Consider the following 144,179-nt stretch of genomic DNA (forward strand, 5'->3'; position numbering starts at 1 on the left):
CTACAAAGGCAGGTTAACTCATAAATATAGTATAAAGTGACACATGATTCATGAGTTGACCGCAATTTTTTTCTCTCTCAGGCAGAATTACTAGGATTTTATCACTACTGATTATCTCCGTAGAACACTCCTTGATATAACAAGCTATTAGCTTCATAATCTAGGTCCCAAATGTCTACGTTAGTAATAACACATTAGCAATATTCAATAGTGCATCACAGAGTAAGCCAGAAGTGTGCAAAAGTCATCATTTACATCCTTCCCTTTCACCTCACACTTGCAACAGTCTAGTTTATCTAACCTGACTTTTGTAAATGCTATTTTTGGAGACACACAGGTTTAATCTACAGGAAGTTAACTGTCATTGTCATTAAAACCGCATGCTTGTATAGTGGAGCTTATTGTAAAAACACACAAAATTTAGTAAGCAATTATTTTCTTGCAGAGATCTAACCATTCTTGATTCCATTGCCAATAGGGTTGCCTGCATGTTTGTGCAGGTAAATATAACAGTCCCACATCATTTCATGCAAAATTTAATTGAAAGGTCGCAGCTGGTCTCTTCAAAACAAAGTGTCATCGCATATATACAGTTTCATGTATTACATATTACAAATTATGCTTTATTCTGTCTGTTTTTTTTTTCACACAACATGTGTAACTCTCCATGATAACATTTTAGAATGTTTCAGCTCTCATTTTTTGTGAGTGTCATCAGTCAATCAGTCCTTTCCTAGATTACTTCCCCTCTCCAATCCTCCTGTTTCTTCTTCAGAGAGGACCTAGTACACCTTTGGGGCTGGTGCTAATATACTGGTGGCTCCACAGAAGAATTAAAAAGTAATGATGGAGAAGCAAAAGAAAGGCATTTTTTTCTCAAATAGTTACCAAAAGGTCTTACCTATTATCATCTTATGCTGGTTGCTAAAGAGCCAAAAGAGAGAAGCTAGGAAACACAGATCATGGCCTTCAGTTGTATTTTGCTTATGTGTGATGCACAGAAACTTGCTGAGTTTCTGTGACCATAAGAGTTGCTGGCTTGTACAAGGACATGCTGTTATTGGACTGCCTCTGTGGAAGCAGTGGCGATAACTCCCATGAGCTGATAGGCATGGCTGCCTTGTTCAGACAAGTTATCTCCACTCAGCTTCTGGCAGCAACTGGGAGCAACTGGACCAAACAGTGAATGGTGTCTTGCCTCCTTGAAGGCAGCGGTGTTAATCCTGGTTTGTGATGAATTGTTCTGCGCAAGTTCTGACGATTGCTCAAACCTCATCAGAATCACAGAATCACAGAATGGTTGAGGTTGGAAGGGACCTCTGGAGATCATCTAGTCCAACTCCCCTGCTCAAGCAGGGTCATCTAGAGCACGTTGCACAGGATTGCATCCAGGCGTGTTTTGAATATCTCCAGAGAAGGAGACTCCACAACCTCTCTGGGCAACCTGTTCCAGTGCTCTGTCACCCTCACAGTGAAAAAGTTTTTCCTCATGTTCAGATGGAAGTGTCTGTGTTTCAGTTTGTGCCCGTTGCCTCTCATCCTATCACTGGGCACCACTGAGAAGAGTCTGGCCCCATCCTCTTGACACCCTCCCTTCAGATACTTGTACACATTGATAAGATTCCTCCTCAGTCTTCTTTTCTCCACACTGAACGGGCCCAGCTCTCTCAGCCTTTCCTCATATGAGAGATGCTGCAGTCCCCTAATCATCTTCGTAGCCCTTTGCTGGGCTCTCTACAGTAGTTACATGTCTCGTACTGGGGAGCCCAGAACTGGATGCAGTACTCCAGATGTGGCCTCACCAGGGCTGAGTAGAGGGGGAGAATCACCTCCCTCGACCTGCTGGCAACACTCTTCCTGATGCACCCCAGGATACCATTGGCCTTCTTGGCCACAAGGGCACATTGCTGGCTCATGGTCAACTTGGTGTCCACCAGCACTCCCAGGTCCTTCTCGGCAGAGCTGCTTTCCAGCAGGTCAACCCCCAACCTGTACTGGTGCACGGGGTTATTCCTCCCCAGGTGCAGGACCCTGCACTTCCCTTTGTTGAACTTCATGAGGTTCCTCTCCGCCCACCTCTCCAGCCTGTCCAGGTCTCTCTGAATGGCAGCACAACCCTCTGGTGTATCAGCCACTCCTCCCAGTTTTGTATCGTCAGCAAACTTGCTGAGGGTGCACTCTGTCCCTTCATCCAGCTCATTGATGAATAAGCTGAACTAGAGTGGACCCAGTACTGACCCCTGGGGGACACCGCTAGCTACAGGCCTCCAGCTAGACTCTGCACCGCTGATCACAGCTCTCTGAGCTCTGCCATTCAGCCAGTTCTCAATCCACCTCACTGTCCACTCATCTAGCCCACACTTCCTGAGCTTGTCTATGAGGATGTTATGGGAGACAGTGTCAAAAGCCTTGCTGAAGTCAAGGTAGACAACATCCACTGCTCTCCCCTCACCTACCCAGGCAGTCATTCCATCATAGAAGGCTATCAGATTGGTTAAGCATGATTTCCCCTTGGTGAAGCCATGCTGACTACTCCTGATCACCTTCATTTCCTCCACATGCTTGGAGATGGCCTCCAGGATGAGCTGCTCCATCACCTTTCCAGGGATGCAGGTGAGGCTGACTGGCCTGTAGTTCCCCGGGTCCTCCTTCTTGCCCTTTTTGAAGACTGGGGTGACATTGGCTTTCTTCCAGTCTTCAGGCACCTCTCCTGTCCTCCATGACCTTTCAAAGATGATGGAGAGTGGCTTAGCAATGACATCCGCCAGCTCCCTCAGCACTCGTGGGTGCGTCCCATCGGGGCCCATGGATTTGTGGGTGTCAAGTTTGCCTAAATGATCTCTAACCCGCTCCTCCTCCACCAAGGGAAAGTCTTCCTTTCTCCAGACTTTCTCTCTTGCCTCCAGGGTCTGGGGTTCCTGGGGGCTGGCCTGAGCAGGAAAGACTGAAGCAAAGAAGGCATTCAGTAACTCTGCCTTCTCTGCATCCTTTGTCACCAGGGCACCCACCCCATTCAGCAAAGGGCCCACATTTTCCCTAGTCTTCCTTTTGCTACTGATGTATTTGAAGAAGCCCTTCTTGCTGTCCTTGACATCTCTTGCCAGATTTAATTCCAAACGGGCCTTAGCCTTCCTCGTTGCAATGGGATCCAATATTTACACAGAGACAAGATACTACCCAGATGCTCAAAAAAGACCAAGGGCTTTGCACTAGTCAGTGCTCAGATGCTCAACAATAAAGATGTCACAGTCAAATTTTAAGGGCAGCTTTTTTAAAAGAGTAAGTAGAATTCACTGTAGAATTGCTTCTGAATACCATTTACTATACATTATTTCTACATCATTTATTATGTCCAAAACAACAGTGAATTACAATTGCTCTATGATGCTAACAAATTAGATGGTTGGGCCAGTGAATGCCATTATGCTGTATGCTTTACAGAGACTGACTCAGTGGATGCCTTACCTGTTACTGCAGCTTCTAGGCATCATGAAAAGTAGAAATGAAAATAATAATATATTGTAGCATTTCACTAGATTTATGACAAACTTTTAAATAAATATTAAAAAATATATAAAGATTGATAAAGTAACCTTTTACTCTTCTCTTGTTCTTTTGTTTGTTAGTTTGTTTGTTTGTTTCCTGCACTAGACAGATCCAATCTTTTCAGCCTTCTTTCCTGTTCTTTCTTCTTTTATATTTGTCACTTTGCACTGAACCCTCTCCATTTCTTGTTTTTCCATTAAAGAAAGGCAGCTACTGATGTTCTTGCTCCAAGCTTTGTTTGTGATTCACAACTTTTGCATTCACAACTTTTTCTACTATGCTACTGCATCATAACTTACTCCTTATTTCAATATTTGTTCACTAGAATGTTTGTAATGAAATTCAACAAATTTATTTTGCATCATTTCTCCAATGAATCAAAAACATTTTAAGTGATAGGTGTGTCTTGCAACCCCTCCCAGAGTGATATCAGAGGTGTACTGTATTCCATCACTGAGGCTGTTAATTACTATATTGAATAGCGCCAAAGTTGGGACAATTCATTTTATCTGTTTTACCATTTTGTCTCTAAAGTGTTTTAATTTCTATTTGAGTGAGCTTTTGCAACAGGCTGTGCATTTGCTCTACAGTCGTTTCATCAGGACAGTATTTTCATACCTTGTGAGATGTTGCTTGAGACAGTGTCAAAATCTTTACTAAAATCTAGATATATCACACACAGAGGCCCAATTACCCTGTCAGTGAGGTATATTGTATTGGTTTGATATGATTTGTTCTTGGCAAATCCATGTCCTCTGTTTCTTGTCACCTTATTAGGTGCTAGCAAACTGGGTGTTTAATAATTTGCTCCATCTTTCTAGGTATAAAATTAGGCTGTTTGATTATTATCTATACTTTTCAAATAAAAGCATTGTTATTTTCCTATTCTAATTTTCTAAGAGATCACTATGATTTTTAAGACACATGTTAAAGGTTCCAAGATTTCCTTCTTACTTCCTTAGATAAGGTAATTTTGATTCTGTATTCTAAAAATCTCTCTTAGACACTGTACTCCCTCTCTTGATCTATTCTTATTCTACTTTAATTGTGTTAATTATTCAATTGCTACAAATTTTCATGCGTGTGTGAAGAATGATACTAGCTAAAGTATAAAGTTGCCTTTTCTGTGCCTCCTCTAACTGTTCACTGAAGTGGTAAGGCTCTAATGTTTTTCCCCTTTCTCTTTTTTTAGCGTACATATAGAAAGTTTCTTTTTGACATTACTGTACATTGCTAGGTAGAACATTACTCATTAGTCTTTTTAATTGGCCTGCTACATGGTTTTACTGTGCATTTTTTTCTGTTCTTTTTTCTTTCTCTTTAAGGTTTTTTTTTTTTTTTTTTTAATGTCCTATGGAATATATGATGATGCCATGCAGGTCATTTACCTTCTATGTACATCTTTTCCCTTATTCAGATGGTTTATGTGTCTATCTAGAATATGGCTTCTTTCAAGACAATAAAAAGTTCCCCTAAATTAATTTCTATCTTTTAAAATTCTTTCTCATAGGACTAGTTTCCCAACTCTGTTGAAACTTGTCATGGTTAATCTGTTTTCTTGGTCTTTTTTTTCATAGAAGCATGAACACTAACATTTTGAGAACTCTTTCACGCTTTCTACTTCATAACCAACTCTTTTAGCCGTAATCTGAATGGCCCATCCATCAGTAATTTTTACTTCCTCTAAAACAATTTCTTTTACCTATTCCAACTTGATTCACTATTTTCTCAAAACATAATCAGAAGCTATATACTTTCACAGCAAGAATCATCACAACGTCATTATTCGACCCTGCAATTTCATCTGTTATCATTACCAGAAAAACAGCTGAAATTTAAATCATTCCTTACATTAAATGACAACTGACCCTCAGACTAAGCAACACCAACTCCATTGGTTTTTCTGTGTGCTCCTTGGTAGTTTCTTAGGTACCTAAGTAACTAACTGTTATTCTGATCCTCTTGCATAGGGAGCTGCCAGAAGGAAGACTTAATTGAAGATACAAGGAGATGGCTAATTTTGGAAATGTTACTTTGGAGAATTTTTCTCAGTGTTATTTGCCTCTGTAATATGTCAACATCTTTACAAAATAATGTAACAAATAACAAATTAAATGTCCATTTGATCCAAGGTACAATGTCTAGCAATAATCCAAAGGATAGAGTCACTTTTATGATACTATGATTACAAGGTATTAAAGTTTCTAGTCTTTATTTTTCAATGTGTTTAGTACTTTTCTTACCTTTAATTATATTAAACTTTAATGCAGAAAGAAAAGCAGAATAAAGTCAGGCCATTAGGATCACATTCATTAAGAGCTTTGCTATTTGGTGTATTTGGTATAAGGGGCTTGGCTATGGTTAGGTAATAATCATATTATCTTGATTCTGTCCCAGGAGAGAATTGTTTGCGCTCTTATTAAGTGAGAAGTAGACTAAAAAGAATAAGAAGATGAAGTAGTTAATGAGGAGTAATAATAGGATTGTTTTGATACGAGATAGTTTGATATGACACTTTCAAGGTTAATTTTTAGTAATAATATAATAACAGACATGATGCTGATGAAATTAAGGTGATTAAGCAACAGAGTAGGACTCCCTGAATTTACTGTGAGAAATGAATTAAATATTCATTTTCTTTAACCATTAATGGGTAGGTGGATGAATGGTGACTTCTGTCATTTAATGTTTTCCTTCCTATGCCTCATACAGAAGACTGCTATATAACTTTTCACCAATATCTTTTTCTTAGATTATTGAAAAGTTCTGCCTAGAAGAAATGATTTTTAAATTCTCTTTTATATTTGTCTTAGAGATCCAGATGTATAACTACTGTACTGTAAGCCTGACCAGATTATTTTAAGTCTAAAAATTTTTCATACTTCAGACTTTACGGGCACATGCACCATTATTCTAAAACTTTCTGGCAGACTGAGACTTGCTACAGCATATATACACACTAATGTTCCTGTGTAATTCAGGATAGAAAAAAGACAACATTTATATATACCTGTATTATGTCACATAAAAGTTCAGGACCACAGAGCTATGTCTTTACCTCCACAGAAATCTCTTCTGTAGACTAAGACATTAATCTCAAGTGCAATAGATAACCTTCACAGCTTCTCTCAGAATAGGGCTATCTCAGAATAGCACCATACTCATTTACCATCTATTCACCAAACAAGACACACACTATGTGACTCATTTTTTTATTGCATCTTTCTTTGTATGGTTTACACCATTAATACACAAAGTTTGTTCCACAGTTTGGTAACCTCTGAAATAAGCTATAAATAGCCATGCCAAAGATTAATGCTTCAGATCAACTTTTCTCCAAGATGGTACCTTCAGAATCTGATTAGCTTGTTCTGCCAAGCAGAGGAGGTTGACAAGATTATGAGTACATAAGCAGAGAACAAAATACTAGCAGGTTTTGCTTTATGAGTACAATTACTCTGACTTTATTAATAAGGCTGATTAATTCATATTTTGCTTTTGAGGAGTGGTCATCCAATGTTCCCTCAATGACTTCAGGGGCAGGGTAGATTTACTGAAGGAACAACTAGTATGGCACTGTTTTAGTTCTTTCCACATTAATACTTGCTGCAAGATATATGCTCCCAGATAAAAATATGACAGAGCTACCTGTGAATGCGCTCTCCAGATTTCCAGTCCAGGCTGTCCCTCTAAAATCAGAGATACTGTTTAGGCAAGGGCTGCATCTACGCAGGGGGATGACTAATAGAGAAATAAGTGGCTATCTGGATCAGCTTTTTCCTGACAAGCGCATGATAGGGAATGTTGACTAAAGAGCATTATGCTGTAGAGAGAAACGTTGGCTTCTTAAGAATTTCCTGAAGAAAGCTTTGATCAACAGGCTGGATAAGTATTGAAAATGATGGACCAAAATCTGGGGAGTCCCTTTAAACTAAGAGAAGTATGCATGTAAGTAACAGCTTGCTGGTATGAACAAGAGAGTCACCTTTGACTCATGATTACATTTTCTACTTTTCTCAGGCAGAAAAGTGATATACCACAGTTAAGGTGTAATTAAATTATTACTTTATTAGAACTTCAACGTGAGACATCTTTGAGAAGTTCTGGCAAAACTCTGCAAGTAAAATGAAAAACAGAGAGCAAAACATCCTCAGGTTAGACTTAATAGGCTCTTCAGCTGTATTTAAATTGTTTTGTATTGAGAAATTAAACCTTGCTAAACACAGACAGGTGGATAAATACAGTAATCAAATTTAAGTTAACATTTAGAATAAAAGCACACACTCATAATATTGGAACCAAGGAACAGCAAAACCATAATAAGCTATATTCCAGATTTCTAGCCCCCCTAAACCACACAGACAGCTTACTGGAAGCAAAACAAAACTCCAGTCTATAGCATATTGACAGATCTTAGAGGCCCCAGAGAAGCAAAATCATATATTAAAATGCTAAGAAGATTATAACGATGATGATGATGAAGATGATAAGCAGAAAAAGGATAATGTCTGCAATTTTGGAGCCTTTCCACCCACTCTTGCTGTATGTGTAAAAAGAAAAATAGGCAGCTGGCATACCAGATGGTTTATATTTGTGACACCCAAAGCAAAAATGTTTGAAGACTAAAAACAAATTGTGTTAGCACTACCAGCAGCTCAGAATCCAAATGATGATTCTTGCACTTTGTCTCTGGAGTAGATTAATATTACAATTCTTCAGAAAGAAACTGAAAAAATTTGCTTTTTTTTTTTGCATTCTAATTACCTCATTTTAATTCTATTGTTTCCAGAAACACATTTTTCTGCAGGGGAGAACAAAAATGAACACACTGAGTTTACGCTAGTAAGAACTGACCCTTCAAAATGAAAAAAAAAAACCTTCTGTCCTGCTTAAATCCATGTTTGCAGTTGCTAGAAACCCAAGGAACTGTTCAAAAAGTCACTTCAAAAGGAGCATATTGCTTTTCTTGGTTAGTGAAAGCTAGCCTCTCACTTTTAGAAATTTAGTAGTTGGTGTTTGCTAGAAACCAGAGAATATTAAGCAGCTGCTTCTCTCATTTTTTCTAAAACCACTTTTCAAGTAACCACCTAGAAAAACAGATAATTAATAAAAGATTAAAATGAAAGGTTTCTGTAAGAATAATATCCTGAGTCCTCTGGCAGCCAGCTCCAGGTAACAAGATTAAAACCTTCTGCGCAGTGTTCCTGTGTGCTGACTTCTGATGGTATCACAATGGCTATACGATTTTTCAGGGTTCAAGAGTGGGATTCCACCGAACCTTTCTTTAGAAGTCATGGAGAGAAACAGGCTCTTTGAAAAACAAGCTATTCAGTTTCGGGTGTCTATTTTAGGATGAGAAGACTTGCAGCCTAGAAAAGTCCATTTCTTTCACTTAGAGGGATCCTTTAGGGTGACTAGCCCTAGGTTATAAACATCTACATTTTGTCAGATGAATCCTATCTAAGGAGAGTACAAGCAACAGACAGACTCCACAGTTCTTTTTGCTCATCAATATATTTTACTCTATAACATCAGTTCACAGGAGGATAAGAGAACCTGCCATGGTTATTCAAAAGCTCAGTGCTGGTTATTCTGAACACTTTTTTCATGTGACTATGAACCTGAAGAAAAGCCAGTGTATTTATATCATATAAGAGGAAAAAGTATTGAAGTTATATTAAAATTAACATCTTTTGAACCCTATATTTGAGGGGTTAACATAGGCTACAACTAGATCAGTAAAAGACAAAGTTCAGGTGTTTTATTATGTTAACTATTTGAATAACTTAGAGTAGCAAAAATAAGCTGAAAGAATAAGAGAGATTAAGATGGAGGGACAAAGAATTACATGACTGAAAGTTATTAAATGTGTATCCGGTATTTAGTTGGGAATAAAGTTTCAGGGTCCTAATGCCTGTCTTTGAAAAATTCTTAGCTTGTGAAAATTAAAAAGAATATTAGATTTTATGGCAAAGAAAAGAGGTGAAAAGGAAAGGGAAATTTTACTGAGATGCTCTAAGGCATATGGAGAATACAATACTGTATGTTACATATAGTAATAGGAATGTGAAAAGGGGGTGTTAGATTATGTCCTAATTTTGTGAAATCTCTGTAAAAATGGGAAGCTTATTATAATTTTAGTGCCATTTTTAATCCTCAGAAGATATAGAAAATGGTTCTTGATATGTTTGAAAAGGATTCAGGCAAATCATTCCACATCATCCTAAATATGGTAAGGATCTTTCTCCCTGTTTCAAACTCCTGAGTGTGTGTTGTATTTGGTTGGGGCTTGATTTTTTCTATATCTGCATAGTTTTTTTGAAAACTGCCTTCTGTAATGCCTTGCCTGTTATTTTAAAAATATTCTCACAAGTCTTTTGGCTGATTATTAGGTCATGCTAGTGCTCTGATTTTTTTTTTTTTTTCAGTCTTCCTTTCTCTGTGACATTTGTTGTGACTGTGTGATGTCAATGGACAGATGGGAAGTAAAATTAAGTATCTGCGCATGTAATTTGCCATGTAACAGTTCAAATATTTATCTGCATAGGTTTTTGCATAATAGCTACTGCCATATAGTTTGCCATTGCTCCTCTTCTTCTGTTAAGAAATAATTTCTTTTGGCTATCATATATTTTGAAGTAATATTTCTGAAGGGAAATTTGTGGGAATTTTTAATTGAAGAATTTTTAATATTAATTCTGAAAATTGAAAGAATATTAATTTTTCATCTGGTAGACAGTAGGCTCAGTATGCAACTGTTGAAGCTTCTGTCTTAGTGTTTAGGCTAATTGGACTGACTGCTTTCTAGCTTTCCTAAGGCATGTATTGAGATGTTAACTCCTTTTGGATTTTGATTTTGTGTTGGTGTATGCCTTTCATTAGCTGAAAAAAAGTAAAACAATTTAAGAGTGTGAGGAATGCCTAAATGTATTTTGATCCCTGGATGTCTGCTGAAGTAAGAAAACAGTATGGTAACATAAAATAAAATGTCTGGGCAGTGTTTGGGTTTTTAGTACATTGTACGCTGGAAAATTATTTTTTCTTGAAATGTTCCCAAATCTAGAATGCTTACTATGTATCCTAGTATGTACAATTTGGGAATCACCTTGAAAAATACATCTTGACTTTGGAGACATCTTTTGAACAGAATGGGATTTGTCATATAAGCAAAACAGGGTCAGTGTCATGTAGGTGGGAGAAAATGCATAAATATATAAAACCTATTGAACTGTACAATTTATCCTTCATAGCCATCTATTCTGTAAACTTTATATGCAGCAACCAGCAAAGCATAGTTGTGCACATTAGCAGGAATATTTTGCCAAAGACAGAACAGCTTTGTGTGTAAAAAGGGTAAGAAATGTTTCTAATTGATCTATGACTTTGATCTATTTTTGTGCTTGTTTTCTCTGCAAAATTTCTAGGTTTATTCATCTTTGAGTTTCATCCACTCTGGCTTATTACACACTCTGGTATTTGCCTTTGCCGTCTTCTTGTTAACTTCCACATTCAATCAGATCAACAGTTACCTGTCTAGGATGCTGTCAAGCTGATCAATGATGATGAAGTGAATTTCCTTCACTTATTCTGTGGCAAAAGATTTACACAGGGACAACTAAACAAATTGTGAATGACATGACCTTTTTTCATGATGTCCCAGATTCTCTGTTGTTAAATAATTAGCTGACTAGGCAACACTGGTTAATATGTTCCAGTAAAGCTGGGATCCTAAATTAAATCCAATGAGCAATTTTTGTGAGTAGTTGTAGAGAATGTATCAGATTATGATGAAGTAAAAAGAGAAAATTTGCAGTTGTTTTAATAAGAATTGCTATAGTTTTATTTTTATTTTATTTCTGGAATAGCATTAGATGTTTATCTGCTTAACCCACCAGAATCATAGAAGCTATTCTTTAAAGCAGTGAGATTCAGGAAAGAGCTAAAAAATCTCTGCTATTTGTGAAATTATGCTTAAAATTTAAGATTTATGTTGGTTCCAGAAAAGAAATTCAATTATCTGTATTACCTATGAGGATATTTTGTTTCTTCAGAAGTAAGAGAAAATACACAAATTGAACATATAAAGCTGTGCAGGGAATAATCCAATAAATCTATTAAACTAGGAATGACATAATTCCCAGTAATGCACATCATAACACATCACATTAAGTGTCTCATATTCATAAAAGTATAAACATGCAAATTATTTATATAAGGAAACCTGGCTTTCAGTTGTAATAATCAAATTTTAGCCGTGTTATGTTTACTTGCTAGCTTTGGGTGAAATAACTTGGTGATGCCTCTGATTTTTAGGCAATTCATGGGATTCTTCCCTGCCAAACATTATGTTTCCCCTACTAGGAGTCCTTTCCATCTAGACATCACCCAGTGCCATTACTGAAACAATACTGAAATATTGTCGTCTAGTTGTCTTCCCTAATGTTTTGTTCTTATGAATGCATCTCTTTTCCTACACTACAGCCATATTTCGAGACATGTTCTGACTCCTACTCTACCCATGTGCCATCACATGATTCATTGAGGACACAGATAACTCTTTATTCTTGTCTAATACCTCCTTTCTCCACACGTCTTGGTTCTTTCTGTTCACACACTTAACAAAGTGATTAAACTCCACTTGCTACAGCAATAGAATTCACTTGTTTTGAAATAAGAGCGAATCCACAACTCTTTTAGGTGTGACAGTTTGGGGAATCTGTATTTCTACAGCTAATGACAGAGTCTACTAAATTGTTCTGCCCTGGGCAGAACAGGCACACAGATTCAGCTGCATGTTGTAAAGGTTCTTTCTGGTGTGCCCCATATGAGGGACAAGTGGAGGACTTTTTGATCTTGATGACTGCCATTTTCATAGAATGAATGGGATGGCGAGGTAAAGCTAACATTCTCCATGTTTGTAATAGGGGACCTAAGAGCAGGGGAAAAAGAAAAAGAAATAACATTAAGATCAAGTACTGTCTTTAAAGTTTATGTGGAAAACTCAGGAAGCCTTGTAAAGACAGGAATCTTGAGATGTGTAGAGGAAGAAGGAGTTGATTTCTCTGGAATTTCTAGATTGTAAGAGTAGCTGAAAAAGACATAAATGAATTTTATGCTGGTTAGAGAGAAACAGAAAATAAACCACTTAGCCACTTTAGACCAAAAAGGACTTAAAAGCACACCCAAGCTGTGCAGAGGGTTAAGCACAGAAAATCTTGACAAGTGCTCTCCTGCAGGAGATCTACCAGACCTATGTAGCATTTCTTTACTTTGTAGAGGGTGAAAACATGTGGCAAAGAAAGAGGACTGTCCCAGGTCACAAAAGATATTAGTGAAAACATAGCATTCAATTTTCCCAGCTGCAGATCATGTACTTTTTAGACAAAGCTATTCTTTCAGGTCTATTATGTTCTGTAAGGTAAGGCTAAAATACATATAGAATTTCAATTCTAATCTAAGTTTCCTTCTTCTGCATGTCTGTCAGACCCTTAAAAAATTACTTAGTGTCATTTTTTTGTCACTAAATAGCTCAAAAGCCCAAACAGTTTTTAAATGATGTCTTAGATATTATACCAGCTAGACAGTTTTCACATACAGAAAATTGCCCCAAAATTCTAGTCAGCATACTGTGGAGTGGTGAGACTCAGAGCACGAAGAAAAAAAAGGTGGAGAAATGTGATTTAGCCAACATACTGAGCTGATTTGTTATCTGAAGTTTAGAATAAATCAGCAAAGTCTTGAACCATAGGCTCAACATCAGTCATATTTTTAAAATTGACCTTTTTACATTGCTCGAGCCAAGCATAGGAAACTCCCCAGCTGTGACAATGACCTTAACTTTTTTTACCTTCATTTGGATCAATTAAAATTTGAATCTGGAAAGTTTGGATGATTTTGTCAAGTTAGAATATTTGTTTTGTTTCAATACCAGATTTTTTGAAGGTTGCTTAAAAGTTAACAGGAAAATTTATTTATTTAAGCACACCTTTCTACCCCCAGCCTCGCACAAACATAATTAGAATTCAGAGGTACTTTTTCTATTGACTTTATTCTACAATAAATCTCTCTACATTAAATAAATGCAAGGATATAATGTTACAAGGACAGTAAGGAAAAGAACCGTTGTGTTTCAGTCTGATTTCTCACCTCAGTGTTCTTGAGAAGTCACCTGAAGACTGGTTTTTAGAAGTGCTTAGGCACCAAAAGATTCTGGTAGTGTCAAAAGTGATTTTCAAAGGAGCTGTGGCAATTTAGCAGCTTTAATTTCTTTTAAACCACCTTGAGATATTTATCTTAGGTGCTTTTGTAAATGCCACTAAGAAAGTGGTAGAGGACAGAGTATTCATTCCAAGTATGTTGTGCTATTTTAGGAATCTAAAATAAGTTCAATTTTAGAGACTAATTTAGGAGCTTTAGTCCTGCTAGGGTAGATAAGATACCATCAATCCAAATAACCATTGTGAAGTTCAGCTAGGTAGCAGTAAACATGGCAGAAGTTCTGTCTGGCAGACAGCTATAGAAATTCCTTTAAATTGCTGGGCTGCTATGTTGGACTGGGAAGTGGACCGACAGAGGCATATAGCCTGTAATGTCTCAGCTCATCTTTATTTGCCTAAATATATTTGAAAATATAGCCGTCATCCCAACCTTTCAAATGCAATAGTCTACAAATAGACATAGTAAACTGTAAATCTTGGAACTACTTTGAAGTACATATATTTGAAAATTCTGGCATTCCCAATCTGTCTAATTTCCTTTCTGTGTGAGGCACAAGTGTGTCCATTATGCAGCAGCGACATCCCAGAGTGCTGTTAATGAAAGTTCTCTGAAGTTGCTGACATTTACACACTTCACAAAGATTTTTGTGATAAAAGCATATTTCCTGAACATTTTAAGGGACTACATGTGCGTGTGTATATGTGTTTGCATAAGTATCTCTGTACTGAAGGAAGACTACTATACTATTCTATATAGTTAACATAAAGAGAGAGAGACATATGTAAATATATATATTTGTATGCTTGAACATACCCACACAAGCCCCCGCTCCCCTCCCCAACTCTAAACAGCAATTCAGAACTGTAAATACTAACACGAATTATCTGATTTAGTAGAAAGACATTATTTTGCCCAAAGATTGAGGGGAAAAATATCAATGAACTTTTTATAGAGTTATTTCTGATTATATTAGTAATGTCAATTTGTATTCAGTTCAGTGCATGCGACTAACAGCAAAAATAGCCCACAACACTCACTAGCACTAGATGCTTTCAAACAATTAATATATAGCTTGAAAAGGTCAGGATGTTATAATTGCAAAGGAGCAAGTTCGTTTTGATTAGCACTAGCAGGAACACTGCTTCCTTTAGATTAAAAAAAACAAACACAACAACACAAGTTATTACACAAGCTATGTTAAGTTTGGGCCTGAACTTCTGTCATACAGGCTTTGTAATAAAGTGCAGCTGGGGTAAAATATGTAATTGTTCTGATAGATGATGGTCTGTGAGTTATTTCACAGAAAGCACTTCACAATCTTTATTTATGCCTCATTTGTTAACCTTAGTTATAGATAAATCTTTAGATGAATTTTGTGCAGAATGTATTATTATTATGCATGTAATAATTTCATGCTTATGCTACTACAGAGCATGATAGTACATAATAAAAACACATTTTACTGGCTGGGCAGAAAACAGTAAGTATCAAAGGAACACTGAAGCCTTTCATTCTAAGATATACTAAGAAGTCAACCTGCATGTATTTCCAGTTGCAAAGAGAGTGAGTCTCCACATCTACTGCATTATTTCTCACTGGGTCCCTCGCGGTGTACTACTGAATGCAGATAAGTTTACCTACAGGCTTCAGGGGACACAGGATCAAGTTTTAAGGCACACAGTAGACATTAAATCACAGCTTTGTGTCACATCACAACCAAACTGGGGTCCTGGCTGGAGAAAGTCCCAGCTTATGTCCCAGCCTATGCGTCTTGTGCAAAGGAGACGGATGGAGAGCGGAGTGGAGAAAAGGACCCCAAGAGGTACCTGATTTCACTTGATACAGAAATAGGACAGGGCCAGAGTAGCACAGCTGGATCCAGGGGCTGAGAAGCACTTCCAAAATCATCAGCTTAGAGGCATCCGAAGATGGTCTAGGTTTTGTAGTGAATATGAAACTCTTAGGCTCCCTGCTGCTTAATGGGCTCTTCAGCCTTAAGTTAAGCACTCAGATTCCCTATATAGGCCATGAGAGAAGATGGGAGCCTCAAGAAATTATTACAGGAAATGGCTTAGTGGGTGGGGAGCTAGCTAAAATTACTTTTCAGGGTATGTTTCCTCTCTGCTATTTTATCTGATTGCAGTTGCATTTCCAGATTTACTTTTAAACTTGCAATCTTGGATACCTTTAACAGTGCAGGTGCACTGACAAAGGAGTATTCCCTACAGTAGAAATTTAAGGGACTACAGATTTTAATGACTTTCTTTACTTTGGTAGTAGTATGACCAAGAAATTTGAATATATTACTTTATACCTCTAACAGTTCTGAAAAATAACAAAGATCTTTTGTGGATCTTTTCTCTGAAAAGATGAAAAGTCAGATTTTTTCTATTAGCTCACTGGAAAAAATTCATTTGCTCTGGTGCTCTGCTTGATTAATAATATTAAACATTCTGAAGCGTTCAAAGACCACTGGGTGGGCTTTATGGATTAGGAAGGGATAGGTGATAGTCATAGTTAGTTTCCACCTAACTGTGGACCTAAAGCAGAGAAGTCCCAGAATGAAGCTTTGGTCTGTGTCCTGAAGTGTCCATGAGGTTATCTGTGAACATTAAAGGGAAGAGTTAGCTTGAAAACTTAACAAGACACAGTTCAGAATTAAAATGCCTTCCTCACTGCCCCCCCCCCCCCCCAAAATAAAGAGCTTAAATTTAGATGTTTTTATTCGAAAAATGTGTCTGAAAGCAACTTTTGGAAATATTTAAATGAAATACAATTAGAATAAATTGTTTAATTTCCTTGAGATGTGTTAATAGCTGTTACAATTAAGAATTAAGAACTTATAACAGAATTAATTTCTGATTTAATTTAATTAACTGTACAATTACAGTTTTAGTACAACCTGTAGTCATAATCATACCATTTTTTTTGGTTACTATTTCTATGCTATTTCTCATTTCAAAAATTCATAAAATACTTTTTTCCAGTTTTTGTAATCTGCTGTGTGTAATTTTTACATTATTTTCTCCTGTATCAGAATATTAGCAACACTCAAGGATATCATTTTCTGATAGAACATATTTTGAAGTCCTATCATGTGGTTTCCTAAGGAGATAATGCCTAAATAGATATATTTTGCGTATGAATTCTCCCAGTTATTGTGACACTGATTCAGGTTCTGTGAATTTTGTGAATATATATTTTGTCAGGGAGTCTATCTGAATTCCTGACTAATATGGTTCCACTGTTTTAAGAGCCTAGATCAGTACTCTCCAGACAACACTGCTGTGAGTGGCCTAGACTGTGAAACCAAATTGCTTCTGGAATTCTTCAGTTAAAAACCTGGTGGTAAAGGACTATTGCCCACAGGAAAAAATGGTCATTGTGAAAAGTTTGGTCACCACAGATCTGGATAATTTAGGCAAAGCAGCTCTGTCTGGCAACACCTTGGCAATTATTCTGAAGTATGGAATATTTTCTAAACCATTAAAATTGCTTAAACATACAAATCTAAAACAGAAACAATTTTCCATTTAAGTAGTCTGAATATGCATAAAATCATTTTCTGTTTCCAAACAAATTCAACCTCATTCTTTCCTATCTCAGAAAATACTAACACTAAATCTTATCATTTTTAAATGAACATGGTAAAAATGAAATAAATATGCAGCATTTTTCACCCCTAAGAAACAAAGAACTTTATAAGCATCACATTCATTTTTCACATTTTACACTGGAGGACAGTGAGACTCAAAGGAGACGAGTAACTCTTTGTAAGGACCTGCCTCCAACTTCAAGGAAGAAACAATTCACTGCTATTTTAATGAGATACTCTACAATGGCAGGCTTAAAAATAGATCTTAGTTCTCATGACTCACTGTCAAATTGACAGAACACAGCTGCTACACCGCAATACCGACAGCAAGTGACAGAATTCAATAGTCCTTAAAAATGTGAATGCTGTGGTCTGGCAACAGTGTAGAAACTATAGGTAGGTTTTCTGCAGTGACTCAGGATGTGATCTGTTGTGTGCATAATGCAGTCAGTGGGGTGTCTTTAAATGGACTTTTGCACATATTTGTTACTAAATCCAAGGTATCAAAGTCAAAGTCCATACAATGCTCTGAAAGTATACTTGTACAGTTTTCACACACTTAAATATCTTAACTGTCAAATGATGATCAACTGTGAGTATTTTAAATCTTTAAAAATTTATAATTCTTAGTGTCTTGGTGTTTCAAGCTTCTTTTTTGTACCTAAAGGCTTCATTCTGGTGTAGAATGGTAGCAACAGATGAATTAGAAGGTCTCTCTGGTATCCTGTACTTCTGCTAGCTTTCTTCTTGAGAACTTCTAGTCTAGGAGACTAGAAACTACTCTAGGGGACTGGAGAGAGAAACTACACAGTGCTAGTTGCAATAAGATCCAAGTTCCTTCCCTGCCACTTTTCACAGATTATGTCAAACTACAGTTAGGTGAGTATGTCAAAATGCAAGCATGAGTTATTGCTTTGTCATGCGATACCATTAGCTGTACCAAAGCAGCTCCGGATACCTAAACATCAGAGGAATGTGTTCCTGTGTGGTTTACTCAAACTAGAAAGTAGGGAAAAGATAAATGATAACAAACGGATTTATGAGCTCTCCCTATGCTTGTCTGTATTTTTATCTGTGGCACAATTTAAAAGCAGACATAAGAAGCAGGCTACAATCATTGCCTGTGCTGAGGGACAGGAAACTTTATGATAAATCCACAAAGAGCATTAAAAGATGGTACTGCAAAACTTAACTTTTAGGCAGTGCTTGTCTTCCAAAAGTAAAATTTAGAAACTGAGTGGATGAGTAGGACTCTGTGGGTGAGTCCATGGGTGGGGGTGGGATGTTAGATACATATGAACAGTTAGCTACACAAAGAGCTGCAGGTTAGGAACGTCTTGTCATTTCAGTCTCAAAAGATGCCTGCACCTGCCCGGGAACAACAGACCAAAATTCTTCCTTGTCGATTGTTCTTTTCTTTGGTGGGGCACTGTGACATTATCCCCTTCTATACAATATTTCATGTGGCACAGAGAGCACAATTCAATTCACTCTGCAGCTTACTGGCAAAGCAAGTAATTCTTAGTGAGGAGATATGGGTTCCAGTCCCCTTCCAAGATTGTTTGTGCATTTTATCAAATATTATTTAATATAAGACACTCTTTAGGGACAGAGATGAAAGATGCCAGAGAGCAATAGAGAATGTGCATGGCTATTTCCTTTTCAACAAAGTTGGAGTCCCTTCCCAACCCAGGAGGAAGAAAAACAGAAACAATTTGATAACTATCTTAAAAAGACTTCTGCCCAGCCTCTACCATACACAGAAATAAAATGCATTGGCAAGATCTCCAGCTTATTGCTGTTCCATGCCTCATTCTCATAATTAACATGATCACTGATTGGAACCTGTTAGCCAAATGAAAGGTCCTGCTATCTGTAATGAAGCCAGGTTCTTTGCACTTGTGAGCTTTTTGCCATTAGTCTCTCAGTATGACTCTCCAGTTGCATAATGTCTGTCTGGACTTGGTCCACAAACAAAATAGAGCTGGATTCAAATGTCACTGCAAGTACTGACTGGGGATCCTCCTTCTATCAGACTTCAGAACTGGCAGTGAAGCTTTCTGGCCATGTTCTTTAAAAGAAAAGAGGAATGACTTCCAAAGGTCTCAGATACGGAAGCCACACATATTCGGTGCTATAGACAAGAAAAATATGCTGATAGGTGAATTCTGGATGGTTCAGGAGAACATTAAAGGTCTAGACTTTGAGGTTTGTCTCAGTTGAAGAAGCTAAAAACTGGAATCTGTCCCAGTGAAGGGTAAGAGATGGCTTTGTCAGCTCCAAGCTATTTTTCCTGATAGCCCCGATCAGGTATACATTAAATAATTAATGAGCATGAGAGTAATAAAGTGCTTTCCATGAAAGAGCAATAAAACTATTTTATATGTTCCAAAAATGACATTTTAATTTAGTTTCAATCAAATATACTTAACAGGTCCCTTACCTTCAAAAGATGAAATTATATTTACATGTTCCTGATTAAGAAAATCAGTAGATTCTGCTGCTAACAAATTTTAAATATTGGTCTTGTTAACTTTGTTTTTCCTCTAACTTGCAGTCAATTCTCTTTTTATCTTGTAATGACAGTAAGTACAAAACATAAGCACTTTGTTCCTATGTGACAACAAAAGTCTTCAGTCTTCAGTCTTGATGCTTGATTTATTTTGTGATCAAGTAACCATGGTGGGAGCCAACAGTCAACAGCTGCAGAGCTGCCTACAGAGTGTGCTTTCAAATGATTTGCTTTTTGATCTGAAACTTTTAGAAGACTTCCATCTTATGACCCCCTCATGTTCTTCTGTGAAATTAGCAAGTTTCATCAGAGTTAGTTGACATTACAAGTTCAAAAGGACAGAGCTATTTCTATCTGCTGTATTAAAATAACTTCCTCATACACAGTTTTTACATGAGTGGAGACACATTCTTCTTTAGAAAGTGTTCAGTTACAATGATTCCACTCCAAATGTACTTTTCCTTCTCGAGTGAGGTTCAAAAATAGAGTTAAGTTATATGCAGTTAAATATCAACATGTTCTTTACAATGTAGTTTCAAGTGATGTACTGTTGACTAATGTCACTAATAATTTCACATCCATAACACAGCAATACTTCAGGCAATATGCTATTGTGCGTTTATTCAGACTGAACTTGCCTTTTTCAGATTCTATCTGAGAATAAAAAGAATAGCAACATATTATAAAAAAGCTGCATCATGCTTTTTTTTCTTATTGTTATTTGAAATACAAATGCAAATATTCCTCTGTTATTCTTTTTTTTATGTGTGACAAACAACATTTTCCATTACTTTTTATTTTTGGCAGATTAAAAAAAGAAACCTTTGTGGAGGTCAAAAAGACTGATAAGTATCTCTTACACATCTCAAATATGTCAGTGTAGGTTTCATGCAATATTATACAGGGCATTCCAACATAAAGAGGAGATGTGATCTATATAATTTGGAATAGTTTTCAGCAGCTCTTTGTCTCTATACATTTATTAATTAGCTTCACCAAATGAAAATCTGCAATAAAATATCAGAGAGTCAGATTTAAATCTGGCAAAAGCCATGAATAATAAACACACTTAAAGATGGTAAATAATGTCTGTGTTTTCTAATACAGTTGCTGCTGCTTTATAGAGATCATTTCTGAACTTACAATGGAAGGAAATATAGAATATTAAAAGAAGGTGGATTATGGAGGCTTCTAAATATTATTACCTGAGATCTAGGTTTCTCCTGACATGAAAAAAAAAAAAAAAAAAGGGATCAGGGAGTTAGGTCTGTTTTGCTCAAGTATTACAGCACGACTACTAGAATCACTCTTCATTACCCATGATGTGTGAAATTTCAGTTATCCTGGGCTCTTAAAATGTTTTTAGTAATGTGTGCTATTCACATGATCAGTGGAAATGTTAGATGTGGGGATTTGAGCTGAGAGGAAAAAAAAAGAGGCTGGTTATTTTTTCTAAATAACTAATGCTTACTGTATGAAGATGGAATGGATTCCAACCAGGAATCACAACAAATTGATTTTATTTATTTTATTTCACTTTAGTTTACTTAGTTTCACATATAATCTTTTAAAGAAGGCAATTGAATGAATTCCAACACTGTTCTTTAGCATCTAATATTCTAGAAACACTCAGATGAGCACTTAATCTGAAAAGTCTTCAAAATTCAGTATTTTGTGCATGCTGAGAATTCTTTGAGAAACAAACAAATTTGCTCAATAAACTTGAAAAGAGAAAGCTGGTTGATCTTGCTTAACTTCACGTAACATGCTGAAGTAGTTGTTGATCTCTAGTCCTTCCTACATGTTATTTGACATTGGTCTTAAATAATGTGAATGTGAGCCTATTTGAAAAATAAATGCAATGCAATTCATATTAGGATCAATAGAATACACTACTCACATTTCTGCCTTCAGTATGAAAGTTCAAATATATGCCTCTTTAGTTTTTATATGCACTGAATTCATAGTTGTTTTTTTTTATCAAGCTATTCTAACAGTTGCAAAAACAAATGTGTTTGATTAACTCACCCTTTTTGATGCTTTATTTTCTCCCTCAAGAAAAGAAAAATTCCTAAGGAAATAAAAGTTGGGTAGTGTTGATTGGCTTTGTTCTTTGCCTTTGTTGCTTGATAAGAATTGTTAGACCACTAAAATTTATAGTCAAAGCCAATAGCTGTAATAAAGCCATATGTTTTTTGAGTTAAATTTGCCCAAAGCTGATCATGTACTGCATATGAAAGCATTGAAACTGATTTTCTGGTATGGTCTTAATTCTCAGTCTTACTCTCTTGTTCAGATTTTATACATTGAAAATGCGTTTACTTGTTTGGCTACATAGCTAGATGTTTTCAATGAGCATAATGCCCATAATGATAGCCCATCACTTCTACAAGATATTGCAGCTAATTTAGAAGCTAACCATGTATCCGAATAAGGATAGAAAAGAAGAATTTTAGTCTGAAGGATGAAAAATAAACTTGAAATTTTATTCTCCAGTGGACTAAAGAACAATGAGCACTTAAAATTAGCACTAAAACACTGAGGTGTTTCAGCACCTAAGGATACATCAGACTTAAGGACTCATTTTGTCATACATTAGCATGCAACTAGCAATTAATTAGTGACTTTTTTTTTTAATCCAGAAACTTCACAATGGTCCTGAGAAAATGAACAATATGTTCTACAGAACTGGTGAAATAAAAAAAAAGAAAAAAATACTGAAATATTCCTAGCTGGCATGATGTACTGTTTAAATGACCCTTCCCAGTGCTCCTTTTTTTCAGGACTTGATTTTTTCTGGCATTGTACACATCACTTAGTTTTGTATGTTTTTACTAACACTCTTGATTACCCTCAAATAGAGCAATTAACAATTTTTAACACTTTATTGTGTTCATCTGTTCTTGTTTCTCTCAGAAAAGTAAACATTTTTGTATAATGCTTATTTTAGTAAACATTTTAAATGTGGTTCTTCTGACACCGTTTCTTATTTTTTTTACTCATTCTTCATATTGTAACATCCTATTTTTTTCTGATAACAATGGAATATACAAAGACTGTATCCTTTGTCCACAGCTGGAACAAGAAAGTTAAAAAACATTCTGGAAACTTTTATTTGCCAGGAATGTTCTGAACATCTGAAGGCTGGAATTATATAAACAAACACATAAGCTTCAGCAGACTGGAAGAGAAGGCTTGTCCTTACTTGCTTGTCATTACATGCTACATATATTTGCAGAGGTAGGAAAACAACATAAATTTAAATATAGTATTTAAATATAAAAATAATTTTCTTTAGAGAACAAAGCCTTTCCTTGCTAGGTACAGTTATTGCTCTAGTAATTGTTCTTTTAGCCTAGTAATTACAGGCCAATTCAAAGTTAACATGAAATAAGAACAAAATACAAGAGCAGCAAATGTTGGCTAAAGTACTCAAAACACATAGGGAAAAGTTCTCAAACCTACAAACGAAAACATAAAATGATAAACACATAAATAACAGAAGAATGATAGAAGTGTGGGATATGAACATACCAAAATAGAGTAGAAACATATACTAACAGTAAACATGCTAAACATACTGTAGAAACACATACTAATTATAATGATGACATAGAACTAAGTATAGTTCTGGCTTCTTACTGGTGAGCACATGTTATTTTTAAAATACCTTAAAAAAACTGGCAAAACACTGAAGCAGCTAGCACAAATCCCTGAACCTGTGGAGGTAAACGGTAGAAGTCCAGAAGACTTCAGAGGAACCTGTTTTCCCACTTTGTACAAAACTGTATAATCCTAATCTTGCACTGTAATTTATCTCCAGCCCACGGTGGCTATTTCTGATCTCCCAGCCCCTCTTCATGCTTTTGCATACTATATGTCTTGTCTGAGTCCTTTACAACTGTCTCTATATAAAGCGTATAATTTGGTGGGCTTAAGTTTTCTGAACCAACAGCATCTCTGTTATCAGTCTTTGCCTGTGGCTTACCCCAGGTGCATTCACGCTGCTGTTTGACAGACTAAAATTCAAGACTGCTGAATACCCCAGATGCCTTTGGGCCCATATCAGGTAGATATTTTTAGCCAATAGTTCCTCATTTTAGGATTCTAGAACAGGACACATTTGGTTAGGTGTAGAAAAGTGGCCTGAGGTTATGAGCCCTGAAGAGTACAACAGCTATTTTGGAGAATTCGAAGAAAACCAGGTTAGTGCTGGTATGTTTCCACTCCTTCTCACAAAGTGTTTCAGATTGATCAGGTCTCCACACAAGCACAGGTCTGTCTGTATTAGACTTTGGTCCTAGTGGCTACTTTTAAAATTGTGGAGTTTACACCTACATGGTATCCGGGATGCATTTTGCTACGTTAGCTCATGTCAGAAGAAGACTATGGTGTGCACCATGTCTCTGCTCTCATTTTCACTGGCAGGATGCTGCACCATGTTCTGTCAGATCCCCCTTTCTAAATTGTCAGGGCATAAGGTTTGTGAAACACTACTGAATGCACTTACTGGCAAAAATAAATCAGTTAGGGTGACCAGATGCAGTGTATCTGAGCAGACTTTATTAGTCTTAGACTGCTCTTCTGTTTTCCAGAAACTTTTCTAATTCTTCAAAACTAGTTCCAAAATCATGATTTTTTGGCCACAATGTAAGCTCAGATTCAGTCAAAATTGCACTGTGGACATAGCATTATCAATAATATTGCTAGCTTAGTACTTGCTTCTTTTTCATCTTCTTATCCCCATAGTCCCATGCTGCCAGTAGTTCCATCAATTGTTCAACATACCAGCGTGTATGTGCAATTACTGCCAATATTTCAATAAAATGTTTCAAAAAATGTTTTGTTTGTGAATAACATAAAATGATGAAATGGAGAATAGTTGTTATTACATACATACAAACACTAAGCATAGTAATTGACCTGAATCAACAGCAATCTGGATAGAAATTCTGTTTTGTTTACAGTATGATATCACATCAATTACTGTAGCATCTGTATGCCATCCTGTAATAAATTGAGAAAATAACAAATATTTGTCACATTCACTTATATTTTTTTCTTTCTAGAAGAATAAATAAAGATCATTTTAATAATAATTTTAATAAATTTACAATGAATATTATGCTAGGACATAACAAATCTAAGAACAAGGGGAGTAAGAAGTGCTGAACACTAAAAGCTTAAGAGCAAAAAGGTCAGAGAGGCTAAAATAAATAAAAATATCACTGTACATATTTTTTCTCTGAAACGATAAGAAATTCTCACACTATGCATTGAGTGCCAAACATTCTAAATTGTTCTGTGATGCAGAAGCTGGTTTATATAAAGTAACTTGTGTGAGAATCTATTCAATTAGATTAAAAATAAAATTTTAACCCTTCTGAAAGAGAACTATCTAGATATGAAATCAATTTGTCAGCTCAAAATGTCAGAAATCCACTGCTAAACTGGAGGGATTATGTGATATATTTGACTTTTGCACCCTGAGAAGGAGAAATTGTTCCTAGATTTTCTTCAGTAGAAAGATTAGACTTCTCTTTACGATTTTATACACCACTATTAACCTGTTAATATTCCAGCATTATACTCACCTGACAAATTCTGATTCAGTCTTGGCCATGGACATTCTCTCTTTTGATATCAACCCTCTTCTACCATGCTTTTTTCATTACATTCTGCTTGTCCTCCACAGCCTAGATTTTTTAGCGAACTCTATTGTTTGTGCAGTTTATATTGATGGTAAGGCTTAATATTCAGATAATTTCTTCAATAATTCACTGTGTACCTATTATAATTGAAATAATCAAATATGCAGACAGGACATTAGTCTAATCAATACAATTACATTCCCGTCATTTGCTTTTTAAAATTTGATTTCTATAGAAGACGAGTTTGGTAGTTTTACCATAAGTTTCCCCTTTCCTATTTCTGTAAACTTCATCTTGACTGGCCTCAATAAAGTCTTGACCTAATGCTAGAATCCATAGCTTACTGGCCTGAAATGACTGACTATTTGTAAATGGCTGCATTGACCTGTCTGACTTGACAATATTATGGATGACCTGTTCAAAAATAAACAGAAAATAAAATATGTAATAAATTGGTTAGCTGAAATCAGGACTCCAATGATAAAGAATTTTATGCTATGTTAATTATATTCATAGGGCTATGCTCATATTGCCTGCTGTGGGAGTGGATTTTTCTTGCCTAGTTCAATCCATCTAAAATTAGACACCTAGGCACACAGGCTTCTACAACTGTCAGAGGAGAGAGATAGGCACTCCAGCTGAAAACTCATCCTTGCTTTCATGGGGATATATTGTTGGATAGGGTGAATCACCCTCTTCAAGAGCCTAGAAGGATACCAGATGATGATATGGATTAGTCATCTGATTTTAAACAGCTAGAGCTAGATAAATGAAATCCCAGCCATGACGTCTAACAGAGTCACTGCAAGCACTCTTCTCTATGGGTAAAAAGGCTAAAAGATTTGGCCACCTCTAGATAGTGTATGGTCTGAAATGTTTATCAGCTTCTTGACCCAGGATGCAATAACAGGCACAATTTCTGAATTAAGCAGGTGGATGGCATAGCTCCCATAGATTCCTTGGATTCTGGTACCTCACTGTGATAAAAGCCATAAAAATGTTGTTGTTTGGGGCTCATCTCATAAAAGACAGCAAAGGAAGCAAACAGAGTGAATAACTTTTGTCCTCGGATGCACGAAACCAGAAGTTTAGTACTTAGAGCCTAAGAGGTCCTGGCATCAATATGCCTTTCTGTATATGTTTACCACATGCACTCAAAGAATCATCACCTGTTAAAAAAAGAGCCTTCTTGCATAGGTGCATTTTCTACTCATTCCACTACTGGAATTCATTTGCAAATTTATTATGAATACAGTATAAAGCCTGAATTACTGGAGTGAGGGGTAAACAGTTTTCCTTTTGGAAAAAAAGGACAAACTCACAAAAACTATCTCATGGAGCTAATCCTCTACTTTTAGGTAAATTTTCAAAAAGCATATGCATATTTGAGATGAAAGAAAATATATTTGCTCAAACAAGATATTTTTCAAGTTCCGTGCAAATGTTCAACTCTGAAAGACTAAGCCTGAGAATGCATTTTTTTTTCCTCTCTAATTTATAGTGAGTGTTTTCCTAAATGCAGTTTTCATTCTAATCTTAAAAAACTTGGGGAGAAAAATCAAAGGGTTTCTGAGATCATTAAAATTTATTCTGTTCTTTTTTCACAGTAGGAAAAACACAGTTTTCTAAAGCTAAAGAGCTTGAAGGATTTCCCCAGAAGCAGATCAAACTTTGTGTAACCTTTTCATATAATATTATTACTTTCCATTCTCATTTACTGATTCCCTAATTAGGTGTATACTGGAACTAACCTAGATTTTAATTACAAGCTACTTTTTCATATTGTCACATTAGGCTGCAGTATAACTTTATAAAGGAGTGAGAGACCTCATGTGTAGTTTTTGTTTCTTGTACTATGGATTTTTGGTATTTACAGAATGTACTCTTGAGAATTATTGCATCATGCTGAAAAAGATGAAATAGAAGTGAATTTTCCAATTGAAGATCTTGATCAGTGTGTGTTTATTACCATTTTAGGAAATATCTTCAGGTCCTTTCCTTTCCCTTTTGTTACTTCTATGCTTATACGTAGCTTTCTCTGCTGGACCAAATATTAATAGGGTCACCTAGACAAAGTGTTTACATATTTTAAGTTTTTTATTTAAAAGTAAACAATTTCAAACTATTCAGAAAAAAAAAAAAGGAAAAAAAAGGACCCTGTCCAGAAATTGTTTCTTTGAGTGAATCCATCTGGTTTGGGATTAAATATGAAAATCTTCCACATGTACTTTTTGAAATCTCCTTGTAAACAGACCTTTCTTAAGTATTTCTTGGTTTCTATTACCATGTCCTTGGCAGACAGTCCACAGTATTCAGCCTGTCAAGCATTATTCATCCCAAATATGAACACTGATTGCCAAAGCTATTTTTCTCAGGTGGAAATGTGTAATGAAAATGTTAGGAAAGCCTTGTTTATCATCTGTTTGTTATTTCATTTTAAAAGATAAGAGCATAGTAAATCTGCCAGTTCAAATAGATTTAATGCATAGGTTAGATCATAGAATCAGAATAAGAACGTGTTCTCTGAAGTCACTGCACACAACTTCAATTACTTCTTTATTTCTGTTTTCACAGTATGTATATATTCTATTTAGAGTCAGATAGGCAAGCCCGTCTTCTGATATACCTCTAACTTTCCAGAAATGTTATTGATGGCGTCTTGGGTAATATATTGGCAATATACAGAAAATGGAATGAGTTTAGAATTAGTTATTGTTGTTATTTTGTTAAAATATCTATTCATTTTTTCCATCAAATATTATGCATTGATGAAATCTTGCTACTTCTCTTAAGAAAAATAATAAAAAAACAGATTCCAAGAAATTAGAAATTAACGAAAAACACTATAAGAAAAGAAAAAAATTGGAAAAAGAGAAAAGTTTAAGGAAAAATAGTTATTGAATATAAAAAAGTGAACTGAAGGAAAAAAAACAAGATGAAGAAACGAGGGAAGAAGCAAAAAAAGATTTTCTTTAAAGTAACATTTCATATTGCAACAAAGCAAAAGTAAAACATTTAGTGGGGAAAAAATAATATTTTGTAAAAAAAGAAACAATTTAGTAGCCTTCAGTATGCTTAATTGGTTCCTTGTGGAAGTATCCTGTATCATAAATGATTTTGTTTATTGGATTGAACTGAATCTAGTTACACAACTGAGTTTTTCTCTAAGAAAGAACTTCATAAAGTCTTGTGGCTATCTTTTAATTTGGACAGAGCTGGAGCATTGTTGTGCATGTGGAGAAAACATTAAAGCCTTTTTACCTGTGGCTCTCCATCGGCTCCTTGCCAGGTGAGTTTTAAGAGATTTCTCATGTCAGTAGCAACTACCAGAATTATGCTGAAATGTTCCTTAAACATTTACTAGATTTTGAAGACTTCAGACCCAAGAAGCTCTCCCACAAGTATGATGGAAGAAGGGGTAGGGTGAGGCTTGCACACACGTACACACACATGCGCATACATGCACACACGCACATGGTGCTTCTGCAAAGTGACTGGGCTCAGGGCAGCACCTAACCACTGAGGTCAAAACAGCAAGGGAGACAGGCACCTTTAAAGGGTCATTCATCCCTTTTGAGGATAGGTTGCTCCAGGCATCTCCACTTCCACAGCAGGAGACCAGCTAACTTACAGCTAGCTTGTGCTCAACTTTTAAAGTAGTTAAATTACTTGTGATGAATCCCATACTGTGGAAAAGACAAATACAGGAGGCCTTTTCTCTGCAAAGAGGTAAGGTGTATATTTAGAACTGGAAGCTGATGTTGTTGAGGTTTGCAGACAAATGACCTACTCTGGCCATATAATTATACTAATAAGATAGCAACATGAGAAACTGCTGAATGTTCCTTAAATCAAAAAGAATGTAATGTCTAAGCAGATGGCTAACTCTGATTTATGGGTACCCTAACAAAATAACAGAGTGAAAAAGATTTTGTATATAATTAAGAAAGAACAGTGTCTTAGTGGATTGCTGACTAAAGAGGGATTAGCAAGGTAATCATATCATAAATAACTAAAGAGGGGTGTCATGACAGCAAAACTGGGTCCAATGGTTAAGAGGAACCAGGTTATTTATTTGGAAGGAGACAACAGTCATAACAGGGGAAGAACCCAGGAGAGGAAAACAGGGAAAAATGAGGTGTAAGATGAAGTAAAGATTGTAATCAGTGATGTTCTGGGGAAATTGTTGAATAGTTCTGTGCTTGACCACTGTAGTTTAGAGTAGGACACTCAACCTGTCATTTCTCCTGTAGTTTTGTCTGAGTCATTTCTGTGGTCAGGACCTGGCATGACTTCTTTGGCATTGGGGAGGGAACCCTTGCAGGTCTCTTCCTAGACTGGATGGGGGAACACCTGAAGGGCACCACCTAACAGCATCATCCCTTCCTAACCTCCTTAACAGCTGTCATATTTGGGACTCTATTATTTACTGATTTATTTTGGTAACTAACAGAGCTGAAATTAAAAAAAGAGATACTTACTGGCTTTTGTTTGTTGATTTGTTTATTCTTCTGGCTTGTGCTCAGATTTGTGTTTTCTTAGTACGCTGGTTGACTGAAGATTGACTGAAACTCCAGTCAGTCACTGGAGGTTTTTATCAGCTTTAGAAAAGGATAAATGTCGGCAGTAAATGAAAATATCATTACAAGATAGTAAAACATTTCACTTTGTTTCCTTATCTTCTTCTTTCCCTGTGAAACTATTAATCTAATTTAACCTATTTAAAATATAGTTCATCAGTATCAATATGTATTACCCTTTACACATCACTTAATCTAGATTAAGTAGTACTGTTACCACCCTCCCCCTCCAATAAAAATGTTATACATAATAGAGTTGGATGAAGAGCAAGTCAAGAGCTTATGGGTAAGGATTAAAGGGCAGGCTAGCATGGGTGACACTGTTGTGGGTGTTTACTACAGGCCACCTGATCAGGAAGAGGAAGTCGATGAGGCCTTCTACAGACAGCTGGAAGTAGCCTCACGATCCCAGGCCCTGGTTCTCATGGGGGACTTCAACCACCCTGATATCTGCTGGAAAGACAACACAGCTAGGCACAAACAGTCCCGGAGGTTCCTGCAGAGCATTGGTGACAACTTCTTGACACAGGTGGTGGAGGAGCCAACAAGGAGAGGTGTGCTGCTGCACCTCGTACTAACAAACAAAGAAGGACTGGTTGGAGATGTGAAGGTCGGGGGCAGCCTTGGCTGCAGTGGCCGTGAGATGGTGGAGTTCAGAATCCTGTGAGGAGGAAGCAGGGCACTAAGTGGGATCACAACCCTGGAGTTTAGGAGAGCAAACTTCGGCCTCTTCAGGGACCTACTTGGAGGAATCCCATGGGTTAGGGCCCTAGAAGGAAGGGGTGTTCAAGAGAGCTGGTTAATATTCAAACATCACTTCCTCCAGGCTCAAGAGCGGTGCACCCCTATGAGTAGGAAGTCAAGCAAAGGAGACAGGAGACCTGCATGGATGAGCAAGGAGCTCCTGGCAAAACTCAGCCAGAAGAAGGAAGTATACAGAAAGTGGAAAGGGGGACAGGCCACTTGGGAGGAATATAGGAACGTTGTCAGAGTATGCAGGGATGTGATGAGGAAGGCTAAGGCCCGTTTGGAATTAAATCTGGCAAGAGATGTCAAGGACAGCAAGAAGGGCTTCTTCAAATACATCAGTAGCAAAAGGAAGACTAGGGAAAATGTGGGCCCTTTGCTGAATGGGGTGGGTGCCCTGGTGACAAAGGATGCAGAGAAGGCAGAGTTACTGAATGCCTTCTTTGCTTCAGTCTTTCCTGCTCAGGCCAGCCCCCAGGAACCCCAGACCCTGGAGGCAAGAGGGAAAGTCTGGAGAAAGGAAGACTTTCCCTTGGTGGAGGAGGAGTGGGTTAGAGATCATTTAAGCAAACTTGACACCCACAAATCCGTGGGCCCCGATGGGACGCACCCACGAGTGCTGAGGGAGCTGGCGGATGTTATTGCTAAGCCACTCTCCATCATCTTTGAAAGGTCATGGAGAACAGGAGAGGTGCCTGAGGACTGGAAGAAAGCCAGTGTCACCCCAGTCTTCAAAAAGGGCAAGAAGGAGGACCCAGGGAACTACAGGCCAGTCAGCCTCACCTGCATCCCTGGAAAGGTGATGGAGCAGCTCATCCTGGAGGCCATCTCCAAGCATGTGGAGGACAAGAAAGTGATCAGGAGTAGTCAGCATGGCTTCACCAAGGGGAAATCATGCTTAACCAATCTGATAGCCTTCTATGATGGAATGACTGCCTGGGTAGGTGAGGGGAGAGCAGTGGATGTTGTCTACCTTGACTTCAGCAAGGCTTTTGACACTGTCTCCCATAACATCCTCATAGACAAGCTCAGGAAGTGTGGGCTAGATGAGTGGACAGCGAGGTGGATTGAGAACTGGCTGAATGGCAGAGCTCAGAGAGTTGTGATCAGCGGTGCAGAGTCTAGCTGGAGGCCTGTAGCTAGCGGTGTCCCCCAGGGGTCAGTACTGGGTCCATTCTAGTTCAGCTTATTCATCAATGAGCTGGATGAAGGGACAGAGTGCACCCTCAGCAAGTTTGCCGATGATACAAAACTGGGAGGAGTGGCGGATACCCCAGAGGGCTGTGCTGCCATTCAGAGAGACCTGGACAGGCTGGAGAGGTGGGCGGAGAGGAACCTCATGAAGTTCAACAAAGGGAAGTGCAGGGTCCTGCACCTGGGGAGGAATAACCCCGTGCACCAGTACAGGTTGGGTGTTGACCTGCTGGGAAGCAGCTCTGTGGAGAAGGACCTGGGAGTGCTGGTGGACACCAAGTTGACCATGAGCCAGCAATGTGCCCTTGTGGCCAAGAAGGCCAATGGTATCCTGGGCTGCATCAGGAAGAGTGTTGCCAGCAGGTGGAGGGAGGTGATTCTCCCCCTCTACTCAGCCCTGGTGAGGCCACATCTGGAGTACTGCGTCCAGTTCTGGGCTCCCCAGTACAAGAGGCATGTGGCACTACTGGAGCAAGTCCAGCGAAGGGCTACAAAGATGATTAGGGGACTGGAGCATCTCTCTTATGAGGAAAGGCTGAGAGAGCTGGGCCTGTTTAGCTTGGAGAAGAGAAGGCTGAGAGGAGATCTTATCAATGTGTACAAGTATCTGAAGGGAGGGTGTTGAGAGGATGGGACCAGACTCTTTTCAGTGGTGCCCAGTGACAGGACACGAGGCAACGTGCACAAACTGAAACACAGACACTTCCATCTGAACATGAGGAAAAACTTTTTCACTGTGAGGGTGACAGAGCACTGGAACAGGTTGCCCAGAGAGGTTGTGGAGTCTCCTTCTCTGGAGATATTCAAAACATGCCTGGACGCAATCCTGTTCAATATGCTCTAGGTGACCCTGCTTGAGCAGGGGGGTTGGACTAGATGATCTCCAGAGGTCCCTTCCAACCTCAACCATTCTGTGATTCTGTGACACATGGTTTTCTGATACAGCAAAGAGGGAAAGCAATCTCTTTTAAGAATTCTTTATTTGTTTACACCAGGGAAACCTATCACAGCTTCTTCAGCTACAATAAATGAATACTAATTTCACTGTCAGCGAGAATTCAGCCTTTCATTATTTAGATAAATGCACTTTTGTGTTATATGTATAACTCGATGATGTCATGAACCTAAAATGATGAAAAGCTGGAACCTCTTCAGAAATGTAAAAGTAATATCATATAGCATACACAAAGCACTTCTACCTGTGGAGTCTACTAATAGCTTCTAGATGAAAAGTGAGCAAATTTGCTATGAAGAATTTGGGTTAAAAGTCTAGAAGTTCATAAACTTGCAAATCAGGACAGCATTGGTATGTGAGTTAATGGAAAAATGAACAGCCTATTCTAATTATCACCTCTCTATTCTAATCCTCTTTGGTTTCCTCATTTTAATCATTCCCTATTTAAAAATACATGTTTTGATCATCTAAGCCATGTTTTCACCCTCTAATTATGCTTTTCCTCTCTCTCCTGTATATAACTTGACCGTTAGCAGAGCTAATTCTGTATAGTTTTTATTCCTGTATCATAGCTTTTTGTCTCCCGTTCTATACACATACACACATCTCCTTTTTATCTTTTTTCTCTGCATTCACTGTTATATTTCTCTTCTTTGACAGTCTTTTTTGCTATTACTTCCCTGTCCCCCCCAAAAAAATTCACAGAAAAAAAAAAAGTCACTTCCAATCCACCTAGCAGGATCTCTAGGTATTATTTGATTATCAAATTGGTTTTTATTCTGTGGTCTGAACCCTTCTTTTTTGGTATATCCTGTTTTTAGTTTAATTCCCAGCACCCACAAGTCAAACACTGACGAAATACAGCTAGCGCAATGAAGACTTGGCATATGCAATGAAAGCTTATCTTGCCTTCCTTCATAAGGCAGGATTTTCATGAACATCCTTCCTTACATACTGTGGGTATTGAATATTACAGTGTGTCTCTACTGGTCGGCTTAAGATTTAGCAATGGTTCATGGAAGTCACTTGACTAAACTTTGATTCTAAAGGTTGAACATATGCTTGTTTTTTTTTAAGTAAAGGTAAATAATGACCTTAGGCATAAAATCTCAAGTGATTATAGAAGGCTTACAGACACAAAAATCATGATATTCTGCCATCAGCAGCAAGACTAAATCAGGATAAGGAATGAAGAGGAACAGAAAGTATCTGGGTATAATCTCTTTCATTTGGCAATAAAATCTCTGATAGAGAGAACTTACTGCTCTAGAGACTCCCTGTAATGTCACACTCAAGGCACTCTTTTAAAAAATTTCCTTTGTAATACGTTAGTCTGAACAGTGAATATATATTCAATGGGTTTAAATAGTTGCTTTGCTGTCCTTTCACACAGAAAAAAAAACAAAACCAAAACCCAAAAAAACAAGAAAAAGATCTTTAAAGATCAGAAATGGGTTTGACAAAAAGGATGAGACCCATGGCAGGTATTAGCAACTGCTTTATCCAAGGCATGGCCATGTACTCCATCTGCTGAAACTACAAGCATCAATACTGATGGATAGCAATCTCTTGGGCATAACATGAATGACAGCATAGAGAGTTTTTCCCTGAGTATAGGATGGAAAAAACAAAACAAAGTATCTATTTCCACTTTTCCTAATTATTATTATTGTCATTTTGTATAACAGGTTTATCTGGAGGCTACAGCCAGTGTCAGAATCCTGTTGTGCAGGCACTGAAGAAAAATACAATCAAAAGGATTTATTTCCCCAAATCCTTCATAAAAATGTTATACGTGCTGCAGTCCTTATCCCATCATTTCTAAGCACGTAAAAATGATCAGATAATTCAGCATTTCAAAGGCCAAAGAGCCTTACCATGGCTGTGATGCCAACAGGATAGGAATAAGGCATGTTAAGGCAAAAGGTATGATCTCTTCTTTATCAAATATTACTCTGCCTTTCAGACACTAAGTACCATTTTCCTTGGTGTTCAAACCAATAATGTAGTTGGGTAGATAACATGAGTACATCTCTGAGTCAGTCTGTCTTCTTGCACTTCATTTAGACTAGTAGCTGTTCAGAAGGACAGTATGTAGCTATTCGTTCAGTAATGAATGAATGCTATTTTGAATGTTGTATGAGCTAAGTTTTGCAACTTTCTGGAACAAAAATCAATTTTTGACCATTCGTGATACATGATAATTTATAATGCAATGTGTATGCAGGCATGCATATTTAATGTAATTAAGTCTTAAACATTTTATTAAGAACCCATTAAATATCTGTATTATTCCAAAATAAAATGTCTTGCTGCTGAATCTGAAAAGAATGCCTTTTCTCTGTTTACCTCAACAAAGTATAACGATGCATATGGATAGAACAGGACAGACAGTAGCAACAAAGACGTCTGCACTTCTTATCTGTGAATCTCAACTTTATTTTCTAGGAAGATAGATTAATATGTTTTTTGTTGTTGCTGGGGGTTTTTTTGTTTTGACTATACTTCTGTATCCAGAGCCACCACCTTTTGGCAAAGATGTGGATGATATCATATGCTGGATGAGGTTACTGGAACAGTTTGTGAGGACTGCTATGGTTATTGATAGGGATGCAGAAAAGGGAGATTTATTTCCTTTGTCTAGAGAATGAAAACTACTGGTTCTGGGGTTCTCCTTGAATAAAGTAGGCAGGTTTTTAAGATACTTGACCTGTTTTTTTTTTGTTGTTTTTGTTTTTTTTTCTCCTGCTGTACTACTGACTAATTTCGGTTTGATTTTCTGCTATAGGGAGATTCTTTCACTAGTTGTGCATTATCAAACAGGAAGTTACTCTTAACATTAATTATATATACAATGAAAGAAAAGAGACTACAGGAAATAACCATGTAGAAAATAGCTGAAATTGAAAAGCTGAAAATATGCTGTTTTAAGGAACTGCCTTATAATTTTGTTAATTATAGAGTTTCTTTATGAATGAGGAAAAAACCAAGAACTATTATTTCTAAGTTCTAAAAGAGAATTTTATTGCAGTTTTTGTGAAAAAATGTATGAAAGTTAGTTTTAGGCATTTCCTCCAAGTTCTCACATCTTTTCCAGCCAGTTTCTTTTGGGATGCAACAAGGCAAGCATTAATGAACACATACTACACAGACATGGACAGAGAGGAAAAAAAAAAAAAAAAAGAAAAGAAGAAAAGGAAAAGAAAGCACTCACTTTCTCTCTTTCCTGCAGCTTAATTGCTCAAAAAAGCACAGAACACAGCACTGATTTTAGTTTTGCCAAATTGGCCCCAGTTATGTTGTACTGGCTGCCTAGCTAACACAAGCTTTTAATAGATGGAAAGGAAAATGAAAAAGATTGAAGATAGGTGAGAGAAAAAAGACAGCAATAGAAATTGACACAGCAGGGAAGAAAGAGCCGAAAACTTAAGTTCACATTTCAGGAAGATCTTCAGACACAGCTACAGAGATGATGATGGCTAGTCCCTTCCCTTATTTAGTCTGCCAAAGACAACTTTGAAGATCAAGAAAAAGACCTATCCATAAAACAGAAAATCTCTGTATTTCCACTCTTCAAGGCATCTGTTATAACTGGTGATTAAGCAAGGCTGTAATATATATGCCCTCACCAGAAACTGTTCTGGTTAATGAAGTTTAGTGGCATTCCAACTGATACAGGCGTTTTGAATCATCTGTCAAAAGCCTATGTGTGAAACAGTAAATGGTCTTTTAGCTATCAAATTGCAGTAGCAACTTAAGAGATATTTGCTGTAAAAGGAAAAATAATAAATTTGAGGATTCTTTGGGACTTTTTATCAAAGCACCTTCACCTGGAAATTCTAACTTGTCAGACATGAAACTTCTCATCCCACTAGATTCACTTGGAGAGCAAACATATATGGAAGTACTAGCAAACAAACTTTTTTTTCTTTTTTTTTCATGAGCTTTAATGGCCTACTAAACATGATTTATGAAATTATAATCATTCAGATTAAATGTTCTTCATGATACCTCCATGCTTCTTTCTGCTTCTGCTGCTAAAGAAAGAATAATGTTTTAACTCCAGAGAAATAATCCGTATATAATTCATTCTTGCACTGAATATCTGTGGTTTTGCCATTATTCTCACTCAAGCATGGAGATAATTAGAGTTGGACCAAATTGTTAAAAATAATTCGAATGCACATTGACAAAGAAGATGCTGACAAGTCCAAATCATTTTAATTATTATTTTAATTTGATGCATCATGTCACACCATGAAGTGATAAAATACACTTCACCTTCTTCTCTTCTTCAGACTGAGCAGTTAAAATTAATTCAAGAGAAAGTGAGGGAATCTGAATTTTGTTTGTTTGTTTGTTTGTTTTCAGAAAACAGCCTCACACCTAAAGATTTCTTTTCATTCCTTTTTTTCTTTTTTGCTGCATGTGAAGTGGAGGGATGCAAATAGATTTGGATGGAATAGTATTTTTCTGTGGAATTAAGAATCCAAATCATTTTATTTAAAGCTTATTTGAGACTTCATAATAATTCCGGTCAGCATTGGATAAGTTCATTCCTCATATAAGCAAAAATAATTTTTTTGAGCTCAATGAACCCATTTTATCCCAGGGAGGAATTTTTCTCCTTGACTTTATGATTTTTTAATACTATTATTTCAGAAAATCCTAGAGCAATTTGCAGACCAAACACATAGAAATTGCATCCCTTCCACTGAAGTGTAACCACTTGGAATGTGCTGATTTATGGTAATGTAGCAGAAGATATGAAGACTAGAACTGTCTAACTGGAATTGGACAGTAAATTGATTTGCCCAAAGTGCAATTTAACCAAGACACTGAAATTAACAACTCTACGTGTGTTAGAAGTGCCACAAGGGTCTTGATTACTATAGCTGGTGAGAACATTAATTTTGCACTTTATGTAAAAGATGGAAGCTCCAGCTACACTGTGAGAAGATTAGTTTCCTGAGGTATAACTGCATCATGAAAATAATTAATTAAAGTTATCATTAATTCCACTCTTTTATAGATGTTGCAGAAGAATAAAGTGAAGAGCTCTAATATATTCTTAAAATCATTTTCATCCAATCTAGGCCTACAAACATGCACTAAGTATATTGTTATGTTATAACACGGAAGCATTAAAAGAAAATCTAAAGTTGTTCTAGAGGTTTTGATTGTACATTTATCTATGTTAATGTGTTGGGTTTTCTATTGTACTTAAACTGAATTCTGAATTGTCTGGTTGTGTAACACTTGTTTTCTGGAATACTTACAATACACTTGTACCCTTTTTTAAAATTAGTTACTGATATAAATGCAATAAGATGAAGTCCAAGCAGAAAGAATGCACAGCCAGGTAAATGCTAGTGTCATGAGACATAAGTGCATCTGCTGCACAGGGCAGATTTAACAAAGGCATAGCACATCCACATCCCTCCGTTAAATTCACATCTAACTGGTCCATTTGTTTTAGTCTGTGAACAATTAGATAAAATGTTTTTCTTGCAATATCTTTGATTAATATGTTTGTTTAGAACAGAAGGATGAGTGACTCTGACACTGAAAACTAGAGCTGGGCCTACTTTGTAGATATTGCCTTGCCTTTCATGCAGACAGTCTCAATATTGCTGCTTATATTACTGTCAATGTCAGCATGTCAGATGCCTAGAGCAGTGTCAGGTTGGGTCATCATTTGTGTAGCTGCTATCAGAACAAACTCAAGGGCTTGAAATATTGTTTCCACTATTCTGAATTGTAAATATATGGCATAAAACAGTTAGAATTGTTTTACAGTATTGTGTATGATTTCTTTTTTTTTTCCCCCTTGGGCTTCTTGAGATTCTCCTTTGAATTTTGAATAACATAAATAACATTATATTATCCCAGATCTGAATATCTGACTTTAAGTAAATGCAGAAACTTACATTTATATAGAGTTTTTACATTGCTGTCCTTCTTCCGAATGTTCTTCAACTTTACCCTTTTAAACCTTAATTTTACTTGATTAAATGATGTGTATAATTGATCAGTAGCAAGTGTGAATTGTTACACTTCATTTCCTTCATGAATTTGGCTTTATAATCATGAATTTGGCTTTTTTAAGGATGTCTTAAAATGCATGAATTAGCATGAAACTTTTTAATAGAAAATATGTTTAAAAACACACCCACAGTCACACAGCAACAGACTGTTTATACAACAGAAACACAACATTTCTCAAATCAGATGAGCTCTCTGGACTCTGGAATTGCCCTGTGGAATTGATATTCTTGGGAATTTCACAGATTATACTAATAAGCAGAAGGTTCTTAAGATCTGAACTTGCCATTGTCTCACAGCCTCAGAGCTTCCAGTCTCTCAATGCTGACAACGTGTTTCATGGTTAGACTGCCTTTTAAGCTCCAACTTTATGTTCAGCTTTTTTGATGCCAGGTTATATTTAGGCATAAGCTTTGGGGAAAAAAGCCTACACACATTCCTATCTGCAGAGGTGAGCAAAAATTGGATCCAGAGCTTTTGGCCCGAGTCTGTTACCATCATTACCTTCTGAAATTGGCCCCAACATTGCATACATGCAGAGATACAACTTTCTTGATGTTACAGTCTTTTCTAGAAGAGAATATGACGTGCTGAAGCCGCTGTTCCCTACAGGCGGCAGTACAAGTCCGCAGTGCTTGGAAGACAGAGCATCCCTCGGCAGCCTGCCCTCCGCCTTGCCTGGCATGCCAAGGCGTCCTTCAGAATTCATTTCTTAGGGCTGAAGGATTTCCTGCCAGATGTCTGGGATGTCAGCCCCACAGACCCAAACCTGGAGTTTCTCATGCTTTCAGGCTTTCAGCGTCAAGGGCAAGAAATTCTCATGAAGCTGTTTCCTCTGGGCAAGCAAACTCTTTAAAATTATAAAAAGTTGGTGTTATTGGTCTTATGGAAGTCCACTCTTCGGCTCATCCGAGGCCACAGTAAGGTTCATAGCTGTGAAGCAAACTGGTTTTGGAAGCTCTTAGTCCCTGCTTCTACAATAAACCTGCAAGACTGATCCAAAACACAGAACTGGTGTTTCAGCATTTCTTACCTAGGGAAGTCAGCTCATTCTTGTTATTCAGAACTATGGATCCTTGTTACTACTACAGAGATCTCTATACGGTTAGAGACCCAGGAACTACATTTCTTGAAAACCTTGCCAGGAACAGGCTCGAAGTCATGGGTTCCGTAACTCCACAGCTAAACAGCCCTTAAACTTGGATCTAGTAACGGTTCATATAACTCAGGGTAATATTTTAGTATACAGTGAATATGAGCGAAAATTCTCTTTCATCCACAATCATGGAAGTCAAATTCAATTTAAACCTAACACATCTGTTATTGAGGTGGTATATATTGACATAAGAAATAATTTTATATTGTGTGGGGACTTAATCATTGTCCTTAATATTTTTTTTCCTAAATTCGCTGCTATGAGTCCTTATGAGGACTGTATATAAAAAGAATATAACTTTTGCATTCTTTTTATATATATTTTTTTTCTGTAAAAAACTTAATCAATGCATTTCCTCCTTCTATTTCTTCTAGAAAGGAATGAAAATTCTGTTATTCTGTGTTACCATGCTTAGTATTCTGTACAAGCTTCCTTTCTGACTTCTGGGGTATATAGCATTCTTGTTCTGCTGTGCCATTCTTGTTTGGTCTGTATCTTTAAGTGTTTTCTCTACATTTATTTCAGCTCAAAGATCACAATTGTTGTTTTTCCCCATATCGATTTTGGCAGCTTCAATTAAACATGCTTTCTTCATGCAAGAATCCCCTCAAGGAAATTCCATCAAGTAGTAAATTGTTTCTTTCCAGCTGTCACTAATGAGAATATTAGCGCCTCTTTCATACTCCATGTTTTAAGTATTTTGAAAGTATTTTCATTTTGAATATGACTAACTGTAGTATGATTTACTATTTTGATTTCTGAGATAACCCTACTGTCAAATGTATTACATTTGTATTTTATTCCTTTTAAAATTACATCGAATTCCCAACTATCTTAATTACTGTTTAGCAAGAATGGGTAGACAAAGGCACATCTTCTATGCATTCATAATAATTATCCCAATGATGCAACAGAGAACAATCAGTTTGTGTGCAGAGAAGATGTGCTGTGAATACAGTTTGAGTTTGTAGCACATGAAGTTATAAGAACACCTACTGCATAAACAACTTGCTGAAATCAGCAGAGAAATGCTGAAATTTGTGATCTGACTGAAACCAATTCTGAGTCCAGAAAATAACGAGAATTTCAATGCTCTTCAAGTTCCCAATAGGTATTTTCTGCATGACAGAAACAGTCTTATGCAGCATGTTTTGAAAACTGAGTGTGATTCTTCTGATCTTCTTTTGAACTATTCTTAATTCCAAATACCCACCTTTGTGTTACTTTGATTCCCAAGAACCAGTTAAGTAGCCTGATGTGTCCTTGCAATACTTGCAGTGTCAAGAGCTTCTCAGAGTTTTAAACAGCTGTATGTTAATGCAGGTAGAGTTTCTGGCTTAAATAGGATAACAGTTATAGAAAATCAGAAACACACAGACACTCTTTTGGTTTCAGATACATTTGTCACATAACTTTTTCTTCCTTTGACTCTTTTCTCATCACTTGGTTGTATATACTTGGTGTTTAAATATGTTTTGAGACATGTTTTTTTTGTGTTTTAATAACTCTGTGAAGTGCCTATGAATACTTTTTAATATAGTTACTGACAGCACAGCTAAACCGATGTGGTGTTTCTTTGCTGCAAATAAAAGAATTCTTATACAAGTAAAAATGGAGTGAGATGAAAACCTATGTTTTTTTAAGCCTACAAAAGCCACAAATTTTATCTGATTAGATATATGCCAGATGCCCTGAAATATTTAGGAGAGGAGAATATATTATTACTTGAATGAGAAGTTAAACTCCACAGGATTATTTATTGATGTGAAAAAAGCAATTAGAGTTTGGACTTAAATGTTTAATGTTTCAGGTTTGCTCAGAACTGCACTTGTTTATGATTTGAAGTTTATACTTTCAAATCAAGTTTAATTTTCCCAGCCTTTATAAGTTCTAGAAAAGGTGTGTGGGGGGGATTATGGACCTACTCAATCTTCATATGAGGCAGACCTCAGAATAAAAGGAGGTAGATGCGTACTTTTTAGCACTCATCTGTCTGTCTGTCTGTCTGTCAGTGTGTCACACATAGTAATGCTTTAATCAGTCATACCATCACCCTCACTAAACCTGCAAGTCAATGATGAGCTGGCTACCCACTGTTTTCCTGCAGCGCTGACCTTAGGCGTGCAATGAACCAGCAATTAAACTGACTGCTTTGGCTCAGGATCCCTGGGAAGAAAGGCTGAAAACAAAGGACCAAGTTCCCCAGGAATAGAAGCAGGTCATTGATAAGTGTGAATAGCTGGATTTAATCAGAATTTATAAAAGCTTCTCAGCAGGACTGTGGTGTGTGGGACTTAAAAAAGAAGGATCTGTTTGAGTTTCCACGTTTGCTTTGAACTTTCAGAAATACTGATAGCTAGTATATTCCAGCCAAGGAAGATCCAATTGGAGAAGGACACTGGAGATAATTCTAAGATGTTCTTGAACTGCTCAGATAGTAACCTGGAAAAGGGAGGAAGAGAAATCTAGGTAAAATATTTTGAAAGTAGACCAAAGTACTTAACATTTTTAATATATGGGCTTTTTTTATTATTTTGTTTTCTTCATCAGATGGAATGGAACCACGAAATGACAAAATGGTCTGTAAGGACTTCAGAGAAAGAGTGAAGCTGTAGGTAACAGCAGCAGTGTTTTTCATTCAGAGTTCAGAGATCTCTGCTGATGAACTATGCCCTTAAGAATGGGCTTAAGACCAGCACTGGGTTTTCTGTGGGCTGAGTTTATGTCTAGTATGTTTGAAAATATGACATAACCTGAAAGTAAGGGTGGGTCCTAAGAGATCCACAGGGAAGAACAGACATATGTTGAAACTGTAGTCGTGTGTGTGTGTGTGTGTGTGTGTGTGTGTGTGTGTGTGTATACATTCACAAAACATAGTTATAAAGCAGGAGCTTATATATCTCTATATTGATATTTTTATAGCATGTATTTTATTTCTGTAGCATTCCTAAGTAAAAGAGCTTTATTTTATCTTTGAAAAAAGAACTAAGGAATGTTTACAAGGAGCTCCTTCTCTGTGTAGATGGCAGCACTAGACAAAACATAAAATATTTGAAAATTTAACTAGTAGCTATCAAAAGCTGATCAGGTGTTGATTTCTTTTGATCTATATTATTTGAATTAATTAAATGGGGGAGAGAATGGTCTGAAGCAATGATTCACAAGAACTGGCATATTGTATAATTATCAGTACGCTTCCTAGTGGGGTTTGTGCCTGTGCCTACATGTCTAGGAACTGTGGCACATGCCAGGAACTGTGCCCAAAACACAGTCTGAATGAGTGAAATAGAGTTCAGGTGTGTGGATACATGCAGTGACATGTTATTTGTTGATCTCTAAGTATGGTCTTCGGATTCCTTTAATAGAATTTAATATTTTCTTTAAAAATATAACTGAGAGTACTCCTCTTCAAAAAAAGAAATATATATATATGCTTACTGATAGTGAGGCTTCTCACTTGAAAAATTTTCCAATAATTTGAAGAAACAGCATCTACCACATCTACAAAATTCAGCATGGCAGATACAATGTAAGTTTAACTAATTCCTTAGCTAACAAAGTCCTTCTGCTATGCAAGTGTGCAAATTATCAATAAAATATCTATCAAATGCCACAATAATATCAGATGAGGCTTGTTTGCTTCTAGAGAGGATGGGTCACACATGAAATGCCCTCCAAATGGTAGTCTTTGGAACAACTTCAAAATTTTCTTTTCTGAAATATATGAATAATAAAAAGCAGAAAGGATACCAAATATCAGTACCAGTATTGACACAAAACTTACTCAATAAAAATGATGCTGCCAGAAATTTTCTCACAATGACATCTAATATACTTTGAAAAAAAATAAAAAAAAAAATTCTGTTTTCAGGAGCCAAAGCTAAATCTACATACCTCTTCTTCCATGCATCTGCTAATTTCAAGTACCTTCACATTAGTTTCATACACTTGCAAACTCTTGAACTTTCAAACATAGAAAATGCATTCATCATTTTAGCTTTAGAAATCACTTCGGTAGATGTGTATGTTGCCCCCAAAAAGGATAAGAGATGAATCACCCATTGCTAAAAACAACTTGACCTCATTCAGTCTGTTGAATATCTCTTCTCCTTTTGGAATTTCAAATGAAAATTTGAAGAGGAATTTCAATTTAGGCAAGTAAAAGGATAAATGTATGAGATTTCCTGTATATATGAATTTATTTATAGTCCTAATTAGATGACATAAACCTACCTGCATTTATGCATATAAGCTTATGCACACACATGTCAAAAAGTAGAAATACTTCCTGCATTAGAAAGCAACCTAATCTGGGTACATAAACGTGGACAGAAAGACTGAGGAAGTCCATAGAGGATTTCAGATATTTTAAGCCTTTTTTTTATACTTTTCCCTTGTTAGTTTTTCTTCTTACACCCACATTAAAATGCACAATGTCATTTCTAATACATTAAACTGTCCTGTTTAATATCCTCAGGTATAACATTTGCTTAGATGTTAGGTTTAGCCAATTAGAGAAGAAGATGCTTATCACGCGATTTAGGAAGCCAGCTGCACAGTTGCACAGCCTGTGTTCTCTATGGGGCAGTAAACATTAATAATTCACCAAGGCTTCCAGGTTAGCTTCCCTGCACTCAGCTGCAATTATCCATCAGGAATGTATGAATAACTCAAATATGCACATAAAAGCCAAGATTAATTGGCAGACAGAAGTTAGGTCACACCTAGTCAAGAAGTTCTCCCCTCACTGATTCTGAGTAGCCACAGAATCACAGAATCACAGAATCGCTGAGGTTGGAAGGGACCTCTGGAGGTCCAACCTCCCTGCTCAAGCAGGGTCACCTAGAGCATATTGAACAGGATTGCGTCCAGGCGTGTTTTGAATATCTCCAGAGAAGGAGACTCCACAACCTCTCTGGGCAACCTGTTCCAGTGCTCTTTCACCCTCACAGTGAAAAAGTTTTTCCTCATGTTCAGATGGAATTGTCTGTGTTTCAGTTTGTGCCCATTGCCTCGTGTCCTGTCACTGGGCACCACTGAAAAGAGTCTGGCTCCATCCTCTTGACACCCTCCCTTCAGATATTTGCACACATTGATAAGATCTCCTCTCAGCCTTCTCTTCTCCAGGCTAAACAGGCCCAGCTCTCTCAGCCTTTCCTCATAAGAGAGATGCTCCAGTCCCCTAATCATCTTTGTAGCCCTTCGCTGGACTTGCTCCAGTAGTGCCACATGCCTCTTGTACTGGGGAGCCCAGAACTGGACGCAGTACTCCAGATGTGGCCTCACCAGGGCTGAGTAGAGGGGGAGAATCACCTCCCTCCACCTGCTGGCAACACTCTTCCTGATGCAGCCCAGGATACCATTGGCCTTCTTGGCCACAAGGGCACATTGCTGGCTCATGGTCAACTTGGTGTCCACCAGCACTCCCAGGTCCTTCTCCACAGAGCTGCTTCCCAGCAGGTCAACACCCAACCTGTACTGGTGCACGGGGTTATTCCTCCCCAGGTGCAGGACCCTGCACTTCCCTTTGTTGAACTTCATGAGGTTCCTCTCCGCCCACCTCTCCAGCCTGTCCAGGTCTCTCTGAATGGCAGCACAGCCCTCTGGGGTATCCGCCACTCCTCCCAGTTTTGTATCATCGGCAAACTTGCTGAGGGTGCACTCTGTCCCTTCATCCAGCTCATTGATGAATAAGCTGAACTAGAGTGGACCCAGTACTGACCCCTGGGGGACACCGCTAGCTACAGGCCTCCAGCTAGACTCTGCACCGCTGATCACAACTCTCTGAGCTCTGCCATTCAGCCAGTTCTCAATCCACCTCGCTGTCCACTCATCTAGCCCACACTTCCTGAGCTTGTCTATGAGGATGTTATGGGAGACAGTGTCAAAAGCCTTGCTGAAGTCAAGGTAGACAACATCCACTGCTCTCCCCTCACCTACCCAGGCAGTCATTCCATCATAGAAGGCTATCAGATTGGTTAAGCATGATTTCCCCTTGGTGAAGCCATGCTGACTACTCCTGATCACTTTCTTGTCCTCCACATGCTTGGAGATGGCCTCCAGGATGAGCTGCTCCATCACCTTTCCAGGGATGCAGGTGAGGCTGACTGGCCTGTAGTTCCCTGGGTCCTCCTCCTTGCCCTTTTTGAAGACTGGGGTGACATTGGCTTTCTTCCAGTCTTCAGGCACCTCTCCTGCTCTCCATGACCTTTCAAAGATGATGGAGAGTGGCTTAGCAATGACATCCGCCAGCTCCCTCAGCACTCGTGGGTGCGTCCCATCGGGGCCCACGGATTTGTGGGTGTCAAGTTTGCTTAAATGATCTCTAACCCACTCCTCCTCCACCAAGGGAAAGTCTTCCTTTCTCCAGACTTTCTCTCTTGCCTCCAGGGTCTGGGGTTCCTGGGGGCTGGCCTGAGCAGGAAAGACTGAAGCAAAGAAGGCATTCAGTAACTCTGCCTTCTCTGCATCCTTTGTCACCAGGGCACCCACCCCATTCAGCAAAGGGCCCACATTTTCCCTAGTCTTCCTTTTGCTACTGATGTATTTGAAGAAGCCCTTCTTGTTGTCCTTGACATCTCTTGCCAGATTTAATTCCAAACGGGCCTTAGCCTTCCTCATCACATCCCTGCATACTCTGACAACGTTCCTATATTCCTCCCAAGTGGCCTGTCCCCCTTTCCACTTTCTGTACACTTCCTTCTTCTGGCTGAGTTTTGCCAGGAGCTCCTTGCTCATCCATGCAGGTCTCCTGCCTCCTTTGCTTGACTTCCTACTCATAGGGATGCACCGCTCTTGAGCCTGGAGGAAGCGATGTTTGAATATTAACCAGCTCTCTTGAACACCCCTTCCTTCTAGGGCCCTAACCCATGGGATTCCTCCAAGTAGGTCCCTGAAGAGGCCAAAGTTTGCTCTCCTAAACTCCAGGGTTGTGATCCCACTTAGTGCCCTGCTTCCTCCTCACAGGATTCTGAACTCCACCATCTCATGGTCACTGCAGCCAAGGCTGCCCCCGACCTTCACATCTCCAACCAGTCCTTCTTTGTTTGTTAGTACGAGGTGCAGCAGCACACCTCTCCTTGTTGGCTCCTCCACCACCTGTGTCAAGAAGTTGTCACCAATGCTCTGCAGGAACCTCCGGGACTGTTTGTGCCTAGCTGTGTTGTCTTTCCAGCAGATATCAGGGTGGTTGAAGGCCTTCATTTCAGTTTCTGAGCAACTCAGGTGCAGAAGCAAAGCTCTACTTCTGTGCTACGCATCTTGAATTCTGGTCACATACTTTACATAGCAGCAAAAAGTGACTACTTATTTTTGTTTTAAATTTAAATTTAATAAGCAGTGGTCCCTGTCAGCTTTGTCACTCATCTCTGAAAGATCAAGAGCTATAACAAGAAGCAATACTAAGGGAAGATTAAAAGAGACCCAAGCAATGGAGAGAATTTAAAAGATTAAAAGCCAAACAAAATCAGATAGCCAGATAAAAAGAAAACCAGTAGAGAGGCATCAGAACTATGACAACAAAGATATAGGTGGCAGCTTAGGCAGGGATTAAATGAAAATGAAGGTGAATGAGCCTTACCAGAGCAAAGCATAGGGATGGGGGAAGCAAAAGAACAAAGAATATATCAGCAAAGAGGAGGAAAGAAGGATCAAAGGAAATAAAATTAGGTATACAAGATATAAAGGAGAGAAGCTACAGCTGAAGCCTAATATTGCAATATACAGCCAAATCATCAAACAAACACCTCGAACTTTGAAATTTGACTGGAGAAAAAAAATCTATCTTCCTGGAAACTTTAGCAAAAATCAGTATTACCACAATAGACATTGTTTAAGGTGGAACCACTGTATGTTTTTCATAGTCAGGTCTCCGTGATTTTATAATATAAAATATATGTATCAGTTTAATGTATATTTAACTGAAGAATAGAGAGTGAACTCCACTCAGTTCCGTATCAATAAGATCTACTACTACTAAAAAAAGAACAGCGGCATAGAATGTGATGGGAGAATGGGAGAGAAGAAAGGACGTAACGATGGAGGTTTTTTATATTTGTGTACAGCAGATGTGGTGAGTTCTGCACAGTGTAAATGCTCTCCAAATGGCTGTCACTTTAAAGGCAAAATGATGACAATGTCAGTAGATGTAAAGCAAATTCTCGTGAATATGTAACAATAGGGAAGTTCCATTCCCTTCCTGCTTCATTGAAAACAAATTGAGAAAATCCAAAGGGAAAATAACTTCTTAACTAGCCTGTATTAGATTTCCCATGGGAGGGGAAAAAATGTTTTGCCAAAGAGAAATGAGAAGAATTTCTCATCTGAACCAAGCACAGCAAAAAAAACAAAAAAAAACAAAAACAAAAACAAAAAAACCTCTCTATACATACTTAGAAAAACAGTTTCTTTTTTTTTCAAAAGTTGGCAACATTACATATGGAAGTGGTTAGATAATGAAAATAGTTTTCTTCTGAGCATTTGGATATATTTTCTAATTAGTATCTATAGTATATGATTAACAAAAATGCAACAGGAGACATTTCATAGGGGTTTCACTCTGTATTTTTCTGCTTTATCAGGTATTTACTATTAGTGTTAGGCATTAGAAGATATCTGTCCTATACTGACCCTACTGTGAGAATTATAAGATCCTACTGCCCATGCTGTTTTGTGGAGGAACACCCTGCTGCTCTTGAGGTGCCCGTGAAAATTGCTTTGGGTTACTGGCTACTCCAAAATTTGCCAAGAGCTGGTCAGAATATACATTGTCAGAAAAAAAGTACAGCTTGTTTTTCAGCTATTACCCTGAACTTACTCTGAATGTCAGAGAAAGACTAGAGTTAAAATAATCTATTAGTTAGAGTTAAAATATATCTATGAGAATCTAGAAATAGGCAATAAAATTAAAGTAGTTATAGAGACAGCCATACAGGAACAGATAAATTAATAACAATAAATTAAGATACATTCAGACAAGATACAGGAGAGTATCTTTCACAGAACCCTAGGGTTGGAAGGAACCTTAGAAAATCTTCATGCCCATCTACCCCACGAGGTCATATCCTATACCCTATACTCCAATACCCTTTCAGGCTCCTGTTTGTCTAGCTTGTGAGTGAGGATCTTCAAAGAGGATGTGACAAACCCTGACTATGCTTGTAGTTCTGGTGTGCTCCTCACTACCTCACATTCAGCCAGACATTATGGCTGAATTACTGTTCACTGGAAGTTTTCTTTCCTCCCCTGCCTTTACTGGGTATTAAGCTAGTCTATGTGATAATAACTGTGGGAGTGCATTTTGTTGGATGGCCTAGGGAATGTGCTGGAGAGCTGGAGAACCTTCAAAAGGGTCCCAGTTCTCCAGTCCATAGATTTGTTATAACCTTGGGGGAAGAAAAGACATTCATCTTGAAAATAACCTTAACTTAAATCAAGTTAAAATAAAATGCAAATCCACTTTTTTTTTTTTTTTTACATAAGCTACAATAGAAAACACAGAAAGTTTTATAAAGAAACAGAGGAGGAAGGAGCACAAAAAAGCACTCTTCATCTGCTTAATCCAAGATGATATCTGGCAAGTCTTTTTTTGTCTCTGTCTCTCTCCCTTTCCTCCTTGTTCTCAGTTGATTTGTCCTACAAACTTTTCTGATACATGTCTCATGCAGGATTTCCGTCTTTCTCCCTACACTACATATCAGGTTGCTTCTAAAAGAAAGGATCCTGTGTTTATGAAACTTGATAACTTTTATAACTACTGTTATTTTTTCAAACCTCCAGGGATTGGAACAGATCTAATCCTTTTCCTGAAAATTACAGTTTCAAGTTTGCTCAGCCTTTAGCTAGCAATGCCTATTTCTCTATTTGTTTTTTATAAGTCATGTTTTTATGCTTCTGATCATTCTCGTGTTCTTTTCTGGACTCTCTTCATTTAGTCCACACCTTTTATGAAGTTCAGGGTCCAAAAGCGATTCAGATGCAGCCTTGCTGATACTGACTAGAGAAATTCCTATACGAGTATTTCAAGGGTTCTTCCCCTAGATCCTTTGCCAACTAATCTTCTGCCAGCTCAGTTAATAATTTCCGTTCAACATACATGCAGAATATCAGTCCATTTTGATTATAGAACCTGTACTCATCCCTGTTCAATTTGATCCTATTTTTAGTTCATTTCTCCAATTTCAGTTGTTTTGCACATTTTATAAACATATCTTCTATTCCTTTTTCCATTTTATTAATGAATACATGGAACAATACCCAACCTGCCATAGATTCTTGAGGAACTCTGCTCAATGAATTTTGAACAGTAATCCCCGGATAATCATTACGAGAGTATAGTTTTCCAGCAAGATTTCCAGCAAAATCTACTTTACTGTAGATTTGTCTTTCTGTAGGCCGGCTGTCTTTGTCTTGTTTATACAAATGCCATGGGAGACTGTGAAAGCCCCTAGTGTCAAGATATATGATGTCTGTTTCTTCTCTTCTTAGAAGGGTTTCATTTCTTCCATACCAGGAAATTAAATGGGTTGAAGTCAAATCCATGTTACTCATTTCTCAAAGATTTCTTTCTAAGTGCTAGCAAACAATTTATGTGATTAATAAATCCAGTATTTTCCCCTGGAATTAAAGGTGAACTGACTGATCTATACTTACCTCTGTGTTTTGTTTTTTTCCCCCTCTTCATTGAAGAATAAATATCGGATTTATTCTTCTCAAATTCTCTGATATCCTTATGTACCTGTCATCTATTAGTTCTCAAACAGCCAGTAGTAACTTTAAGATTTCTTTGACCACGTCTTTAAGTATCTTTGCATGAAACTCATCAGATAATAGCAATGTTAGTACTTTATCTACCCACTCTCCTTTCTGTTCTTTCTCTGTTGTAGTCTAAGACTTGCCTCTTCTACATAATAGGCCTTATTCAAGTAACTTTTGCTTTTGTTTTCATCTCAGTCTTTGTTACCCTGCATTCTTGATCCTTGATTAAAACTCTCACTCAAGTTTATTATGTCAATACAGGATGCCATTCTTTCCCTTTTTAATAGGTAGGCTACCTTTATCCAATAATACTTTCTGGTTGAGAAAGTAATATTTTGCTAGTATCAACACCTGCAGAGCCATCCATATATCTGGAGGATATATCTATTCCTACCTGAGCTTTTAAAATATTAACAAAAACATTATCTACTTCTTGCTCCTTTTCACTGTGCTGCAGAGTTTTATGGTCATGTTTGATCTTCTTAGTGAGACTCCTGGCACTAGTACAGTTATTGACGCTGGATATGTTCCAGTATCAGTACTTTTAAAAAAGCTTGTTAATCCACTGTGAGGAAAATAGTACTTTTCTTCTAGTGGAAAGCAGATTCAAACTTCAATAATTAGTGTCCATACATACTGGAACTTGTATTTTGCATAAGCATGTTTATACAGACAACCATAAAGCAAACCTATAAAAAAGAATAGAGTGTGTGTTTCATTAAAAGCCACTGCTTGAAATTGGATACGAAGGTACATTCTGAGATTGTAGTAAATTGGTGTGACTGACTTTTAACATCTGCTTAAAAGGAATTTTGAGAGATATTTTGACACATGATGACCTTTTTATGATTAGATATAACAGCTTTGCATTCTAATAAGAGTTAACATTTAAATAATATACTTAATTTCCAAAGAATCTTATAGAACTTATCTAAATAAAAAAAGACACAATTAAAATAATAAAGAACATACTAAGTTATATTTTACTTTCTGCAGTACCTACATATTTTCTAGTTAATTACTGGAAAATGTTGTACCAAGTGAAATCAGTTTTAACTTTTATTTCAACAGTGTACTCCTCAGCTGTCCTCTGAAGAATTTGCAGAAAACACACAATTATACTAGAGCTGGCTGAGTCCTCTGATACAAATTGTCCAGTGATAAACAAACACTGTGCTTAAACTTGCTCATATTGTAGGCAATGAAGATTTAACAGAAGCTGGAAGATGTCTAGTTGAATAACCAGTCCCACTGACAGTATAGCACAGAAATAATAGTATCTAGTTACTATGAGGCAGGAGAGTCTGTTGAAAAAAGCTGAAAGGTGTTTCTGCAGGCTTTCTTGTTGACCATTTTTGTTTTTCTTAAAATGTGATCTGCGTGCCAGTTTTAATAAAACCAACTAAACAAGGGAAGAAGGTATCTGCTCAAGTTGTGCGGGAAAGATTTAGAAATTGACTAGATTGATAGATACAGGTGGTAGAGACAAGTGTCCTGAGTATTTCTTAGAAAGCAGAAGGAGCTGCTTTCATCAGTCATGGCTTAAATTTTGTGGAAACACGGGAAAGAAGTCTGTCATGGTTTGGTTCAGCTTTGTTTGGTTAGTTTGGATTGGTCGTTTGTTTTAAACCTCTTTGAAAGACTCACATTTGATATATTCCAACTAAAAATCAGAAGGAACTATAAAGTTATAATGAAAACAGTCTCAGTTCGGCCTTGAAGCCCCAGATAAAATCAATATAATCCAAAAACATAAGAGAATATCCAATTCCAAACCTTAAGTCAATACCTATAATGAATAATAAAAGGATGACAGATGTGGAACATTAGTAAAAATATTATTACCCTTATTACTCAGGCTGTCTGTCTGAAACTTGACATTTACATATGTTCAGATTTTGCTCATTAAAAATAATTCGCCTGTTGACTACTTATTTATTCAGAGCGGTATGTTAGTCTTCGAAAGATATCATAATGGAGAGGATACCTGAGAGACTGTGAAAAGAGATTTTGCCTAGAATTGTTTAAAGAAAGTGTTCTGTATAGGGTATATAGGATATATATGGGATAGTATGCAAGATTTCTAGTAGAGGAAGCAGCCAAATGAACACAGAAGGGGTTGGGATGCAGATTGTGCTGTTTCACTTGAAGAGAGTAACAACAACTGAAGATAATCTGGTAAGACTACCAGTAGATAAACTACAGGGAAAGATCTGTGAAAGATGTTTAAACTAAGAGGAAGAATCTGTGAGAATATGCAGAGATTAAGAGTTTCTGGGGAACTGTTACAAAAAAAGGAATGGGAATATTGTCATCATCTGTGTTTTTCAACAGATGATTAGATGTGATGGGTGAAGTAATATTACAGTAAACAAAACAGGACCTTGCACTTTTGATAGGAAACATGGAGTTTTAACTAGGTGTAGGTAAGACTATGAATGAGCAACATCAAGACTTGGATATGTGGGCTAAGGGACTGAGACGAATAATATGGAAAATTTGTCCATGCATTACGACAAATGTGCCTGGATCAAGAACAGGTTTTAGGTTGGACTAATTTGCTGTGATATCAGACAGGTCAGGATTGCAAGATAGCTACATGCTGTAAACTATGAGCAGTATATGACCTATATTTCCTATAACTGCAGGTGCTTGTTATTATTGTTTCTGATTGAAGACACACAAAGGAAACGATGAATTCTAAACCTACAAGTAACAAGATAGGTGTTGACTTTGTGGACCAGAACAAAAAAGGAGGGTGCAGAGAATAAAAAAAAAAAAAGAATCCAGTTATGTTAGCTGAGTTCAGCTATGCAAAACTTTAGTAGAAAATAAAGAAAACAAAATGGAAGTCAGAAAGTAGACAAAGACAGGTGAAGAGGTAGAGATCAGGAAGGAATAGATATCTACAATTACGTATAGTTTCAGTTTGTGCCTGTTGTCTCTTGTTCTGTCGCTGGGCACCACTGAAAAGAGTCTGGCCCCATCCTCTTTACACTCTCCCTTTAGATACTTATACACATTGATAAGATCCCCCTTCAGTCTTCTCTTCTCCAGGCTGAACAGTCCCAGCTCTCTCAGCCTTTCCTCATATGAGAGGTGCTCCAGTGCCTTCATCATCTTAGCAGCCCTTCGCTGGAAGCACCAGTAGCTCTCTTATAGTGGGGAGCCCACAAGTGGACACAGTACTCCAAGTGTGGCCTCACCAGAGCTGAGCAGAGGGGAAGGATCACCTCCCTCGACCTGCTGTCAATGCTCTTCCTCATGCAGCCTAGAATACCATTGGCCTTCTTGACCACAAGGGCACATTGCTGGCTCATGGTCAGGTTGCTGTCCTCCAGAACTCTCAGGTCCTTTCCTGCAGAGCTGCTTTCAAGTCAGCCTGCAGTATTTGATTTGAGCAGAGAATAAAACAGAGTAGCTCAGAAAGAGTAAAAGACTGAAAAATCTGGAGAAGGGAGGTGTCTAGGCAATATCTAGGCAACAAATGGCAGCATGATAAAGATTTTGTTGTTAGTCATTTGCATTTATTCAATGGAAAACATCATTTGTCCTCAATTATGTGCTTTATGAAAGGAATTTGTATTAACACTTCCAACAAGATTTTCATACACTGCTCTCTAAATTATTAAGATAATTTCTTGCTTGCTACTAAAGTGCAGAATAATATTTCCAAGCATCATCAAATGTTCTGTTCATAATGAATGGACTGAGTAATTTCTTTTCCATACCATTTGTTTTGTTATGTAATATCAGGTAGAGATATTAGATGTATGATATTTTATTGTAAAGGGGGGAAACTGGAAATTAATCTCTTCCTTACAATACATTTGTTCACAATGTCAGCTCTTTTAAGTGCCCGATTCATATGACAAAAGCTACATCACAATAAGATGTCACCATTTAAGACATAAAAGTAGCTGTAAATTACTCTTAATCATGATAAATAATTTTCAGCAAGATTATCCATCTTTTCAGCAAGATTATCCAAAAATCAAATGGATTTTTTGTTGTTCTTTGTTAAACCTCCTGTTGAGTAAAATTTCTAACTTTGAACAATATGCTACATTCTGAGCTGGCATTAATAAAAAATTAATTGAAAAAATAGATTTTTAATGCCTGAACAGTCTATCATGATCACTTAAAGAGAGCAAATTGAAGAAAGTGTTCCATAACTTAAATAAAATCCTGGTGCTAGCTATCCCTTTCAAGCTTTTTTGACAGTAGAAGTTACTGGTTTTGTTCAGTTTAATTCTTTCAAGAGCATAAACCTTTCCAGTGTTATAATTTGACCAATATAATCGTCTCTGGGCTCAGAAAACATGAAAATGAGCTAATAAAATGGTCCTACAATCATATTCTCATTTTGTGAGTACAAAAAAATTCTCAGTCAATACTGAAGATCCTCTAAAAAGATGCCTTCCTTTGGATTAGAAGGAGTTCTGCATCTTGCTCGTGGAAGCTGCATGATAATGTTAAGAATGGATGAAAGTTAGAATAGTCCATATGAATACTTCCAAAACCCGAATGAATCTTAAGGTCTTTGTTAAGCCTTATTAAGGCCGTTATGATAAGAAATTAAAATATACAGATACAAGTATATAGAAGGCTCTAAGATTATTTTTATCAGTTTTTGACTGCCTTTGTCGACATCAGTAGCTTTGCCTTTTCTATTAGATAATCTCAACATTAAACAATCTGTCCTAGGTTTCTGCAGAAGATATGGTCCCATCAATGGATGAAATATACTTTGCAACAATGTCTTTAATTCCTAGTGATTGAGCTTTTTGTATATCTTGATTCAGGGTATGCCATAGACTACTTTCTTTGATTTGTCTGCATTGCAGGGACTTGTGTTTTCTGGGAACATATATAAGATTATCATAGGATGATACTCTAAACATTTTATATGATTAGTACTAGGTGTAAATGAGATGCATACTTGTGTAAGTGGCATCAATGACTTGTGGGGAAAAAGTATCTCACTGCTCAGAAACTGTTAGAAATAAGCAGTTTCTGGGCTGTGCGCATTGCATTGCCTTTGCATTTTTTTCCTGTTTCTACTTCTTCCACAACAGAGAAGTCATCAGCCCAGAATTCTCTCAGATCTTATGAGGCAGTTAATCCAAAGTGGAGTTTCTTTGTGTGCCAAAAGACCGTTTGTTACCTCCTTGGTATCTGAGCTGATATAGTGCTAAATTCAGAAACTACATTAAGATTACTTAAAACATAAGCACTTGCATTTTTAAGAACCCATTCCATGAATGAAGTACATGCTGTGTAATGTTACTTTTCATCTGGGTTACAGAGAGAAACTTAACAATGCGTCTCCTCCAGTATAACAGGAAATCAATGTATATATTAACACCAGTTACTCAGAGCTCAGTGGGATATCTGACTGTTGTAAAAGTTGAAAATGTGCAATCAAGTGAGGAGACAAAGAATAAGAAACAACACAATGAGCTGAACAAATGAGCTAATGAATAAGAAACATAGAAAGAAAAGTTCTTAAAATTTGTGTATATTAGCTTGCCTCCAGAAGAATAAAGGACATGAAGAGGAATGATTGAGCCCCACAGGTGTCGTCTATTTTCCATTGTTCAATAATCTGAGTACACAGCATCTGAAGATCACAGTGCTGAATGAAATAGAAAATAGAACAGAACAAAGCCCGTGCTCTCTGCATCGTCATCCTGATCCGAGAAGCTTACGATCTAGAGAAAGAGAAAGAAAATAAAAATACTGTAACTATTATTTAAATAAAACAGCATGTTTTTGGTGATATTCTTTTTTCTAAAATTCCTGGCACCTCCACTGAAATCCGATTAAAAATTTGCCTATAAATTTCCTGATAACTTTCCAGAGCATATTCTTCTCTCCATCAGTTTAACTCCACTTTCAGCGAACTTTCACTGAAGTACCTAAGAACAGACTATCTCATTGTCTTTGAAATAATACACTAGCAACAATGGAGTATTATTCAAAAAGAACGCACAAAAGTTACAAACAGTCTGCTGAGACTCAAGTTTTTCATGTTAAAAAGCTCTTTTCACTTGAATTTTTAGTGGTGTGCAAGTTTTCGTAGGACATTCAGGATAGATATTAGCACCAAATGGAGGAAAAATAATTCAGTTTCCTCCAGTTTCCTCGTGTGCTAGCCCAGTGATTGGAAATAAATGAATAATTTGCATAGAAAAAGGATGCAGAAACCATTCACCCATACAGAAATGTTATTGAAAATATATGAAACTATAACCATTCAATTTCAGTCTACATGGTATGCTGCGCAGCCATTTCTTATTCCCCTGTTTTTCTAAAGAAACTCTATCTTTTCTTCATATTGCAGATGCAGTATATAAACATGTATTTTGTAGTTTAATAGGCACACATAGGCACTTAGATTTCTCAGAAATATTTCAGAACTATCTTCAGCTGAAACACATTTTCTTTCTTGTGTAATTTCAGTTGTGTTTTACTTGAGCATTTTGAAATAAATGACAGAAAAAATAGAGACAGGGTCCTGTTGAGTAGCATATTAATTTGGATTCTAGCAAATGCGAGGCCCTTGTAGGCAGTACAGGAAAAATCATTAAAAATAAATCATTAGCATAGATCTTGTATGTTATGTAAAGTTATGTAAAATTAAAGTAGGGTTATTTTGAACATTTTGAAAGAAAAATATTTTAATAGAAAAGAATGAGTCTGGAACGAATTTGGAGCAAGGGGAAGTAAGATAGTAACAACTGGAAAGGCTGACATCCTAGAGAAGACCGCAGAATGTGTGTGCATGGCATGTTAGGACCTGTAGGAAGACTGAAATTGCCAAAATCAGGAGGCTATGACCAGAAAATTTTGAGATTGGGAGCTAGAGATATTTGAAAGTGCATTAAGTTTGGATGAAGAGAAATGACCCAGCAGGGGAGAAGAGAGATTAAACCAGCAAATAGGATGTGGCTAGGCAGAGGGCCAAAGTGGTAACTAGATATTAAGATTGTCAAAAGGTATAGAAATAATAAGGGCTAACTAGAAAAAATGTTCTGAGATTAAAAAGTAAAACTATACAAGGTAAGTATGAGATATGGGACTAGAAAAATGAGCCAGATATGAAGAACAAGCATGGCTAAAGTACCTTTAAAAGAATGAGCTGACATCAGTCATGACATCGCTGAATACGCAAAAAAAAAATTAGCTTGTTGGAGAATATTGTTTTACAGAGACCATAATGTTATCCAAACTTTTCAGTGTAAGTAGATTTCGTGTTGGTATTCTTTCAGTAACTATTTCTTGATGAACCCTTTAGTACACTTCTGGCTTATCATCTCATATGATAAAATGGTGTCATGGGTCTAGACAGCCTAGGTTTGCTTATAAATCACTATATAGTGACAAACAGAATGTTATGTAAAATGTGTTCATTTACACAAATATGCATACAAAACCTGTTTAAGTTGATTTTATTTTATTTATGAAAGGTATTAATTGTATATTCAAGTTGTAGCAATTTATTAAAATTCTTGCAAAAAACTAAAATTTTTAAAGGCCTAGAGAGTTAGAAGTTTGACTGTTTGATATAGAAGAGGATGATATATAAATAATTTCATCTTTGACATAGAAGGTATTTGTCTTTTTTTTATTTTCTCGGTCAATTTCTTGATATTGAAATCTGTTTAGACTTGTCATAATCCTTTAAAATGGTTAATATACCTAAACAGTTAGGCAACCCTAACATTACAGCTTTTAGTAGTATTGAGATGAATATGCTGACAATGTAATGTTGCACCAATATAAATGGAGCTAACTGGGAGGTCGTACGCACAATATATTAATAAGTGTTTAGATCAGGTAATAGGGGATAAAAAGATGTTTTAAAGAATGCTATTTTGGAAAGTTTTTTTCCTAGATGAATGCCCACCACTCATCTTGTTTCCCTGTGCTTAGGTTATGGCTTTGAGAAAAATCTCTACATGTTTTACCACTAACAGTGACATTGATTTTTTCAGTTAAGACAGTTTCATCTGGTTTAGATTTGAGCTGGCCAAACACACAGCTCCATCTAGTAACATTTATGTGTGAATATTTAGATGCACTTAAATGTCACACACCACTGCCACCCTCTAACTGGGCCCATTAATTGGGGAACACTTCCAGTTTGCTCATCAGCTGATTCTCAGAGGAGGCAGGCAAGGTAATCCCTGCAGTGAGGGGTGAGTAGTGATTTTGATTCCCCATTACTTTTCAAAGCCCAAATACAGTGACACACTTCATCACCTGAGCTATAACTTTATTACCAGCAACTACAGGACAGACCAAATTAACTCTTTGTCTACAACATAAAAGCAAAGCTATAATCAAGAAAGATTTGATGAGTTTTTTTTTCTAATTTGCTCTAGTTAATGTGATAGATGACAGCTCACATACATTAAATGCACTTTTAACATTTGTTCCATTCCTTCAGTCAGACTTCCTCAGTTTGTGATAGCTGTGAAACATACAATGGATGTGCAGTGCTATTGACACTTAGAAAATAAAGATGTTCTTCCTTTTATTTCCCTCTCTCCCACATGCATATAAAGTATGGTATATTAAACAACCTGAAAGGAATAGAAAAGGAACTCTTTTATTTTTAAATTAATCCTGAATAAATTTTTATTCTAGCTTCTGATGACAAGAAGAAAGGAAAAACCTGGAATAATGATGGCATTTTCAAAATAACTTTAATACAGATGGATACTACTGAATTAAGTACACTGCAAAGGCAACCCAATGCTAAAAATAACAAACCACCCTACAAGACTTTCTGGTGAAACAATAACACAGAATTTTGTGCAGCTTTTTAAGAAATCTAGCTGACCGATATTCTCTCACTTCGTACCATAAAAAATTTTAAGAAGCTTGCATCATTTCAAACAAAAAATATCAGAAACAGTAATAGATATGATTTCTTCAAAGCTGAGGCAAATGATCTAGGGACAATTAAAAAAAACCCAACATGTAGTATCACAAGATGTTCAGTACATTCACTATGCTAAATAAATAGTATTATCAGGAAGGAAAGTTTAAAAAAAGGCTAAACTATCAAGTTAAAAACACAATAAGACAGGCCAAAAACATTCTAATGTGAGCAATTTACTGAAAGCTTAAAAGCTTTTAATAAAAAAGGTTTTCAAGAACATCAGAAGTAGGAAGCTTGTCAGAAAGAATCAGTGGGGCCCATAAAGGTGTAAAAGGAGAACACAAAGATAACATGAAGAAAAATCGAACTACATTTGTTACATTGATATTCACAGCAGAGGTCACTCCTAATTGGAAAGAGCTGTCTCAAATTCATATTTCAAATAGAAAATGTTTTAGAACCAATCAATACAGTATAGCTAAGTATAGCAATCAATACTGACAGCTAAGACCAGACAGTAGTCACTGCAGAGTTTTAAAGGAACTCAAACATGAGAAAGATGAACTAGTAATGGTAGACTTCTACACAACATTAACATTTGTGGCAAAGGAACTGAAAGTAGCAAAAATGACATCAGTCCTTACAAATGATTTCAAGAATAATTCAGGGAACTTCATATGAATATGCCTGCCTTCATTTAAGGCAAACTGATACAACCTATAGTAAAGAATAAATTCATGCAGATACATGAATAAACATGATATACTCAGGAAGATTCAAAATGGCATTGTATAAAAAAGCCATGCTTCATAAAAACTACTAGCGCTCTCTGAAGGATTCAATAACATGGCCAAAATTTATCCGGTTAATCAGGAAGGTTCTTCTTCAAAGGCTCTTGAAAAAATTAAACTGTCATAGGGTAATAGGGAAGGTCCTTTTTTGGATTAATAGTCCATTTAAATATATAAGGAAAAATAAATATTGTAACACACTACAGTAGAAGTGAATGGACAATATTCACAGAGGAGGAAGGTCGACATCAAAATGTCCCAACAGTCTTTGTCGGTGTGTTATTCAATATATTCTTAAATGATCTGGAAGAAATGGTATCAAATAAAGTGGTAAGAGTATTTGCCAGTAAAATTAAATTATTCAGAATAGTCAAATCTAATAAGTTGAGAAGAGATGCAGCAGATATTGTGACATTAAGGGAATGGAAGTAAAGAGGATGAAAAGAATGAAGTAAAAAGATATGCAATTTAGTGCATAAAAGTGTGAGGTAATGTACAGAGGGAAATCCAGTTCATGCCCAGTGGACTTTTAATTAGCTAGTACTACTCCTGAAGGAGTGTTTAGATACCATTCTCTAAAAGTGCCAGCGGTAAAAAACAAGCAAATGCATAAACAAACAAAAATAAGCATTCTTAGGAAAGAAACAGCACAATATTGAAAAAAAACCCTAAAATACATTAAGATAATATATTGTGATAATAAATCTATCTTGGATGGAGTTCAGTTCAGTCCATCTGAAAAAGAAAAAACTTGGAAAGATGCAAGGAAGGGCAACAAAGATGATCAGATATATGGAATGGTTTCCACACAAGAGACCAAATATTCTATTATATATGTGAAATAGACAATAGACTAATGTCTTTAAAATAGTGGAATGAAGAAGTGGAATTGGAAAAATTTGTTCATTATTTCTCATAATATGAGGTTTAAAGAACTAAAGTAAACATAATGAAATCATCAGGAAGCAGCCTTAAAATGAAAAAAAAGAAGAAAAAAATTACACTGTGAAACTTCACATCCTGAAACACATTATCTCAAGGTGCGAGAGAAGCCAAACATAAGTATATTCAAAAAGGATTCGACAAATACAGAGAAGATGGGTTCATCAGTGACTACTGCAAACAGTGGCCCACATTAATCTCCATTCAGGAATTCCAGGTTTCCTGGAAGTCAAAAAGTAGCTGGAAAGGTTTTGCCTGAACTTCTGCTATTTTTACTGCGAAATAGCATCAAGAGACTGGTTTAAGTAGACCCTTGCCATACTGCTGTATGGAAGTTCTGATGGTTTTCTGTCCTACCCTGGAGTAGGGCTGCAGCCTCATTGCACATTCTTTTACTTCTGATTTCTTTCTCATTATGATTTTATCTCTGCCATATCTAGAGAGTTATGACCTCAGATTTTGGGTCCAGTTTACAAGAACATTTTAATTATAACATTAAGTGATTTGATTTGATGTCGTTGTCCTCATTTATGATTACACTTACAGAAACTTTCAGGTATCAAATTATTAGTGTCTTGTGTCAATGATAGTGCTGCAGTTTGTACCTGCTGAGAATTTTAAAAGGATGGGGATGCACACAGGTTGCACCTGCCAAAACTTCCACTGGCTGGGATGGGGAAACAGCCTGGAAAAAGTGACTGAAACAATAGTATCTATTTTGTAAAAAACAGTATAGATAATCAGACACTTTTCTCAGTTCTTACAACATGTTTTCATTTTATGATTATCTTCCCCTTCCTCTACTTGGCACCAGTGTTGGTTCTGGGAAGCCATTAATGATCAAGATAAAATTCTTATTAGTACCTGTTCAGCCTCAGCGGAGACAAGATGTGCTGTCATGGAGTCAGGCACAATCCCTGATGCAGGGATTGCTCCTAATAAAGCCAGGATAACAAAGAATCCTTGTTTTATAAAGCTGATTTCAGTTCATTTTCATCTTTTTCCTCTTTTTTTTTTTGTTTTTTTGTTGACGACACATGGAATTTGACCCACAGAGCAAGTATCTGTCAAAATATTTTCTGGTTCCTGTAACTGTTGACTGAGATATAGGTAAGTGAACAGTTAACCATAAGACCTTTCTGGTACATTGATATGAGGCAAAAATAACATGGCTGGAGTTTTCTTTTATCAGTGGCCGTGGGATTTCAAAATAACAATGCTTATAGTTCTAAAGAAGAGAGCTATTGTGTAACCTCTGGTACAATTATGGATTACACCTTCTTTTGGATGAACACAAGTATAGTCTTGACCCTGAGGAAGCACAGTTTTTTCATGACTGTTGTAGTGGGACAAGAAGAGTGTATGTAAAGTGCTCTCTGTACACACTCAGAACAGCCACAAAACAGTTTATCACTAAGTCCGATTAAGTTTCTGTAGGCTAATCAATTAGAGGACTTAACTGGCATTTAAGCTTCTCTGCTCAAAATTGCAATCCGAAGAGCTCTAAGTGATTGCCACTTTCCACTGCCCCCTTCCTGGGGAAGTGCCCTATTCACCAGCCTGCACGCCCCTCCAGAAAGAGGATTCTGACTCTGCAGCATGATGGTGAGAGCATTCATCTGGGAGACCAAAACTTTTTTGCTGTGATGCATTTGACTTATTTTATCTATCTACTTTATGTTTAGATGAATCATAATTTGATTATAAATTGCTTATAAATGTAGTTTGTATGATTGTCTGACACTCAGACCTCTACATGGTAGGAGTGTAAAGAATTCCACTCCTGTTATCTTATTTGGTCTGACCTGGAGTGTAATCCATTCATTTCCATAATGCATCCATCAGATTGATCATATTGGAGAAATTTACATGTGAATCGGTGTTAATTTATAGTTTCAATAGTTATGGAATTTCTACTTTCTATGACATTAGTAGACTTCCTAGGCACTAGTATCTGTATAAGCCAGTAAACCTCATGTGGTATTCTTTTTTTCACTCTTTTCGATATTCTGTAACTCAAGGTCAGAATGTTTGTGTTTGGCTATTGTCAAAAGAAATATTTATTGCACTTAAATTAAACCTCCTTGAAAATGTCAATATAGCACCTCTAAAAAAAGTGTCTGCTATTGGCACTAGAAAACTGACATCATGACATCATGAGAAAATTCTTGAGCAGGAACAGCTGTGTGGGAGCAAAAAATAATTACACACCTTTCCTCAAGAAACACAATACTATAGAGACAAGAACCACAGCGATGACATGCTAGATATGACTCCAGATTCCTAAAACATTTTTTTTCACTAAAAATTGGATTATTTAATGGTAAAGTACAACATTTGAAACATTTGATTTTAAGTTTGGTCTTTTTGTAAGCCCACTAGAGAAAATGTTTTATGACTGATAATAAAGACTGAGCTTAAGCATAGGAGCCTGATAAAAGATTTTTTTGCAGTTCTTCTTATGCACCCAACTGTGAATGACCAACTTTTGTGGTCTGCAGTGGGCAAGCAAAAAAATGAAGAAATAGTGAGTAAACATATCATTTCACTTACAAGCATCCTTTCTCCTACACATTGCTTCCACTGCGGTAATGATTGCTAAAATAGAAAAAAAAGCCCTAAAAAGTGGAAATCAGTGTAAGTTATCATCTAAGAAAAAACATAAAAGATAATAAAATAGAGATTTAATCACTTCAGTATCTTTAAGACACAAATAATTTATTTGAGTCCTAAAACAAATTTATTTTGAGAAGAAAGAGCTGCTAATCTTGATTAAGAACAACTTGCCTCCTCAAGGCATTGTCACTTAGCTGCACTTTTACTAAAGGCATTTAATTATACAGTTTTAATCTAATAAACAGAAATGTTACATTTATTTGAAATGCGATTACTGATGACAAAGCTGTTGAAGATTAGAAATCTAAGTTCAAATGCAATGTTACACACACCTTCTAGGGGTCAGGAGGACTATGCCATTGAGAGAAAGGCATAAAGACTTCTTCATCCTTTTCCCTTGGTCCCTTCATTGTTCTACATGCTTCTGCATGCCCCTTGTAATTGCTTTAACTGATCTACAAAATCTTCTCAAGTTGCCACCTTGGTGAAAATCTGAAAGTCATAGCCATGTGATGGCTATGCCTGGGACATGAGGAGTCTTCAGGACACCTGAATGCATTTCACAAAGATAGATGCTATTTGAAATAATCTTTCTAAGGGCAAATTATATTCTTCTTGCTGTTATGCAAATGAGCAACATTCATACCATAATTTAGCTTTGAACCTTAAAAATTCCCTCTTGAGAAAATATGTACCTACTTCCTACACTTTTTTCATTCTTTAATTACTCTCCATCACTTGGTATCATCAGTAGAGGACACCATTAAGCTTTCTCTCATAATTATGCATATCCACTGGGGTCATATATAGTTGAAGTAGTGGGATTTTTGTTATGCTACGATAGCTCCCAAGGCACACATAATCCAAGAAATACAGATTTGTCATCAATGACTTGAAAATTGGAAAAGAATTATAATATGCAACAACAACAACAACAACAACAACAACAACAACAACAGTTTCTTTGCTTCCCTTTGCTTCCTAGTAGATTAACAGAATGAGGCGAAGTAGATAACTAAGATATCAGTAGTATTATAAACAGAAAACTTTTTCTTTTGTTTCAAGTATTAATGCAAGAGACTTGGAAAGGAAGAAATGAACAGATCTTTAGAAAGGCTGGCAAGTAGCTGAGATTTGTGCGTGTAAAGAATTATCAGAAATTTCTGAAAATATGCTAGAAGTTCTGTATAATGTGGGTACTTTTAATACCTGATATTGTGATACATAAAAAATGAAATGTCACATCAGAAGTACTTGCTGGGTAAGACCTCTTTATGGCAAAAAAATTATTAATGATTTTTCAGAAGTGATATTGCCCCACAGTGCTCTTGGGGAAGAATGTTCAGCTCAGGTTTATCTTTTGATCCTGACAAGAAGGTTACATAAACACAGCAGGTCATGCTAGAACTGATGTTTTATAAACACATTGCACACTGAGTGGAGATAATTTCCATTTCTAGGGGAGATTCAGGGAGCTCATGGCAGAAGCTGAATTTGACTGTTAACCTTCTTACAGTTCTCCACTGCATCTCTTTGTGATAATTGCTCTATCGTTCTTCTGATGTCAAGGAACTGTTATAACTTATGCCTCACTCTGGAAGTGTATCTTAACAGGAGGCCTGCAAAGTTTGAAAGTAGTGTTGTTGTAGCTTATATTGGCTGTTAATTCTTATTCATGTACAAGTCATTTTTTCACTCATTAGAGGAATACAGATCCAGATTCTACCTGAGTTCAGGATCCTGATAGGAGAGAATAAAGCAAATAGCAGGATCACAACCCTGGATTTCAGGAGAGCAGACTTTGGCATGTTCAGGGACCTGCTTGGAAGAATCCCATGGAATATAGCCCTGAAGGGAAGGAGGGTCCAGAAAAGCTGTGTGATTTTCAAGGATCACCTCCTCCAAGCTCAAGAATGGCCTATCCCAATGAGCAGGCAGTCAAGCAAAGGTGGCAGGAGGTCTGTGTGAATGAACAAGGAGCTTCTGACTAAATTCAAACTTAAAAGAAAAGTGTGCAAGAGGTGGAAGCAGAGACAGGTGACCCCAAAAGAACATATAGACACTGTCTGAGCATGGGGTTAGGAAAAGCCAAAGTCTATCTGGGTTCAGATCTGGTAAGGGACATGAGGGCAACTAGAAGGCTTCAAAAAGTACATTGGCAGCAAAAGGAAGACTAAGGAAAATGTGGGCCTGTTGCTGAATGGGGCAGGAGAGATGGTGACAAAGGACATGGAAAAGGACAAAGTACTCAAAGCCTTCTTTACCTCCACCTTCACTAGTATGACTGGCTTTCAGGATCCCAGGTCCCTGAGATCAGTGAGAAGGTCTGGAGCAAGAAAGTCTTACCCTTGGTAGAGGAAGATAAGGTTATGAAACATGTAAACAGACTGGACATGGAACCTGATGGGATGCACCTGTGATTGCTGAGGGAGCTGGCCAATGTCATTGCAAGGCCACTCTTGATTATCTTTGAAAGGTCATGGCAATTGGAGGAGTTTCCTGAGGACTGGAAGAAAGCAAATGTCACTCCTTCAAGAAGGGCAAGAAGGACAATCTGGGAACTACAGGTCAGCCAGTCTCACCTCAATCCCAGGGAAGGTGATGGACCAAATCCTCCTTGAAACCATTTCCAGGCATATTAAGGACAAAAAAGTGATTGGGAGTAGCTAGCATAGATTTTTTATTTACACCTAGTAAATCAGCATACTTGACCAACCTCATAGTTTTCTGTGATGAAGTGGCTAACTCAGTGGACAAGGCGAGAGCAGTGGATGTTGTTTATCTTGACTTTAGCAAGGCTTTCAACACTGTCTCTCATAACATCCTCATTAACAAACTGATGAAATAAAGACTAGGTAAGTGGATGATGAAGTGGACTGAAAGCTGGCTGAACTGTCAGGTTCAGAGGGTTGTGATTAGCGGCACAAAATCCAGCGGAAGGCCAGTCACTAGTGGTGTCCTCCAAATGTTTAGCATCTTCATTAATGACCTGGATGACGTGACAGAGGGCACCCTTAGCAAGTTTGCAGGTGATACAAAACTGGGAGGAATGGCTGACAGACCAGAGGGTTGTACTGCCATTCAGGTAGTCTTTGACAGGCTGGAAAAATAGACTGACAGAAATCTCAGAAAGTTCATCAAAGTGCAAAGTCCTGCACCTGGGGAGGAACAACCCCATGTACCAGTACAGGCTGGGAGCCGACTGTCTGAAAAGCAGTTTTGCAGAAAAGGACCTGGGAATCCTGGCAGACACGTAGTTGAACATGAGCCAGCAATTCGCCCTTGTGGCAAAGAGAGCCAACAGCTTCCTGGGCTGCATTTAGCAGATCGATGCCAGCAGGTCAAGGGAGGTGATCCTTCCTCTCTCCTCAGAGCTGGTGAGGCCATATCTGGAGTGCTGTGTCTAGGTCTGGACTCCCCAGTATAAAAACAGATAGGGACATACTGCAGTGAGTCCAGGGAATGGCCATGAATATGATGAGGGGACTGGAGAATCTGTCATATGAGGAGAGGATGAGCAAAAAGGCATTGTTTAGCCTCAAGCAGAGAAGGCTCATGGGGGATCTGATTAATGTGCATAAATACCTGTTGGGGGACTAAAGGAGACAGACCCAGAGTCTTCTCAGTGATGCCCAGTAAAAGAGTAATGGGCAATGGGCACAAATTAAAATAGAGGAAATTCCTTTCAAAAATGAGAAGAACCTTATTTATTGTCAGGGTGGTTGACCACTGGAACTGGTTGCCCAGAGAGGTTGTGGAGTGTCCATCCTTGGAGATTTTTTAAATTCTGATTGTACATGGCCCTGAGCACCCTGGTCTAGTTGAATTTGCTTAGAGCAAGGGCGTTGGACCAGATGATCTCCAGAGGTCCCTTCCGACCTCAGCCATTCTGTGATTCTGTAATTCTGTGACTCTTTCTCCACTGATTACACTGAGGACCCACACTTAATATGTCCATAAATACCTACATGACTGCATTTAAAGGCAGTTAAATCTACATGTCTTAATCTCTAGCTGAATCCTGCTCAGAGTCTCTGATGTGCAACTCCTTTCAAATTACTCTCATAAAGGTTCCTGCTGCTTGCACACACAGTTACAACCTTTTTTTTTGTTTGAAACCATGTTGATTAATCACATTTAGTACTTACATTACTCTTGATTACTTTTATGCCTTTCAATTTTATCAGTTTTAACTAACTAGTTTATTTTTACCTTATCCTTTTTTTATTATTTATTTTAAGTTGTTGAAAAATAATGTTTCAACATGCATGTGAAATGTCTTAAATTTCAACTTCAATATGCTGTGTGCTCGATCTCTGTAAAATCCAGCAACAAATTTTTGGGAAGGATGCAACTCATATGGACAAAACAATAATCATGAGTTGCATGCTAAACTCACCACCCACTTAAGAACAGGTGGAAGGACAGTCTTCAGACAACTGATACTCATCTTTTGACAGTGTTTTCACCAGTGGTTTAGTAGAGTAAAATTTATTTACCACTGTTTTTACTCTGAATTTGCCTATATACACATTACAGTCTTTATTCACATCTCATATACATCAGAACTACATAGTCATTTTTAAACATCTTGTTTTTATCCTGCTGCTTTCAGATGTACTGAACACTTTATTCCTGTGTGGACCACTGAGCATTTCAACAGTTTGAGACTTTCTGATCAGAGTTGCACCACAGAAAATGATTTGTAAATAGAAAAAAATCTGACACAAATTGTTAAATTGCTATTATAATACATTTCCTCTGGTGTTATCAGGACCCCGAATGCACAAGCAGGCTCAGCAACCTCTTGCCTTCCCCTTCCTTAGGGGTTTGGCTGCGTTGGCCCTTGCCTGAGCCTACAAGTACAGTCCTTGTTCAGGCACTGCCAGACTAGCTGTCACCCTGGGCTCCTGGCTCACATTCCCTTGCAAAGCAGCCTCACTTCACCGCACCTGACAGGTCATGGGCAGTTAAACTCCCAGCAAGGGAGAAGAGGTTGCAAACCCTGTGGATGTACTCAGGGGCCTGACAGTTGTCTTTAATGCACTTTTTGTCATATTCACCTTTCTAACTGAAGTTCACCAAATCAGTAAATCTAGTTTCAAATAGATTTCTGTAACACTGAACAGCTTGTGTTCATGATACACAGTGCAGGCAGCTGCTGTTTATCATTGCAAGTAGATAATAATCAGTTAAACCAAAGTGATTCTAATAGTGAAATTCACATTTAACTTTTACAATCTAAAAGGTAGGAGTTTAATTTGAATTTGTCCTATAGATATTAAAGAGAAAGCGAGTCCAGAGGAATTCAAACTATTTTATATCAGATACAGTGATTCAGCCTCAGAAGGCCTGTGCTCTCTCCCTTGACTATAAGGGAGGTTAAACTAGCCCTTTTCATTGACTGGAGCACAGAGTTCATGGTAGACTCAATAAACCTCTGAAATTCTTTTTGTATGTTATTAATATTTCTTAGATAAAAGATAAGAAAAACAGTTTTGAATTCCTTAACATTTCAATATCTAAAACAAGATTTCAGTGCCTTTTAAAATACACGTAGACAGTCTCAAATATGAATAGAACATCCAATCTAAAATCTACTGTGCTGCTACAAGAAAATAATGAAAGATGTACAGGAACAGTCTGTACTTTGTACCATCAGATGCTCCTATCACGAAACCATGCTTTTAGTTTCAGACTGCCTGAAGTGCCCTTCAGCATAACACAAAAGACAAGAAGGATAGAAAATATAAGTGGGTCCAGTATTGGGCTTAATAGGAAGTCTTAATCCTTTGTGCTTAGGGGAAAAATTAAACTGAAAGTACCAGACAGACACATAAAAATAAGTGTCTGAGTAGTGGTGGGGAAAGGTCCTGCATTTCAGTTAAAAAAAAAACAAAGAAAGAAAAACTCAATTCCAGTTCCCATTGACTAGATCTCTTTAGAGGATATTGTCCTGAGAAAGCAGACATGAAGGAAAGATTACCTCAAAGCGTAAAGACATGGACCCTTTTATTCCCAGAGGAGCTGTTTACTTGCTCATAAGAATTTCCTACTTATGTCACTGGACCTTTATCAGACAAAAAGTTCCACTTTTTCAAGAACTGTATGCATATCTTTGCTTGAAAAGGTCTTACATATGTCATCTGCTTTTCTCAGACAGCAAGGCTTGGAGAAGACAGATTAAAGACCAATATTTGTTTGTTATAACAGATTAGGCTAGTAGAAAACAAATGGCAGTGATATAACAATTTAAGTAGAATTCACTCTAACTACAAGTGAGAGGCGGATGTAGTCCTGATACATAGCTGTCGCTGAGTCACCTGGTGCAAGAGAAAGTATGTTACAAAGGCCAGTGCAAACAACTGAGATTCCTTCCCTCCTTTCTGCTGATAAAACCATGTCTACAGCATTAAATGTATTATATTATCCAGTTTAACTAAACCAAAGCAGGCAAAGATTAATTGGACAGTATAATAAGTGTCATAATGCTGAAACAAAATTGTAATCTCTGCAAAAATAATCAGCAAAGGAAGATTTTACTAACAGTTACAAATGACTACATGGAAAACAGTGAGAGATGTGTGCAGCGAGATGGATTACCAGAAAATACTAACTTTACAGAACTATTAAGGGAAGGGAAATATACCGGCTCCAATAAAATAGTGCTAATTATTGTCTGTTTACTTTTATAATGACTTGCAAAATACTGGGCCATTCATATAATTATAAACCACGAAGGGGACCTTGTTGTGACTAATGTGTCTATGCAGCAAAAAAGAATTGTTATATGATACTGAGTTTGATAGATATATATCAGATCAACTATAACACCAACAGCAGATCTTTTAATTTTCTGTACAGAAAATACTATTTAACCTTCTTGATTTTCCTTGGGTCTCTTTTTACTTAATGGAATGTCACAAACAGAAATACGAATAAAGACTTAGACTCATTTTCATTCCCATATCTTTTACAGCAGTTCAAAAATTCTAATGAACTAATCTTGTTTACTACTACATCTAGCCACATTTGATATTCATTCTCTCATGTAAACAGAGGCACAGAATAGGAACCTGGGCATGCCAAAAACATGCACTTCTGCATTGTTGAAAGTGCAAATAGAAAGAAAGTATTTGGCCATGCGGACAAATAAACACTTTATATGTCTACATGAACACTAAAACACTTACAAAGTACCTCTACAACTATATTTGAGTGTTTTCAAATTCAATACAGTGATGGTAACTGTGATTCACTAACATTTATTTAATGCACCTTTGGCACCATTAGCCATTTAGCACCATTATCTGCATATAAAATATACAGTGTTTACTTGCTCATAAGAATTTCCAGTGTTTATACAGTGTTTATGCTATCTTCATAGTAATAAGAATTTTTTAAAAGTTGTTTTTAAATTAAACCAGATAATCATTCAAAAAGCTTAAGCAGCTCTGAAAATTGTCTTTTGTTGTTTTTTAGTGCTGTTTAGCACTTAGAAATAAGGAGGACTGAAAACTAAGTGACTTGTAGCTTTCTTCAAATTATTAAGTTTTTCCTAAGCAACACAAAAACATCACGAAACGTTCACTGAACAATGTTCCGAAAATGAGGCCTACTTGGAATATGTAACATTTTAAAATTCTAGAGAACCTTTTTTCCCATTTATAAAATAAGATTGTGTATATTTTTAAATAATGTTGTAGTTTAACACTTTTTGAAAGAAAAAGCTTTTACACTAAGTGGGATTGACCATTTATGGAGATTAAGTCAGCCAACTTTCATAGTGTCTACAAGTCAGCAGGTGAAAGTGGGTGTATTTTAATATGCTGCCTTTAGGTTCTGATATACAATTTAAATGTCTCAGGTGTTGGAGAAAAATGTAGCTTTCTTTGTAGTTAGTTTCTTCAAAGGCAAATGTGGTTTCAGAATTCTATATTAAACTATATAATTTCCACCTGTTGGGAAATATAGTTCTCTACTCTTGCTCCAACTTTGAATTCTCTGATGGATTTACCATGACTTTTCTAGAGATATTTCAAATATTTTTAATTCAGGTTGGTAATACTTGATGGTAGTTACAGTGATTTGCAGGATTAGTTTACATTCTAAAATACATTGCAGAATACAATAAGGAACAAATATATAAATATCCAAAGTAATAAAAACCAAAATATGTATTAAAAGTCACGGGAAAGACAACCTTCCTTAAACTCTGTAGTTCTCTTGACACAGCCATGCACTTGGTTTCTTTTGGAAAGTGCATGATTAAACCAGATAAAAAAAAAAAAGTATTTGTTTTATTTGGAGATAAGTTTTTCTTCTTGTCCCCTCCCCCCCCCCCCCCCCACATATTTCAGGTACAAAAGGAGTCTTGAACGTATCTTTTCTTGGGTGTCCATTACAGTGTGGAAGAACAGTGTTTTCCAAGGAGTTCACTGAACACTAGGGAGTTAGAATTAAATTACAATATAAATGGTTTTTTTATTTTTGATGTAAAAAACAGATGAAATGCCAAGAATATATTTTTAGGCAGCCATTTGTCTTTAAAGTTTAGACAGCAAATAAGGATGCCAGAAAGATATGACTTTTTGCAGTGATAGGCTTCCTTCAAAATGGAATGCTCCAGTAGGACTTTTTTTTGCAAGGTATGGTTTTGTTTTTGGGGGGATTTAAGGAAAAAGAAAATTGTTTGAAAGAGCAACCTGGACCTACCAGTTCTGAAACAGCATAATTTTAAATAGGCCAAAATTCTGTTTAATATCTTTCTTAGTTAACACACTTTGTAGGAAGAATTTAGAAGCATTGCCTGGGGCACACAGGGGTGGTGTTAGGGAGGTCAAAGCTCTGCTGGTGTTGAGACTTGCAAGGGACATCAAGGGCAACAAGGAGAGCTTTTACTGCTATATGAGTAGTAAAAGGCTGAACAAGGAAAATTCTGGCTCATTGATGAATGGAGCAGTGATAACAGACACGGCTGAGGTACTCAATGCCTTCTCTGTCTTGGTGTCCACTGACAAGGTCTCCCAAGCCTCTGTGCTTAGAGGCAGGATTCAATAAGACCTACCTGTAGTGTATAAGGATCAAGTCAGGCATTATTTGCAAGAAGTGAAACCGTAGATGGACCATGGGACCGGACGGACTATATCCAAGGGTGTTGAGAGAACTGGCCAATGCCCTTGCAAGGCTGCTCTCTATCATCTTGGAAAATTTGTGGAGATCAGGAGAGATCCCCAAAAACTGTAGAAAACCAAGTGTAGCACCTAGCTTCAAAAAGGGCCAAAAGGATGCCCTAGGGAACTACAACCTCATTTTGATGCCTGGGAAAATCATGAAGCAAGTCTTCTTGCCTCATGAGCCCGTTTCTGGGCACAGGAAAAAGAAGGTGATTGGTAGCAGTCAGCATGGATTTACCAAAGGTAAATCTTACCTGATCAACTTGATTGTCTTCTAGGAAAAAGTGACTGGATGAGGGCAACAAGGGGAGAGCAGTGGATGTCATTTACCTTGACTGTAGCAAGATTTTCACACAATATTCTTGCATCCATGTTAGGATGTCACAGTCTGAATGGATGGACAACCAGATGGGTAAAAAACTGGCTGGATGGTTGCACTCAGAGGATCGTGGTTAATGGTTTGTACTCTACCTGGAAGCTGGTAAGAACTGGAGTACTGCAGGAGTCTATCCTGGGAACCTGTCCTGTTTAACATCTTTATCGGTGATCTGGAGTGTGCAGCTCAGTGCTTCCTCATGAAGTTTGCAGATGACACCAAATTAGAGGGAACTAGATAACATGCTCAAGGCCAGGCTGCCATCCAGAGGAATGGCTAGGCAGGCTAGAGGAATTGGCCAACAAAAACCTGATGAAATTCAGCAAAGACAAATGACGAGTCCTGCACCTAGAAAGGATGGACACCTTGCAATGATCCAAGCTGGGGATGGCTTGGCTGGGGAGCAGCTCTGCAGAGAAGTCTGTGGGGTCATGGCAGACAGCTGTCAGGAAGCCGCAGGGCTGGCATCTCCCCCAGGTTTGTGTGGGTGGGAGCTCCTGGGGGGGCAGGACCAGGGAGGGCTGGGAGTGCTGCCAGGGCCCTGACAACAGCAAGTGGTGCGTGAGCCAGAAGGGTGCCTCCAGGGTGACCCTGCTTTGAGCAGGGGGTTGGACTAGAGATTTCCTGAGGTGCCTTCCAGTCTGAATTACGTTATTATCCTATTACAGTGACATTAATTTAATCTGCAGAATGAAGTCCTGAAGAATACATGAAACTTTTATTTTGCCATCATACAGAAGGGAGAACTGTGGCTACTGTTTTCTTCCCTTTACTGAGTCTGTGATATAAGGTAGTTGTGTGCCCATGAAATCATTGTGTTTTTCTGACATTCTGATCATGGCTTCAGAGCATGTACTAGTATGCTGTGTTCACAGGTGCTCAAGGGTGCCACAAATATCCTGGACACAAAAAGAAATGATCTCTGGGTAGTGTTTTGCATCTCCAAATAACAGTAAGTTTAAAGAGCAAGTCTATTGTCTATCACCATCACAACAAAAGGACCTACATGGATGAGACCAATGACTGAAAGCATTCAGTCAGAATGTCCAGCACTTTGGGTAACTGAGTTACATTATTTTAGATGAAGTATGTTCATTTATGATTAAACTTAGATTAGATAAAATTTTTTAAATTTTCTAATATTTTTGATTTGTCAAAAATGTTCTAATTTATCGAGTTATCTTAAAGTGTTTTCCAGAAAAACAAGTAAGAGAAACACAGAAATAACTCATAGACTGGCTATGAAGATAGTTAAATGGGAAATGCACATTGAACCTTCTGCTCAGGTCTTCACTAGGGAGAACTGCTACCTGGAAATTATTTATTCTTCTGGGAATGGTGGCAGTTCAAAAAAAAAAGGAAAGGAGTGTCTCTTAATTGTTTGCTATAGTCATTTTATTCTGTTCTAGACTGAAGATTTCTTTTTCCACAGAAAACTTAATCAAAACAATTATGTTCCTATAAAGAAAATACGTGTTGTCATAAATTGTCTCATTATCCTTAGTTACATTTTTTTTTCTAAAATGTCCTGCTGCTATATGGTTCCTAATTTTTTTTCTTACTGAGCTGTGTTTCATTTTACCTAGAAAATAATTCATGTGTTCATCAATAGTTCATCATTCAAGACAGTGTGTATTTACATGTCTCGTCATTTAATTGTTTCACCTCTATACCATTCAGCAGCAGATTTGAGGCTTTCCAGGGGCTCTCTTTCCTGCTAGTAATAAAATTCAGCATAGCTTATTCAGGCTCAAAAATAATTTCAGGTTAGTTTTTCCCTGAACAGAAGGGTCAAGGTTTTTAGCAGAAACTCATTTGAGGACGTCACTGCCTTCAGTTCAGTAGCTAAAAGGAGCTTCCATTCTTTATCTAAGCAGTTTCCTGAGAATCGACTTAGCCTCATAACAAACAGTGTCAAAGTGTGGGGTCTGTTTTTGGCCCTTGACAAAAGCTCTTCACTACCACTCCTGTTTTGGCCAGCTACTGCAACCACCAGCATCCATATAGTCAGTTTAACTGCCAGTCTATATACTTGACAGTTGATATAGTCACCCTTTAAAGGCACTCTTCATTTATTCTATCTTTCCCACTGAATACTCACAGCATTACTGAGTAGCTCTTTTAGTCTTTTTTGCCATCAGAATATAATGACCTCAAGATCTGTGACTGTTTCTTATGTTGTCACTATGTATTGGGTGAGAAAGGCCAAAATGATGTTTTCCTAAAACAGTCACCCTTAGTTTAAAGGAGTTATTTTAGCATTAGGGATTTAACTGTCCTAATGCTTATACCAGTTTACACTAGGTTTATGCCTAGATTATCTCTTCTGAATGCAAAGAAATCCCAGGGATAAAAAAAGGTGTAAGTGAGATAAGTATCAAGTTTTCTATCTCCACCACCAGCTATATTTGGACTTGGTATGCATATTTTTCAGCTCCTTATAGCTTCCTGCCTAGAGTTCTGAGGCTTTTCTATGTAAACAGGCTCATACTCAGACAGAGTGCTTTGGAGATAGTGGCATACATAAAATTACACCAAATAATCCTGTATTTCAGGCTGATCAGAGTCTTCTGAGACAGTCAGATTTTGAGTTTTAGATCTGTATTGATTTCATACATTTTCAGTATGACAAGCTTCCAATCATTCATTTTTGAAAGCAAATACTATTCAGTAGCACATTTCTTCACAGTTGAAGTACTTCTTAGGGCTTGTTTGCTCTCAATTACATTGCATCTTGTTTAATTATATTGATGTTAATAATTATTATATTAATATTAATTATTATTATATTCCTCATTGTTTTCTGATTGAAGAATGAATCTCTGGAATATCATCTGATTTTCCAGTCAGTGATACAAACTTTTTTTTTTTTAATCATTTGTTGGCTGGTGAGCACACTGGCATTGCTGATGGGCATGCTGTGACATCTTTTTGTAAAAGCAGGCCTGTGACCTGAAGAAATTTTATTTCTTTAATCAAGAATTGTATCTGTTGAGATCTTGAGTCCCATCTGTTTCTATCTGCACTGTATTATCAGGCAACTCCTGCACACCTTACTTAACCTAGCAGCATGATGTATTAGAAAAGATGCCACGATATGCTTTTGTGTATAACGGCAGCTCCTGACCTGAGCTCCAGATGGCAGAACCCTATGGCTATCCATTGAGGTTTGACAGTGTAGAGCTTTTTAAAGGATAGTCGCTTAAGATGCTAGTGGGGTCCACCTACACATAAATTATGTGTGCCTTTTGGGGGGTTCTTTGGAGAAGTCTTGCCCTCCCCCAGCCTGCTGAAAAATATAGATGTTAGTTGTAACACTCTGATAGATTTGGGGAAGAGTTTACTGCAGTCTTTAGTGTTTACTATAATTAATTAGTTTTGAATCTGAATAAAACATAGGGATAATCTGTAAACACTGTCAGAGTATCTGAAAATATGAAGAATAAAGGCCTATTAATACTTTCTTCAGAGAACAACTGACATATCTTCAGCATAAATAATGAGAGCCTGTAAGCAGTGTGACACTTTTTTTCTCAGTTCAGTTTAAATTAGGGTGTGCGAGAACAGTGATGAGCAGACACTCTTAAGGATGAGACCAGAGTTAATAGAACTGTTTTGGTTAGTAGATAAATGCAACTTACAGGAGCCTGCATCTGAGATGCACACTTCAGCCTTAAAAAAGCTTGCAGAACAGCAATAGTAAGGCACAGAAGGAAGGCCAGTGGTTAGAGTTTTGAGAAATGTTCTTAGCTGGATCATGACAGACTGATTTTCAGCTTCCTGTTTAAAAAGTATCAGTAAAAAATGAAGGACAGTACTTCTGATGGTAGGGAAACATATGGGAATATGTGAAATATGGGAATATGGGAATAACATCAGAAACTTGTTGAAAATGTTTTAGAATGTCCTCCTCAAGCACACAAAACATATATTAGCATTCTGAAATTCCTAAGAACATTTCCCACTAGTGCTACCTCTAACTTTTGATTTATAAACCAGGACATGTTTATGGTTTATTTTTGATAGATGCTGTAATTAAATCAGATTTAATATGAAAGGTACCAAAATGGTCTTTAAATTTCGTAGCTTTTTGTGACACTAAAAAGAACTTTCAAAGATTACTTTTTTTTCAGTGTCTTTCCACTATAAAAAAGATTTCTCTGAATTAAATGTCTTCCAAAAATGTTCTATCTGAACTCAGAAGAATAAGAATTTTAATTGAACCATAGCCATTTGGAAACAGGGTCCCAGAAAAGAGGAAGGCAGTATAAACCAATGGGAGATAATAAACATATATGGCTAAGCACTGATTTATTGTTAAAAAGTAGTTATTTCATGTCTTAAATGAATAAGCAGAATAAAAATTAAGAGCTAAGAAAGATGGTCAGATTCCTTGTTGGATGAAATTACGACAGCTCTATTAAGTTTGTTGTCATTTTTGTCATTTTTGTCATTTTTATTAGCAGAGCTCCTACAAAGAAACCCCAGAAGTTTTTGATAAGATTAGGTCAACTGGAGTTAAAATCTTAGTTTAAGTGCTTATTCCACTATCCTACCCATTTTCTTTCTAGTTCGACTTGGTATGTTTTTTGAATGTATATTTTTATATTAATTTTTTTTTGTATTACATTGTGACTTAAGGCATTATTTTTTAGAAGAACTTCATTCTGAAGAAACCTAATGCAGGAACATTCCCATGAGCATATAGTCCAACTAAAGAGCCAAAGAAATGAAAGAAGACACAAAAGCTCAGATGTTTCCAGTGTTCCAGAACAGGACAGTACTCAGATTCTGAACAGTGCCCATATCTTCAGAATTTAAGCTTAGTACCCTATTCATTACACAGCTGCCCCTCTTATAAATAAATAAATAAATAAATAAATAAATAAAATAGGTATGTATAAGGTATACTATGTTTAAAATTAGGCATGTGGTCATGTATCATTCTCCACTTGAAGAAAACAAGGAATTCCATATCTATAGCAGGTGATCTATTAGTCTTTTTATTTTTATGTCAGTTTGGTTAAAATAATGCCATCTTTCAGCTGATGTTTGATGTCTGTCCATCCTTTTACTGACCTTGCTGTTTCCTTTTCTTCCCCTTTGTATTCTGAGATTCTTCTCAGCTGCAGTCTTCTTAAATATGCACAACTCTTTTAAAATCATTTGAAATAAAAAAATCAAAAAAGAATGCTATTGTTTCTTTACATTCTTTTCCTTCCAGTTCCTTTTCTTTCAATTCCTCTTCTTTTTACTATTTTGACTCTAAGTTTGTCCTGAAGACATCTACATCTATGTATATATAGTCAGACCTCCACTTATTTTCAACAAATATCATGTCAAATGTCAAATCTCCTCAACACAAACCTTTATACTTCTATCGCCCTGTCCCTTTTGTTATCCATTTAATCTCCCTCTACCTTCCTACCAGCTCTTCTGCAGTAACTTCTTTTCCACGCCTTATTTCTTCTTTTCCATATTCACCTTTTACTATTCTTCAAAAAAAGAAAAATCTGTCTTAGCCAGCCAAGTCCATTTTCTTTGTGACACTGCTGTGATATGACTAAAATGGCTTAACAAGTCTGATATTAGTACAAGTTAATCAGGTCTTCTGTGTCTGTCACTCTCCAGCAGTGAGATCACAAATAGACACAATGCTAGAAACAGTGCATTCCCTTTATATCTCTGCTGTTCTTTTCTTTCTTCCTGTGTGTATTGTTCTTTCATTTTCAGGAAAACATATTTTCAGGAACAAGAACAGCAGCAATAGCAATAACAACAGAAGCTAATAGAAGTATCACAGGACACAGTGTCACGTGTGGGGGAAGGCTTCCTTCAAAGAGAGAAGAAATAATAAATGTTATTAAGATGAAGACTTTTCCCTTACTGTTGTCTGCTCCAAACATGTTAGCTATTCCTACCCACCATTCTAAGAAAGGCAGACAACATTTTTTAATAACAGATTTCCCACTCCAATAAAAATTTGGGTCTTCAATTTTGCTTCACTGTTTAATGCAGTAAAAATAACATTTTAATTTTTTACTCTGTGCCATTTATTCTATGATGCAGAAAATGATGCTGTTCTGTGATTCTTTGAAAATGTATTTTTAAGACTATGTTCAAGATACCTATAAGAGGGGAGAAAATATGCTTTCCTTGTAATACAAAACTTAGAGTCAGGCAGAAAATATCTATCGACCATTGAAAATAATGGATTGTGGATTAAAGTGCCAAGGGTGACAGAATCTCAGGCTAAGCAAATAAAGTCACTGCTTGCTTATTTTTCGAAATATACCCTATATGATGTAACTTGGGTGATTTCAAATGTTGACTAACAGTCTTTTAAGAGTTAGGCTGTTAATGAGGAAAATATGAAATCCGTGCCAGGAACAAAGTTTTCTGTCAACAAATAATGACATTCCCAGGAACCTAGGAGATGCTTAAGCACCAGAATTAATGAAACCTGGAGCCCTGGATGCGAGTAGTTGGGCATCTTGAGTAATTGAACCACTCACAATATAAATCAAGCAATTTAAGATACCAGAGCACAAGCTGCTGACCATGCATCAAGCTCCTCGGAGTACTTAGTTAATCACTCACAATACACACATGGTATCTACAGGAGCCAAACTATCAACCCGGAGAACTAACTGTTCTCCAAACGAGTTGAAGAACACTTTGTGTTTGTATTAGTAATTAGTACAGACTAACAGAAGTGGATCTGTAGAGTGAAACAGCCAGTGCTGAGGTCTGACATTCACACTTTAAACATTTCATGATTTTTTAAAAAAATTCTGGTTAATCTGATCCCATGGAGTGAAAGTCCATTTGTAGCTAGAATGCAATAGATGCACTCCAGAAACACACCATCAGTTTAGTTTCATATAAAAAGAATCTAGTTCTAAGACTGCTCCAGCAAAACATTGTATTTAGTGATAATCAGGACATTCACATCAAAACTGCTCTCCTGATCCAAACTAAAACACTGATGGAGATGCACCTTTTGAATACCAAGGCAAAATAATTGCTTCATTTCTATGTCTGTACAGCTGTGCCACATCACAAAGTTTGGGCAGTGGAGTGGGTTGAGTTAGGGATGATTATCTGGAAATGAGCAGTTGGGTTTAGTGCCTGAGGCTAATCTAGTTTCAGGGGACAGGAACGAAGTACCGTGGTCAAAGCAGAGGTCTAATACCAGGGTAGTCAAGTGGACTTTTCAGAGAAAGGCCCAGAAAAGTTAGGTAAATTAGAATAAGCCCAGAATACTTAAGAATCAGAAAAGCCAAATATGTATCAAAACAAAAAAAGGAAGTTAAGACCATAGCCAGAAGCTGGTCAGAAGATCAGGAGGAAGATCATGGCAAGTTAAAGAATCGAAGATGGCAAGACTGCAGCAGTCAGGAAGCCCTTTAGAAGCAGGAAGCCGGACTGGGGTAACAGGAACTAGGAATTTAGTTTAAATGGAAGGAATATGTAAGACAAAAATATGTCTGCAAGGAATATTGTTAGCTGCCAAAAACAGCTGGTGGGATTGCCTTCTGTCCCTCATTAGAGGAAAAGCCACCAGGAAGGCTCACTAGCCAATCCCCACTGTCCTGAGAGACTGCCTGTGGATCAGTGACTAGCCCCATCTATGCAGCACATCCTAAGGGCAGGCAGTGCTGTCTGGACGCTTGGTGCTTTCAGAAACTTGAAGGTCCCTTCCTCACAGATCAGAGAAATGAGAAATTCAAAAGATTGCAAAGCTTGGGTGAACCTTTTTCCAAACTGTTTGTTCATGTAAAATGTCTAAACCACAGAGCTTTTTGATCTTGTGCTGCAGTTTTCCTACCGTCAGAAATCATTTTGTCTTCTTCTCCTCTTCCTGGCCAAATAATGCTACAAAATATTACATAAACTAATTATTTCGGATCTCTACTCCTTTATTAATGTATGCTTTAAATAGTCAGTAACTTCAAAATGTATTGAAAAGAGAGCAGAGACACAAAGAGTTACATTAGCTTTCCGAAATGTTAAATTCTCAGCAGTATGGTGTTGATAAACATCAATAGATGTTTATCTATTGAAAAAAATGTGCTGGTAACCTTCTGGTGTTCACATACAGATTTTTAACATTAGTGTAGATTACCCTGGAGTTGCACCAGTGTTCATGAGATTGGAATCAGGTCTTCCATGTTTCACTATGATGCTTATATTCCAAGCCAACAAAGGCTTAAGAAGAATAAATTTATTTTAAATAGATATTCAGACTGCTTCTGCTGTGCAACCTGTGCTATTTGAACTCCCAGGCTGCCAGGAACAGACAAGTTTAATCATGATGGCAGATCTTCACAATGCCCTAAGGTAAGATCATTAAATTATGCTCAGTTTTTACAAAACCACTAACTCTAGGACTATAAACTCAATGGATTTTAATTCATAGCTTTTTAATTGAGCAGCTCTGTCTTCTATCTCCGCATTTGGCTCTTCCAGAAGGTGATTCATACCATTTCATAAACGTGCCAGATATAGACTTAATGAATAACCCTTTGTATGTATATTTGATTCTCCACTGACTATATAGAGAGCCTGGCTACTAGAGGGATTTTGGAAACTTAATTTAGAAAGTGTAAAATTGTTATCTTCAGGTATTTATTTTTTGTGTGAAAAAAATTGTGTTGTCATACAGTAGTATCTCATCATGTTCCATGTGAAATCTGGACAGCTTGAAATGTGAAGCTGCATTTTATATAGAAAATTATATTTAGGTTCTTTATGTTTAAATACTGTAACAGAGTTGCTGATCTGATGTCTCACTCTGACCATGATGAGAAACTACGGCTCCTGCCAGAGGAAAAAGACCTCTGTGACATGAAATAAAAATAACTTTGTGTGTCTTTTCTTCCAGCTTTAAGAAGAAAGGAATGCTGATCAAAGCTGCAGTATCATCACTTGGTCTTAGTATCATTTCTTATAATAAGTAGATTCTTAGCACTGACTCCCAAAACATGTAGGATATATGCCAATTTTAGTTCAAAAGAAAACATTAATATACTTAACTATGTATTAAAATATTATTTCCTATTTTCAAATACAAAGATTTAATGCATTGTGTGTCTAAAGTATGTATTGACAGACAAAGTGTTTTAGTATAAATTTTAGCAATCCCATTGACTTAGTTTGCTCTTGCTATTTGACTGAGGTAATTGGCATGATCCAGATAACACAGCCTTCTCCCTTGCAGTGCATGAGCAATGCCTAGACACAATGTCTCCTGTCTTCTGGAAACAGGCACAGCCAGTTTCTATATATGTGGATAACTGATGTTTGTATTGCTTGTTTGTTTACCCAGACTGGTATCCACTTTCTTGTGTCATGGTCCTGTTTTTGTTAGCACACCTACTAAATAACTGAGATTACATCATATTGTTTTTTGAGACCTTGTTTAAGGAACCGTGATGATTTAGGTTTTATTTAAGGATTGTGTGTTGCTTCCTGTAAGTTGACAAACACCATTCATTCACTTGCAACACTCATATTTCCTCAGTTGTCCTATTGTTAGTCTCAGGGTAGACATTTTCATCATCTACTGATTTGAATGATTGAATATGCTAGAGAACTTCTGTTATTACAGGAGTGTTAATGCTTAGTTGTTCCATTACTTTTAATCCTTGTGGTGTTACATGTTTGATGTTTATGAAAAGTTGAATCATTAAATGTTCTACTCTATGATGTGGAAAATATAATTCAGAGTATGAAACAGTTTTGATAACAACCTGCTGTCATCAAAGTGGCAACTGATTGCTCTGTATAGAGAAATAAAACTATGTGCTCATCTTACATTTTAGAAATAAAATCTGAGGAGGAACTGTATTCCAGAAATAATGTTATGCTCTTAGAAATTATGTATAGGATGAATTGGAGATGAAAAGCATTTAACAGTTTGTTGGAGTTTTTTTAAGAATAACTGTTTACTTATTTTGCATAATATATTGTGTAGCAGAGAAAAGTATATCATGTGCATGGTATAACAGAAATTTTCAAATTAAATTTTAAATACTATAGTGTTTATATTCAGAAATAAAGTTGGCTTCATTGAAATTAATAGGAGTACTACCTGTCTGAAGTAAAGCCTAGGCTTAAGTACCAAATGAATCAAGGAAAATACATATATATATATTTTTAAGAGAAGACAATGTCAAAGTTTTCATGTGGAAAGTTTTCATTTAGCTCTTTATGAAAGGAAGACATGAAAAGCTCTGTTTCATTGCCATGAAATGCAGGAAATAAAAAGACTTGATTCACAAAAGCATTGGAGGAAAAGATGTCATTTATAGTTTGATGATTACAGCATGCTTTGAGGATGTAGCAAAGCCATCTTCTGTTCCAACCTCTAGTGTTTTCCCTAACCACTGGGCTATTAGTTTGAGTACTTTCAAGATCACTTGACCAATGTGGGGCCAGCATGCCTGGATTCAGTGGCTGTAGAACAGATATCTTTTTTCCAAGACAGTGGTCAAACTGTTAGACTACAGTATCATTTTTGCTTTTGTCTCCTGACAAAAACATATTTGTACAAAGGTTAAGTGTCAACAGAAGGTAGAATGGAAGGCTTATTTTAGGCCTGATTTTCCACAGGATATAATAAAAAGTTCTAAATCACTTTCTGACTAGGTTGGGGTTGGGTATTAATCTTGAATCTGCCACCTTTTGGCTGAGTATTCTTTAAGCTGCTGTAGCTTTTTTTTTTTTTTTTTAATGATCACTGTGTTTTGATTTTAATTAAGCTTTGGAATCAGAGCTCTTCATCTCTGAAAGGATATAGTCTCAATCTTGCTGAAGACTTGGGCGCAAATTATGGTATTAATTCAAGTGTAGAAGGTGAATTATCACTATTTTCTTTATAGATTCACTTTATAATTAAAAAAAAAAATCAAAAACACTTCTTATTGGCTGCTTTCATACCCAAATTCAAATGTTAAAAGAATAGTTTTACAGAGTTCTTTTCCGAGTTCTCAAATTCTGTTTAAAAATTGAGTTCTATTATTTTTCTATAGATTGTTTTCCAACCGAAGAGTGTCTCTATCAATATGAGATGTGTCATGGGTTTTCCAATGCCTGGAAAAGAAACACATTTCTATAACTATTCACTCTATAATATAAAACAGGGATTCAGATGCTCGTCATGTATGGAGGAGTAGACACAAGTAAGAGAGTGAATGGGTACCGAAGACTGACTTTTCTCCTTCTTCTGTCATAAATATATGGATGCACACTTTTCTTTCTTTGTAATGTGAAAAAAAAATGTCTATAGGTAAGCTTTCTGATTTCTAAGTCAAATTTCACTATTACACTGACACATGGAAAAGAGTTGTATTATGTATGGTTTTAAAACTGCTTGTATATAGTGAGGTTTTTACTGTAGAAGTGGTAAAATGTCCATTAGAACAAAACAATTAAGCAGATATCTTTCTGGTAAGGTACTCTTTTTAGTTAATATGAGGCTGTTTAGTTCTTAGAATTCAAAGATGAGGTCAAACACCGTTCTAGCTCTTTTCAGGTCTGAGAAGAAGAATACTGCTATGGCATAGAAAAATATCTTCAAGATATTTTCATTATTAGGCCTTGATCCTTGATGCTTACATTGTTAATCTACATCATAAATTGTATAAATAAAATCATAGCATGTAGTATAGATCATACAATGCTTCCTCAATGATTTGAGCAGGAGCAAAGGACAAACTTCCAGCTGTTTTTTACAGTTTGGGAGAAAACTCATTAATTAGCTTGCAGGGGGTTGTGTATGTTTTAGGCAAAGACTGTGTCCAGATTAAAGCATAAGGGATTTTGGCATCTCTCACTTTATAGCGTCGCCAAGAATACAACAAAGAAGTTTGAAAAGCAAAGAAAAAGAAAGATATTCTCTCTCTTCTTTTCATCCTAGTTCACTATGAGCAGATTAAAGCTGAGTCACATTAGTCATGGCAGTAGGATATTGGTATGAGTGGCATTTATACCACTGTGTACTATTAGTCATGGGAGTCAGCTATCACTACTAAGTCTGCTATTTCCATTTACTCTGGATTTCGGTTCAGCTCTGTATAAGGCTGATCTTTCCTTTCTTCAATGGGGAAAACTGTACAACTTACTGGGAATTATTTTTCACTTCTCTTTCTAGTGGAACATTATGACACGGGGTTCTATTCTTATCTAAGAGGTAGCTTTGGGAATTTCCCTTAAAAGGAATGAACATAAAATATACAGAGTGACAGATGGAATGGATAGAATAGATGTTTCACTATAAAAATAATTAAATCAAAACTTTCATTTTAATTCTTCTTCATCTATGTTTGCAAACAATAAAATTAACTGAATCCACATTGGCTTCAAAGCCTACAGGCTCCCAGGTAAAATAGATCAGGGATTTTTTTTGTTTGTTTTCACACTAAATAGGTAATCATGTAAATTTTTTGAGTTTTCCTTTACCTAAATTTTAAACAAGTTGCCCTAGCAGAGAAGGAAGCAAGGGGAAATCCATTCCTCCTGAAGTAAGCACCTAATTAAAGTAACTGGAGACAAGTTTACATCTCTAAAAAACAAGCAGAAGATGATCCATTCCAAATTAATTAAGCAGCTACTCCCCTGACAGTATAGGGAACTAACAGGGAATGCTAAATTGTCTGACTTCATTCAAAACCAGTTTGCTCAGCTAGCTTCTGATGGTAGCTTTCTCCGGATCAGGAACATTTCTTTTATCAAATAAAGATTCAAGCATATTCCCTTTCATTTTACAATTCAGAAGATTCATGGAAAAATTGAGATATCTGGAACTGGATTCCAGAATTTCCTTGTCTCAGGGAACTCGGATTCCCCACCTTCCGCACTGCCATTTATGTGCAACAGCAAGGCACTCTCTTCTTTTCCTGTCAGGGCTTGGTCAACATGCAGCCAGGAATGGAAGAACCATCAGACTGGAGGAAATGTATCTCTACAGAGGAAAAACAAGGGAACAGTGATGCTAGACTGCATTTCTGGAACTGACTCTTGAATTCCTGGCTGCAGCAAGTATGGATAGTCTATTAATGACAAGAATATCCAAATATATAATAAATATTGATTCACAAGGTGTTAGTCAATCTTCAGGGTCTAAATCAGTCTTTTTTTTCCTCTCTATCTGTGCCTCTACTGCATCTACATCAGTGTTCTGTGCCTGTGGTTAAAGTAAACAGCTTTCAGGAGAAGGGTCCAAAGTATTGTAAAATGTAAACTGAAAAATTGGAAAAGAAATTGAAAAAAACTACTCAGTCTTTTTATTTTTCAATAAATACAGAGCTCAATATATGATGTAACTTTGCAAACTTGCATTGCTTTTTTACAGAAATGTGATGTATTTTTGTGAAACAAAGTACAAGACTCAGGAATACACTTGAGCCCATTGATTTCAATACGATATAGGTGCATAAATGCTTTCTAAATATCAGACTTTTATTAGCAGTCTTTCTGCTGAATACAGAACAGCATATACATAAACTAAGGCATCCAGCAGATTGGTACAGCACAGAAAGAGCTTTAAATCAAGTCACGTTGCATATTTCCTTGAGACTCTTTCTATTTGTGCAATATTTCTCCAAATGAGATTAGATTTAGAGGAGAAATCTCATGCTTTTCTTTGTCATATAAACCTCTATGACCTGTTCCATCTTTAGATAAAAAAATAAAGAAAACTGGAGAAGCGTGAATTGAGTGTCAGAAAAGAAATACTTTCATTGCAAGGCAAACTAGCCTGAACATGCAAAAACAGTAACTGTGGTTTCATATAATTAAAAAACAAACAAACAAACAAACAAACAAACAAAAAAACCTCTTTCCAGATCCAGCTGTATTTCTCTGTACTTCTGAAATACAAATTCTGACTCTATCCATAAAATTCTTTTTTTAAAATGTTTTTCTTATTCAAGCTATACATTGTATTTTGACGTCAGTACATTAATCCCTACTAAAAAAAAATTAAAAAGTGTAAGTAACTAGTACTTCACAGACTGACAAAGAACAACTTTGGCTGTGAGACACTGAAATTGAACAATCAGATACGTTATGATAATGCAGAAGAGCCAGAGTTTAACCACACAGACCTGAGACTAGAGCAAGGGGAATCGAATTTTACTACCCAGCAGGAACAAAATGAATTCAGTTCTGTACAGTCAGCATTCTTAAAAGTCCCATTGCTACTGAGCGTTTGGCATGGATGTGCAGCCTTCCTCCTTGAGCATGTTTTATGTGGTTTGGGAGGGAACGGGAAGACTTTGTCAGCTTTACCAAAGACCTTTGAGCTCATCTCTTGACATCTTAACCAGACAGTGTTTATGAAAGCACGTGGGAAAAATGTCAGGCACATTTTATGCATAAAATAAAGACAGAGCTCATCTAAAAATACACTAAAAACCACTTGAGGCAATTTAGCAGAGAGATCGAAGCTTACTCTATTATTTTGCTTTTCTTTCCTGCCTTTTTTAAAAATAATTCCTTAGGCAAACATTTCAAAATGTTCTTTGAATTCACCTCCAACTTTGATGCTGCTTTCCTGCTGTAGACTTGAATCCTGCCAGCAGTTAAGACATGTTCTACTGAGGACCTGAGGAGAAAGAATTGGGGCCACAAGACATTTTTAATCCTACAACTCTGTTACACTTACATTTTTTACTTAATCATTATACTTTCTTCAGGCCTTTTACCTAATTACTAACTGATCATTTTTTGTTTCCACCTCAAATTTTTACATTTTTTTTCCACCTTCTACTAAGTGTTTTCCTTTCCCCATTCTATAATAAAATTCTAGATAATCTTAAAGTCATTTTACTGTTCTTGGTTTAGGACATACTTGTCATGTCTGCATTCTAGCTACACACCCTGGAGAAAATTTAAATAAAGTTTTGGTAATAATACTGTATTTCTAATGTGTACATAATCATTTCCTTAGCATTTTCTTAATAATTTCCCACAGTGCACACAGGCTTTTATTTTTTCCTACATTTTATTCTCCTTTATCTCCACAGAATATTAGACTGCCATTGTTTTCCATCACATATGTATCAGCCAGTTTACCAAGTTCCCTATTTTATGTCATTCAGAAGTTCCACATTATACACATTTGTCCAAGGTAACGTCTATCTTCCTTTTTCAGATTTCCCTCTCTTTAGGGTCTTCCCTGCCCAGGCACACTGGTGCCCACGAAGTTCTCCCAAACTTACACTACAACTCTTTCTTGCTTTTGCTACAGGCATGGTACTGCACCTGCTCTCTCAGCAAATGCTACGCCACGTCTGTAGACTTTACTGCATACACCTAAGGGTGGAAGAGAGGAGAAGCATCACTAAACAATGTTCTAGTTTCATACTGTGCAGGTAGAAGAAGCCAGTTCGGCTGCTGCCTGTGTGCACAGGCAAAAGAGAGCCTGATGATGACATCTTCACCAGAGGTAGCTAAGAGCTGCCTAAGAACAGAAATGGAGAGTGGGGAGGACACAAATCTAACTCAAAGCTTAAGAACTAAGCTTGCTTCCCAAAGATTTTTTTTTTTTTTTTTGGTGAGAAATGACTTGCAGGAAGAGATGAGCAGAAAATTCCAAGTGAATAATTTACCATCTGAATTCACTCTTCTGGTTTGTCTTAGTGATTGTAGCTTTTTATGCAAATGTTACGAATTAGATTTATTAGTTGCTGAATTTACCTAAGTGCGTTTTAGTTGTTCAAGTTGTTCTCAACACCCTTCACTTCAAAATGTGATTTGTACTGCATTAGTTTTGATTACTTGTCAGTGTTAATCACGGGCATTCAGGAAAAGGAGGGACCAAAGAAGCCATGAGTTTTAAAACTCTCATAGGAAATGTAGGAGTTGTTACACATATTTGGGAAATTTCACATTTGGGCACAACAGAGGAATTTTAAAGTCTTTCTTCTCATATAATAACATTTTGATCACTGTCTAGTAATTAGACCACTCTGATTTATTGGTTAGGTAAACTGCCTACCTGTGTTCACTTATGGCTAGTATAGACTCATCTATGATCCTTGACATAAAGACTAGGATTCATATCACCTAGCTTTGGCCTTCCAAAAACTAATCAAGTAGTCTGAGCTACTCATCCACGCTACCTCTGTCATGAATGAAGGGAGAAAAGCAAAAGATGATTCAACCCAAAGATGTTAAACATCTATCTTAACATGAGAGGAACTGCCCTCTGAAAGCTGCAATTTATTTTCATTAATGGAAGTTTAAATAAAACCTGATATTTAAAGCAGATAGTTCAGCTCTTTTAATTCTTTTTCTTTTTCAGGTGACCCACTTCTTATGGAGTACAGCATCAGTCTATATAAAATTAATTGTTTATGAAGACTTCAGAGGATGTGCATCAATGTTTTTACAGTTCTGACTTAAATACGTTTCACACATCAAAGGTCCTGTGATTTGTTGGAAGATAAGGAGTGCTGTGGAAGAAGCATTAAAAATAAAGACAGGCTATTCTGGGAAGAATGCGATGGCTCATGCGCTGCAGATAATCCACATTATGGTCAGAGTTCTTTTACTGCCCAAACTAAAACGATTCTGGAAAAGAAATGCTTCTTTAGGCAAAAGAGGCATTTTTTGAGTAAGCTTTATTAATGCCCTTCAGGGATTTTTTTGTTTGCTTAATTATTGAAAACTAAAACAAAAATGCATTCAATGTTTTAACTTATTTATTTGAACAGCTATTATATTTAATCTAACTGATTAACAGGTAGTTAGTCATACATGTAATTCCACACCAAACACTGGAAAAACTGAACAGCGGATTCAGTAGTGGTATGAGTGATATGAATCTTCAAGAACTTCCGAAAAGCACCTCAAAAATTGACCTCCTATAATGATATTTTATTTGATCGTCTGCTTACTGGCAGACTGTGTGTGGAATCAGGAGAGTCCTGTGGTACTCCTATAAGGATTTGCAGCAATGTTATTTGGTTTGGAAAGGGTTATATTTGGAACAAAAATTAAACAGTTATATGTAGCAAGAAATCTGTTTTTTCTTTCTTCCTTTTTTCTTTGAAAATATAGTAGAGCAGTTTGTGCTCAACAGTATGCATTATTGTATCATACAATAAATACAAGCTGTAAGTAAATTAAAGTAAATTTTAAATGGTTAACAAATTTTAATTGGCATGTAAATTCAGTACATGCACCAGCATAGTATATAACTATCAAAAACAATGTTTCCTAATTACCCAGGAGTCCAGAGTGGACTGTTTACTTAATTTACTTTTAATCACTTTATTTTGTATTTTCTCAGCTGTATATGCAGATGACACACTCAATGTCACCTCTGTGGGTGAAAGAAGGAAAACTATTAATTGATCTTTAGGAAGAATTGATTCCCCCAAAGCAGTAGGCTTTAATTTGAGTCTATACAGAGAAATAAAATTAAACTGCATATGAGTTATCAATCCTGGTGTTTTTACATGCAGATGGATATCATAAAAAGCAAGCTGAATCCTTTTGAGTATGGTTATACAATTCGGAAATTAATGGAGAACCTGAAGCTAGGTCATTACATTAAAGAAAAGTTAGAAGTATATTGAATACATTCAAAGTAAAATAAAGATAAAAAATCTACAGTGTTGTAAGAAAATCTCTAAAGCATTATAGCTAAAACAAATAAACAAAAAAAAATCTTGTGGAAATACAACACATGCATATTAAAGAAAAAGAAAGAGTTATTATAGCTGGCAATTTCAGAAATAAATTCATGAATACAAAAGAAATAGTTTGGAGGGATTATATTTATAGCAAATGGGTACCTTTTCCCTTATTAAGATATATATTTTTGATACCCATTTAAGGAGAATAAAGTTTATTTATTTTAATATAAAGAGAAAAATCAAAATCCTGTCTGTCTTTCTCTTTCTTGTTTCATGTTATAAGCTCAGGAATGAAAATGTCATCTTGTCAGTTTGCACTGCACAGAGCATAACAGATCCCAAACTTCCTAGTGAAATATCACTACTGTTGAAAATATTTCTGTTCAACATATGTATGAATGAGACCTTTTAAATTGGGACAACTTATTAGACCATGAGTTCTCCTGGTTAAAAAAAAAAAAAAAAAAAGAAGTTATGATGAAAAATACAATGATCAACTACTCTTCCTACTGTAATAAAAAACTGCACATGTGGAAACCCACATTTGGATCATGTTATTATTTTGGGGCACACTTAGACATGTGTTAAGTCACAATGAAACTGCATCATGACTTTAATTCTAACGATAAGTTATCTCCAGAATTACAGCTTCTTTCCAGCTATACAGCTATTTACTTTTTCCAGGGTGGGGATGGGGAGGAACAAAACTAAACAAAATGTGTTTTAATCCCTGGTTATAAATTGTTATTACTGTATTTTAGCCAAATATAGCCTTACACAGAGGGCAGTAACAGAGCTAACAGAAGTCATGCAGAAAAATATATTAAGCTGTGATGAAAAACTTTAGATGAGCCCAACTTAGCAAAGTCTGCTTCCATCATTGATAGGATTTTAAACTCGTAAGTAAGCAATTAAAACCTACCTAAATACTTATAATGATGCTTAACTGTTGGGAGATATTATGCTGAAGGGTGATATTATGAAAGAATCAAGACTTTTCCAAAAGAAAAGTTATAGGTCATCTACAACTTGGCCAGATTTACAAAGCTTCACAGTTCAGAAACAGAGAAATGGTTCAGTAAGCTACCATTTACTTAATATAGTTTTGAGTATATCAGCTAGACTCACCTTGAAAGACTGCTAAGAAATATGTAGGAAGTAAAAAAATAATACATACTGTTGGAAGAAGAAACTCTGCTGATAGGGGTCATTGGGGTTACTGGGGTTAGAAAATTAGATAACCTTAGCTTGAGCAGTCTTAATTTTGGCACTGCAGCAAAGAGGGCAGTGCACTATAGGGTTGTGGATAGTTTGCAAAGAACTCTCTCATTTTGTTTAATAGTACCAAAATTATAATCTGTGAAATGCATTCAGCAGCACTTGAAACACATCAGGAGACCAGACTAAAACAAGAATAATTGCATCAAGTGCTGAAATGATTGTGATTTGCAAAGGAAAGAGACTAATCTGAATTGTGTTTTATACAGTTAAATGTACATAGATGTGTGTGTTCATTTCTGGATGTATAAATGTGTGCACATTTGTATGTGCATATGTCTGTGTCAGAAGGAAATACAACAGATCAAGCACCACAAATTCAGCTCTGAACTATCTTGTGCATTGTGTCTTAAGTCTGTCCATAACAGAGGAGACACTTTAGTTTGAGGAGTCATTGCTGCGTAAGAATCCTGTTTTTTATTGGAAGATGATGGTATTACTGCCAGAAAACAAATTAAAGGAATGGCAGATATCTCAGCATACTTGTTGATTTCACTGATTTCAACACTAGTTGATTTCACTGATTTCAACACTAATCTTTGACATGGAGCTCACTTAAAGCAGATTGTATCACCCAGTACACATTTTTTTTGCATGTGTATTTAGAAAACCTATCTATATTTTTATTACCCATAGTAAACAAATATATTAAAAAAGACAAATATCAGGATAACCATTAAGTCAGAAGCTGACTGAATTTAGCCACTGAGTCAAACTAAGACTATATTCTGTAACCTAAAGAATTTTGCATGGACACAAATAGCTCCAATGTGGAATGCAAAGTCAGTCTTTTCAATGTTCCATTGAAGGCATGGTATGGCAATTGAAATACAAAGATGGTTGATGGTATAATAAACGTGGATGATTTGAAAATATTCCAAATACTGTAAAAAACAGATAATTGTGCTAGTATAGAAAAATAATTTTTAAACATACAAGCTGTTATGCACGCAGATAGGAACAAAAAATACAGAGACAGAGAGAGAAAAAGGCAGGAGAACTGTGAGCCTTACATTTAAGAATTTCATATGAATCTAAAGCTGGAATTTGGGCATTTTGGGTTACATCCACTGCAGTAGCTTCATTTCATTGAGTTTCTTGAACTAAGATAGGTGAGTAAAATGACCATGGGAATCTCTACAAATTTGAATACAACAATGAAAACAGATGTAGATCTTTAATGAAAAATTATAAAAGGCATAAATGCAAATCTAAAACACTTTGGTGTAAAGGGTTTGAAGTTATATGCTTCTCCTGTACTTAATTGTTGCTTTTTGTTTCATTTTTGAACCACTAGACATTACACATTCTTAGAACTGGAGTGCCAGATAACTGACAAATGGCCTTATCATAAATGTAAGATTAGAATAAGACTAATGATTTTCCTTATACTTATTTTCTTATTTGTATGGAACAATATATATTTTCAAGTCATAAAACTGTAAAGTAGAACTATGTTTACAAATATGTGTAAAATGGGGAGATGAGCTTAAGCCATGAATTATTCCTCTTGATTACTCCAAATCTAAATACTTTGAAATGTATACCATATTGTTTGAAAAGACAGGAAAACTCTCAGACCCTGATTAAAAAGGAAGAAAAAGAACTCTTGAATAATACTATTATTTTATCTAAATATCTTGATTAGAGTCAAATTGACATTTTATCTATTGAAAAAAAGAATCAATAGAATTTTGACACTTTTAATGTAAATATAGTTACTTTTTATATAGTAGTTACTTTTAACATAGCAATAGTTTTATATGTATGAACCTGTTGCCACACATAGCCCTGTGGATACACAGTGGCAATAATATGCTTTGTCTTCACTGAAAATCATCTCTTTTTACAGCAATATCATATCTATGACAGTAGTCATGGTAGTCATAATTTACCTCAGTTGGTGTCCTCTTCTATCATTTTAGCTCTTTCATTTGCCATGTCATAGCAGACATTCTTGTTACTATTTTGTACAGGATTCTTTCCCCAAAGCAGGGAAATTGTTTGATATGGCCTGCTGTCCAAGCTAGGACTTGTAAATTACATGGCTTTTTCAAAAATGCACAGGAGATATTCCATGTCTTCCATGCAATGTTTGCAGCTTTATCATTAGGATAGCCTATATCACAAACTATCTTTTGTATAGCAAATCTTATTCATATACAGTGCAAATGTCTCCAAGTTGGTTGATCTGTTCGAGCTATGTGTTTGGCAAAGAGCGCTCATTTGCAATCCCCTGTTAAACGTATTTATCTATGAATGTGGTATTGCCAGTCCAGAACCTCTTTTTTCTACCCCCCACAATAGTTCTATTATGGCAGAAAAGCTCTTCTTGATTTGAGATGGCCAGTAAATATGGTATAGGTACCGATCAAATGATGCTTTGCATCTTCAGTCTGTTAGGCCTATTGTATCTTATTGCTCCCTTGCTGACAGCTGGAGCAACCCTGGCAAGCAATGACAGAGCACATTTTATGAAAATATTTATCAGGATTCATAGATATGCAGAATCTGACAGGGCAGCAGCAAGAATGGTCGTCCTGTGATTCTCTGGCATATGCATGATCTGCTACTTCACAATTGTTTCAAGCATTTAAAAAAAACTCATTTCACATATATTCAATAGATTTTTTTAGGCTTTTTTTGTTCAGTTCTCTTAAGTTTCTGTCTGTACCTGCACTGATTCTGCCTTGTACCAGTTTATAGTTTATTCCTCTCTCAGGGTAACTTTTTTTCTCTGGGGTTCCAGGAACAATGAAGAACTTTTTTCTTTAAATATTATTTTAGCCTGTGGTCTGGATATTAGAAATAAATGCATTGGAGTCTCAGGACTCTACCTCTTTGTGTACCCAAAAAACAAGCTGCTCTGGAAATTATTGAAGGTTATCTAGTAAATGAGGTTATTTTTTACAGTCACTCTCATCTTTGCCTACTCATTGCTGCAGAAATTAGGAAGTCAATAATGAATGAGGCAGAGCATTGTGGGAACGGAAAAGCTGTCGTGGCAACTTAGGAAAGTCAAAAAGACATGACTGCTATATGACGAACCATAGATGTAAAAGTACTCATGCAGAATCTGTCGTTCATAGGCTGTCAAGCTGACCTGTACCTGTTAACCAAATCCAACATGCTCCAGTAATATGAGGCTTCTTCTACGTGTTCATACTGGCTCTATAGTGAGTTTGATGTGTTATATTAACTGTACACATGATACAACATTGCTCACCACCACATAAGAGTGTCCTTTTTTTAGATGTCTAATAGTCTAGGCTGCAGGGTGTGTAGAAATCTTCTCACACAAAATATACAGTGGTAGATTTGTTGCTAAAAGCAGTTGTCTACCACACAAGACTGGTAAACTGACTGGATCAGCTCTGAACCTCTCAAAACCAATTTTCTTCATTATGCACTACTTAATTTTTTTGATTATAATCAAAAATGTTAAACAATATTTTTAGTTAAATGTTAACTAAAAATAATGCAATGAGCCCCAACTATAACATCAAAATTGGTAGTACTGGGTAGTTTCCCCTTATAGGGCAGGTTTCTTATTACAGCAAATCTCCCTTCTCCATCTCCAACACTGAAGATCCTTACTGTAGCAGGACCTATGGGAATTTGGGTCTGCATGCTTGAACAATTTATGGCCATTCTGTATCCTCTGTAGGCCACTGTCCCTGGCTTTACAAAACTGTGTATTTTCTAAGTGTTCTCCAAGCCTAACATTACAAACCTGATTCATCTGGGTTGGTTTACTAGCTACCTCATGTAAATAATGATATCCTGGCCTTCAGAACTAACTCAGTTGTATTCAGCAGTAAATGTTGAAGACAAATATTGCTCACTTATTCTCCTGGAGAAGATGAAGGTGTTGATTCAGGTATAAGTAATTATAGCTGCCTCAAAGGAAATGTCTGCACAACACATATTGGTATTGTTTCAGCTCATTTTAGATATTAGCTTAAAATTATCCTATTTAGACCCTGTAAATTAGCTGAATAGCTGTGGTAATCCAGGGCTTAGCAAGACAGAAACCTTTTCTAGATACTGGATAGCAATATAAGCAGTTTGCCATGCTCAGTGTTCTGTTTGACTGTACTCAAGTTACAAAGGGTAACACTATCCTGGTTATGCTTTTATAAGTTTCCTTTTCAGGAATAATAGTGAAAAAAGCTTATCCAGTGTTTCTGTAAAGTATGCCATGATGTAATGGGTCTCTGTGGAGCTGTGTGAAATTTGACCATGTCTTTTGTTCTCTTACTCTGGAGTTTAGGAAGAACTGAAAAGAGCTGTCTACACTAGCCCCATTAGATTAGTCTTAGAAATACTTTGTGTCTGGCTGAGCACCTCAGGCTTGTCATTTTAGTGGCCAGTAAGTGGTCCGGGAGGACAGCTTTTCAACATCCATGAGGCTGGCAAAGTCAAAACTCTCATTAGATCAAGCTTTTCACTGGAGGAATGAACAGATGTTGGCACTGTTTGCCTTTTCTACTGCACTGTGATTAAAAAAATATTTGTGTTAGGTACCTCATCTGGCTATTGATTGGTTGGTGAAAGAGTTGTGTAAAAACAAAACAAAACAAAACAAAACAAAACAAAACAAAACAGATATTCTTGTCAGGAGAGAAGATTTTCCAGTTCTAAAAGCATTGATGCTAAAAACATACTGCCAACACACAGCACTTTGGGGTCAAAGTGCTTTCAAAACAAATCTGTCTGTCTCTCTGCTTCTATTTATTTATATGAGGGATTCAGAGAGAGCTGGTGACAGCAACAGTGCAGGGTGATCGTTTCTGCCACCATCTCTATGAAAGTCCTTGAAAGCCTCTTCAAGTACAGCATTTCTGTTCCACATTGATTTTATATTTGATGGGTTTACCCTGTTCCTAAAGAAAATATTTATGATCATGTAAGATTTTTCATGTTTTGAAAGTTATATTTATTTTCTCCTGCATGTCTTATGCTAGTTTATGTTTCACATTCTGCTGCTTGTAATCCCTATATAAATGTCATGGAGGTCAGGAAAAGTAATTAGCAAGAGGTTAGCTTGGGTTACCACCAGAGAGCTTTTCTTTAATCTCCTGAAAATGCACAATATTCTGTCAGATTATTCAGTGAACAGGGTAAAAAGTAGATTGTCTAAAACTCCAATAGTCTGGATTTTCCAAATAATTGGTGTGATAATAATCATGTCATTAGTCATTATATTGTCCTTTTTCATCATTGTTTATTGCACTAAACTGTTTCAATATTAAGGTAAAAACATGCAATTTAAAATTGTTAAAGACACCCACCCATCACGTGTGATGTTACCGGGGTATTCCAAAAGCTGAGTTCAGGAAGGAGCGCTTAAGATGACCATCAGAGATCTATTATGAGTTTGTAAATTGTTGTACAGTTCTGATATTGATTGATTAAGGCCATTAGGTACCTTCAGTAAAGTTGAAAGGATGAACTATATCTGATGTTTCAAGAGAAGGACTTTTTTATAAATAATTATTTCCTTGCTTTTTAGGAGTAGACACAGAAATTCTGTACCAACATTTTTCAGTTTAATTTATAGATAATAATTTATGACACATTAGCATTTTACTAAGGACTAATTCATCTCCCTAAACAGATGGAAAGCAACATCAACAGGATTACTTTAGAACAAGATTTTTTCTGTTGTCTTTTCATTTTAAGGCGAAACTATATGGTAAAATACACTATCATTTTAACACTAAATTTGTATTACACCTGAACTATGCTTGACTTTTCCATTCAGGGTCAGACTGAAACTCTTGAAAGAGGTAAAAAGTAGCTGGGATCTCCAAGTTTGGAGAATTTATGGCCATTTTGTAGCCTTCACACAACACAGTCTCTGGCTTTAAGATCAAACATTAAACAAACAACAACAAAAAGAGTTTAATATCGCTTTCTGAACTATAACCATGAGTTCACACTAAAAAAGGACTCTTGATCTCCCACTCTTAGAATCTTTTTAACTACCTCATATCTCAATTACTGTAGCAGTGTCACTCAGATTTGATATCCAGTCTGAATGTTCAATTCAGACATCTAATTAGATTCTCAGTCTTACCTTTTTTTTGCACAAACATCTTTTCCAGCCAATTACATAGCTGTAGGTCTCATCCAGGCTGTCATCATCTCACTTGCTGTCATCATCTTACTCATATTGGGAACTGTATTCACAAAACTTTTGTAAAATTCATTTTCTTAGAAAAAGCTTGACCATATTCCCTTTCTCTTCATTCACAGCTCTCTATTCTGCAGTATGCTTCATGGATGCACACTGGAGGCCAGTTTTTTTATCTTAATCCCAACTCCCAAGTAGGCAGATTGAACTATTGGATGAAACTTAGTTATAGATGTACTCAGTACCCAATTCCCTTGGCATGTTTGACCTGTTCTCACAATATGAGATGTGCTTCCTGAGGAAAACCAGCTTCAGAAAACCAGTTTTCCATTATTTTAGGAGATTGAATTTATGCATACGTTTAGGTATCTAAAAGGTACGTCTACACATTCAGATGACATCTATATTGTCACCATATCCTGCCTGATCAAGAAGAAAGCAGAGCAGAGAGGATGAAGAGATCATCCCTTCTTCAGATCCAATAAGGAAATGTATCAACCTCTTGAAGTGTGTCTTTCAAACTAACTACTTAGGGAATGTGGATACTTAATATTTGGGTGTCTAAAACTGGATGAAAAAAATCTGGAGACTAGTAATTTTGGTAAACTTCCTATTCATTTTTGCTTTTAAGGGGCAGCTTGATTAATACATAAAAAGTAATTAGGTGACATAAAATATATTAGAAAAAAAAAAAGAAAAAAAATTGATGAGATATAGTACAAACCAAGGGCAGTGGGACTCCAGTCAAAACATGAAATCATGGCCGATTAGCTGATTTATTAATGCAAAACATTATGGATTTCATTTCAGTCTTCCCAAAATGTCACTGACACTGTTTTACTGTTTAGCTGCTCTTTGATGGAAATGGATCACTGATTATTTTGCATTCATCCCTCATTTTCCCCAAACACTTTAATTTAGATTTTCTTACAGGAAGTCGGTATTTTGCTACTACATGCCATCCAAAATGCAAATTATCTTAAGTCATAATGTGAAAGTTTAACATGAAGACTGTCACACTTTATAAACTCTTTAGCTTGGAATATACAGATATATTTTAAGTTCTGTGTTTTCAGTTATTTATTTTCAACAATACTCTTCAGAAAGCTAACTTCTACGTACACTTGTGAGGAGAAAATTTGCATCATCCTATCTCTCTGGAAAATGTTTCAGGATATTCTTCAGTTATGAAGCAAAACCATGTTTAAGTGGGGAAATTGGTAGAGAAAAAGGAGTAAAAATGGACTAATGAAACACCTTTATCTTCAATTGTAGCAAATATTTCATCTTGGATCAATCTGTGTCATGCCAGCTCATCATAATTGCTTTAACAATCCATAGTAGTCAGCCTCTATAGCTTCAGGTAGGTATTTTGATTACTTTGAAGACAAGGATCAATTAAACTGGCATAAAAAATAATTGGTGAAAATACAAAAGCACAGAAATGATTTATCTTCTGGCTGGACCTTATTGAAAGTATATTCCACCTTATTTTGCTTAAGTTAAAGTTAGATTCTTTTGATTTCTTACACTATGTATAAAGACTCAAAGATGCAAAAAGTTCATTTGATAAACAAAAGGAATGTATTGTAACATCTACTGCATAAAAGAAAGTGAAACAGTAACTATATTTCCAAATTTTTCTTGAAACATTTCAACTTCTCAGAAGTATAACTACAGTCCAGTCATTTTTCAGATGATAAGAATAACCAAAATCTCTAGCTGTGTAAGCTCTTACAAGACTGAATAGTATTACTAAACACCTAGATAGTTTTAGGCAATGAAAATAGACTGTTATTATGGATTCCATATTTTTAATAGATTTCTGTTATATATGTAAACAAAATATTCCACAGTGTGCTGTTATACTTTTGAGTCCTAGTCTGCGTGTTCCAAAAAAGAAGGGAATATCTTATACAGATAAAAAACATATCTGTATCATGCTTTTTAAAACTTCAAGATAAAACTCATAATGGAAGGAGAAAAAATAGTTTCTGTTCTTTGGTAGCTCTAAATATTTAGTGCAGTTCTATCCTCAAAAATTATCATGGGCTACCTCTGAGCCAAATTTTATCCCTAAATTTCTGCAGCACTATAGAATTTGACAGTACTCTTCATTTCTTCTGCATGTCAAACCTTGATGGGAGAGAAAGCCTTGAAAAAGTTCTTACACTGGAAGATATCTGACTCAGACATGGTATATAACTGTTGGTGTCCCTAGTTCAGTTCATGGCAAAACAAAGAGGTTATCTTAAGTTGCTGTTAAACACAAAATGGACTTGGAACTCCATATACATCAATTACAGCCGAAAGGCACTCTTTGAAGCTACCATCACTAAATTGCTACTGTCATTGACGCGAGAATGGATTGTGAGCGTCCATGTGTATTTTTGTTTGTCCTAAAATGAATGAAAATTTCTTACACAAATGTATCACATTCTGGTTTTTGTTGTTTCTCCATTGCAATAATTTCATACACCAAGACATTATTTTTCTGTGACCTTGATAATATATGAACAGGTTTAATCCATGTGAACGTGTCAAGCATGGGCACAATTTTGGAATTTTAGCATAAATCTTGTCAATGAACTTTAAGCCAAATGCATATCCTGATAGCCATTTAGATATTGGCTTTGTACAACAGGAAGACATTGTGTCATCTGTGCCTGCATGTTGCTTTAAGGACTTCCTTGGACTGCTCTTTTTAAACTAATATATGTCTATTCTCTAAACCACCTTTCATTTCTGAAAGAGGTAGCATTGTGACAGAAAAGGTAAATGTAAACTATAACATCTGTAAAATAATATGTATATAATCTAACAATTCCCATGTGGAGACAAATCAAAGGTATTTTTTCATCCACCTGGAAGATCTACCAAATCTCAAGAATAGACAGAAAATCTTGTAACAGACAAAAAAAATTCCCTAATTTTCTTACAGTTCTCATTTCTAGAAATATGCTGAGAATAGTCAAAATAGTACAGCAAGAAAGAAATACGTATATGCTCTATTTGCATAGGTATATTTAAATATTAAAAAAATACACAAATACTGCTAAACTTTATCTTCAAAATATTTCATTCATTTTATCTGATTCAGTCTAAAATTATTAAGGCTGAAGTAAACATTTCTTGTCTAAAGATATATAAAAGATGATAATATATGTTAACAGACAGGTAAAATTTATATGAAACTAAAAACTGAAAATGTGCTGGTCATATGAACAAAAATATCTTAGATAACACACAAATACTGTTTGCATGTCCACTAATAGTAGCATTTCTTGACTTGCCATATCAAAAGAATGGAGGCCTATAAAAGACTACATTTTACTGAAAGTTGAATTGTTTATACAGCTTTCTTGTTTTATGTAAATCCAAATTCTACCTTCTCAGCTTGTCCAAATAAGCTAAAAAATAAGTCTAAGTAAGTTAGAAAAGCTTTCTAACGATCACTTTTCTTTTTTTCTTCATTTTGAGTTTGCATTTGCCCTGATATTATGTTTCACATATCCTCTTTGACGTAAAGGGTTTCACAGAATAGAATGGCCTTCTGATGCAAAAACATATTGGAGAATACAAGGTGATTATTTAATTGCAGATGAGTTTTGACTACACTTTCTCTGAGGCATAGAGAACTGTACATCCTGAACATGGCATTCACTTCTAAGTTCAAAAGTTTTTTTCCTGAAATAGTTAATGATTATGTTACCTCAAATTGTGAGAAAACAATCTATAACCTAACCCAGATGCCCAGAAACTATTCCTCTGTGCCACAATTCCTTGACAAAGGCTCAGAGGCAAATGACATTATTTCTTTCTAAGCAAAGTGATTTCTAGGTTGACCATTGTTACTTTTACTTTCTGTCTTGAAAGAGAATCAGGTTCTCATTCTCTAGTACAGACTTAAACTCCCAATTTGAAGTATCAGGAAGCAGATTAAATTTCAGATCAAAGAACAAAAGATCAGAAAATCTGTTGAAAATATGGTCAGGTGTTGGATAAAAAGCATAAATGCATTTTAAAGGAAAATGACTTACTTCCAAGTTTTTGACACAGGCAATTTTGCTAAAGCACAGACCATTGTTTGAACCAAACTCTCCAGGACTTTAAAAACCCTTTGCTCTTTAGGAAGCTACGGTGAAAGCCAGTTTCTAGTTATGCTCTGTGCAATGGATCAGAGATGGCTCTATGAACGCTAGTTTGTGAAAGACACTTCTTTTCCTTTCCAGTGAAAAAAAGATACATGATACGGTACACAAATCATGGAGAATGTAGATGCAGTATCAGTTCCTCCAGCTTTAAGTAGCTGGGGACTCTTACCTGATGTAAGATAGGTGTTTTCAAATTTCATTGGTCTTACAGAGAAATCAGAAATATAGTTGCTCTGAGAAGTAAATTTGACAGAACGAAAATCTTCCAGTTCTGCCTTTGAAGGCTTGTCAGTTTTCTTATCATAGATTCTTTCCTGAAATTGAGCCTTGAAGAGAGATATTCTATATTATTTACTATGGAGACCATATCAGTAGTCTGGGAATGGCCAGATTTTGACCTCACTTATGTCTTGGAAATACACCTAGATTATAATAAACTATTTCACTATTCTCCTAAGTATCAGATCTAAGGAACAACTACAGTGAATCAAAATACAGGGTCATAGATTACAGCTGAGCAGAGCAGAGTTGACTGTGAGAAAAACAGATCTAAAAGAAAAAAAAAAGTTTTTTCTCATGAAATGCACTGCGGTTTTAAAAATTAATTCCAAATCAATACTAAAAAAAATGAGTAGTGAAATTCCTTTAGGAAAAGAATTTCTTGTGAAAAATTGATTTGGAGAAATCAAAAGTATAGTTTTTAATTTACAAGCTACCACATTACAAGGTTTGTGTCAGTTACATATTCAACAGACTCTTCACCTCCTGATTCTCCCTTGTTCTGCTCAGTCTTTCATGCCCTCAAATCCCCAAACCAGGTCTAGTTCTTTGGCTGCATTCCTGGAATGTTCTTGTAAATCTTACTTTCCTTCTCCTAGGAGTAAGTGAAATCAACAAGATCCTTTCTCATAAACATCTGGGAGAGCTATTATTTTATTTTTTTCTAAAAGTATTAATTTCAGAGTATATTTTCCTGCAAAAAACAAATTTCAAATGGTACTTTTCATTTGAAAACTCTCACAGAAATTTTCTCTGTGATCATTTCTCCTTATATTTTCCACATTTCACAGCTTTCCTCAAATAAGTGTTGTTCTAAGGCTTTTTTTCTCAGACCTTCTTAGAGAGCTCTGAAAGGTTGTAGTCTTAGATTCCCGAAAATGTACTCTCCATGTAAGAATGTCAGCTGCCTGTATTCTTTGGCAGTAATGATAGTACTTGGGCAAAGGACAGTACTAATCTTTGTCTTTCCTCAAGGCTCAGGTCCCCTAATCCATTGTAATTTATTTTTGTTTTTGAAAGTAAGAACAAAGATATTCTTTTGGGGCGTTTGGACCAAAATCTGAGGCAGTAGATCTGAAGTGAAGACAAAGCAATTCAGGCCAGGACAAAAGAAAACACAAGAGCAGCTTTAAATTAACCCAGAAATGATATTGATCCCAGTTCTCTCATGAACACACACTGTTTCTACCTGTTGTCAGGGGTGGAGAATGAATCATTCACAACAGCTGCTAATTAGTTTATTCTGCTTATCTTTGGAAGGTGCTCAGGCACTGGCACTGGCAGGCTAAAACAGGTAGAGACAGAATAAAAGCTAACACAATAAAATAAACCAGTGAGGAGAACATATGTAATCACACAGCCCTTATCTTGAATTGCAAGGGAGAATAAAAACTCTTTTTTTGTTGGAAAATTGGGTTGGGGGAGAAGAGGCTAAAAGAGAAAGGAAGGGAAGGGAAAAGGAGATGTGGGAAGGGAAGGGAAGGGAAGGGAAGGGAAGGGAAGGGAAGGGGAGGGAAGGGAAGGGAAGGGAAGGGAAGGGAAGGGAAGGGAAGGGAAGGGAAGGGAAGGGAAAATAGGCCCTATCAGATATTATCTTAGCATAGGTACAGTGGGACAATATTTTTCAGTAAATAGAGAATGAGTAGAATTAAGTGAGGGGGTCATAGCTTATAAAAATATTTGCTCATTTAAAACCACAGCTTAAATAACCCCCTCCCAAAGAGTTTTAGCTGCTAAAATGAACAAGTCTCACAGCAATATAAAAATTATCAAAGATTTCTAACACGTCTATTAATTTAGCAGTGTGATTGTATTGTTGAGAAGTGGCAAACATAGAACTTTCTTTTCACAAAGACTGAGACTGTCTATGAACAATGAAGCAAGGTTATTTGATGTGACAATTATTGATGAAAGCAATTGCATATAAAGTATTTATCTTAACTGGGAATTATTTATCTAGCAACCCTTAAGGAACTTTTTAACTGAGTGAGAAAGACAAGAGTCATCTCTCCAAAGGTTATTAAGAGGGACAGGGGGTTCTTTATTGACTACTTTAGGACTCTCTTAGTTTAATTGTAGCATAACTTAATAGATTGGTAAATTAAGAAAATATATTGAGACTTTAAAGGTTTGTACATAAAAATAAAATGCTTGGATTTATTTAAAATAACATTTTATATCATGTTAGATGAAGGAATACCTAAAGAAATATCTTAGATATTAACTTGAAGAAAGAAAAAAAAAGTCAAAATCCTACTTTAAAGATTGTTTAGGAATTTTCCACATGGAGAAAGATAATTAAAATATGCTAAACAGTACCATCTTCTCTTCATAAAAAAGACTAGTGATGGCACCAAGCTAATGAAAAGATGATTAATGCTAATTTTCAATTAAACCATGCATGAAAGAAGGATGTTTACCTTCTCTATGAAGTTATGGAAAGGAACATCATAAAATTTCTTTGAACTGAATGAGCCACTATATTCCTTAGTCCTCCAGTCCTTGATTTAACAGCACTCTTTACAGCACATCCAACTCACTTGTGTAAACCAATAAGCAACCAATTCAAACAGAAAACAAATGAAGCTTCTACAACAGAATTAAGACGAAGCGACTTTCCAGTTCACAACTTCACATAGACTAAATGTGTCATGATTCAATGAAGCTGTAGCACAGGGATTAGATTTAAACTATTTTTTTCTTGAAAAGATTTTAATAAGGCATTAAAATGCTATTATTATTGATGATATTAACAGCATCTGCTGCTAATCTTCTGTTTTCCTTCCATTCCAGAAGAACATGAAGTAATCTCAAAAAAAATACAAAGAAGTAATTCATATTTTAGATTCTTACTTGATATGCATTTATTTACCCATACCAAGACAACTACCTGTTTATTTTATTGTTTTTAAGATAACTGCTTTAACTGTATTTCTTGGGTTTCATATGATTTGTTTTTTTCCACATTTTCTCAAATATACATTGTTTAAATTATCCATGGTATGTTAAATTGGATAGCCTAACCTTTACGGTAGGATTCACCTAACCTAACTTCATACTTCTTTGCAGTAAAGCAGGGTTCAGTCCACTGAATGCTAGAAGTTGGATTCATGTCACCTACTATAAGTGAGATACAATACCAATATCTGCACCTCAGCTATAGTTTCCACTCCCATTCTATCTTTAGAGCTGTTTATCCAGTGTGTTGTCTGTTTAGATGTCGACCTCAGGATGAAACAAATCACTCCCTAGGCCACATTGACTGTATTGGCTATATCTCCACTAATTCTAATGACAGCCTAGGCAGATACCTGAGTACCAGACATTTGTGGTCCAGACGCATAAGAGTTACTCAAGATGAATGCCACCCAAAATATCTTAAGGCCAGGTATTTAATCTAAGATGATTGTGCAAGCTCCTTAGAGACACTAGAGAGAGCTAACATATTACCACTGTGAGGATATGTATTTCTCTCCATTGACTAAAGAGCCTAGATAATTAGCTCTAACTGGTCACTTATCTTTTAGATAGCTACACTTAGTGTTAATTAAAGCATTTGATTATATTCTTATATGCTTATAAGCTTACATCCTTTATTATACACTTATAGGACTTGCTATTAATTTGAGATATAAAGCATATCTTGCCCTCCAAAGGGAGAACAACTTTAAAAACACAGTTCTTGCTGGAGTTTAGGATAGTGAAGATTACAGAAAAAACAGCAGAAACTACTCTTTACTGGTCAATGTTTTCTATCTTGTTAGTTCATCTCACAATAAAATAGACTTAATTATTAACTTTGATCATTTTAATTGTTTATAGATGTGATATCTGTACCCAAGAGCACAACTAGGAAATTCAGGATGCAAATATAATGGAATGTGCATCTCTTATTTGGTTCATTAAATAAATAAATAAATAAATAAGGCATTTGTCATACTTAAGGCTACATTTCTTTACAGTCAACACCTAAAAACACTCTTAAAAACTACCAAAAGCAATTCTTCCTTATTCCGACTCTCACTCAGAATCCATTCTTGCATGATGCCTAAAGTTGTTGATTCCATCTTCTAGGTAGCAACCCCACAACTGAGATAGCAAGGGAAAAACAAGGAAAGACCTCCACACTTCCTAATCAGGGTTATATTCTCCTTTAGAGTCTTCATAAAAATATAGCATTAAAACCAAGACTTGCAAAATCCAAAGACAGATATTTTACTGGAAAAGAGATGTCTGTTTTCTCTCAAGCCTAGGGGAAAAATGCTATAATCTGTATCATAAAACAGGTACAGCACGGAAGTTCTAAAGTGGTGACAAATACCAAGAAAATGCCTATGTCTTCCTAAGTGCTTTTGCATCTCAGTGGAACCATCTCTATGTCAGATGAAGTCAAATGCAAAGCAATTTCCAGGATACAAAACTAAGATGTGTATTATGATAAAACAAATAGAGGAATGATCAGTATTTTCCACTATGTTTTTGATGGAACAGCAAAAGTCTGAAATTAATTTTATTTTACATCTGACAATATTCTCAGAGAAGCTTTCGGTATACTATTTATTAAAGGCTGCAATAATCACACAACCTGCATAGCCAGCATTTGTTTAAATATGTTTTTTGATTTGGAGTACAAACATGAAAAATGTAAATGTTATAAAATGCATTTGAGGTACAGACATTCAATGATTATTGTAAATCAAACATATTATGTACTCAGAAATTAATTTAGAGGAAAATGTTTCATAATGAATGCACTTTTATAAGTTTACTCTTACACTTTAATAGGTTTTAGAGCATACAATTCTTTAACGTGTGGGTGAATAGGAATCTGTCAAGGAATTATCACTTCAAAGTGAAAACTTAAAGTGCCACTAAGAAATGTGTTCTACCTATGTATTACAGGATTTTATAAATTGAAATCTCTGGGAGAAAAGGAGAAGAAAGCAAAGGCAGCAGTGCGGTGAATCAGTAGCAAACAGGGCTTGAAATACATGTGCATGTGTCTTGTTACATGTGTGTGTCTTGTTCTGGTTATACAGTGGGGAGAGGATACACTGAGTTCTTTTGCTGAAGAAAAGAATGTAAAGCATCTTAACTACTGCATGGTGCAACAATGACTAAGTAATGCAATATTTTATACTTACAGCTGATTTACTCTTTCTGAACTAAGGTGGAAAAGTTTTAGTGTTCTGTTTAAAACTACTTTTTTTTAGATTTGTCTTTTGAACTTGCACCATTGTTATTTCCAGCTTGAGGTAAAAAATAGTTTGGGGGACATTAAGAAGTTTGTTCAGGACTTTAATAATGTATAATAGTGGTGAGGAACAATGAAAAACGAAATAATATTTGTTGGAACAATTCTATCCCTCCTACACAGTCAATAAGGAAAGGAACCTAGGCACAATTTAATGTTATTAGAATCCCTGATCATGCACATATTTAAAGGACTGTAATAAGGTTAACTAGTCACACCCTGAGTACTTGCTTTAACAGAAAATAAGTTTAAAGGATATTAATGAAATATTCTCTGCATTAAAAAATTTGAAGAAAGAGAAACTCTAGGTTCCTAGCATCACTACCTTGGCATAACTACTTTGCAGTCTTGATCCACTGCAGAGATTTCTGCCTTTGGGCTTAGCAGAAGAAATAGATCACACTGACAGTGAGCATCTATCATACTTAATGACAGCAAAGGAAAGACCAGACTACAGAGTCATGAGTTTTTCCTCAAAAATAAACTGGGTCCACAACCCTATTTCCCTCAGTGGCTTACTAGTAATTCTCCTGTTAGTTTGGGCCCCATTCACTAGGGTTGTTTCTCTTAGAAGACCAGTTCTACTATCTTTTCACTTCTCGTATGAATCTGAGGGTTCTGAAAGGGGAAGGAAATTCTCAAAGTTCGATTATTCTGTCTAGTCTGCAAATTTCCCTGAAATATCCATATTAGCTATTTCATCCTTTTTTTGGTAGACATATGCAGGAACTAAAGGAAGTGGAGAGTGGTCTGTGAGGAGGGCACATGTTCAGAGCAATTTACAGAGGCGCTGTGGTATATCAGGGAGGTCTAGTGAGGAAGGTTTCAGCCAGTCTATTCTACACACTCTTTCCCGTGCATTGAGATTTTTCAAAGACAAAAGGCTAAACAAAAGGCCTCCTCCCTGACCTCAAGTCCATGCTCCAGACTCTTCTGTAAGTGCTTATTGATGTTTAAGTGACTTTTTTTTAATATAAAATATAGATTTTACACAGCTTCAAAATGCAGAAATTATTGCAGAAATTTCAGAAATTATTTAGATTGAGGCAGGCAGTTGACATTCAAAATTTAAACCCAACCAGAGTGTCATAGTGTGCTGTAATTATAAGCAAGTGATCACAAGTTCTTTTGAGAAGTATTAGACAAGATTAACAATAAGTGGTGCAACCTGCCCTATCTCTAATAAACAACTGCTCTCAGTTTTTCTGTCCCAGCCATGACACTGACAGCTACATTGTTCTCATGTCATTCTCTGTTCATTTGCAAAGCTTCCCTCGGCAAAGACTCTCATAACGACCAACACAAATCAGAATCAAATCTAAGCAAATGTGCTAATGCACACATCTACAGAAAGGCATCACTGAAACTGAAAGGTCAAATGCTCATTTCAAAGAAACTGGCAGGAAAATGGCTTTCTAAGGATTTCAGGACTTCATAATGGAAGGTTAAACATAAGTTATATAACAGTATGAACAAAAAAAGCTTGAAAGTAATCTGCTCATTTTTGGTGCTAATACAATGTTTAATATGCTTCTAGGCACAGTGCTGCAACCTATATATAGCTATATTCTATATACATGATGCACTATATATGTTATATGCATACATATAAACATATATAAATGTACAGTATGCATGTAGATGTTTTAAATTGTGTTTCTAAATACAAAATGAGGGATTCAAAATGGATGCATCACGAAAAATGGTACCTCATGATAAATAACTGAGTTATTTAGTTCAACCTTGCAGAACATTTGTTTACGGAATTCGGGAAGTTATTGCTTGCACTTGAAAACCTGATCTTGGACTTGGGATTCTGTTTCTAAAAGCAGGAAATTAATGGTTTTTTTTGCTTTTGTTTACTTTCTTTCTATTTCATTCCTTTATTATGGAAAAGTTTTCAGGCCTCAGAATAATCCAAGTCTTCGGAATTTGCAGGAAAATATTCTATGTGTACAGATTCTAAAAAAATGGTAAGAGAGAGGATTACAAGTATTTTCTTTTGAAGCATCTGAAACCAAACATTGTTGGCACAGGATATCAGTCTATCACTAACCTACAGGGGTATCTCAGTATTGCATTGGATTGCTTTGCAGGGAGGGGAAGAGGGGTGGAGATTACTGAAAAATATACCGAAATGCCACAGAATGTCTGACATTTATTTTATCTATCTAATATACTCTATTTTCCTAAGAAGAAATTAGTTTATTTCATATTCAGAAAGAGTTAAACATGCAAAAAAGCATCTTAAATTTAAAGATAACACTTGTCACACCTGTTTTATATATATGTATAATTTAAATTGCATACATAATTTAAATTCAAGATTAATCTCATGAATCCATAGTTCTCCAGAGGATATTAGTTACCCACGTGGGGGCCCCTCAGTGCTAAATTTTGCTTTTTTAGCTACAAGTGAAATGAAGTGTATAGAAAATCTGATATATCTCCAAATCTTCTGAGGGGAGTTTCTGATAGACTTTTCAGACATGTGTAGACTATGAAATTCATGTTTTCTTTTACATGTGTAGATCTCCAGCCATCCCATGTTAAAACATGAAATATTACTTCAGATTTGCTGGGTCCTCCACGTTTTTCACTGCAGAACACTCAGACAGAGTCCTGAATACTGAAGGCTCATAGTGATGTGAAAGATTCATTTTTAGCATGAGATGGCAGAACTATTCCGGAGCTATTCTCATTCTCTCCATTGCTTAACATGAATATCCAAAGTTGTTTCTTGATACTCTACATCCCATATATGTGTGGGGTTTATTTCTCACCAGAGCTGATGAATAAGCATATTCACTTGAATTTTCTTGTACAATTAAGTGCATGCTGTACAGTGATATGTCTCTTTTCCTCATCGGCACACTTTCCCCTTCTCTTCTATATCTAGTACTACTGGATTTTATTTTGCTTACCTTATTCAGCTCTCACAATTTAAACTCTCTCAGTTTAAACTCTATTTAAATTGATGATCCACCTAGACCTATTACTACAGTATACAAAGCAGATCATTATTAATCCATTGTAGAGTCAATTAACATTGACATCTAATAACGTCTATATGTAGTAATTGTACTTTCATTATATCCTATGGGACACATATGCCCAGTTTGCAGAGCATGCATAATAGCTCTGCTGAAGGAAAAGTAATTGTTGCTTTTATATATATAATTTTTTTTAAATCAAAGTTTAGAACAATTGGAAACAAATTATTGCTTTCACTTTTTAGGCACTGATAACAGGTTTCAAAGAGTTTGATTTAGATGATAAATTTCACAAAGCTGAAACTGTGAAGGCTAAAACTCACAGCAATCTACTTTTCACTTTACTTATTGTTGACCATAATTGATTTTGATTTTGGATTTTACAGCAGCATGAGCCATAACTGACCCTATAAATCCTTCAGACCATCTGGAATATTCTCTTTTGATCTTTGACAGTAATTTCCGTGTCCAAAATCTTTTACACCTGCAGAACCAGCAATTGGTTATGACAGAGATGTTCAATCCTTTCTCATAGCAACTGTTTTTGAAGTCTCTCCTAGTTTAGTTGTAAGTCAAACAGATTACATGGTAGGTGCATAAGATCCTGCTTTCCTGATCTAGTCTTGCAATGGCTTTCTTTTGGGCACCCAGGTTTCCTCTCCAGTGAACAGGGTGAATATGGAGAAAGCTGTGCACTTGGATCCTGCCATTATATGGAAGAAGGGTGCTGGGGACAGGAGCCAGAAAAAGCATTCATGGAACCTGAACTTTACAAACAGCCACAGTCACCTGCTATGTCTTTATACCCTTTTGTTTATTTGTTTGAGAAATGTAGCAGTTCATACACAGTTCTGTTTCATAACTATCAGTGGATAGGTAAAACAAACAATTTCCTTCAGAAGGGGATTTTTCATTTAAATGCTTATTGGTGAGAATTTGTGAAACCTCACTGCTCAGTTCTGGAAGTTTAGTCAGTGACAATTGCCAATTTTATGTAAAATACGTGATAGCCTCGTACCTCCACCCATATTTTAAGTCTATTCTGCTAAGCATTTCATAAATACCTAAGAGATCACTATTCCTAGACTGCTTACAAAAAAAACCCATCACAGCAGACAGATGAATATATACAGATCAGACTCCTAAGTGCCTTGGAAGTCGTGAATGCTTTTCTTTAACCACTTAAGATTCTTCCTTAGCAAAGTTGTGATCTTATGGCCCATTCTTTAGCAGAGAAAAAATATCAACTCTGCAAGGCTGTTTCTCCTTTTTTGTTTATAATACACAGATGTTTTTACTTAGTAAGATCCAACCTTGGGAACTGCAGAGGCAGGAGACAGATTTTGGAAATGAACTTTGGGCTGCCTGTCTTATTACCTGGTGGCAATTACTGGAGACCCTCCCCTGTGAAGTAGCCACCAGCAAGAGAGTCACTGTCTCACAGCTCTCAATACTGGAGGCTTCCAGCCACAGCACCAGTAACAGCCTGACTTTCTGTTTTGGATTAGCTGAGCACTATGATATCTGGTGGTCGAACCCTAAATCCTTCCTGGATCTAGTTTTTAGTCTCACTGAATTCAAATGTCCTGACTATAAAATACGGATAATACCTTATTTTCCATAAATCTTCCATTTTCCCTTGTTTATTAAAACAGGAAGAGACAACTAGTTCCCTTTGAAAGAATTTATATTTCTTCTGGACAGTTTCTGTACATTGGAGATGTGATGTTATTTGGGGACTGTCTTGTTACTATAACATAAATAATAATAATAAAAAAATTATTCCCCAAACAGCTATCATATACTTTTGCCTTAAATTATTTCTGAACTCAGACAAAAGGCTGTGTAAATTGTAAATACACAAAACACAGTGTAGATACAAAGATCTCTGAGGGCAAGATTCGTAATAATCTCTCAGGACCTGCAGGACATGATTGATAGAAGGGATGGAGGTAATGGTTTTAAAACAAAGTCTCTCTTGCTTTCTCTTTTGATTTTTGTAGGACACTATTTTTTCTCCCTTCTCTGTAGGGTTTGTTTTAGCAAACAATTTCAAAATTCTGAGTATGGAAGCCAGTCAGACAGTACAGTGATCTACATGTTTGATGTATGGCAATCAAGAAAAAAATAAGATGCATCTGCATAGTCTGATATGATAATAAAATATAATGCAGGAAAATTTGCCTCCCATATTGCTACTGTGAAATAGTATTAACATAAAATATGTTACATTCACACATAATTTAGCAGAATAGTCAGGTTAACTACATAAATTATCTTCTGATTTCCTTTATCACCAACTACAACTAATGAAGCTATTTAAAAAAAAAAAAGTATTAGGGGAAAGCAAGAATGAAAGAATGAACAAATGAACAGAAGAAAGGAAGGAAGCAAGCAAAAGAAGGAAGGAAGGAAGGAAAAGAACAGAATAAAAAACAAAATTAGGGGTGATGATTAATTATCTTAAACTTTTTTAGTTTCAGACAGTTCACCTTTTCTACTTTCTTCAACCAAATGAAAGAACTTACATTATAAAAATGAAAAAAAATACAATCAGATGTATATAAAAAAGAATAACAAGTCATAAGACTTCTCATAAAAAATTAAATACTAATGATATTATTCTTCTCATATGCAGACAGCAGAGTCCTCTCCCTGCATGTGACATTGACATTTCCTTTTGTTTGTGGGGTACTTGTTCTCAATAAAATAACTGATTTGCAGTACTTATAACATTAAACTTTGATGTAATTGGATAACCTTTTATCCAGAATTAGACTATAACAAGAAGAGTACTGTGCATGTTTTAAATGGCACATGTTCCTCATAAAGTGTAGTCCGTCATTACACAGTACATAGCAGAGAATATGGTTAACGTAAAGAAATTGCCCTGTTTTCTCTGGGATCACTTCTGTAGCTGCAGACATGAAGAAAGAAGAAAACTTGTTTTTCCTGAAGACTTTAATACTTACATTTCACTTTCTATGAAGCTAGGTTAGGGGCAATGTCCCTATGTCTGAGAACAGTAAAGGTGGGTGACATACTTTATCTTTTCATATTCACCTTTGTGAGCTACAGAGAAATTCAATATGTTCTTCATTTCCTATTCTAATTATTCCTAGAAGCTATTAACTTTTTCTTTTTGTTGCTCCAGAAGCAACTGCATTTCTGAGGCTGACAAAGTCATTTCTCTTTGCCCCAAGTGCATACAGACATACTGGTATACACAAGCACTGCAGAATCATTAGCAAGGTTCTCTCTCTTCCATTAAAGAGATTTTTTGTATGTTTTTATAACGGATACTGAAGGAACTCTGTTCAAAAAAGTTTGAGACAACTTCATTAGAGTGTAGGGGGAGAAATGCAGTAACAGAGGAAAACATAGTCTAAACAAAAGGCTGGAAGCTGCAGTTAGATAAATTTAAATCTGCAACTATGAAATTATTTTTAACAGCAAGGGTGATTAATTAATGGGGCAAAAGATGCAGACCTAGCAGCAGCACTGGTGGACAGGCTGATCCAGAATTAGGAGATCAAGAGAGCCTTAAAGAGCAACACTGGCTTCTCCCCAGTCTCATGAACTATGTGAAGAGTCATTCACAGTGATATTAAGTGAAGCTTCACTGGGGCGAAGCTACAGCCCCTTTAGTGTCCTTCCCAAGGAACCTGAAGGACAAAGGGTAATGGCAGATTTTTTAACTTTTACTGCCTTTCAGTCAAAAGTAATGCCCTTTCCAAAAATATGCTTGAACTCACTATTTGGGCCTGATGGGATGCACCCACGAGTGCTGAGGGAGCTGGCGGATGTTATCGCTAGGCCACTCTCCATCATCTTTGAAAGGTCATGGAGAACAGGAGAGGTGCCTGAAGACTGGAAGAAAGCCAATGTCACCGCAGTCTTCAAAAAAGGCAAGAAGGAGGACCTGGGAAACTACAGGCCAGTCAGCCTCACCTGCATCCCTGGAAAGGTGATGGAGCAGCTCATCCTGGAGGCCATCTCCAAGCATGTGGAGGACAAGAAGGTGATCAGGAGTAGTCAGCATGGCTTCACCAAGGGGAAATCATGCTTAACCAATCTGATAGCCTTCTATGATGGAATGACAGGCTGGGTAGGTGAGGGGAGAGCAGTGGATGTTGTCTACCTTGACTTCAGCAAGGCTTTTGACACTGTCTCCCATAACATCCTCATAGACAAGCTCAGGAAGTGTGGGCTAGATGAGTGGACAGTGAGGTGGATTGAGAACTGGCTGAATGGCAGAGCTCAGAGAGTTGTGATCAGCGGTGCAGAGTCTAGCTGGAGGCCTGTAGCTAGCGGTGTCCCCCAGGGGTCAGTACTGGGTCCAATCTTGTTCAACTTCTTCATCAATGACCTGGATGAAGGGACAGAGTGCACCCTCAGCAAGTTTGCCGATGATACAAAACTGGGAGGAGTGGCCGATACCCCAGAGGGCTGTGCTGCCATTCAGAGAGACCTGGACAGGCTGGAGAGGTGGGTGGAGAGGAACCTCATGAAGTTCAACAAAGGCAAGTGCAGGGTCCTGCACCTGGGGAGGAATAACCCCCTGCACCAGTACAGGTTGGGGGCTGACCTGCTGGAAAGCACCTCTGCGAGGAAGGACCTGGGAGTGCTGGTGGACACCAAGTTAAGCATGAGTCAGCAATGTGCCCTTGTGGCCAAGAAAGCCAGTGGCATCCTGGGCTGCATCAGGAAGAGCATTGCCAGCAGATCAAGCGAAGTAATCCTCTCCCTCTACTCAGCCCTGGTGAGGCCACACCCAGAGTGCTGGGTCCAGTGCTGGGCTCCCCAATACAAGAGAGACATGGAGCTACTGTAGAGAGCCCAGCAAAGGGCTACAAAGATGATTAAGGGACTGCAGCATCTCTCTTATGAGGAAAGACTGAGAGAGCTGGGCCCATTCAGTGTGGAGAAAAGACTGAGGAGGAATCTTATCAATGTGTACAAGTATCTGAAGGGAGGGTGTCAAGAGGATGGAGCCAGACTCTTTTCAGTGGTGCCCAGCGACAGGACGCGAGTCAACGGGCACAAACTGAAACACAGACAATTCCATCTGAACATGAGGAAAAACTTCTTCACTGTGAGGGTGACAGAGCACTGGCACAGGTTGCCCAGAGAGGTTGCGGAGTCTCCATCCTTGGAGATATTCAAAAACCATCTGGACACATTCCTGAGCAACATGCTTTAGGTATCCCTGCTTGAGCAGGGGTGTTGGACTAGATGATCTCCAGAGGTCTCTTCCAACCTCAACCATTCTCTGATTCTGTGATACTTCTTCAAACAGACAAATGAGCCCAGGTGGTGAGGTGTGTGGATCTGGAGCAGGATGCCTTCTTATCGAGTCCCAGAAGCATTGCACTGTCAGGAGCTACATGTATAATGAGGTATACACTGGTTCAGATACATGATTTCAGCTAGCTGTAAGGGTCAATATAACAGAAACTGGATGATATTAAAAAGCCAGCTAAATGTCCCAATGTCCACACCAGATGTTCTAAGGAGTTTTGGCCTTAAAATCTGAAAATATAAATACTCAGTTCTCTGTCAGGGAGTAAATGGAAGTAGGACTAGGCTCTGAATGTGGCTGCATTATAAACTGCCTCATTTCTAAAGTGAACAGATGTTTAATTTGTATTAACATTATTTTAGCTATTAAACCACAGAAGCATGATCTCATTCTCCAAGGACCCTCACTCTCTGTGCACTGAAGTAGTCCTCTTCGGTCTATATTTACGCAAAAAACAATGGCCTTTACTGAGTATCAGTGCCACTTATTAACTACGAACAGTATCCGAAGCAAGGTCATATTCTTTAGTATGACTTCAAGAGAAAACATCTTCTGATGTTTTTGAGGATTCTATAGCCTTCATAATATTTTGGACTATGAGGATATCTGATAAAACTGTTGACTTAAATAACATGGATTATCAGAATATAAAGTAAACTCATATTTACCCTGGAATTTTAATTTTTTACAAAACATTAGAATTTTCTTCTTATATTAAAGGAAACACGCAACATGTTTTATTAATAAAAAAAAATTCCTCCCTTATATATTACAAGAAGACCACTTGCTTTAAACTTTGGCACATTTTTGTTCCAATCATAAACCTAATTTCACCCTTGCATAGGAGGAATAGAATAGTATCTGCTCTCTCTGAAAGAGATGAGACAGTATCTCCAAACTGACCTTCAATGGTGATTTCAGAGCACTGAACTAGGAGAGACATGGTACAGCTGCACAGAATTGGAGTACAAATGTTAAAGATGGATTCTACAGTTCTTAAAATGAAAATCGTTAAAGAGGATCTCCCATAGGTGATCATATACCAAAGAGGATTGCTTCTGGCAATGTCCCTGAGTTAAAGTATGCACATTTAGCATGCTATTAAACAGTCTTAAGGTTATGACGAATACAAACTCTATACGACTGTGAAGTACACTATTTATGACTGATGTACCAAAGCATGATGTTTATGTTATTGCTTCATTAATGTTGCATTTTCCATTCACAACAGACTACATTAATCATAGATACATTCAAAAGCAATATTTGGCTATTCTTTTTTTTGTGATAGTAGCAATGCTTTTCATCTTCAACAAGTACAATACTCCCAGGAGAGAGCTGCATTCTAGAAATCTAGGCTGGGCTACTATATTTAGGAGTATTTTTATTATCACATAATAACACAGGTGCTTCTGGCTCAGTGTGCTATCTTGATGAATTCTGTGACTTTTACGCACATTAACGATCATTTTTCTCCTTGAGTCATATATATAATCTCTTCATATTTATAAGCAAGGGTTTGCAGTAAATTATACAATTATAGAATTGGTATCAGAATCTATCTCTTCCCACCATCAGTATTCTGGAATCCTAATTTTTATCAGGCTTTCAGATCTTTCAGATTACAAGGTAAACTTGACTTATTGGATTACTTCTAAGCCAACAGCATGTTGCCTTGCTAAGACTGCACTCAGCTTTAAACAATGGCTGAACAACTACCCCATGACAGTAGCAGCTGACAAGTAGCACTGAAATGCTTAGGAAGTGGAAATGAGACATTAAACAGCAAAGTTGCTAGCTCATGGTAATGGTTTCTTTAATGTTTTATCTGGATGTGTTTAGCAATCTGGGTGCTGCAGAACTGAGATTTGCACATTGTAAGAGTTAATCTGCTGAAGCTGCCAAGGCTTCTGACCACAGTCTGATTTTATTACCTCTACCCTTACTCTGTTTTTTTCATTTCTAATGGAAATTATTTTACTATTTCATGTATGATGTTATCTTACAGTCACATATGATTTGCTTTTCTTTCACGGTTACTGTAGTGAGTATGCCTCCAGATGATCTAGTGAGGAGTCAGTGACTGGCAGAGTACGTGATAACAGGCCCAGCGTGTGAAACTACACACTGACTAAATTCCCATAAGGGCCAGGCACGCATATTCCAAGGTTAGCACAGCTGAGATAAGGAAATAGTTGCAGTAGATTTAAGGGGCCCTTAGAATGCAACAAGGGACTCCCGCCTGGGCATCTGACCTGTGCATCCAGCAGCCTCCCACCAGCGACTCCTCTGCGTGGCTCCCGGGGCTCCCCGTGCAGCTTGGAGTGAAAGTCCTTTATTAAAACTATCCTGTTTAATCCCTGACAAACTTTGAGTGTCTCTCTTCACCCTCTCTTGCCTGTCTTGTGGTCACAGTAACATATTTTGACAAATATATTCCCTACTTTGAGTAATTTTGAATATGGATTACATATATGTGTGACAAATACATCTGAAGCAGTATCAATTCTTGATAACAATTACATCCTCTAGAAAGAGTTTGCTCTTAAACAAAAATATTCATCCTGTGCCTACTTATACAGGGCCCTCAAGAACACATCTGCATACACCTTGCAAAGTCATATCTTGTCCTTGTGCAAGCAAACATAAACTATTGATGTTCTTTGGATTTAGAGTCACTGGATAAACTCGCAACCCAGTTCATGTCATTCACATTCATGAATTGCTGTTAATGGTTTGGAGGAAAAAATACATATACATTTTTCTGAAACATCAGTGAAGTGGAAGTGCATGCTAAAAGTAGGGGACTAACACATTTCTCCTTTATTGTGATGGAAGTAGCAACACCAAATCATCTGCATACCATCTCAGCCTCAAAGAGCTGCTTACAAAGTTGGCATTTTTATTATTGTTTTTAAGAAAGGATTTTGAAGCTATTAAAGAGTCATTTGATGGTGTAACTTGAGTATGCATTTCTGTGTAAGAGTCTTTAGGTATAAAATGCTTATCAAATGATCCTGACACGGCTGAGTGAATTAAAGATATACATAATACTTAGGAAAAAATCCAGGTTGTTTAATTAGATCCAAACTGTAAAGCCAGGATTTGACAGAATCAGTCATAGCTGCCCAAGAGAAAATGACATTGCAAATACAACTCTTAATGGACCCTCAAAATGGCTAAAAATAGGCATCTGCACTCTAACAATAGATTAAAGCTAATGTAAAAGCACTGTTAGAATTTCGTGTTTTCTCTTTCAAAATCAGTTTCTAAAGTGTTGCCTGTAATAATTCTAAAATCAGGTGAAATCCTTTCCTCTTCCCCCTGAAGTCTATGTCAAACTCTGACTCAATTGATTCACCAGCTTTGTTAGAAAAAAAAAAAGAGAGAGAATCTGTTTGAATTGCATTGTATGTATATCATCCAAGGTTATTCTTCACTCTATAGCACCAATCTTGCAATATTATATATTTCTATACATATACATACACACACATAATATAATAATAAAAATAAAGAAATGAGGATTATGGATACATTGCAAAAGACCAGTTTGCTAGAGCATGAGTCACATCACCTGATTAAAACACCTCTAAGAAGATGAGATAAAGCCTGTTACAGAAGTGCCTACTTCTCAAAAAATGAATGCTACAATTTGTATTCAGTTTTATGTCTTTAGAAGAGAGATAACACTATCACCTTTTCACATATAGATATAGTTGTGATGGCAACTTAAAGAATTGAACTTATTCAGGTACACCTCTGGCAGTTCTGAATAAGTATTTATGGTAAACAGCTATGTGTGTAAAGATGACTTCCATAAACGTATTGAACATATTGTTTTCCTAACTAGCACTTTTCTCAATTAATCTAGCCCAAATGATTCAGAAATCTGCTATTATGATAATCAAAATTTGATCTTAACCTGCATTTTGATGACTGGTACTTTTTATTCTGTTTGTTTTTTCTTTTCTTTTTTAAATATGGGCCCATTATCAGTATTTCCATGGAATAAAGTTGCACAAGCAGTGCTGAAAACAAACTAAACCTAATCCTAAAAACCTTTTATTCTAATGTATTTACTACAAGAGAAAGTTGATACAAATGAAAATAAAAAAGCAAAAAGCAGCATGCTATTTCTTAGAAAGGGAAAGGTGTGAATATACAAATATATGTATATATATACTCACATACAAATACACATTTACGTTGTAATAGACAATATCATTTTTGTAGCCACTGAGCCCCCAGACTTTTACCTGGTAAATTGCTACTGAAAGATCACTTTCTTCATCAACTGCTCCCTTCCAATGCATAATGAAAACACAGAAAAACACCTTGCTGCCTAAGGTTCACAATTTGGTCATTATGATGAATCAAATAATGTTTACAAATCAAATAATCTTTAAACGGTTTCCAATAGCGTGTTTACTGTTTCCAGTAGCCTTTAATTACATTGATTTAAATAATAGTAGGCCAGTATCTGTATACCTGAATTCAAATAGCAAAGTTCTGTGTAATCTACACATCCAGATGATTTTAGTCAAAACAAACCAGCTAATTTCTGTGATGTATGCTATTTTCCATTGTTTTTAATAAGTAATACATTCAGTGTAATATGAAATCATATTTCTTCTTTGTTAATAGTTGATCTATATCTCAATGAAGACAAGGTCTACTGTAAACTGAGGAAAAACGGTAGAAAAAAAAGGTGAAATTGGAACGTTAAGTTTCTGGCAGACATATCATGTTTTGTCAGAAAAACAATATTTAGTCATCAATTTTCCCACTAATTAAACCAAAAAGGTGTAATTTGTTCATTAACTATATGCCAAGTGGAAAGGTACCTGATTCAATTGTGTTATATTACCTTCAAGCCTTTAGTGAATTTCCTGAACCTTACAGAATTATTTCAGGTTCACAACTGAAAAACAAAGGCTCATGAAAGATTACTAAATGGTGCTTAAACCATGCATATGAGTAATCAGATAGAAAGTAAAGTGGAATTATTTTCTTGAAAAGTTTTAATATTTGTTATATTCAAAATTTTAAATTATCTACTCCTGCATGTTATCATAATGCAGTGCACATTTTTTTCTCATACCTTTCTAATAAGTCTCTTGATTCTCCTCCTTCCACTTCTGATCTGTCTCACAGGCTTAGAGGCCAAATGCAGGGTCCACATTTGTCCCAACAGTCAATAAAAATATTGTCCAAAAATTAGACATCCTGTGTTGTAGATGTGAAATTTTTTTTAATCTCATTCTGCAGTGAGCTACACAGAACTCTCACTGAGAAAAAAGGGGAGCTCTTCAAGGGGAATAACACCAGAAATAGATCTCTAAGTAGGAGGTTAGGTGAGTACAAAATGAAATAAAGTCTTCTCAAGCCAAAGAAAAGGGGCAACTAGGAAAATCTAGGTTTTAGTTCAATTGTGTTTTGTGTTTTTTTAGCACCCACTTCCTATGAGGAATGAAGTAACTAAACTGGTAATATTTAGATCTCTATCTCTAAAAGTATTAAAATACGCCTGAGCAGAGACGCCGCGGTCTCCCCTACCCGGCCGCAGTGTCAGCACTGCCGCCGGGGTTTTGGCAGCGGTGTTGGAGCCGGCTGGAACCGGCCACGACCGGCCCAGGGCAGCGTGCGGCGCCTTGGGCACAGCGGCCGGCAGCCCCCGCCGCCCAAACCCGGCCCGCTGTACCCAGTGCTTCTTTCTGGAGGATTTTCTTTCTGGAAATACTTTTCTTATATTCTGGAAGTGAGAGAATAAGGGAGACATTTGTAATCTCTGTGAGCGCCTGGCCTTGGGAGCCCCCACAGGAGCATCTTCAGGGGGAGATGCCTTTCTCCCCTCTCTTTCTTCTTTTTCATCTCCCCTGTCCCAGCTGTAATGGAAATGTTCATATTGCAAAAATAACACTAGAAGTTTTCTGAGTCACCACAATGTTTTTTAATGTGACATCGGTGATGTTTGAATTTGAGCACAGTCAGTCTGATTGATAAGCTTGCTTAAGTTAAAAACCCCGAACCGGAGACTTTTGCGTGTGCCTGACAGCTAGGTTAGTAGCACCATGAATGGTCCATCTTTTTGATACACAAAGCAAAAGTAACCTTGAGTAGGGCTGGATTTGGCTGTCCTTTATATAACTTAATTTGCAGCTGTTGCTTCCAGGGTGCAGTAAGGTCCGAAAGAGGAGCTTTACTGAATCTGGGTCATTGGACACATTTATTATCAATTATATTTGGTGTAGCCTTCCAGAAGTCATTTTATGCCATTTCTAGAAATGGAAGGAAAAAAACAAAAACAAACCATAAGTCACATTTCAAGGGAATGCTATTAGTCTTTTTTGAAGACCAGAATATTCCAATGGAAAATTTTGGCCAAAGAAATATTTTTGAGAGTTCAAGAATTTGTAAACAGTGTCGGAATATTCTGCATGTTCTCTAAGGTTTACTATTTAAGTTACAGCTGAATTTTGCTAAAACCTTTACCTATTACCTTTTATACCATGATATCCACAACAAGTTTAAATGTGTTTTTAATATACTTGTTTTAACCTACTAATATGACCCATTTTTAATATTTGTTTTTTAAATATTTATTTTTAAAATAGTGACTGAAAAGGATCTTTGTATCTAAGTATTTAGTTTCATTTATTAACTGAAACAAAAACCCAGAAACATAAAAATAGAATAGAATAAGAGAATACTGTGTTGAACTTTTAACAAATATATATATATATAAAAACTACAAATCTTTTTAGATATTTTTTCTTAAATAAAATCTCTTTCTAAAAAAAATTCTTTCAAAAATACCAGACAGTTTATATTGATATTATTATTTAGTATCTGACATTATTTTTCCTTGTATCTAACCATTCCACTGTAAAATACCCGGAAATAAATATTCTTGTAACTGATTACACCATCCAAATATTCTAAGGGCATGTTTTTTTTACTACATTATGGAAAATATTATGCAAATTTAGAGTGTTAGAGCTAAGCTGGGATATGACTTGCAGTAAATATGAGCTATTGCTGTTCTAAGACCAGTTCCTGCAAATTACTGAGGTCTGAGACAAAGCACTTTTAGCTACAACTAGGCAGTATTAGCTGAGGGCTTGACATGGCTGATTAATATAGGCACTTGTCCTGGGAGATTATGTCAAGCATAGTTATTTGTATAGCTATTTGTGGAGTTAAAGGAGGGCTGAGGTAACAGGTTCAAAACAAAGTATCTTCGTGCAAGAACATCTCCTGAGTATGCTTCAGGACCTTTTCATTATCTACTGGATAGAAAGACTAAAGAATTTGTGTGTCTAAAGTCAGAAAGCTGTATCAAACAATAACTTACTTTAAAAGACATTTGTTTCAACTATCTGAAAGATATTTTTTATTCTAGATGTTTTGCACCATGTTAGACAGACAGAGAGAGCTCTGTAGAAAAACAGAGGAGAGTGATATCTGGAGGAAATTTAATATTATGTCATCCCTGATTACTAGCATACACCAAGATTCATTCCTGGTTCATGGCAGCAGAATCTCAAGTTGTAACAAATTCTAGGAGACAAAAAAGAACATCCCACCAAGTAACTTTTGCTACCCAACTACCTAAAAAAAACCCAAAAACAAAAAAAAGAGAGTGATCTGTGAGATATGGTAATTCAATACACTTATGCAACAGACTGCTCAAAGTAGATACTGCCGAACTTCCAGAATGTCTATGTTACTTATGTCCAAGGTATAACAACCATATTGATCTCATGAGGTAATCACTTCTTTGCTTTGTAAAGTCAGTGAGTTTGAATCAGGCACAGATGGTGTGTGTGAGCACATGTGCAGAAAGGGTACCTTTATACTGAACTAATAAGCCAGCTCAAATAAATATCAAACAGAGAAATATCCTATAGCACTTTGCTTAGGTTAATTAGCTTTTCTAAAAAGAGATTATTTTAGTGCAGAACAAGTGCAGAATGTGTCTTTGTTGATTCCAGTACCTGAGCTGATTTAATACACGAGCAGGGCACAATTTATGCCACATAGACGTATCCTAAGAGGCAAAATTCTACCTCTGTCTACATGGAGTTGTGAGGAATAACAACAAACATTAAAACAAACTCATAAAGCATTTTTATCAGGTTGTATTTCTTTTTCTTTAATTGTAGTAGTTTTCATTATGTGTTTAATACTATGCGGGAATTAAAAATCTACTGTCAGAGAACCAGCTTCGCCTACATGGAAGCCAGTGAGAGGTGCAAAATTGAACTGAATACTATTACTGCTGCTATTTAATGATTTTAGGCTATATACAATCAATCATTTGCACTGGTGTTACCCACAGAACAAAGACAAGATGCAAACTGAGCAATGAGAAGTTGCATTAGTCAAAGGTTTGACCATATTTCCTTTTAGAATAATATATTTCTAGGTGCAAGAAGTATTCATATTTTCAAAATACTAAACTCTACTACCTTCATATGGATTAATGCTTTGTGAAAGGAAATTAATGGCTGTAGGAAGTAACAGATATGTGAGTGATGATGGAAGTATCCAGTTCCAGAGGAATAGCAATACAGTTTATAATTTTGAATGCCAGTGGTCTAGGACCACATTTAGTCTAGAATAAAATACTAACTTTCTTCATTTACCTCTAGCACTTTAACTTAAAATTGAAGACAGCATTTTCCAAAGATAAACATTTTGTCCAATGCTTCATTGAGATAAAATTTGAAAACAAACAATGTCAGTCTCCTGCCTTTCAGATGATTAAAAGAGCTCATATCATAACCACAGAAGCAAAGGTTGTTTTTTAAAGGAAGAAGAGGGGATTTTATTTTGTTGCTTTTTTCAAAAAAAAAAAAAAGACTAAAGAATTCAAACTCACTCTTTTCTTGCAGTTAAAGCCCACCTTAAAATGATATGGGGAGGAAAAGAAACTGCCAGAAATAAACAGGATTGAGAATTGTGAAATTGTTTCTGCCTCAAAACTTTTTGAAAAAAATAAGCAGAGTAAACTCTTTTTTTTTTTTTTTCAGAAGATAACTGTCCACTTAATATTTTAAAGACTTACTCAAGTGATGGGTCACTGCTTTTACTAGGCATTCTGCCAGTTTGGGGATACATGCGTCCAGTCAGTCTTCCTAATCAACTCTCCAGCCCCCTCAGTGGTTCATAACTAACTTAGCCATCTGTTACTGCTGGCTGAAAAATCCCAGAGTGGCTAATCTTCCAGTCTAATCACTATTTGGGAAAGAAGAAAAAAAAAAACAAAACCAAACCTCTCTTTCTTTTCCCCTCAAATGTATGTTAGCTGCATCTTAGCTTTTGCCAGTACTGTAAGAGCTTTGGTCTGTATTTTGCAGTAAGCCTCATAACCCTGTCACCTCAGCTGAATGTTGCAATGCTGATTTTTTGTTTTATTGGGATTTTTTTTCCTTCACATTAAAATAATGAATTGCCTATGTTGTGCCATTTATTCAAGATCATCTTTTCTTGGGATTTGTAGGTGAATATATAGGAGAGAATGCAACCTTCCAGTATTTTTTCTTTTAACAAGAAGAGTGTTTGCTACTTACCTAAAATATTAATGAATGTTGACAGTATAATTCAGAAAAAAAAGCTATTGGCAATAATGAAGTTTTCTGTTATTCTTTAATCCAATACACACTACAGCCTTTTATTTCAAAGCAATATTTAAATATATTTTAAAAATACTAGGAATTTGTAAGGAAATTTCAATGAGCGCTAGTATTAAGACTTTTATGCACATGTCCCACATGTATTTTACTTTAGAAATTGAAACTGTATATATATATATGTGTGTGTGTGTGTGTGTGTGTGTGTATAATATATACATGCAGAACTACAGCATGTGTAAAAGCTTGCTATGCCTTTGGATTTTAAGTGCCACTTAAAAAGATAGATCTGTTCTGGATCCTTTGCTTAGACTACCAATTAGAGTGCTGATTTGTATCAGATGAGAGCATGATTTTGCACTGTATTAAGTGTCCCACAGGAAATGAACTGAGCTCATCAGTTCTATTCAGAGACCAGCCATTAGACAGATGGCAAAAACTTTTGGTATAACAACTTTCCACTGACCTGTGTTGGATTCAAATGAGGAAATTTAGGGGAAAATATTCAGGAGACCACTGCAAAAATAACATTTCAAGTATTTACTGCAGTTCTGAAGAGCTGATTGTCTCAGTTGCATTCAGACTCCTTATTTCATATTTCTGAAAATGTTTATCAGTATATTTTTTCTGGGCATGATCCCCTTCTTTTCATACCAAAACTTAAATTTGTATGCCAGAAAGGACAGACATACATAAACAAGTGTATGTGTTACTCATCCATTGTTTCTTAGAATTCTGCTGCTGAAAATGTTTTAATTGTTCTTCTGGGGAAAACAAGCTATACCTATTACGAGTTCCTATATGAACAGACACTCATAGACCTTGGGAGGAGGTGTATGTAAGTCCCTCTGCATTTAGGACTCACATAAGCCCAAACAGTACACCCACAGAGGAAAGTTAGGGGGCATTAAATAGAGAAAAAGTAATATAAAAAGGAGGAAGGTATTTTCCTGGCAAATTTTACCCCTTCAGAACCCAGAAGGGGCAGTTCTCAACAAGCTGTCTATTCCATTATCCTTAAATGTGTTTTGGATTGGTGATATTTAAGGTGCACGTAGGTGTATGCTGGGCTATAGTCTTGGCACACTGTATACGAACCCATGCAATGCAGGTAGAGACTTCCTTGCTTCCTTTGGTTGCCCGTAGGATAATGCATCTTATGAGGACTAGTAATAAATCTGAGTTTCACCTGTAATTGTTGGAATCATTACTGCATAGATCCCATCACTGTGAAGGAACATATGGATTTTATGAGACAAGTAAGTATATTGCAGTGAAATGTTTTTCTATCTTCAAAAATTTGTAAAAATTGGCAAGGAGAAAAAAGACAAGTGTTTTCACATAACCCAAATAAAGTATAAAAATCAGATCTGAGCACAACAGCTAATGGAAGTTTTAAATGGAACCTTTGACCTTAATGTACGTGACTTAAAACCACATAACGTACTTTGAATGTCATTGGATGGCAACTCTGTAATAACAGTGGGTTTTCCTTTTGTTAGTTGCATGTTTTGAAATCACGCATGTTCATTTATGTTAGAAAAATCATCTATATTAAGCAAAAGAGATTCAAAGATAATACCAATAACACAAGAATAAATACTTTGTAACTTTTTTACTGAAATAGTATGTTCTTCAAGTTTGATCTAGTGCCAAGAATGTCATAAAGTTGCAGATGTCTGTTTTCATGAGATTAGTAAAAGGAGAGCTGTTTAGAAAAAAAAAATCAGCTTTTTTGTCTGGAAAGAGATTGCACTCTCAAAACTACATCAAAGTTTAATGTAGCAAACATCTTAATTGGGTTATTTTAAACTGCATGGATAAAAAATTGATGTCATTAAAATCAGTGCTTGCGTTTCCCTTTTCTGTTTTTTCCCTAAAAATGCAATCCTGTATCAAAACATTTTTCTTCATAGTTACATATTTTTTATTTCAGTTGTGTTTCGGGAGAATTCAATGACTTCAGCGAACAACAAAGAACAATATTACAGAATTACCAAGATTATAGGCAAGATGAAATCATGTTATCATTGGCCTTTAAACCAGTGAAGGCTTCCATAGGTCTTACAAGGGCAGCAGGCACCTGTGAGATTCATGAAGATGTACCTTGAAGGTCATGAGGGAAGTTGTGTACTTTGCTGTTCTTCAAAGAAATTACCAGAGGCTGGGTGTCATCTGGCAGTATTTGTTAAAAGCTGAGACTGTCAGTCCCTTTCTGCTGCCATGTAAGTGAATGAAGTATATTCCATCCCACCTAATTAGCCTGTGGTCAGTGACAGAGTGGGGAAAAATTCAGAAACCAATATTTTCTGAGAGAGAGACAGAAATCAAAAGTAAGAATTTATTCAAACTGAAGAACACAGAAATATAGTGGGTGGGAGTTTGTGCAAGTATGCAACAATTTTGATGATACTTCTGTGTCATCAAATGTTTTGTCTGAGAAAAGAAAATAATTGAAAAGATGGCTGTCCAAAAACAGCCTGGGTGGTGCAAAAATTGTTAAATTTTACTGGGAAAGCTTTCACATTAAAATTCCTTTTTGAGATCAGGGCTTTGCTCTTCAATGAGAACTTAAATATGTCACAAAAATGAAAGACAATAGTTTAATTTTCATTTCTTACAGCAAAAAATAAAATCTTAGCAGCAGCAGCTGTAGATGGATTTTACTGCTTTGAAACAGATCTATTGCTCAATAAGAGATAAAAATAGTGACAAACTCTTTATGTAGGCTCTCAGTCTTTTTTATCACAAAATATGGAAGAAAATAGAAATATATGGAATCTGAGTTTTGTTTAAAAATGATTAATAGTACAATGTAAAGTAGGTATGATTTTCTCTACCAGTGAGAAATTGACCTAGTACAAATAAAAATCTGTTGTTATGCAGCAAATGGATTTGATATATAGTAGATAATGGTTTTGCATATTGCCATCAACCTAAGTGTAGTATTACTTCAATACTACCAGTGAATTTTTAACAGCAACATCTGTTTGTGAGAGTTTCCATGTTGCAACTCTGAAAAAAGTGAATGCAGTAGCAATGTTTTGTAATGAGAAAACTAGTTGTGCAACAAAATGGTAAATTAGTGTTTCTGTTGTGAGTTGCCAAATTTGTGACTTGTCTTCAGGTTTTATTTAATATTATTAAATAAATTCAATTTTTATATTTGGAAGTTGTATGGGGAACAGAAGTGATACCTTCTTACAAATTCCAAACTATTTTGGAAATATAAATAAACTAATGTTCCCCATAACCTTATAAGCTAGAATATTTAGCATTTCCATTTTAGGGATCTAATATATTAAAAATGCAAGAAAGCTAAGCTGATGTCCTAAATCTCATGCACGTGCACACACACATATACACGCACAAGTCAAATCCAAACCTCTTGATTACTAGTAGCTGTTTCCTCTGGAAAGAATACAAATACACTAATGAATGTTGTGATCTATCTGTTCTTACCAATGCATATCATTTTAGAAAACTGAAGGATAAAGAAATCTTGGAAGGTAGAAAGGATGAAAAGCAGATATCTTAATAAATTAACGAGTGTATTACTATACTGTGAAAAATATAATAAGTAATTTATTTACTTTTTTCCTGTTTATTTAATGTACCTGCCTACCCTCTTGACTGCGTGTGCAATAAATGATAAAACACTCTGTATAAAATAAATTTTGGCTAAAATAATGTCTTCTAAACCACAGGTCTTTCCTATCAATCTCTCAAACTCTACCACTGCACATTACAGCCTATTTAAAACATCACACTTGAAAGCAGCTAAATTTTATGTCTTTTAAGACCAAGTTGCCTGATCTGGCTTTCTACTGACACTAGTAGAAACCTGTAACTTGTAATACCTGTATTGCATCTGAGCGTGATTGTTATGGTATAACCAAAGAGACAGGACACCCTTAGTATACTGTACCATAAGACAGCATAAGAATGTCATCTTTACGAAAATGTAATACCTTCTACGCCCATGTGTGAGAAAGTCAAACTGCATAGGAAAGATAATATCTATGCATGGAATTTTCTTTCACTGAAGATCTTCACTTCTTTTTCAGAATAGTGTAATGCAGACTTATATAATGTAACATACTGGTTACTTCCAGCATGAATTTTATGGAATGATAGGATTCTTTTCTTCACTAAAAGTCTTTTAAAAGTATTATTTTTATTCAAGAATATTTCATTTCCATGCTTCAGAACACTAAAGCTCTGCAAGAAATTTCTACAGGCAAATACCATCTAATCAGAACAGTATTGTCTCCAGATCAGTATTGTGAAGGAAATATAGCCATTGAATAATCTCAAAATGGTTTCAATGTTTCCGTACGGTTCCTTGGTTGTGGAAATTGACCTCAACACAGTGATGTTCGAGTGATTCACCTGAACTGAGAAAAAATGTTTGCCTTCCATATGGAGGGGGAAAATAAAAAAAGTTCTCCAGAAGTATGTTTGAATATCAAAATAATTTACCTGAATAACTGAGAATTGTAAGACTTTTGCCTTTATGTGGAAGTTGAAGATAGTAACTATACTAGGCATTGGATTCAATCTTGCACAATTGTCATCATTGTATAAAGATTTTTTATACATTTTGTCATCTTAAAACTCAGTATCTGGGCAGTTTTCAAAACCTTAATCTTTTTTTCAATGCCTCTGTTTGTATTGACACCACTTTGTGTTATTTTAAATTAAAATGTTTCTTACTAATGCTTGCTCTCTATATGTAAGAATTGATAGATAATACATAAAACCTATGGGAATATGCAGACTACTTTTATTATTAAATATGACTTTAAGGTTCTTGTCACTTTAATATGTGCCAAAACAGTCAAAAAAAAATTTTTTTTTTTGGTTGGGTATTTCTTCATAACCATAGATAAAATATATTTTCTACTGTTTCACTGAATCCTGTTCATACTCACTCTAGTGTACTTTTTACTACAGATTCATAAATGAGGTAAATAGAGATTATTTACTTTCCTTTTTGTTTCATTGCAAATATCAAGCCACATCTGGAACATGAATATTTAAATTTCCTCTGGTAGCACAGTAATTTAAAAGTAATTAAACTTTGCATATAATTGACTGACAAGCTATCTCTGATAAACACTCTGAAGATGTGTTTTTATACCTATATATAAACAGCCCTGACTGTTAAGGCAGTGGAAGTTTTAGTATTGATCTTAATGGAGTCAAGACTTCTTTGATATGGTGAAGTTCCATCACTCAAGGCTTAACTAAGAACAGTAGAACTTAGTTATGCTGCAGATCTCCAGCCAGAATTGCAACTTTTATATGCACACACATACCTAACAAGACCTAGATATTTCACACAGTGCTTTTCAGTACCTGGTTTTGGATGCTTTGTTGTCTGAAGGAATCGAGAGTTTCTAGGAATGTCTCAGCTGAGGGTCCCAAAAGAAGACTGAGCATTTAAGATGTCAAAAAAGAGTTTGCAAAAGTCATCACATGGTATAGAAATCTATGTAAGGAAAAGGGAATAACAAGGACTTAACTGCATTTTAAACATTTGCTGTTTAAGATAAGAGATTCCTTTCCCATCTGTGTTGTATGTATGAAGAGGGCATGGTTCTCATGTCAGAGGCATGAATCTTTCATTGTCATATGCATGCTTCTGTTGTCAGATCACACAATCAAAGGCATGAAAATGTAGCACTTCCATCAGAAAAAAATGCACATTTGCTCCTCCCATATTGTTTACCTCTGCAGTTGCTCCCTCCCTATGGGCCAAGGAGAAGCCATCGTGCTGTTTTTTGTTGGAGTGTCAGAATTCCCAGTGCCAAAGCAGCACAGTGGGAGATGGAAGCCAAGGCCAAGGGGTTCACCTTCACTGTTAAATTTGCACATATGCAGGATTTAAGTGCTGTGTTTTGGGCTGATGAAAGGTGGTTGTTTTCATTCCATAGATCACAACAATATATATTTTTCTGTTTGTTGTCAAGTCATTATATACAGCACCTCACTACTGCAGTTCTCACTGGATCTTGAACAGAGATTCGATCCTGTCTTCTACCTAGAGTAGAAGGGAGAGAATCTGAACCTTCAGTTAGTGTGTGGGTATTTCTAATCACATGGTAATAAGTCATATTTTGATAGATGAACTTTCAATGCCATAGCTATTTCTTTCCCCCTTCCCCTCCCCCCCTTTTTAACAGAATAACTACATTTCTACTTATTTGGAGAGAAAAAGATGAGAATGTGTCTGTAGGTTTGCTTGCAAGGTTTGTTCTGAACAGATATAACCTAATTCTCCCCTGTAAACCAAGAAATGATTTACTATGTACTGAGTGTATTCTGCTGAGATATGAAGTATTTTAGCTTTGCTTTTCACAATGATTATGTATAATCAGTTCAAGATAAAGGCAGGGGATCTAGCTAAAATATATTGTGGAGATATATGATATATATAGTGTAGTGGTAAGAGGATTCACCTGCTTAAGTGTTCAGTTCCCCCCACATGAAATACTTTGTAAGTTATCACCTAATTTCTCCAATGGTGTAGCAAATAATATGATACCAGTGTCAAATTTCTGCTGATTTTTCTTTTTATTTTGTTTTGTTTTGTTTTATCAGACTTGACACCCTAAAAAATAAACAAACTCACTTTTATTTCCAAACTATGGTCAGAATATACTAGACTCTTCTTTATTGCCATTTTTCACACTTTGATGCTGAATGGCCTTGTGAATTGGGACCTTATACAAACTCTTCCATCACTATTTTAAATTTAACCCACATTGTTCTGGGGAAAAAGTCACTGTAATCTGAGAGGATTTCTGTAGGCTCCATGAGAGGAGTTGTTGGTTCCATTCAGAAGCTGCAGCTGTGTTCTGATTTTTCACCATGCAGCACAATTTGATGGACTCACTGTTCACTTTTATCCCCCACTTGGCTAGATAGATAGGTTGACAATGATATGAGATAGCTTGAACTCCCATTGTCAGTGACATCCATGCTCTCAGTATAAATAGAAACCCTTAATGCAGATCCAGCATAAATCACGAATACCTTCCATCTTGCCAAAAATGTACGGTGTACTATGGCCCATCTCTAAAAATAGTTTGGGTCTTTATGTTCGGTCACTGATTTCTTTCATAGGAGCATGGAAAAGGATGCAACTCATTAGGTTTAAGCACACAAACATATTCTCTTTCTCTCTTTCTCTCTCCCTTTCTCTCTCTCTCTAGTTTCCATGGTAACCCATCAAAACCAATAGAGGCCCTCAGAACGTCATGTTCAGATACAGAACAGTAATATAAAAGGTTCAATTTGTAGTTCAAAATGAAAGGCAAATTACAGTGTGTTAAAATCAGACTTATAAGTGCATGTTTAAAATATAAAAGTTTAGGTAGAAAACTTTAATGTTTTATAGATTACATATACAGACACAGCCCTTACAGGAGCCCTACAGATTTAATGTAGAATGTTTGGGAGTTTAGACAGAAATTTTCAGAGTATTGTGAAGAATTTAAGAGCAGAGAAATTGTTCTATATCAAATTATGTGTCAAAGTCATCTCTATATCCCTAGTGGTTTAATCCTTCTACAATGTGTAGGAGTTTCTGTAGGATTATGTAGTAGAGAATCTGGATGATTGTTGGACAGAGAAGACTGACAGACAAATAAAACAGTTAAAAAAAACACAACTCATTAAAAACTGTGCCTAAACTTTTTGAGTAGAAAGCATGGAAGAAAGTTTGCAGTCTGTGTATCTTCTCCAGGTATTATGAACTAGATTTGTGCCTCAGCTCAACGCAGCTCCAACAACATTAATTCAGCTGAACTTCTTCATGTCAGGTAAGGATCTATCTGTAAGCATAATCAATGGGTGACAGGAAATTTAGAGTGATCAAACTGCGACTGGTCTGGTAAAGATGTATCAGTTTGACATATATGAAAGGTAGTAGTGCTGCTGCTGCTGGTACTTCCTGCTGTCTTTCTCATGCTTCTGCAACATTCCAGAGGTCTGTGCAGCTTGATGGTGAACCAAGTAGGGACACTGATTTATTTGAGAGAGTTTTTTTCTGAGTTCTTTTCAGATAGATATTTTGACGGCAGTTTATCTCAAATGCTAGCGCTGCCACAACAAAGGCAGAAATGGGAGTTAAAAAATGGGTTAGTGGAGAACTTTAGTTGGTAGATCTTGCTTAAATGCCCTTCAAGCAACAGCATAGGATTTAGCTGTTTTAGAGATGAACATTAGTAAGGACAGAATGTGGTTGTGACAAATTAAGTTATTTTTAATATGGCTGAAAAAACATGTTGACATGTTAGCCCTGTGATCTTTCATTGTCTAATAGAACTAGTAAGTTATACACGTTTCTAGACACTTAACTGTTTAACATTTCCATTCCAATTTTTAGAAGTCTGTGTTCTACAAGGATTTATAATGGGTGTTATTCTTAAAAGTAAATTCAGGTAAAGGTGTTTGTCTACTTACAATTTTGTCAATACAGAGTTTATTCACTGCTCTATGCCTAGCCTGGAATATCAAACAGAGATTACCCCCTTCATGCTTATCACTACCTGTTATAAGCACAGAGATTTCTGGTGACTGAGAGAAAAGGGATATTGGCATAACTATTTAAATTCATATCTTTAATTGTAACAGCTGTGTACTGAACCATGAAGAAGACATACAGAAGATACAAGTCTGACCCAGGCTGTAGATTTGAAGTGACCAAAAGAGAAGTAAGGACCAGCAAACAAGAAAGACATTTTTTTCCAATTAATGAACATCTAGTTAATCCAGACTTTTCTTGAGGATGGTTAATCCCATTTGATCATTGATTGCCTGTTCTGTTGTAACCATTATAAAATGAAAATAAAAATACCTATTCTGTCTGTTGCAGTTTCAGCTGGCATGCACAGAGCAGTTAGTACATCTGTTCAAACTGAATAATCTGACTCATCTCTTAAGTCTTCTACTTGGTTTATCATGCTGGACAAAGAAGTATAATTGCCATCTTGCAATCAATGCTGTAATATGGAAGAGAAGAAATAAATTATTCATAAAATCTAAAGCAGAGTTTAGCAAAATACAGGTATGTTTAACATACAGTTTTCTGGGATGTCTCATATGATCATGGATGAAACAGAATCACTTTTAACCAGGCAAGAAGTTCAGATCTGGAGTTTAGCTGTGACTTTCACAGATAAGAAATGTTAGCTTTCCTGAATTATTCCAAAGGACTCCAGTGGTGCACCTTATCCATGTGACATCAGTTTTCATTTCACTAGTAAACATCCTTCATGCATGCCACTTAAAAAAACCCAAAATCCTAGAGTGCAGCTATTTGTTGAATCTATACTGATTTTAATTAGTCCCTGGAGGAAAACTCCACCACTAAATGATGTCTGAACATATCCTACACATCTAATCTGTTGCACTAGGACACTGTCTGGCTATCATGCTTGTGTAATAATCTGTAACCACCTGCAGTATTCAGTTCTTTTATGAGTATTTATGGAGTTTTATCACCAGTCCTGATTCTGACAGCTGATAATGAGACATTTTTACACAAGAGTAGTTTGTTATTCACTAACTCAGAGGATGGTTGTTTTTTTCTTCCCTTATAATGACTCCATTCTTTGACATGTCTTACTTTCTGATGTCAGCTTCAAATTATTAGTGAAAATATGACTACTTCATAGCAAATGCACAACTGATAGATTTGGCAAATAAATAAATTAATACAGCAGTGACACAACTTTCAGTATTAGACTCTAATGAGAGCACGAAAATATGAGTGAAAAATGGAAGCATCATAAATATGCTCTGCAGATGCTTGTCATTGTCATCTTAGGAAACTACAAAGAAAATGTTAGTAGCCCAGGGAAGAAATCATTATGATAGCCAAATAAAAGGAGCTTATTTAGAGAAGGGTAATAAAAAGGTGAAATAGTTATTGTCAGAGCACTGAACAGAATAAGTAAGGGAAAGAAATGTTTGTATTGTTTGCTCACTGCTATGTACACTTTTTTCTAGACAGGTGGATTCCTCTGCCTACAGAAAGCAAAATTTGCACTAAGGGGATTTTTTACAAGGGACTAAGAGTGAAATCTAAAGACAAGGACAAATGTGCCGCATGGTTGAGGGTGAGAATGCCTAACTTTCAAACACTTGGCTCACATCACAGACCCTGGATCTTTTAAAAGGTTTTTCCCTTCTATAATATATACCTTATTATATGTTATCTATCGGTCATCTGATTGTATTTACCTGTGTTAGTTACAACACTTACCGTTTACATTTGTGGCAGATAGTACAGACAAAGCAGGATGTGTATCTGCTTCCCAGCTACATAGTTTATAGCCTGTATACCAGTACTGATTTAAACTATCAACAGTGAACATTATTATGCTTGTGTAGTAGAGAAGAGAATATGTACCTCATTTGGCAGACTCGAAAGACAAGCCTCATCTATGAAAATACCTTTGTATTAGACTCTAGATAAGACTAGGTGAAAATATCTTTTCACTTTTTCCCCTGTAGAATGTACCTCACTGGGCAAGAAAAAGACAGATGGAAGGATATCACCCTTACTGGTATTTAGGGTGTTCACAGAGAATGAGTGAAAGTCGTGATTGCTATCTAGGCTGTTCCTATTTTTTATTGCTGTTCCACAGGCTATATAATGACATAGAACAAATAAGTTAGAGGATTATATTCAGATCTACTTTTTATTTGAATTAGGTACTGGATGTATTGTGATTTGCAAGCACTGTTTGATCCAAATAAATTGCAGAACTCTAATGTTGTTAACCATTTATAGTCAACAATAGCAAGTATTCACCATTATTCAAGACAATATAAAAGTCCAAAGCAACTTCACAGCTTGCCAGTCATTATCTACCTTTATTTAGAATAAGTTTAGGCTTGTGGGGTCAAGCGCAAAATCTGAGTCATACTTGACTAATGCTGTGATGGCAAACTTTAAATGAGAAGTCTCCGCATTCTATTCTACATCTCTATTGCAGCATCACAGCTTTTTCTATGAGATGTATGGTAGCAACATTACAACCATTCAGTTAACATAGTGAGACCTTGTTTAGGAGACAAAAAGAAAGAAATGAGAATTCCAATTTGTCTTTTCCGTAAGAGTATTCAGTAGCATTTTGTAAGGCGCGCAGTTCAATTTCCACAGCCTTTCTAGACTTTTTCCATTTATAACCGTATTCCAAAAGACGACTGTCTTTCAAGAGGAGTCAATTAAAAAACATGTTCTTGAAAGAAAAAAGGAACACTGTCCTTTTCTTTTCTCTCTCTTTCTTCCAGACCTGCAAAATAAATACTGTAAAGGATTCCTCAGTAAAACCAGAAAAGTGAGAGCAAGAAGCCTAGTTCCTTTATTCACTCTGAGTATTCACTCTAAATATTACAAAATAAAGGAGATCACTGTCTCGTGCTTGTTTTTGGAGAAATTTTATATGGATCATATTGTCATTTCTTACCCAACTCATTGGTTTATATATTTGAATGGTTTTCATATTTGAATGGAGATATTATATCCTTATACTTTTGATAGGGCTACTTATATATTTTTTATTTGTAATGGTGTTAATATATACAATATTTCAATCTGGAATTTATTATCACTTCAATTTCTTTTCATTTCTAATGTGAGCTCATGCAGTGAAAATATTTAAAGGCCGCACTGTTAGCAAGTGTATTTTGATTTTTGTTATTTAAGAGTCTTAAATAACAAGTTCCTAGAAGACTAGGAACTTGGTGACTACTCTTCCCAGTGGGATAGCTCGCTCTACTCATGGTGGGAAATTACCACAGCATTCCTCCATCACACTATTGCACCTATTGACCATAACCAGTACCAATTAATTTGGGTGTTTGCAGTATGACTAAAGTGCCAGACCTGCTGCACAGATACCTATGTAAATTTGTGTCTGCTCTTGAGTTGTCTCATAGAAAAAGGGTGGTTAAGACTTCTGCTGCTATAAGAACAATTTCCATAGCCTTTCCCCATATAACTTATTTCCCAAAATAACCTCAGGAACTGGCTGAGGGGTAAATTAATCTTTCTAACACAAGTGTCACAGTACCACCTCTCTTCCTTTTCAGGGTGTCTTTTTCCTCTCCTTTACTATGTGACCAGATATACAGCCCTAGGTAGGGAGAAGGGTCTAAACTGATTGGAGAAGGCAAAAAAAAATTAAGTTAGCTTGCAGTCAGATCCTGAGAAGCCATGTACGTAAAAGCAGGCCAAAAACTGGCTGAATTGTCCTGGCAGCCTTCAGAATGGGAGTCCCTGACCTAGTGGGCAGGGCACCCAGCTAAGATGAGTGGTGTAAGTACAACGGTGATGAAAAGTGCTATTTACAAGCCTGACATATGAGCTTATAAAGAAATCTGATACTTTACAATTAATGTAATATATAATTATGAGGAAAACCTAAACAATTATGGCTTGTGATCCCCTTGCATGTTCATATTTTTAAGCAAAAGATATGAAGGGGAGTAAAATTTGATGCTATTCTCTTGATAACATATAGGCCTAATCTGATAAAAAGATATATGTGCTTTTTTAATATATATAAACATATATATAATTGCGTGTATATATATATATATATACACACACAATTTCTGTTCTTTGCATCTGAGTGACACTTACAAGAAAGAAACCTCTTTCTTTGTTAAGGGTTCCTGCAGCTTTTGCCTCACCTGAAGTCATAATCCCTATTTTTTGACCTGATTATCATTTCTATGGCAACCAATTGTAATATCAAAAGTGGAGCATTTTGACTTCAAGCAGGGAATAAGCAGCAGGATGTGATTAATTCTTAAAGTGCAGGGCTATTCTGAAAACTTGCTATAAAAATAGTATTGTCACTTTCAATAGGTTTTTTTTTCCTCCATAATTTCCCAATCAAATTCATTCAGTTTACAACAGAAATGGTTTTTCTGACTGCCAGCCCTGTAAATTAGGGCTGGGATTTGGAAGCTTATTTGTCTTCTATCAGACTCCTGGATCACCAATAATAAAGATTTTTGCAGGTCAAGTATTGCCTTCAAGATTCACTTGTGCAACTCCATTACTTTCAGTCAGATTGCATAAGAGTAACTGAAGGCAAAACACCAAAAATAGTGCAGCCAAAAAGTCTGCAACTGGAACTTTTAGTTAACAATTGTATTGATGATGCTGAAGCCACAGAATTATGCAGTGCATTCTCCCAATCTATGTTGTTTCTGTCTATTCAAAGTACATTTTTACTTACTTCTCTTTCTGTTCGGCAAGTCTGACTCTATGCAAATAACAGGTCCAAGAAATAGATTATTTTCACATAGTCAATTTTGAGAGTAAATCATTAATAAAGATGCAGCTCTGTTTATGAGGTGTGCTTTGTATTTTTGAAAATAAACTTTTGTCTTTTACTGCTTGTTCTTTTATATTTATAAATTAAAGATTTCCATTGTCACCTCTGTATTATCTGTGCAGCAGGAGTGCATCCTGCTAGAATGACCTTGCTAGAAACTTTGATTTTTTTATTCTCTTGCAGCTGTCTGCAAAATACATGGTGTCAGGGCCCCATGGACACCCCTGGCCCTCCCTGGCCCTGCCCCCCCAGGGCCTCCCCCAGCCCCAGCCCCGACCCCATCTCAGTCCAGCCCGGGACCATCGGTTCGGACACCACAATGGTGCCAGCTCCAGCCCTGTCACGGCTCTGCCCCTGCCTGGCCACGACCCCCCCAGCCCCCACCCCGGCCCCAGCCCCAGCCCCACGGTGGTGCCTGATGTCTCCCAGGGCTAGGGCTGCCCAGCCCGCGTGGCACCCTGACATGAGTTTGTCATTGCTATTTTGTTTTGTTAGTTTTTGGCTAAAGAGTAAGACTTTTATCATTGGTTCAATTGTAATTCAGCAATCATGATATTGACTTTATTTGGCTTGCCTGAAGCAGCCACTGAATTTTTAAGCTCTCATTATAGAAGGAACGCTAAAGAATTCAAGGGAGCAGAATATGAATAACCCCCAGTAAAAATGAAAAACTAGCCTGAGCCACTAAAAGCAGTTTTCACTTAAGTGAAAGCAGCATTAAAACCTCGTTATTCAGATGCTAGGAGAGTTTGTACTTCACTTGTGCTTACAGCCAAGCCCAGTAATCTGTGATGGGTGTTCTGCCTCTGTTTGACAAAATATTAAAGATCTGTTTATGCATTAGTCCTTGGCCTTCATATGTAACCTTTCAAGTGACTTCACATTCGATAATCCTGATTAAAATTTCTGTGGAATTAGTACGTGGATTAAACAAAGTGGAAATGGCTACTTTTTTCATAGGTTCCAAATATACAGTTCTAGGATAGGTATGTAATGTCCATTATTTTTAAATATCTGTGGTTCTGTACATTTTTTTCCACTTTTTTTTTTTTTTTTTTACTTGTCTATGCTACATAGAGAAACATTTGGAATAATCAGAGGAAGGATTGAAATGGTACTTGGATCTGGATTCAATTTCCATTCTGTCCCAAACTAGTAGCATTGGTATTAGTGACCTACTTACTTTTTTAGTGTCTCAGTTTCAGTTCCGCAAAATCTATATTGATCCAGATCCAGTAAATTCTAAAATTCTATGCATACCTCTGACCTAATATTACATATCTAAAAGTTAGCTACCCAAATCAAAGCAAATAATTTTAGCTTTCCTGTATACTTATTGGAAGGAAATGGAAACATCTAGAGAATGCTTCATCTCACCTTGGACATCTAGTTTAGGATAAGATGAACCATTTTAAGGTCCTGTTTCTCTCCATTAACTATAAAAGAATCCTCGAATGACTATCTTTCACTTAGACAATGAATTTTTAAGCATCTAATATTATGGAAGATAAATCCAAAATTTGCTGAGATTAATTTGTTTGGAACTCTCTTATTTTGTCTATAAATTTGATTGAACCCCTAGTTATTGCTTCAGCTGATATGTTGTTTAATTCTCATGTAATGTCACCCATTATATATAACTTTTTTGTCTGCTCTGGACTTGAGAAAAAAATTGTTTTTAAAGTGAAATCTCAAAAAACCCAAACAAACAAAGGGAAAGACAGAAGGCTTTTACTGACTTTTTTTTTTTCATGTCTACAGGTTGTACAGGATAGAGAAGACAGTCTCAAAATCCCAACAAAGGTGTTTGTAAAAGCTTTTCTTAAAAAATACTCTTTTGCATGGCTTCATAATAAAAGGTGTCCACTGAAAAAATTTATCTTTTTTTTTTGTCTTTGCAATGGAAATGTATGAAAGTTCCCTGTCTGCAAACTATTGACTTCATCTGATAGATCGTTATGGCTCTGAGTGAACTATTATTGTCTATTATGCCAACGTGTCTTACTGCAAACCCTTAATCCATGCATTATTGACACAATAGCCTTTAACAGTTTTGTATGACTGCATAAAAAGTAATAGAATGGAAGATAATACCCCTTAAATACATGCATCAGTGACATCAAAGACTGTAGTAGAGCCTTTCCAGTAATTAATCTATAGTTAAACCTCTCACTAGACTATTTTTATCTACTATAGTATTGCTAGAGGCATGCAAAATTCTTCAGTTGCTTTGTTCAACTAACTTATAGGGCAAATGCTTCTATATTTGCAGATCTTTTCATCAATAATTTATGCCAAATATCTGAGGTATACATCACAGAAGTTTGTAAAACATCAAATTATACCATGAATAATCAAAGCCTATTAGTACTAAGCAGACAAGAGTAGGATAGTGTAGGGAGAGAAAAACTGCACGGTACTTCTGTGGTATTAGGATTGCTTGGAGACACTCCTTGCTACTTTCATTCTGATGAACACATTTTTAAAAATTTTTTAAGACTATATTTGTACAGGCTATTCTAACAAGCTCTGATTGCTACCTTAAAACTTATTACTTGTCTCTCAGAGAGAAAAGATATAATCACATGTACACAAACTGTACACCTTAATGTGTAATAATACAAAACATAATGAGACTGTGGTGTTTCTTTCTTGTGTTTCATGACTGGGTATTTTCAACATGCCTAGGCTTTGGAGAAACTTGAAAACTGTGTTTTACTGCTGTAAGTGAAGCTTCACTTACTTCATTGAGTGAAAGCTGATTCATATTCATTATATTCAATGCAATTCACTTCAGCCACTTCCCAGCATAATAAATGGTTCTGAGGTTGTCTTTTTGACCTAGAGATCAGCTTTCACAAACTGGCCATGCTGATATTGTTAAACAGCTTTGGCTTCTGTAACAGGATGGTCACCTCTAGACGGCCTTTTGGAGATATCACTGGTCTGTGCTAACTCCTAGCTGTGTCCAGAGAGTGCTAGCTGGCAAAGGCCAAAGCCATGTCAAACATAATGCCAACAGTAAGGCAACCTGGATCATCACAGGCCAGTGCTCATGCCCCTGTCCTGGCCCAATTTAGTTTATTAGCATAGACATAGCCTCAGAGTTCGAGTTATGAAGACAATCTGTAGTCATTAGAAAGACAGGTCCTCTCAGTGGGCAATTCAGAGCTCCACTATAAGGCTCCGACTTTGAATCAAGAAGGAGATTCAACTAAATCAGCTTTAGGTGCCTAAAGGTGGCTGTACATTGCTTCAGAACTTTCTTTTCTTTAAGCCAGGGACGTGTTAACGTGATTAATTTCATTGCCTTGCTCAGATTCATAGCTAGATATCAGAATAAAGTTGTTTTTTTTTTAATTTATAAAATAGCTTTTATCATTAAAACAGATTCAGAGCACCACTATTCCCTTTCCCTAACTTAGAAGTCAATTAATGATTTTAGAGCCAGAGTAAAATGATCTGAACAGCCTGAACAAGAAACAGAGTCTCGAAAGAGCAGGAAACATTCCCTATCCAATTCCATGAAGACCAGAAAATGGTACAGCAATTATATACCTGCATTAGTTGTTGCATATGGTTAATCTTTTCTTGCACTGAGCACAAAGAAATGGCCAGCAGATTGATATAGTCAATGTTTCTCCAATGTTCCTCTTCAAGATTATCATCAGTGCTTGCATGTTCAAGATCTGCCTCTCACTAGTTTCACAAGATGTTAATTTCCCTCTCATTTGCAGCAATCCGCACAGATGAATACTACTAGTGTCTAGGGAGGGGCCTGTAGGAATGGGTGTGTTTAGCATTTGCACTTATGTGACATGCCTGTACCTATAGGATTTAGACCTCAAGCAAGGGTTCTTTGCTCCAAGTCTTTTGCTGAGACCACTCCACACTCTTGCCAAAGTGTTTCCATTTCAATTACTAATTACACAGATTATCATCCATACAGCTCTCATTGTTTTCCATGGAAACAGCTTCCAAACTACAAGGATTTGGTTTTATTGGTAATTACAGATAAATAATCCAAATCCTTTAAAATAATTTCTTTCTTTCATTTCTATCACAATTTATTCTCTGCAAAACTATTCTCTGCAAAAATCTTTTTTTTTTTTTTTTTTTTGAAATATTGATTAACACTACCTGGGTGTATTGTAACGATATGCTTTTTCTGGAAGGCTTCCTAAGTGGAACGCTCTTTCCTCTCAATTTTGAGCTCCTTAAATCCTTTTTCTGATCTCATAAATAAAATGATGTGCTAGATTACAATTTTATCATAACTTTGGTGTCAGAGCCCTAAGGCCACTCCCAGCCCTCCCTGTCTCTGGCCCTCCAGGCCTCCCCCAGCCCCAGCCCTGGCCGCATCTCAGCCCAGCCCA

The sequence above is a fragment of the Apteryx mantelli genome, chromosome 3 (assembly GCF_036417845.1).
Source record: "Apteryx mantelli isolate bAptMan1 chromosome 3, bAptMan1.hap1, whole genome shotgun sequence".
Classification (NCBI taxonomy): domain Eukaryota; kingdom Metazoa; phylum Chordata; class Aves; order Apterygiformes; family Apterygidae; genus Apteryx; species Apteryx mantelli.